Source organism: Leguminivora glycinivorella, chromosome 3 (genome assembly GCF_023078275.1).
Source record: "Leguminivora glycinivorella isolate SPB_JAAS2020 chromosome 3, LegGlyc_1.1, whole genome shotgun sequence".
NCBI lineage: Eukaryota > Metazoa > Arthropoda > Insecta > Lepidoptera > Tortricidae > Leguminivora > Leguminivora glycinivorella.
Window position 1 is genome coordinate 17,806,814 of NC_062973.1, and position 144,179 is coordinate 17,950,992.

Below are 144,179 nucleotides of genomic sequence, written 5' to 3' on the forward strand. Positions count from 1 at the left end.
TCTGTAAGCGGGAAAAGCCGTGGGCTCTTTTTAATTGTGAAAGCGGCAAAGAATTTATTTTTAGGACTAGATAATTAACCCCTAAAAAAGGGATTACGGATTTGCGTGCATTTTGTTCCATTTCCATTTACTTTTTTAAGCTTACCGTGCATTTGAATAAGCTTGGTCGTACTTCGGCGAAATGAGCTCATGCTCAAATAATGTCATCATTGTTTGTCTTATCTATTGAACTAAGGTGACTAAAGCGCCAATGTTCGAAATATTACACGCCATAAGACGAATAGATTAAAATACATAACTAAAACATTTCTTGAGTTTCGGAGTTTTGTTTTAAAGAGTCTGCGAAGTTGGTCATAAAAATGCAAACTTTCCTGGCTGAATGCATTTTGCTATCTTCTTCAACTTTAGTACCTATTTGTCTATGATTTCAATAAACATTCCCATTAAAATTAATTTCTCAGTTGTCACAATGGAACTGCACCCTAACGGAACTATACCATATCTTGTTTTTACTAAAGGAACTAGTATCTTATCAATGGTTCTACAAGCAATCTATCAAGTGAATTCGGTAGTTTAACATATCTAATCTTTTGACGAGTATTATGCATAGTTCGCGGCCTAATCGTATGAGATAAATACATAAAATTAAATACCACTTTATATGCCAGTCAACTAGTTGATTTATATTATCTATGTGAACGTCGTACTCACATAGAAATTGCTATTTAACCCTATTTTGCATGGGAAGCAGCATAAAGGTGCTTATACCGCTTTAATGTCATCATTTTAACTGTTTTGGGTCCGGTTTGGAGATGGTAGTTATAGAAAGTGTTAACTTAAAACAAACGTTAAGTTGATTTATGAACTGCATTTTAATTGTTTTAAAATGCTAGTGCGCATAAAATATTCACTTTAGAGCTTTGTTTCAATTCGCCTAAAATGTATAAAACACGTTTTCAAACATGGCGTTGGTGTATTCATTGAATTCTGCTTCTATTCAACAAATACCTGTACCTAAAGGCAGCTAAAATATGAAAAGGACGTCGAACAATACAAGCGAATGAATACCTTTATTGTTTCAAATAAGTTGTCAATTATGATCATAGACGTACAGATAAATCCTACCGCGTCAAAATTGATAAACTATCACGAATCTTATCGCAAATTCGATAGCATTGCAAAAGTTCATACACCGACTCTTCCAATGCTGGTCGGGCGATTGAAGACGCAACATGAAACTACTGAACCCGAAATGTGTGGTGGTTCCCAAGAAGACGGCGGCTTCTGAAGGTTCCGAACTGATTAATAATGCTTAGTTATAATATACCAATTAACCCTTTAGTTAATGAACACGAACTGTTTGACAAAGTTAAAACTGGGACAGTGAATATCAATTAATTTTTAATTATCTCTTGTTGGACTATCATGTATATTTTATTAATAACATAGCTGCTGAAATAATGAATACATGTGTTTTAAATTAATTTATGAAGTAACGAAGTAAAAGTCAACGTAAGGTCTTAAAATTATAATGAAACATTAGTTTTAATAGCTTCCACGATATCGTGAACGTCGCAAAAAGAATATTTAATTGTATGGAGAAAGTGAACAGCGCCCCAAAAGGATACTTACAGAAACCCAAAATTACATCCATTATTCTTGAAGTTTACGTTATCGAGCAACGTATTCCCATATTTACAATAATTCATCAATATTTTTGTTTGCTACATTAAATTGTAATTCCTTGCAGCCGAACAGATCTCTCGTCTTCGCGCGTCTCAATCCCCGATAGCCATCTCCCTTCAAAAATGCCCGACATGGACTTCACTAGACGGCCTCAAATTCAGAGGCTACTGGGACAACGAAGGCAGTGGCGTATTAGTAAATACAGGACAAACAGGTAAGATTTTCACTTTTAGCCATGGATCACCGATGGCAAAACATGTCTACAATATTAATAACCTTTGATTTGTTAATGTACTTATGTACAAACTGTCTGTGACGGATACGGGACTAGGCGTTCGAGGTTAAAAGTGTTAGACGGTTAGTCACGCATTGTCTGCACAACTTTTACTATACACTCGCTTTCTTCGGTGACCCGCGACCATGATCCAAGCGACTGCGTTAAGACGAGAGCTTAACAAAAAATAAAACGCGTAATCACGGAAAATATAGATATATGTTTTACCTTACTTATTTACTATATGTCATGGTCATGACCTCCAACACGACTGTTCGCCACTGATTTCGTTCCTACGCAGTTTCTCTCCGGGTTTCAGTTCAGTTTCTAGCCAAATGAACAAACGCTTACTATAATATCGTTATCTCTAGCTATCTCTATCACTCTTCCGTATAGGCGCGACAGAGCCAGACTGCGTTTCGATCGGAGCTTAGCGTCAACGATTGTCATTTCGGCTAGGCTGGCAGTTATTACCCTGGAGCTTGTGGGGATTTTTTACCTTCTCGTATTAATTAAATTTATAAAAGTTATTACGCCGCGTACCGGGAAAATATGCTACAAGCTACGACGCGACGTAGCAGTATACACGCCGTAGATACGTACAGAATTCTAACTATGAAATTATTAAAAGAAGTGTAGGTTAATGGTAAATCAAAGGTAATTCAAAATAATAGACTTGGGATTGTTTCAAATCGATTTTCAAACTCAATTAGGCTCATTCATTGACATGTTATTTTTCCCCTCACTAGCTCGGAAACACGTGTTTTGTCCTTTAATACCAGCGGGTAAAAACGCATTTTATCCACTAGTGGGTAAAGTAGTTTGACCTTGAATAAAGTCAAATTAACTGCTTTAAAGTTGATAAAAATAGGTAAGTAGGTGTGAATCTAGTAATAAAGATGATTTACTGGAAGCAGCGATAAATGCATTTTTTGCGTTGTAGTTTCCTCGCTATAGTGAGGGGAAAAGTTTTGTGCTACACTCGGGTGCAAATGTATTTTACTTCTCGTGTGTTAAAAAACTCGCAAGTTCAGGATTCTATTCTCGAACCACTCGCTTCGCTCGTGGTTCAACTATAGAATCCTTTCACTTGCTCGTTTTTCAACTCCACACTCGGCGTTAAAATACAACTTTGCCCCTTTGTATAACAAATAACTATTACAAAATAAAATTTTACGCTTTTTTGCAACATAACATTTTATGCGTTGAATATTTAGAACATCGCCAATATTTATTTAATACATTTCGTACGACAATCTAGTGTATTCTTACACATTTTGAAATTATCTATCGATAAAATCGATAAGAAACCGAGGAAAAGAATAAAACAAGGTTAAACTACGTCAACTCATTAGGCATTCGGCAGACGTGACCAGCCCAGTCCCATTTTAACTTGGCCGCCTTCCGAGCTACATCGGCGATTTGAGTTTTAGAGCGTAGCGTGGTGTTCCGGACTCGATCCACCAATTTGACACCTAGTATGCTACGCTCCATGGCTCGTTGGCAAACCCCGAGCTTGGACTTCTGAGCTTTAGTCAAAGACCAAGTCTGTGCACCGTAGGTCAGAATAGGGAGGGAGGGAGGGAAACTCACTACAGTGTGGGAGCCCGAAAACTCTGATCGGGGATCCGGCAGACCCCGCCGGCGATGGAGGGATGAACTGGACTCCTTCTTGGAGGAATGGTCAGACATAGCACTGGATAGAGATCAGTGGAAAAATTGGGGGAGGCCTTTGCCCAGCAGTGGGACACGACGGGCTCCAAATAATAATAATAATACTAAGGTGGACACAGACCGAGCTGGACGCCCTGGATCGGAGGGTCCGGTCACTGCTTACCACACACCGTATGTTACACCCGCGCTCGTCTGTTATGAGATTGTACATCCCACGGAAGTGCGGAGGTCGAGGCTTCCTAAACGCCAAAAATCTCCACAACCGTGAGGTGTACAATCTCAGGAATTACTTCCTTAACAACGAGTGTGGGATGCATCGTGATGTGGTGGCAGTGGACGGAAACCTCACGCCGCTCTCCTTGGCGAAAGAGAACTGGCGCAAACCTGTGGTACTAAGTGCTGCGGACCGCAAGGCGGTATGGGAGAGCAAGCAGCTACACGGGCGGTTCTACAAGGCCCTCACGGGACCCGATGTAGACCTGCTCGCATCGGTGAACTGGTTACGATTCGGGGACCTCTTCGGAGAAACTGAGGGTTTTGCCTGTGCAATTGCGGACGAAGTTATGATGACGAACAACTACCGGAAATATATCCTGAAGGACGGCACGGTCGACATTTGTCGGGCATGCCGCCGTCCCGGAGAATCACTCAGGCATATCATTTCCGGTTGTTCTCATCTTGCTAACGGTGAGTACTTGCACAGGCATAATCTCGTAGCCCGGATCATTCACCAGCAGCTTGCTCTTCAATACGGCCTTGTGGACCGCGAAGTACCGTACTACAAGTACTTACCTGCGCCAGTTCTTGAAAATGGCCGTGCCACGCTCTATTGGGATCGATCTATTATCACTGACAGGACTATTGTAGCCAATAAGCCTGACATTGTGATAATAGATCGACCGCAACGCCGGGCCGTGCTCGTTGACATCACCATCCTCCATGATGAGAATCTAAATATATAACAAAAAAAGACGTATATATGTGAAAACTTTTATTAATAATAGAAATATTAACAAAATGAACTTAAATTTTTAAAAAACTGTAGAATAAACACAAAAGAACCCTCTAAAAATCACTTTTACACATCCACTGAGTGACACTGTGGTCAAAAAACTTCAAAACTTTTTCGTAAAAACATAAAAATCTGTAGAAAAATTAACTATAAACTCCTATTAAATGAAAAGAAGATCTTAGATTTATATAATATCATACTCACAGGTAGGTAAGGCTAACAAAATCTTATAAAAAATCAAATTTACGTCTAAGAAATTGCTAGGACAATTTCTCAGTGGAACGTAACATAAAACTAAGGGTGCGATTAACATGGAGCTAATTTAACTACGTCAAACAATTAAGTAAACTGTTTTTACGTGGATGTTAATATCTCAAATAAAAACAAAATTAAATTAACTGAGCCTTTTTCAGAAAAAGTGTACATATTCAGTGTCTTCAAAATATTTACTTTTTGGACTTATTTTACGCCTCACATATGAAAATTGAGGCCCTTAATTTAGTAATTTGTTTTCTTTGTATATTGCATCACATTCATGAAAATAATTAAACATCCATATAAAAAAGTGACGATAAAATTTGTGTACTTATAACGCGGCTTTATCGTTCCACTGAGTTACTTTTTAATCCACTGAGAAACAATATTTCTCAATGGAACGTAACGGTTACGCCTTTGAGAAACAAAATTCTGGTTGTACTTTAAATTATACAAACTCTTCCCAAAAACGTTATATATTATTAAAATAGATAAACTAACTAGTAATATGAACAGGTAGTTTCTTGATAAAATATACAATATACCTTCGAAAATGTAGTCACTATGTGGAACTCAGAAACGGACCTCTAAAAGACGCTCGAACAAATTCTTCCTTCACGAGTTGTGGCTTGCGATTGACAACAAATAACCAATATGGCGTACACGGCAAGACACTATAATGTTGCCAGAATAAAAAATAACCTACCACTTTTAGTAGTAAAATAAGTAAATATTGACTAAATTTCTCCGTAACTCAGTAGGATTTTCCACAGAGCTACTTTTTGTGGTTTATGTTTGAAATGATTTTTTAGTATTCTAAAACTATTTATGATAAATAAAGCGTTATTTAAAGAAACATTTAAGTAAATAAAAACATATTGTTATGATACAAAAATAATATTTTAACGCATATGAAACATAAGTACTTCATGGTAGGACATGGGAAAAACAACACTTTTGTTGACTTCAAACAGAAGTTTTTACTAAAAAAATATGACTAATATTCATTCAAAACTAATAATTTCTGAAAGACAATTTATTTATTTATGCATAAATATCAAACGCCTGTAAAAAAGTGATATAGAATTTGTGCAATCTTTGTCAGAAGAGGTAGGACATGCCAAATTTAGTACCATACAACAAAAAAAAAATTGCCCAGATGCAGAAGGCGGTGATTTTGGACACAGCGCGGATAGTCCGACGGTTCCTCTCTCTGCAGCCCTAACCACCGGCAGCTTGGGCCCTGCCCCGCTGCTGGCGGCACCCTAGGTTAGGTTTTTTATAATATGTTTATATTTTTTTATTGTTTTGTAAGTGGTTTTGTATTTTACTTTTATATTCGTATTAAATAATAAAATATAAATAAATATTGGGGACACCTTACACAGATCAACCTAGCCCCAAACTAAGCAAAGCTTGTACTTTGGGTGCTAAGCGACGATATACATACTTATATAGATAAATATATACTTATATACATAGAAAACATCCATGACTCAGGAACAAGTATCTGTGCTCATCACACAAATAAATGCCCTTACCGGGATTCGAACCCAGGACCGCGGCTCAGCAGGCAGGGTCACTACCGACTGAGCCAGACCGGTCGTCTTATAAATAACCTAGCCTAAGATTTGAAAGAAATAAAGAGGAATAATAATAAACTACGTCAAGTTCACTGTCGCTTGGGTTTTACCTTTAAACCCTTTTAACCCTTAAATGCATGACCTTGACAAAGATTTATTCAAATTTGAATTTTGACATGCTGCATATATACATCACTATGCATTTAAGGGTTAACAAAAAAAGAACAATTTATGAAAAAAAATCATACGTGTTTTAATTTTAGGTACGTTATTCGAAAAAACATACAAGGTCAGTGTGGGGAAGACCGTCTACCCGGAAAGACCGTCTATTGACTATAACTTTTGTGTTTATATATCTACGTCTCTCACACCTCCGGAGGTATACCAGTTTTTCATCCTTAATCCATTGGTCTTCAATACCTATCTCTAGGACGAACACTAGTTAACATAAAACTTGATTCGTGTTTCGAACTCGAACATCGAGTTCAACATGGTTCCGCAAAAAATTAAAATAAAATAGAAGCAGTCGGAATATTTGTATATTGTGTATGTAACGTAGTCATTTAATAACCGTTCTTTCTGACTAGTACTATTAATCTACTGAAAACGCGCTCAATTTCTAGTTTTATGTTCTGAAATATGTAACTTAGAAATTGTGCCTACTCAGAAAGTCCGGCATAAAAGAGAAAGGCAAGACCGGCATATGATAAACAAGGAGTTGCCAACCTTTTTAGGCTTTATTGGAAATAAGTCGAGTGTAAACAATATCAATATATAAGTACGTTTTTGGCTTATGATAGTTGTGCCATTTTTGATTTTAACTTCGAAATACAGTTTTGATAATGATTCGTATGGTGTTACAAAAATCATTCGAAAGTATTAAGTAAAAAAAAATATATGTGACATAGTTGTGAAGAATAATAAGAGGTGAAGAGAAGTAAGCCTACACTGCATTATTCATCATCGTATTTAAGTTGGTAGAATTATCGTAAGTTCTACCCGTTTTTTATTATTTTTGTTTAAGTATAATTATGTAGATTGTGCAACATGCGACGACAAATATTTCCAAAGAGAGTAAGGTTTCGAGTTGGTCATTATTTTTATGATCAGCATTACCCAACAGGGACCGTATAGGTACCCTTTAAAACGGTTTTGACCGAGTATTTTACGGCTACCCGACCGTTAATTGACATTGCTGACTGTCATTTTGACATAAAAGTTGTCATACGGTCAACGGGTAATGGGTCAGGGTGTCATGGGTCAATTATCGTGACTAAATTGGATTCGAAGGTGTTCGTTGGAAAAACAGTATTATGCAATATCTGGACCTGAAAAGAAAAGGTTATGAACCCCATCTACGGGACATATCGGCCGGTCTTGCCTTATAAATAGAAAAATGCTTATATGTTCAAAATTTCAACGTTATTTTATTAATTATCTAGCACATTCTGCTCTGTTATTACGTAAAATAACAATGATCATGATTTTGGAACCTAGTCTCATATGAAATTACGCGACAACAAGCACTAGACGGTCTTTCCGAGCACATCGCGGGACAACCCGCCGAGCCTTAAAAAATGTGATTTTTATCACTTAAAAGTACCTTAATTCACCAAAATGTTGTAAAAGCTTTGTAAAATATAATATTTGCTATCCCATAGGACCATGCGCATAACGCCAGACTACATTAATTATAGAGTTTTATCCACTCAAACTTTAATTCAAATAAACTATGCCGGTCTTGCCCGCACTGACCTCACTGCTTTAAAAATACTTATCAATATTGTCCTATTGTCCCAGATTTGTAAGAACCTCTTTTTGACACATGATAGCGCCCACAAAACGTAAACTCGCGCAACCTAATTAATTTTTTATAGTATTTAAAAAAATCGAGTACGTAAAAACAATATTTCGCTTACTTTAAATATAATCTAACACGTGTTACATTTTTGCGGATCTTCGTTAGTGAGTATTTAACGATATTAATTTATCACCCGGAGTTTACTTATAATGCCATTTATCATTCATTTTTATTTTTAAACTAGTGCTGTGGCAGTCTGTCATTTCGATTCAAATGACATTTCAGTAAATTGATAGAAATCGTATATTTGTTTAAGCACCTCCTTGTACATAGGGCCTAATCGATTCAACCAATTCGAAATTAATCGTTAGATTTGGCAAACGATGTGTCTTAGCCACGTCGCAACATACTTCAAAACAAATGTGTCAAAAATGTGAGCTTACAAATCTGGGACAATAGAGATCAACGTAATACACTAAAAAGTAATACACTCTGGTAATACACTAAAAAGCCACAAAGCAATGAAAACATTCTCCTTTCATTGACTAATGAGAAAACGTGAAATATTCACACTTTTTCATATCGCTTATGAATCCAGCAGGCCTCGCATGTTAGTTTGATAAAGCCTAAGCGTCGATGCGTCCTTTGCGCACAAGGCGCGATAACCTATATGACACTAGCGTGCGTGCTAGGTCCGCGGTTACTTTTATAGTTATTTGTTATACAAGAGGGCAAAGTTGTATTTTAACGCCGAGTGTGGAATTGAAAAACGAGCAAGTGAAAGGATTCTATAGTTGAACCACGAGCGAAGCGAGTGGTTCGAGAATAGAATCCTGAACTTGCGAGTTTTTTAACACACGAGAAGTAAAATACATTTGCACCCGAGTGTAACACAAAACTTTTCTCCTCACTATAGCGAGGAAACTACAACGCAAAAAATGCGTTTATCACTGGTTCCAGTAGTTCCACAGGTGGTAAATCATCTTTTTTACTAGATTCACCTACGTTTATCAATTTTAAAGCAGTTAATTTAACTTTATTCAAGGTCAAATTACTTTACCCACTAGTGGATAAAATGCGTTTTTACCCGCTGGTATTAAAGGACAAAACACGTGTTTCCGAGCTAGTGAGGGGAAAAGGATTATAATACTGTTGTAGTTATGTAGGTATATAACTGATAGGCTAGACCTACCTAGGTACCGTGCTGTTATAAGTAAAACCTATCCTATATGGATATAAAAATTGGTCAGAAAACTTGCATAATTTGTTATACTTATCTATACTTACTAACTATTTTCAGCTTACTTCACCTTCGACACAAACTCTCGACCACGACTAAGCGGCGGGCCCCTAATGGGCGAGTACATCTTCGAACAAATGCACTTCCACTGGTCTGTTGATGACTTCACGGGCTGCGAACACGTTTTAGATGGGCACGGGTAAGATTCAATTAATCGTAATCTTAAATAAAATGTCATTAAAGAAAGGACGATGGACACTTCAAGTAGCGAAAGCTGGATTCCAACCCTTTAATCGATAGCGGCAAAAATTTTGCCATTATACTTAAAACAATAAGAATCACAGGCCACATTTTTTGCGTATCACAACAATTTATCGATAAATAAGAAGGAAGTTTAATTTTAATGTGGTTGCGACGTAGACTGCCCGTCCTACTCTCAATTACACAACTAGAAAAAGATGACCCATGTCATCACTGCGAGTACTGTCTCACCAATCATATGCTATCTCTGTCCTAAAAAAAATCTCTAAACGGCCGAATATTCAAACACAATAATTTTATAACTTTCAGATACGCAGCAGAATGCCACTTCGTACACTACAACAGTAAATACGAGTCAATGGAAGCGGCGGTAGGCCACGCTGACGGCCTGGCGGTGGTAGGCTTCCTGTTGGAGGTGGTAGACGCCCCTAACCCGAAATTTGATAAGCTTGTCGAAGGTTTAGAGGCAATTCAGAAGAGGGACCAAGCTGTTCCAGTCACTGCAGGTATATAAAACAATAGTTATTTGCAACTAAGGAACAAATCAAATTATTTTTCATCACATTTGCTGTTTAAAGGTATCATTACGTCTACGTGTACTGAAGCATAATGTACTATTTTATTCCCAAGGGAATAATGGATTTAGTTTTAAAAATTAATACAATCTGTACAATACTTCAGGCAAAGGGGATGTTTCAATCTGCCAAGGATTTTTATTGCACAACAAAAATTTGACTATTAAGCTATAAAATATATTATACGGTATGAAAAATGCATTTTATTTATGTTTTACAATTATTTCAGTGTGTTTTGCATTTATTTCGTAAAATTTAACTCAGATAAATTGTTATAATTTACAATCTGACAATATGCTCTCTACTCGCGCTTGACCGCGGGCGTACGCGAGGCACCCACCGTTGCCTAGCAACGGAGAGTACAACAGATAAAAATAAGTACAATTTTAGTTCAATTATTATGATTTAATGCTTTTTTGAACGTTGCATTTAATTTATATGCAGTATTTTCGTGTTTGTTTTCGTTCAAAAAGTGTTTGTTATCAAAAACAGTGGATTTAATATGAATAATCTGATGTAGATCAAGATACACTACTGATCGCAACGCCGCCGGTTGAAGGTTTTGCCTTATGACTGTTTCCTCTGTATTTTTCTCTCAAATGTGATGAAAAACATTGTGTGTAACTCGGGGAGTATGAATATTACTAACTCGAGTCTTTAAATCGCTCCGGCAAGCCGTCGCGATTTAACTTACTCTCCTTAGTAATATTCAACTTCCTCCCCTTGTTGCACAATGTACTATTATTGAATATTTTTTGATTTGTTCTTTTTTCAAGTAGTCACACTACTACATATATATAAATTATAAATTGAAATAGATATCATACACGAAAGAAAAAAAAACGACAAGGCCCACTGGTGGCCGAGCCGGGAATCAAACCCGGGTCTTCAGCTTACGCGGCTAACGTCTTTACCACTAGACCACCCGCCGGCCCGCCGTGGTACCCAACGAAATTTCTCTAGTGTATGTTATCTCTGATAAGGCTAGGCGCCTTTTGACCAACTCTAAGGGCGAGCAATTAGTGCTTGCACCTCCTATATGAATCCTTTGCTGGATTACGATATAGCGAGAGAGATGGTGCTGCCATGTATACAACTAAGGAACAAATCAAATTATTTTATTGAATATACAACAACATATTTTATTGAATATTGAACAATTCTGGGAACTGACAGAGCAAGCTTCAATATCACCTAACGTCATTTTTGAGTGTGTGACAAAGCGGCTTTTCCCCGTGCACACTACACTTACATTTGTTCAATACTTCAGCCAATCCCATTGAAGGTGATTTAAAATCGCAATTGTCTAATACTATTGTTGTACTTCCCCTAATTTCAGTAAGCTCCTAGTATTTTAGGAGATTAAAATAAAAGATAAAATTAAAATGTTTTCTCTTGATATTTACTTACAGTAACGTCATTACCTGGAACAAACGTAAATAACTGATACTAGGTAACTAAACTCTTAAATATCACAATAACACCCACGACGTTCATCGACTCACAAGTCCCAATGATCATTAGAAAATGGAAGAGGTTTTGATCTCGTTGAAATCTTAATTCAATTAAGGATGTATCTCGTTTAGTTCAGTAACTTAAATTGTTTCTGCAACCTTTAACAATGACTTTTAAATTAGAAAGGTAAAAGTTTCAGAAACAGTTTGCAAAAAGAAATGAAAGGTAGCTAAGCATTTAGATTATTATCGTAGTTTAATTAGATATTTTGTATTTATTTATAAATCTATTAATGAAAATAAATTAAATAAATCAATGTTTATTATACTTTATAATGAAGTAACCATGAAATTATATTAATTAAATAAATACCTACAAAAATGTAGACACGTATAAAAAAATGTTGTTAACACACATTGGCAATTTTCTAGCAATGTTGGTTCTGCTAGTCGCGTTAAAGGCTTATGTTGTTGTGATATTTATGTTGCTTGCTGAATTGATTATCTGCTTAGAAAAAGTTTGTTTGAATGTGAACTTTTTTATTTCCTCCAGCTGCACCAAAATTACTAGAAAATTTACGATGTCGTCAGTTGTTTAAACAAGTAACTGTTTATGCTTCCTCGGTATTTGTTTTTAATTAGAAAAACATACTTTGATCACACACAAACAAACCTACACGAGCGGAAAAAGGAAACATATGTAATCATCATATCATGGTGCTCAATTACTTCCTTCATCTCAAGCCATAAATTACCACTTTTATCAAGTAGCTGTCTGATTTTATACACCCTGTTTTAATTGAATTCCGTTAACTTTAAGGGAAGGTTCAGAGATAGATCAAATACAGTTAAAATCTCTAAGAAACTATAATATTATAGCGTCTTAACTCTTACGTGACCTGGCGCCTGACTGCCTTTTGATACGTCGTCGAAAACGTTAGAAAGCAGTATTTTACTTGATCTAATATCTTTAAAATCATTGTTACAGAGTCACTGTCCTGGATGGAGCGTGACGACCTACGCGAAGGTAGCTACGTGACCTACAAAGGGTCGCTAACTACGCCCCCGTACACGGAGTGCGTAACGTGGATCATTTATCAGAAACCTGTGCAAATTGGACCGGAACAGGTGTGTCTAAAATCTTACGGGTTTTAATTATTAATGGTATTAGTGTATAAAGCCTGAGTGGACGGTCGGAGCGGAGCGTTCTGCCGGGTGGGCGAACGTACACTGAGAGAAAATACAACCAGTTTTCATGTTCGTTCAACAAGTTTTTTGGTTAAAATAGCGCCTACGTGCTCTTTGGTTCAAACAACAAGCTACGTGTGCTACTCTGCGGCGGCGCCACCATAATGAAATTCAACTAATTATATGTTAAAATGATGTTCGTAAGACGTACAGTATGTACGTATAATTTTATGACTGTACCTATAGCGGGAAACGAAATAATGGGCTTTTATTGTGGCGCCGCTGCAGAGGATGCTCTGCAGCGGCGCCACTCAGTTCTCATAGATAGATATGACATCATCTACTTTTTTCTCATGGAAATTGATGTACCAATGCTGTTTATTATGTACGTATTGAAAAAATCACTATAACTTAGTAAATTTATGTACTTTCAGTAATTCCGCATTCCGCCTGAACGGTATGAGCTAGTATGTAAGGAGGTGTACTTACGGGTAAGCGAGAGGGAGATATGTTCCTTCCCGCTCGCTCCCGCGCTCGGCGCGTTTCGTTCTAGGTTTCAATAATTATTATTAAATTTATGCCCCTGTTGTACACTTTGCTTTTTACTTCGATTGAGAGGAATTAATATTTTTCTCGGCAATTTACACCACGAAATTGTCGTAAAGCGAAAGAACATAATAGGTGTATAAGATAACCGATTCCCGCCAACTTTTTTTTCAACATGTGATCAGAGTTTCAGACGCTTGGTTTTTTGCCAAGTCAAAAATTTTTTAAACGATAAGTAATCGGATCCTATTTTATTTAATTTACTTAATTTAATGACAGAAAATACGGAATTCTAATAAATTATAGCAAAAATAAAATAACCTATCAAAGTTTTGTCACCTACACAATTTTATTGCTCAATAAAATTGTGCAATATGTTTTAACTGTTTGTCTCTTGAGACCGATTACCTTAGTCTTAGGCCGGCACGGCAACAGACAGTCTTAAAATTCATAATTTGATAAAGTCATAGGCTTCCCACAGACAGTCTTAAAAATTCATAATCTTAAAAAAAACTTGTATGCAATCTGACAGTTCAAACTGACACTGACAAGACACTGACAGATCTGTCAGTGTCAATTTGCATACAAATTTTTTTTAAGATTATGAATTTTTAAGACTGTCTGTGGGAAGCCATAATCAGTACAAAAATCAGATCGAGTGCACGGAGTTCCATACAATTTCGCGACCGTCCACACTAGGGCTTCCAATACCGGGATCCCGGTATCACGGGATCCCGGGATCCCGCCTTTTTTTGGGCACATTTCAATACCTGTATTTAATTTAGTAATACCGGGATCCCGGTATTTTTAGTAACTACCAAATGAACGTAAATCACTCATCAAAAACGTTAAATTTCTGCATCACGATGGTTACTACACGCGTAAATCTTCTTCTTGCTCTCGTTTTTCGATTTGACACATTCTCTGTTTGGTGTTTTTGCAATATTTGTATGAAAATAATTGTTTTTTCGATGATTAGCTAGATAAAGAATTAAAGATACGTGTCAAAAGCATTCATTGAGGAGGGTCGGCCGCGAACATTTTTTGACACATTTGTCGCACTTGTGAATTCGCACGTAAGTGTGACAGAGGAGCAACACATCAAACGTAGTTGCAACAGGACACAAATCCTCTGTAACAAACAAATCGCCTTGATGCATCTATATCATAGATATAACTTTTCAAAAAATTGGTTAATGCATACGAACTAACGTATACCGTAGCTACTCTATTTTTACTATGCGTGTGCGTTAGTGTGTTGAACTCTATCTAGCTCAAAACTTTGCCGTACATAACATTCCCTATACTTAGTACCGAAATTGGGAAATCACTCCTTAACTATCAAAATCAAGAAAAATACTTTTCTAATCCGTAAATTAAGTGTTCCTATTCCGCGGATAATCTTTTTGATTTTGATTATCATGGATTTCCGCAAAGTAATGTGTGATTCCATAGATTATTTCTTAATGTGATTTTTGGTAATCTATGTCGGACAATTCAGCTTTTTTGGCTAATTGTTCAATGATTTGGCGGATTTATTTTATTAGTGCATTAGCGCCTCTAGCGCCACGAAATACAAAAATACCACTAAATTGTACCACAGATATTGATTACAATGTGTTTCTAAAAAAAAATCATCTCATGTTCTAATTTCAAAAGTCAATGATGAAACTATAATCGAGAAATGCTTCTTAATGCTTGTTATTTAATAAAGTGATATTATTAAACCTACAGCACAACTACACCATTAACACTGACTATAAAATGTAACACAGCATGAATGAGCCACAGCAGCTTCCTAGTATCACAGCCATACTAAAGAAGAGGCGATTGAGGTGGCTCGGGCATGTGTATCGAATGGAGCGGACTCGTTTGCCACGCTGGGAGATGTTGTAGATGCAAAAAGACCGGTCGGACGGCCAACGCTGCGCTTTAAAGATTGCGTGAAGCGTGACATGGTCACATTTGATATTCCATGCGACCCGTGGCAACGACTGGCCGAAGACCGAACCACGTGGCGCCGTGTTGTCCATGACGTTCAATCCAAGCACGACAATGCCTGGTTCTCCTCCTTGAATGATAAACGCATGAGGCGTCACGAGCAAGCCTCTAAACCCCGCTCATCTGGGGGAGCAATGGGAGCATACACCTGCCGTGTGTGCGGACGAGGATCCTCTATCGAATTGGGCTGTACAGCCACAAACGTAAGTGTCGCAAGGATGCCGTTTGAACCATCTGGTTATATATGCAAAGGCTTGTTATTATTAAAATGTAAAAGGTTCTATTCCGCACGAGCTTAAAGAGATCGATTTGGCAGAAAACATGGTTTGCTATAGCCGCGTCTTCTTGTGAAATGTCCGATATGGCGGCGATATCTAACTTACAGAATCACCTGAGTAGAGATCTGGCGCTCTTTCCCGTTTGCTTTTATACTGCGTACTTGGGACTGAGGACTCATAACAAAAATAAAGAGCACAGGGCGTAGCCCTTTGAACTATGTATACTTAAAAACAATAGAAGTTGAACGGACTTGGCCACATAAGTTTGCAAACCGTTTGGGTTGAAATCGAAACTTATGAAGTTGGAAACTGTAGTGATACTACATACATTTTATATGAAAATTAACCTCAATATCACCATCGGTTCTCGATGCCGTTTTTTTCCACAGAAAACATACACCGAAGCTTAACGCCTATATAAAATCGTGGCTTACCTTCTGAACTCCCAATTTTGCATTCATTTAGGCCATATAGAAGCCCTGAACTTTAGATATGCCGCGATATAAACACTAGGCTATGTCAAACTTCTAGGACTTGGTACACAGTAATTACAAAACAGAACTAGACTTTGCGTACACCAAAATGTTCCTTTTTTAACGTAGAATTTAGTAAATCCGATCACATCCCACATCTTTCGGTATTTCCAAAAAAGTAATTAGATATTGGTTACATGAAATAGGTTAGAGAATGTACGGTAGAAATAAGTCAGAATTTGACAAATAGAAAAAGTTGGTGCGTTTCGTTTCACGTAGTTCGGAGGGGAGACACAAATAGAAAAAGGTCAAAGATTTGTTAAGAATTGCTATTAAATCCCGTGTGGTGATAACTATTATTAAATAGTATAAATAATGTCGATACGGTTTGAAGTTTAATTTATTCAAGGTTTTTTAATAGGATTGAGTCTGATATGGAGAGCGGACCGAACAAACGGAACGCAGATTTTCGTGGGTCGGCTCGGTTGACGGTTTTGACAGATGAGTACAGGATCGAGACAGGAACGTGTGCGCTCCGTTACTAAATTTCTGATCCGGTCCCCGCCGCCGCCGCAGGCGGCTGATTGCGCCTTGACATGCTGCCAGGCGTGGTTCTTGTGTTGGTAAACTAAGAAAACGCATATCGCGTGTGAAGTGTGCGTGCGTGCAGTGTGTTGAAAGCCCGCGAGGCTCCCGAGTCCCCACCGTAGAGTACAGCTGACGGGACGTGGGCTGTATGCCGAGCGCTGCCGTAACGGTAGCGCCGGCGACCTCAAGGTGCTTTACACGTCCCCCCCCATCATTCGCCGGCGTCGTCTGACCGGCGCCTTTGGCGCGGGCGCGTCAACGATGCGCTGATAGCGCTGGCGTCTTTCTCCGCAAGCTACAGCTCCCGGACCCGGGCTATGTGAGTCGCGCGGCGCCTGTTCCGCCGCCGACCAAGCTAAGGACTTCACGGGTCACGCTCGCGACCTGAACTACAGCGAGCTCGTCGCCCACTACCGACACCGACGTCCCGCCCGTACCCTGACGGTACCGGCGCTGCAAACGACGAGACCACGAGTTCGTGAGTGCACAAACATTTCCCCCCCGTTCTCTTTGGCCAAAGATACGCGTAGTCGTCTATCGTACAACACCGCGCGTGTAGACCATAAGCGGCTAGACTTTAAGATTAACCGGCCTTGAGCCCATGTAATCGGCCTTTAGGTTTTTAGTTCCAATGAATTATATTTGCATGAATTAATATTTCGGCATTATTATTCACATCAACTCTATGAAACCCACAGCGTTAGATTAGTATAGCAAGAGGACCTTGTACTACAAAAGTCCGAAGCCTTACCAGAGTTCATTCCGGCACACTTTTCATATAACACCCATTTTATTCATACAATACATTTTACAAAATAATAACCAAATACCCTTCTATACACTACAAAATGTAATCGATTTGACACCTCACTAAGTCGGATTGGCAAGATTCCGCTGTAGTATATAACACGCATGAAAAGTAACGAGATTTTGAATAAAATTTGTTATTTTAAGCAAATTACTTGGTTTTATATTTTCCCGATTTCAATACCGGGATCCCGGAATTGAAATCGCCAATCCGATCGGCTTGACCCCTTGGCGCTGCGTAGAGATGTGGCCTCGCTCTGCATTTTCTATCGCATGTATAACGGGGAGTGCTCCGAGGAATTGTTCGGATTAATCCCTACCGCTTCTTTCCGCCATCGCCCTACGCGACAACATTTCCATCGTCATCATCTAGATGGCTGGCAGTCCTCAACTGTGCGTTTCTCCAGAAACTTCCTGCCCCGCACAGCTAAACTGTGGAATGAATTGTCGCCTGCGGTATTTCCGGACCGATACGACCTTCAAATCTTCAAGAAAAGAGCGTACACCCATCTTAAAGGCCGGCAACGCACCTCCAACACCTCTGGTGTTTCGGGTGTCCATGGGCGGCGGTGATCGCTTACCATCAGGCGACCTGTCTGCTCGTTTGCCTCCTATCCCATAAAAAAAAAAAAAAAAAATACCGGAATGAATACCGGTATTGGATAAGGTCCGGTATTTGGAAGCCCTAGTCCACACACACTCTTGTTTTTTAAGATTATGAATTTTAAGACTGTCTGTTGCCGTGCCGGCCTAAGACTAAGGTAATCGGTCTCAAGAGACAAACAGTTAAAACATATTGCACAATTTTATTGAGCAATAAAATTGTGTAGGTGACAAAACTTTGATAGGTTATTTTATTTTTGCTATAATTTATTAGAATTCCGTATTTTCTGTCATTAAATTAAGTAAATTAAATAAAATAGGATTCGATTACTTATCGTTTAAAAAATTTTTGACTTGGCAAAAAACCAAGCGTCTGAAACTCTGATCACATGTTGAAAAAAAAGTTGGCGGGAATTGGTTATCTTATGTACCTATTATGTTCTTTCGCTTTACGACAATTTCGTGGTGTAAATTGCCGAGAAAAATATAATTAATTCCTCGCAATCGAAGTAAAAAGCAAAGTGTACAACAGGGGCATAAATTTAATAATAATTATTGAAACCTAGAACGAAACGCGCCGAGCGCGGGAGCGAGCGGGAAGGAACATATCTCCCTCTCGCTTACCCGTAGGTACACCTCCTTACATACTAGCTCATACCGTTCAGGCGGAATGCGGAATTACTGAAAGTACATAAATTTACTAAGTTATAGTGATTTTTTCAATACGTACATAATAAACAGCATTGGTACATCAATTTCCATGAGAAAAAAGTAGATGATGTCATATCTATCTATGAGAACTGAGTGGCGCCGCTGCAGAGCATCCTCTGCAGCGGCGCCACAATAAGAGCCCATTATTTCGTTTCCCGCTATAGGTACAGTCATAAAATTATACGTACATACTGTACGTCTTACGAACAGCATTTTAACATATAATTAGTTGAATTTCATTATGGTGGCGCCGCCGCAGAGTAGCACACCAAGCTACTTGTCATTTGAATTAGCAATATATTTGAATCAACAAGTCGATTTTATAAAAACAACCTGACACATATTGTTTTAAACATACGTTTGGCTGATTCAAACGGATAAACCGCAACAAGTCGAACTTGTTAAATTCACAATGCAAATTTCTCTCAGTGTACGAACACCATATCGTCACTACTTTTAAAAAATCTCGTATCTCACGCTGTTCCTCAAAGTTAAAACGCAGTAAGTCTATATGCCTTCCATAGTACTTACTACAATTTTCTTTTCATTGACAGACAAAGATACAAGTTTTTTTTTAAAAGTAGTGACGATATGCAGCGTCTACTCAGGACACTTGTAAGAGCTTCAATTAAGTAAGTACTTGACATGCACGCTGCATGCCTCGCTCCGTGCCTAATATGAGCGTGCACTTTAGGTCTTAGGGTCGGTTGCACCAAACCGTCTGTCACCATTATAAACGTTCGTTAAATTTTGTTGTATGGGAAGTTCCATAGACGTCTGCTGCTTGACGATGATGTGACTGTCAATTGTAGTTGATGCAACAGGACCTTAGACAAAACCCCCACGAACAGGTTTCTGTGGCCAATCGGCTCCCGCGCGATATTTCGTAGGTATATAGTGGTCAACGGCCATGATTAATTGGCAGCAACTACTTTTTTTACAAAGGGATAAACTAAAGTGGTTGTTTAATCACTCGTCCAATATATCCAAACATGACAGTAGGAGTGGTTTAAAAAGTGGAATCTTGAATCTTGATCGTTGCAAATTTTACCACCGATTGAATTTAAAAAAAATCACTACACGAGGCAAATACTGAGTGTTAAACATCGACTAAAACAAGCTCATCAATTTATTAAAAATGATTCAAATTCATCATTTGGAGGTCAGTTCTGCCAGCCAGCTAGCTTAGGGAATCGAGTTAAAATTTATAATTTCTGTGAAATTACTTTGTGCTCTTGTGGATAAAACGCAACTACCTCATCCGTTTTTGAAGAATCAAGAGAGCGTTTACCAGTTAGCGTGATGAAAACATATTTTTCAGTACAAGTACATATTTGCAACTGAATACATATTTGCGAACTATTGGTAAATCAGAGCAATAATAAATAATACTAGGAGCTTTATAATGAACTTCGACGAATAAAAGAATTCGAGGAAATGTAAAATAAGAGTTATTTAAATATTTACGTTATTTTGTCAAGTTGGGTTAGAACGACCGAGGTCTTAGGCTTTGTTTTATTAACTCCCGACGCAAAAACGACGGGGTGTTCCGTGTTATAAGTTTGATGTGTCTGTCTGTCTGTATGTCTGTATTTCTGTCTCTCTGTCTGTCTGTGGCATCGTAGCTCCCGAACAGATGAACCGATTTAGATTTTGTTTTTTTTTTTTTGTCTGAAAGCTGTGTTAGTCGGGAGTGTTCTTAGCCATGTTTCATGAAAATCGGTCTACTATGTCGCGGTCGGGGGATTTTTTCAAAATTTTAATTTTGTGGTTAGGTTATGCTAGGTCGATTAATTTTATTTAGTGTAAAGATTTTACTGTTCTTTTACAGCTGGGCCTTCTTCGTCAGTTAGAAGGGCTCGACAGCAAGCCCATCGAGAGGAACGTGAGACCGACGCAGCGCCACCCTCCTGGTCACTCCGTCATATACGTGAAACAAGTCAAGGCCAAGCTTTAACTTTCAGAACTTCACTACGAGAAAATGTGTCTTTTTTTCACACATCTTTGAACATAGACAATAGACATGCGCAAAATGTGTCGCCGAAAAGAAGAGTATCGTCACTACTTTTAAAAAATCTCGTATCTCACGATGTTCCTCAAAGTTAAAACGCAGTAAGTCTATATGCCTTCCATACATACATGAATGAATGATATGATAATGATACGAATAAGGTACAGCAGAGCAAATCTCGACTGGGGGGCAATTGTAACTAATCCATGTTTTCCATTAATACACTATATGATGTTGTGTTCTACATGTAGCTATCCACTGAACACGCCTATCATTTATATAGCCGTTGGAAACTCTATTTCATAATGCAAAATTTGTAAAACATGAAAAAAATGGACCCGTTATATTTGCCCCGCTGTACCTTACCTCAAATAAAATTTTATGAATTGGAGGTTTAAGGGTAGCGTCTTTGTCACTCTCTGAGCGAACAACTAAATTTGAGTTTAACTGAACTACTGAAGTAAAGAACTAAATGATGTTATTAGTATTACGCATCTGGGATGCGTACTTGAGTACGCATCCCAGGTCTGGAACCCCTGTTACAATATTTATATAGACAGGATCGAGCGGATACAGAGAAAATTTATTAAGTTTTTATGTTTTAAATTAAGTACTCCTTATAACTCATCTCAGTATGTTAGTGTATGCAAAAAACACCATATGTTGCCTTTGTATCACCGTCGGGAAATCGCTGACACTACTTATTTCCTAAAAATCACTAGCGGCAGCGTTGATTGCCCTGATCTGCTTGGTAGTATTATGTTCAACACTCCCAATAGGGTTAAAAGGTACAATCCACCTATTTCGATTCCCTTTGCGTCCTCGAACTACAGACGTAACAGTTTCCTCGTTCGCGCAGCTAGAACACTTAACAGGCTATCTAGAGAGCACGATATTGACGTATTTAATGCAAATACCCAGGCTATACGGCGTAATTTAAATCTTAAATTCTTTATGTGAGCTTGCCTTTTAATTTTTATTTTTTGTTTTCTTTTCTATTTTGTATGCTTGATGATTTTTCTTCTTTTTAATCTTCCCGGTTTTTTCTTTTGTTTCGCATCTGTATTAACATTAGATTTATGTACTTGTCTTGTCTAAGCATATTTGTATACCTACTTGTAATACCTAATACCTAGTGAAGTTAATTTCTATAAGATTTCTATCGGTGAGAACCTGTAATTGGCCTCTTGTTTCTATTGTTTCTGTTAACATGTTTCATGTGCTGTTGGTTTTCCAATAAATAAATAATAAATAATAATAATAATAATTAACGGCTTATATTGATATATTATCTTAATTGCAAAAATGTATATATTACAATACAAATAATGACATTATGATTTGATGCTCCTTTGTTATTACATTAGAAGCTTAAATCGTGCTAAATGTATTGTAATGTTAAGCTGTCGTTGCATTAAAATATTGCATGTTACCCTTTCTTATTTATTTTCTGTTAATACAATATTTGTTACAGAAACGTATGTGTTTTAATCAACAACCTATTAAGAAGCATCTTTCTTGTGTACATTTCATGTGGGGAGGTGCGGCGGCGGTGCGGCGACGGTACGGCGTCGGAACTGCGTGCGTAGCCGAATGGCACAAACGCTCACGAAACGAAACGCTCGTAGATATCTATCTCTATCGCTCTTGCGTATTGGCACAACAGAGCCAGACCACCTTTCACGGCGTTTCGTTTTCGTTTAGCGTCGTAGAAATGCCATTCGGCTACGGGGCCCGAAATCGACATTCGTGTACTCACGCCCTGTCAAAATTTACATGCGCGTCGACTTGAGTGTGACATACTATAGATAGGACATAGGTACAGACGAGTTCATAAATATGTGTACATTTCTTCAACTTAACTCTTTGCAATAAGGTGAAAAAATGTACACATATTTATGAACTCGACTGTACCTACTGATAGTGATAGTCATTATATCGTTGTGATATTGTTATATCATTGCGCGAATACGGCCTTAATTTAAAACTTGGCATGACATAAAATTTTTATTGTTAAGTACTATTATGAAACTTGATGAAAAGCCGAACTTTCTCCAGAATTTACGATTTAATTCCAAATTTTGGAAATAAATGTTTGACGCAAGATGGGTTTCACTATTGTCTAATATCGGCGTAATAACTAAATACAGCTTCAATTGGTAGAAATCGATGATTCGAAATTAAGTTCTCATGTGATCAAAAGGCAAACAATGCGCACTTTCACTGACAATAGAACGACTTAACAATAGGTGATAATTTAATTAAACAAAGAAAATTATACATCAGATTTTTTTTCGCTTACTTGGTAACACAATAGAAAAGTTAAGTAGAACATCAAGGATTATAAAAAAAAAACCGGCCAAGTGCGAGTCGGACACGCCCACCGATGATTTCGTACAAACTTTCAATGGTTAAAATAATTTCATGTCACTCATATAATATTATTAACTAAAGATTGGGCTAGAAGTAAAGGTAGATGTTATAATAATAGCTATTTGTTAATGGTTTTTGAATAACAATACGTGCCAATATTGAGATCCGAAGAAGCGAAAGATTATATAATTGAACCTTGAGCGTAGCGAGTGGTTTAAAATGTGGAATCTCGAACTTTGCAAGCGTTTCAAGACACGAAGGTTAAACAAATGTTTCCACCGAGTGGAATTCAACATTTTTCACCAAACAAACGTGAGGAAAAAATGTCTGTAAAACTTTAACTAAATCAAATTTATTAATGTGTTGATAATCTGACAAGTCTCCTATTTCACTAGAGTTCGTCACATGCCCAAAATATCCCGATGCATAATAGTCCTATACTTATGACATGACAGATAACTTAGTCCAAATATTTCACATTTGTGTGATGAATTACCTACATTACATGGCAAACTATTTATCATTCGTGTCGCTTCACGCATTTTATAAACTTAGACATACATCACCTATATCATAACATATGGTAATATTAAACATAGAAACTTTGATTAATGTTGTAAAGAATTGATACGGATGTCACGTCTGCTAGTGTCAGACTGTATGATGATGACTTATTTATACTAATTGTACTTGTTTAGTTTAATATGATACAATATATCTTGTTGATTATGAAGCAGTTTATCTTGACAGGTCTGTTTACTTCGGGGATAGGCCAAATAGAATGGGAAATGTGTCAGCATAGTGTGGTGACCGAAATTTCGTGGGTGTCGTAGAAGTTGACTGTAGGATATGGGATATGGGCTCAAAATACAAAGAACTCGGAGTCTATAATATAAATGTAACTCTTGAAATTTCAACGTAAATAGAAAACGTTGTTATTCAAGAGAAACTTCGTTAAGAGATATTTACCATTGTAAAATAGTTTCGGGCAAAGTTTTCACAGAATATATTATTGTATTTGAAAGGCAGCGAGCAACCATGGAAAGTGAACCCTCGTCTTCCTTTACATATTCTGAAGTAGCAGCTTTAGAATTTAAGTAAATCAAAAGTAGCTAAACTTTCCAAGTAAGTATATTTCTCTAAATTTTTAGCCTTTCAAATTCAGTTCAAATCAAATAAAATTTTATTTTGGCCAAAGCCTGGATGCTTTATTCGAGTAAGTTACTAAAATAAATTATCATTTAAAACCAATCCAATTAAATACTCAAATACAAAACAGGGTTAATTATTACAGAGAACTTAGCACCCAAGAATATGGATATTTTTAAAACGACCAATTCATGTTTCAATATCGAACTTGGCGATTATTTATTTCAGTTTTGTCTTTCTGATGGGAGATGATTTTATTCTCTTTTACTCACAAAACCCTGAAAGGAGAGTATATAAAATGGATGTTAAATGTAATTGACTGCGATGGTAACAAGGGAATTCAATTACTGATTAAATTTGAACACCCGCAGTTGGCCAAAGGCAAGCGATGAAAACAACCTTTTTGATAATTGAATAAGCAGCTTCCGCTCGTAATTCACTGGTCCAAATGTCAATAGATGTAAATAGCCCACTTAGTAAATGAGTTAAGCTATCATTTATTTCATCAATCATGAAAGACTTCTAATAATTCTAAGCACCTGAGACCGCAAGCGTGGTACGAGTATAATAAAATGATAAAATTATATGTATAAACATGAAATAAATGTCATAGGTATACAAAGAAAAAGTGACCAAGGCCTCCAAGTGTCCCGAGCTGAAATCGAACCAGCGTCCTCCGTTTATCGTTTAATAGTTAGTGTGACTAATTGACTACTTAAAATACAAATTACAATATTTTCGAAAATAATTTAAATTACTTTTAGAATAGGTATGTTACCTAAAGCTACATTCGAACACTTCAGTCATCGAAAACAGTTTATTAGTACTTGTCAGTTTCAACAGTAGGTATCACAAAAAATCGTAGGCTGCCTCCATCATCATCATCATCATCCTCCTTGCGTTATCCCACGCATTTGCCCCGGCTCATAGGAACCTGCACTCTAATCCATTTTCGCAACTAATCGCATGATTAAAATTCGACGTAGGAACTAGTTTTTATGATTTTTATGAATGAATGAATAAAATTAGTCCAGGTTCCTCGCGATGTTTTCCTTCACCGAAAAGCGACTACTAAATATCAAACGACATTTCACACAGAAGTGTCGAAAATCCCATTGATACGAGCCGGAGTTTGAACCCGCGACCTCCGGACTTGAAGTTGCACGCTCTTACCCTTTGCCACCAGCTTCCAAATCGTAGACTTGCTCCAGTTGTTTCACTAGTATTAAAGTAGTAGTAGTAGTAATACACTTTATTGTACAAAGATAAGAACACACACAGTAAAGAAAAAAGAACACACACATCATTTGTACAAAGGCGAACTTATCCCATTAAGGGATTTCTTCCAGTTAACCTTAGAGCAGTTAAAGGAGAATTGGAGACGGTAGACGTTCCTAAGCTAAACCTATACCTTACCTACAAACTATAGCAATATAGACGTTAAATCATATAAATAAATACGTTATACATAATTATAATACAGTTTTATGACTACCCTACATACATACACAACCTACCTAACCGCAAACATCTTTTAGATTAAGATGCGTCCGAAAGCCATAACTTTTTTTTAAATTCGATTTTAGCGATGCGACCGATTGACACTGTCGAAGGGGAGGTGGCAATGAATTCCATAATTTGACAGAGTAAACTGTGAAGGACTTGTCATAGGATCCATGTTTGTGAGGCGGGATAGACAGGGTGAGATCGGCACTGGAACGAAGGCGGTGCCCGCTGCCGTCTGCTAAAAATTTAAATCTCTCAGAGAGATAAGGGGGAGAGGAAGGAGAGAAAAGTACATTAAACAGAAGGGACAGAACAGAACATGTATGTCTCTGCGACGTCGAATCGCCAGCCATTTGAGTTGTGAGCGAAAAGAAGAGATGTGGTCAAATTTGCGAAGGCCAAATATGTACCTACCTAATACAAACATTTTGCAAACGCTCAAGTTTGTCAAGTAGCTCCTCAGTGAGGTCCAGAGTTGCAATGTCCGCATAATCGAGGATGGGAATCAACAGAGAGTGGGCTAACATGACTTTCGTGTGGACAGGAAGGAAGCTCTGGAGACGGCGAAGCGAGTGCAATGATGCAAAGAGCCTCCTGCTAGTTTCCGTCACATGGGGTACCCAAGATAAGGTTTGATCCATGACAATGCCTAGATTTCTTACCGGATATGCTTATAATTATGGATTTCTGGAGTTTACTCCAGATTTCCACATTTAAAAAGGCTTCATTAAGTTTTTAAGTATATTAAACAGTTATGAACGACAGAAATCGAATTCAATCCACCTGTCTAAATCTAAACTACTAAGAATACCAGCACACGCCTTCATAGTATCGCCTACATGTTCGAACATTTTCATATAATATAAATTGCGCATCATATCAATGTTTGTTTGATCTGCGGGGACTGATTCTCTGCTTGGGACACTCGTGTATGTAGTATCTTCTAACGGTTGACCTTCTACTGAATTATAAATTTGATCGTGCTCCGAATCAAATTCATCAGCTAACTGACACAATAACAGCGTCACTGCACGGTATTTGGATTTCAATATATCTTCGCCTTCATACCACGGTTTCAAGAAATCACTATGGGATGTTCGTAGTAATTCATAGTATTTCATCCTGTCATCGAACTCCTTTTTTATCATCTGCTCTCTCCAACTTCGTATAGATAAATCCCATTCATCGCCTCCTGTCATTTCTGTAAAATAATCTTTCATCTTTGCTACCTCCGTTTGGTGATAGAAACAAACCGGATTCTTCATGATAAATATTTCAGCTTCTAGGAAATAATTCTTGTAAGGATATATTTGCGGTTGAATAGCAACGGCATTGGATATAGCGTCATTTATTAATTGCAGAGCGTCGAATTGGATGGCCTTGATGTCGATTTGTGATTTGAGTTGTGCAATTGCCGCGTTTATTTCTACGTAATGTTCTTTAGAGTCGGCTAGTAAATTAACCGTAAATTTATCTGTAATAGTATCGAAGAAATCGACGTTGCATATACTTAATTCCCAATATTCTTTGTATATACCTGGTTTTTCGGATACAAACGTCAAAGAAACATGCTTCTCTTGACCAGGTGTCAATACATCCTCATTTTTATTAAAAAAGAACATTTGCACTTCTTCTTCGGGTATAAAGGGAATAAGTTTTTTCAGTTTTTTCCAGCAATATCTAATTGTAACAGTGCCGAGATTTTGAAGATATAATTTAGCTCTGCCAGCCCTGGCTACTGGAGTTTTAAAGTAATATGTCCAAGAAGTACATTTTTCGTGCCACGGCTCGTTTTGTTTTCGCTTTAAATCAGCCAAGTTCTTCTCAGGCGCTTCTTTAAGAAAAATTGTGTTGTTTACTCTTAAGGCGTATACGTCATGGAGATTATCACAAGCAGGATTATTGTCAAGAACCTCTTTTATATTAGGTAATAATGGTTTCTTTGGTGGCGGTGGCGGTGGATTGATACCTCTAACCATCAAATCGCGGATTTGAGGCCTGAAATAAAAATATTGATACATATATAAGAATGTTAATTCGTATTTTGATCAATTCAAAAATGCTGTTTAATTATACTTATGCTTATAATTATGTTTTTAAAAAAGCCATTAAAAGTAATCCTGCAGATAGGCTTTTCAGAAGAATTTTCCACTTTTCATGATCCTGGGCGGCTATTTCAAGCAGCAAGCTCCTTCCAGCCGTTTCCATTTGATTCTCTTATTTTACCGTTCTTTCTTAGTTTAAGATAATAAATGATTAATATTTATTGTTGCATACCTGTATGGATCTATTTTCAAAATACTTTTCTGCAACTCTTTTTCTCGCCTGTCTCTGTACTTGTGGTAATCAGTATCTAAATTTTCGAACTGTACTCGATGATGCACACCAGCGAAACCCAGTTCCGTAGCTTTAATTTCAGCAGGAACGTCAATATGCTCAATTATTCGAGGACGACCCATTTCAGCTCGTGTCCTCTGTATTTCATAAACTGGCTCGCAGTAACATTTTTGTTGCAACTTTGGCTCGCAGTAACATTTTCGTTTCAACCTTTGTGACTGCTCCCACAAACTGTCTCTTACCCCAACTTTCTGTGCTATTTTAGATTCTTCAAGAGCAATTTTTCTCTCTCTCTCCGGCCGGACGTTTTCGTACAAGTTCATAACTAAATCAGCAGGCGGCCGTCGGGTTTGTTTCGCCAGTTTCGTTGTTTCTTCCTTTCTTATTGTTATCCATTTTTCCCATACCAGTAATTCATTATCTGGGTCAACCGGATATGTTTTTGGCTGCTTTTGTTGAGCGGGTATCATATTAGAAATTTCTATTGTTATTATGTTCTGCGCCAATACGGCATATATAGATGTTGTCACGATTATGTCACGATATTATTGATGTATTTTGACAGTTTTATTTTCAAAATGATTGAACATGAATTGAACGTATATATTATTTTTTAATAACCCAAAGAGTTAATAAACATATAAACACTCACTGTGAAAAATGTTACCACGTAGGTTTGACAAACATTTACAAATAATTGACACTTTTGCACAAGATAATGTAATTAGTAATTAGGTTTTTCTAAAGCTGTCAATAACGTCAAATTAAAATGTAAACAAACTTTTGAACTATTATTTATTTATTTTTAGGCGTAAATTCTAAGAGTATACTTATATTTAAAATTTCTGTTTAATTGCCGTTTAAAAAATATCAGCATGCCTTTACAGCAACAGCAAACAGGTATGTAGAAATTAATTTAAGACTATCTGCCCAACGGGAAAATTATCTTCACTCAAAACATAGTCATGCAAGATGTTCATTGTATTGCATTGTAGTAGTAATTAAGAATTAATGTACACAGAAACTAACTGGATATAGTGGCTTGGGTATTGCTCTGTAAATTCAATGTAGTTACTAAATTGTTCTTTACAGAACCAGAGGAAGAGACAAAACCTGTTCCTATTGACACTAAAAAGCATGAACCTCCCTTCGGCACTATAGACTGGCTCTATTACTGGGCCCAGTTTGAAGGCCAGATGCCGACACCTATAGATGTATCTTTAACCGGCGCTATGACCTATTTGTGTCCGGAACTAAAATGGTACAACTTTAATGTGTATGCTCACAAAATAAAGTTGACCAACACCGGTTTTACCAGTAAGGACAGACTTTTTTCAGGATTTACAATAGCGTGTTAGGTACTAAATATTTCTTGTGTTCTGGGATTTTTGTTTATACTCGTATTTATACTTGTTGTGCTTAGCCATTGAACACACCCTGAAATCTCACGCCAACATAAATGCACAAAAATATATTGTACTAGCTTTTGCCCATGGATTCGCAAGCGTTAAATTCGGAATGCTCCATACAAACTTCCACCCCTCATTTTAGGGAAATAGGGGGTTAAAAAGAGACAAAAAGTAGCCTATGTTACTCTCCCTCCCTTCAGCTATCTCTACTTTAAAAAATCACGTCAGTCCGTCGCTCCGTTTTGCCGTAAAAGACGGACAAACACACAGACACACACACTTTCCCATTTATAATATTAGTATGGATTGTGCCTGCGGTACATATAACTGTAGTACAACTGGCCCCGTAGTCGAATGGCATTTCTGCGACGCGAAACGCCACCGAAACGCCGCAGAAATGTAGTCTGGCTCTGTCGCGCCAATACGCAAGAGCGATAGAGATAGATAGCTACGAAAGAGATATTATCGTGAGCGTTTCGTGAACGTTTGTGCATTCGGCTACCATACTGACATGCCAGTCGCGAACAAAACTACTGGCAAATGGACTGTAAATGTAATGTTATGCAAGTATTTTTTACGCGGCTGACATGCTAGTTGTGCAGGGCAGGCTACATTATTATTTTTATTTTACATAAGATACATATAATATTTTTTTATTTTTACACACGTAATCAGTCATATTATATTTACTGCGTAGAAATGCAATCTTATATGGACGTAACGTTATGAAATTTCGGATACATTGAATAAAGAATTTTCCAAAAATAATCACCGCCTACACTATACTAATGGACACATCAAGCTTCTAGGCATGTGAGTGACAGCATATTTTCTGAACAGCTATATTTTTATAATTCTTGTATTTTTATGGGATATGATACTTATATTATTTAGCTAAATAAACAAAGGTTAATTTAAATTTATGTGAATATATCTACAAATAAGCAAGACATTTTATGAAATATTCTGTCGCCAAAGTGTAATCGTAGATTGAACATGGTTCGTGGTAGCTTCTTAATATTGAGCTAGATGCGTCCTCTTATCATTTAACCAATTATTAAAATACTTAGGTATGCATGTAGGAATGTTTATTTACTTCGTACATTGCAGTATTACTAGGAGCAAAATGGTTGACAGAACGTCCATACCTTGAAGGTGGATGCTTCAGGGACAAGCATGTGATATCACAGGTCCATTTCCACTGGGGAGCCAACATGATGGAAGGCAGTGACCACACAGTCGACAAGAGGCGGTACCCTGCAGAAATGCAGGTTAGAATGTTTCTTACCTCTTACCTCATTTTTAATAACTGACTTAGGGCCAGTTGCATCAACCACAGGTAACGGACACCTCAACGCTACTCAGCAGAAATCTGTTGGAAATTCCCATACAAAAAAATGTTTACGAATGCTAAAGCGGTGACAGACGGTTTGGTGCCATCGACCCTTATACGGTACGAGATTTTGCACAGGAGTTCATTATTATTAGGTACAATGCGGTATGTAATGTAACCTCAACAGTCCGTAATGTTATGATATACATTAAGATAACGAAACATTAAATATCAAAACAAAAGAATAACATTAAAAATAAACAAAACCTAACTTAACCTAGTTAGTGGGATTACATTGTATCCACAGATGTCTCCCAAGTCGCTGCCAGTGCCTAATGTGTGCCCATAAAACTGGCTGCGTTTCCTCGCTGGATGGCGATTGCAATGCGCTGAGTGAGGAACGAGCCAGCCTTACGGTCACCAGTGGTCTAAGTGTTAAGTGATATTTAATCCGTCGAAATAATTTTAAGATAACGAATATCTCTCTTCCTATCTCACTTTTGAAATGTCAAAATTAAAATCTATATCATCAAATCATCATAAGTAACAATCGTCATAATTCACTTAGAACCATGTCAGAACTATGTGTCTTTCCGTGGTAACGTTCGGTGTCAAAACCTTACTGAGATAACGATCATCAACGTGTCTGTAATGTATACCTACCTGTAGGTACCAATTGTAATGTGATATTTCTTAGGATCAGCAGGGCTAGTCCATGATTGACGCGAGATAGACTACCTGTCCTTGTCCTTGTGTCATTGATACAATTAGGAAAAGACGTGTGATCTATGTCGCAGCGAGATACTCCGTCGAGCCAATTAATGTGTATTATGTACCCAACCTACTGTATTATGTACTCTTATGTAGAATGTAAGTGTTTACTCGATTAAGTCCCGTTTAGTTCTAAAATAACGAGTGCAAATCGTGTTTATTTATTTTGTAGGTAACATATTTCCGGGCTCAATATATGACACAACAAGAGGCATTAAAGTACGAAGACGGTGTTGTGGTTGTCTGCTACGTGATAAAGGTACATCTATCGTACATATTTAATACTCTTTGCACCTGCCTTGAAATAAAACCATTGTTACCGATCAAAGAATCCTTGAGAATGGGCGAGACTTTATAGAATTATACTTATATGTAATTTACGATAATATATTATTTCAGTATGGCGTAAACCCAGACGTGCGCTTGCAGCGTGTGATTGACGGATTCCCTCGATGCCGGGCGGCCAGAACCACGACCCGCATAGGGCCTTACCCCATGTCGCTTCTAATGCCGATGTTTTATGAAGACTACTTCCTTTACTGGGGAAGATTGGAAACAGTAAGGGGAGAGATCAATACAGTCAGGTGGCTAGTACCGAGAGTGACGATGTTTGCATCTTTCGAACAGGCAAGTACCATCATAAATACAGGGTACTTAACTAGCCAACCAGCCGTAGACCTAATCAGCTCTTCCTTAAATTCTTCTGTAGTAGCGCTATAGAGCCAGACTGGGATTTAACGATTCTCACTCCGGCTAAACCGGATGGTCAGCAGAGTTTGTGGGATATCAGATAATTACAATACAATACTCTTTATTGCGCACCTCACATAGTTTACAAGTAATGCACAAGAAAACAAAAACCAATTAAACAGAGGTAACAACAGGTGGTTTTATCGCTTAAGCTTAAGAGCGATCTATTCCAGACAACTTTGGGTACTGGAGTTAATATAATCAGAATATATGGTAGGTGGCTCTAAGAAATATGAGAAGTAGAATTTAAATACAACCAAACAACATAAAACACTCATGCAAATACACATACATAAAAAAGTATAACCACAAACATAGATAAACATACACACATAAATACATACATAAAAGGGTTTATATTAATAAAGAAAGTTTTAGTATAACTATAAAGATAATCAGTATAACTATAACCGGTAAATGCATGTTGTGAAAGTAATTTAGTCCTAGTATACAGTGCTAAAGTCAGTATTTGTAGTAGCGTAAGTAACGTAAACTAGTAGTACAAGTTAATTAAGTTAGATCACTATAGGGTACAACATAGGCTCGTAAAATGTTACTTCGTAGTAAATGTCTATACTTTATACAGAAGCAAACGTCTTAAGAGGCGACGTAATCCAGACGGCAGTCTATGTAGTTAAGAGGAAATAAGACGCCCGCTTCTCCGTACAAACCTTACTTAGTCTGGTTTTAGTGTCACGCGGACCGACCGCGCGGAGCGATCCGCACTGGACTAATTATGTATGTGTTAACTTCAGGGAGCGTTTTACAGCCCGGCCACGACATTGGTCTAATCGCGGCACCAAAAACCATTAAAACCTGTGATGCCAATCGGTAAAACACCGAAATGTAATAATTACGGTCTCTTCGGGCTTTTACCGCCGTTGGTTGGCTAAATTCTAGGTTTTAATTCGGATTGGTAAATTATTGGGCCATTCATGCGGCCGCGATCGTGGTGCGTCGGTTCTTCAGATTGAGATTTCAGATGACAACTCGATGCTGTGGGCCACGATAACTTGGTAGAGTAATCTAAGGCCCGCGCCGGACTCTAACTCGATGCGTCGGTTGCGCGATTTGTCTGTCCTGCTTGATGATTGCACTCTATTCCCAGGTTAGTGTTCGATCTAGCACGCCTAATAAGATTTAGAAGATCTCGAATAAGTGATCCAAAGTCGCCAATTGGTCTTTAGACTGTTTATAACCGACGGATCTGCTTTTACCTAGGTTTTGCCGTACTACGGGCTTTTACAGTAAGAACGTGGTTTTCGCGGCGCAGCGAGCCGCTTGGGGTGCTGGATTAACGATTAACGGACTCTATGAAATTTAACGGAAGTTAACGAATCCGTTAACATTTTTTAAAGTTAACTTAAAAGTTAATCCGTTAATCGAAATGTTAACTTCGTTAATTAACGATTAACGGATTAACGAGTTAATGCCCAGCTATGGGCAGCCATATGTGCGAATGAAAAGTCCCATCGCTGTGTCTCGCTCCAATGTATGGCTGCCGCTCACCGCTGTCGCGCTTAGACCAATGTCGTGACTGGGCCGTTAGAGTGGCGCGCGGACAGGTCCGCGCGGACGACAACAAAAACTTCGTACAAATTAGTCTCGCGGATCGCTGCGCGCGGAAATCCGCGTGACACTAAAACCAGCCTTAGTACTTACTTGGAAAATATTTTTTCTACTTGTCGACTGTAATCTGTCAATTAGGACTTAACTTATAAGTGCTAACTTTTCAGTGTTGGATACTCTATGGCAGTTCCGACTCAATTATAATAAGCTCATTATAGTTGACTTTAGTTAACTGTAATAATTTCAAAAACAGAACTTCATACAATTTCTATACTAATTTGCGATACCTGGCAAATTTTCCTGCATCTGAAACACATTTTTTTTTATCTGTCGCGTTATCGGCCAATCAGAGACGGTTATTACTAACAATTGGTTGCTAGGTAATTCGATGTTGATACTTTGGAGGACCATCTGTACTGAAAAATGTCGTACGGTACTCGTGCAAAAAAGGAAATTCGTAACTCGTGTCTCACTCGTTTCGAACTTCCTTTTTTTCGCACTTGTATCGTATTACCTATACTGAAGAACGATACACGTGTGAAGGCCGAAGAGGAAATTCGTAAATCGTGTCGATATAAAATACTCCCTTCCTCTTTTCTGCACCTGTATTTTATCGTAAAGCCTGACCCAAAATATATAACTACGCCCCATGTTGCGGAATTTCATTAGAACTATTTCTTCACACTTCATACTATAGGTACCTGAACTGTCACCCCATACATCAGAATAACAGCGCCCTGCTGACAATTAGTCATATGTCGCAAATTATAAATGCAGACATCAATCGCAATGAAAAAATCAACAGTGATCGACTCTGGCCAACGTGGGACTCGAACCCACATCCTTGGATTGCCGGTCCAATGCGTTACCAATTGCGCCAGCCGACCATCCGTCCATGACTGCGAATTTAACCATTGCGACTGTGTGTGTAGTCATATGTGTCTGGACTCTGGACAGATGCCGTAGCCGAATGGCATTTCTGCGACGCGAAACGAAAACGAAACGCCGCGAAAGGTAGTCTGGGCGACAGTTCGCGCCAATACGCATGAACGATAGTGATACTCGTAGATATCTACGAGCGTTTCGTTTCGTGAGCGTTTCGTGAGCGTTTGTGCCATTCGGCTACACACCCACAGGCTTTAATGTATGTACTTTTCCTCAAACTTGCAATGAAATAATGTCGCATTTTACGCTCGTATTCGTAACAAATTCTCGCTCTAAAGTATCACATTTCAGGCGGAGCAATTTGAGAGAACTTTCTTGTTTGATGTTAATTAGGTATACCTCGTATTGTCATGTAAGAGGTTTAAGTATAAAGTGTACGAAAACTTGATTATAACATTTTTGTGACACACGGTTTCGAAAAATAAATATACCTACCTATACTCCCTGAAAAAATATATCTTTATCACCAGATAACTTTTTCTAGTGAAAAATAAAAGAAATCTGTAAAGCTGCTAATAAATATTATAATCCAAAACCGTACGTCTTAGCGAAAAATAAGACTTGCCTTCTTCGTATCCTTATTCAGCCTCGCTACCCTCAGTCGGACAGTCGTCTATAACTATTCGGCCGGTAATATTTGACTTCCCGGCCTCTGCAAGTCTGCACTCTCTGCAGTAATGTACTATTTCTGGAATAGAATAGAATATTATGCTTGCTTCGAATATGAATATGCTTGGACATGAAACTAAGCTCAGTTAAAGAGCATGAGGAGGATATGTCCCCTAAGCCGCTCGTTCGATTAACCCTTTCGTTGCGTGTTCCATTTCCGAAAAGTTTACGCTGTGGCGGCGGCACACCTCGGACACTGGCGATCAAATATATGAAGAGGCGCGTTCCTAGCACACAGTCTAAGCTCGTTTAGGTGAAGGCGTACCATGCTTGTATGAGTGAGATAATAATATGACAGGTCGACTGTTCACGTTTTTGACAGGCGGTAACTGTGAGGTAACCGAGAGCAGGTGGGCGGCACTTTCAGCAGGGAGCGGGAGTGGCCATATTGTACGATAGTACTCTTTATTATACCTACTGTGGTGGCGGCGAACAACTTGTCCATTTTAAAATTACACACCTCACGTGTCTCACGCCACACTTCAAAAAACATTGATGGCATGCCAGGCGTGTCATCCACAGAGAAACGGTTAACCAAAACTCTTAGAAACTTCCTTCCTTACATAACACTCCCTTTCCACTTTAATTACCCACTTTCGTAATTATTCGCAACAAAAGCAATATATTCCGTACTTTGTTCCATGTTTCAGATGAACGAGTTCCGTAAACTTTGGAACCCGTGGGACGAGCCCAACCTCGGCAACTTCAGACCACTGCAAGAACGGGGCAAGTTCTTCGTGCCTGATGATGACAACCCACCCGAATTTTTAGACAGGTTAGACACCGATAGGGGTAAACTAAGACCAACCAACCACCCAAAAAAGAATAGAGTCTGGCATTACTTTGCGGAAACCCATACTACATAGTTAGAGTTAAACACAATTACATTAATTACCTACTTTGCTCATCTCCGTTGCTGGACATTTTTAGCATTTCGATACCTTTGGGTTCAATTGGCGTAAAGGACAAAATGCAGGTTTTCAGGAGAAGCAAAAAACAACTTTTTTTTTAGAAAAATGTTTATATCTTTTTTGTTTTTTGACCTATATTTGTGACGTATATAGAAAAATATGTAGATTTTTAGTATCCTTCACCTAGTGTAGCAACCGTAGTGATAAACTAAACGGTTTAGAAGTTAGATGGTTGTAAAGGACACGTCAAAATGCTATGGACGTCCTTTACACCCACGATTTTTTTGAACAATTAGAGTTGATAGGGTCGTAAATGACGGTCTTAGATGATTTTTATACAAATTCGGGGCGTAAATGTAACCGGAATGGTACAAATGGCAACTGTTTTTAGCTTAGTTTACAATTGAGAAACTTGAAAAATGTATCAAAACGTAGTTAATATGGCATAGAATAGCCACAATAGTGTTACAGTGTATATTTATCTAAATATTTAGCAGAGACAAAGAACAAGACTATTTTATATCCAGTTTTGCAATAAAGAAACAACATTTGCTTAAAAACTATCTAGTATTTTGGAAAGTTATTATTTTAGTACTCGCCGCTGTCTCAACTCTCAATAAGTTACGCATTCAGTATTTAATTCTAGCAGGGAAACGCTTTCGTAGTTTAAGTAAATATAAAAACACTAATGGTAATCACGTAAACTTTAATCAGCAACTGTGAACAGTAGACTATATTAATACGACAATAATTTTAAGTATAAAGTAGAAAGAAGTTCTAAGAATAACTAAGAGTTAAGTACCAATTTATAAACGCACGTTAAGACGCGTATACAAACTGTGACCAACTAATAAATAATAGTAACTGTAGTCAAGACTACCTACTATGTTGATGCATATTTTTGATAATTTTAAAACAGAAGATTGTTATTTAGTCTTTAACCTGTTAAGTAAGAATAATCTTAATTATGAGTTCAATCCTAGAAATATTATAGTCAATGCTTTAAGTACCTGTGGGTACATAGCCAAGTCACCAAACGCTAACGCTCATTCGCTAGCGAAACGCACCTGTTATTGTCGCACTAAATGTTAGTATAGTCTACTGTTAAAGTTTACTGGCGGCGTAGCTGAATGGCAATCGTCGACGCCAGACGCCGACAAAAATGCAGTCTGGTGCAATACGCAAGAGCGATAAAGCTATAGCTATAGCTACGAAAAAAATATATAGCTACGAAATAGATATTATCGTGAGCGTTTGTGCATACGTTGTGGGTACGTACCCTGATTACCATAGTGTTTTTTTTAAATTACCTACATCTCGTCGCAGTATAATAATACTACGAAAGCGTTTCCCCGCTAGAATTAAAGGCTGAATGCGTAACCTACTGACTATTCAACAGCGGCGAATACTAAAAAAATAACTTTGAGCTTGTTGCCAAAGTATTAGTAGATCGTTTTTAAGCAAATATTGTTTCTTTATTACAAAACTGGATATAAAATAGTCTTGTTCTTTTTTGTTTCTAAGATAGCTTAGATAAATAATACACTACATTAAACTAATGTCTATTCTATGCCATATTAAGTACGTTTTGACACATTTTTCCAGTTTTTAATTGTAAACTTAGCACAACATTTTGACGACCGGTCTGGCGCAGTCGGTAGTGACCCTGCCTGCTACGCCGCGGTCCCGGGTTCGAATCCCGGTAAGGGCATTTATTTTGTGTGATGAGCACAGATATTTGTTCCTGAGTCATGGATGTTTCCTATGTATATAAGTATGTATATATTATATATATCGTTGTCTGAGTACCCACAACACAAGCCTTCTTGAGCTTACCGTGGGCCTCAGTCAATCTGTGTAAGAATATCCTATAATATTTATTTAATATTTATTTATTTATTTATTTGTACCATTTCGGTTACAATTACGCCCCGGTTTTGTATAAAAATCATCTAAGACCGTCATTTACGACCCTATCAAATCATGGGTGTAAAGGACGTTAATATCTTTTGACGTGTCCTTTACAACCATCTATCTTCTAAATCGTTTAGTTTATCACTACGGTTGTTACACTAGGTTAAAGATACTCATAATCTGCATATTTTTCTTATACACGTCACAAATATAGGCCAAAAAAACAAAAAAGTGGGTTTATCTTTCTCTTGGAAACCTGCATTATATGTCCTTTACGACAATTGAACCCAATGATATCGATTACAGTTGCGGATAAAATATTTTTAGTGCTGGTCGTAAAGGACGAAGAACAAAAAAACTTGTCCTTTACGCCCAACTTTACCACACTACTATAGAAAGTGATCCTTAAAAAGTAAGGGCTTAAAGGGCAATAAAAGGTGACTTACGACTATATTTTTATTTGTAGATTTCCTTTACGACACAAATAATAATTTATAATTAATGACTTGATATTTACGCCCCTTCAGAAAAGCTATTTTTGCAAGTCCATAGTAGAAAATCTTGGTCGTAAAGGCAACTTTTTAAGAGATATCGAAATTTTAACTACACAGATCGATAGCGCTTGAAATTCTGAACAAAACTGTATATATAACTCATTTTCGCCAAAATGTCCTTTACGCCAATTGAACCCAGAGGTATCGATTTGAGTCCTGAGGATGCCTCGTCGTAGAGAGGCGAAACGTGTCGTGTTTTGTATTTTTGGTGGTTTGTTATATATTTAATTTCACGGTTAAGCACCTAACTTTTATATATAACCTATATTTTTTTTTAGAAAAGCTATATATTTTTTTAGAATAGCTGTCTCTTCTCGGCACCTAGCTAAAATTACAATCGCTTACGCTTCGTTAGCGTATCGTAGCTCTTTCAATCGCTCTTCCGTATTGGCGTGACATACTGAGCTCATAGCGATAATAATTTAATACATAATATAAACCAAGCGTAACGAACAGATCTTCAATTGGAGACTTTCTCTCTAGTAAACACTTCCACATTGTTTTCATCACATAATCGTGTAATTTTACCTAACCTTTTCTTTCAGACACATATGGTCCATAAATCCTCATTGGAACCTTTATAATTCCACTCTGCCCATCCCAAGAGTACCCGAGAGATCGATCTCGATATTGTCACCAGAATACAGAACCAAGTGGTGGATGCTTCCGCCCCAAAACGAGTATATGATTACCGAAATGATAAATGAACAGGAGGGTGGAGAAAATAAAGAGGCGACCGCTGCGTGATAGTAAAACTTATCTAGTAATAATGTGTATGTGTATTAATAATACCTAACCTACCTGCAAATGTTGAATACCTACTTGTGAACTCGTCGACGTAGGAACACAATCCGCATTCGAGTACCTATGGAGTACCTATCTTATATTAAAGGTAGGTTTAGTTTGCTACCTACCTGGTAAAACAATCTAGCTAAACTTGACTGAAAATAGGTGAAACAAACTTAGTGTTTCCAACGAATAATACAATATAAATTAGGGCTGTAAAGTTTCTTTTTGATTGTTAGTAAAGTTTCTGTTCTTATTTTTAGCGCCATCTGCAGCATATTCAGGTAACTAGGTAACTACTTACTTACGTAAAAAGTTGTGTGCTATCCCTTTAATAGATGGCAACACAAAGTAGATTAGAATGTTGTCATGGTAAAAAATATTCCACGTGAATAGGATAAAACTAGTATTATTATGATCTGTTGTAAAATTGAATATTATAAACACTACATGACTACACAACTATTCAAAGTTCTTTTCTTGTCGTTTCTTATCGTCATTGTAACGTTAGTAGGAAATTATAGTCATTAAAGAGAACTAAAGTCATCCAATAAGAGAGTTCCAGTGGGAGTTGGAGACACTTGTTTAGTATTAAAAAAGCTTATTACGTTTGCCTCAATTAAAAGCAAAAGGAATCAATACCTGAATGCAACGCTAAAAAAAATATTATTTTGTCAGTACTTTATTTGAAGAGGTCAATCAGGTGAATCATGATCCCTGTGGCAGTACATTTTTGTCAATCGCTTTGGCCTTTTTAGGGCCGTTAGCAATATATCACGTTAAAAAAGACTTATTTTCTCCATTAAATTTGTCTAAATGGGGAAATTATGGGGAATTATGAATTTATCCTTGCAACATTTTTAAACGCCAAAACCATCAAAGTGACTTTTGGTCAAGGAGTTGAAGGAGTTCTGTCATTGTCAAACGATTCAAAACGAAGTAATTGAACATAACCTTGCGAACTTAGTTACGGCACACAAAGTTAGAAAATGCTTAGAAATATCTTGCGTACCAGCCGATGGCTGGCACGGCAAACTCGCCGGATCAATACCTTGTCTCCGTTGCTGCTGCGTCAACATGTTTTAGTGAAAACTTATACTGTTCCTGTCATATCAATTCGGTTTCCTGCCTCCACTGATAGTGCCCAAATCGCTGAAGTAGACCCAGTTGTTTACGAAGAAATCTGCACTGAAACTTTGGAGTCCTTGTGTGATTATTTTGAAGAAATCGTTGAAGACGCAACACATTTAAAAGGCGCTGATATAACATACAGTGTAAGCTATGTTTTTTTTAATGTTTACTTTTAAAAAATATTGAAATACCACAGACAACGAGATGTTATTAATGAGGTTTTAACCTAATATGAACTTCTTTGTGTTACTTAACTGGTTGTTTTATCTCAAAAACTTTGACAGTTACCATTAAATTTTATTTTTTATTAGCTTTTTCTGTATACTTAATGGCAATAGTATCAAAGTTTTTGACTCAAATAACCAGCATTGTTATATATTTTAATTCGAATTCTGCAAAGAGTGTTTATTTCAAATTGTAAATAAATATGAATTAGTTACATTTTAATATGTTTTTACCATATTTCAGGATGGTGTTTTAACTGTAGCTCTTGGAAATTCCTATGGAACGTATGTGATAAACCGACAGTCACCTAACAAACAGATTTGGTTGAGTTCTCCAGTGTCCGGACCTAAACGCTATGATCTGATACTTCAAAATGGTGGCTACTGGGTGTACAAGCATGATGGAGTAACATTACACCAACTACTGCAAAGTGAAATATCCAAAATTGTGGAAAGTGTAAATTTTAAAAAGTGTGCCCACAGTGTGTGAAGTCTATTTTGTTTTTATTTTTTAAGTATAGTTATTTATTGTTATTGCTTTGTTTTATTTTATTAAAAATGGAGGTTATTGAAGATGGAAATATTATGGACCGCATCCCTATTCTCTTGCAAAGAGACATTGAGTATTATGAGGTAAGATTCACAGTTTATAATTATGTTTATTTAGGTTTCACATTTCTGAATCATTGTCTATTATGTAGTAGTTTGTAAGTCTATCAGTATAGTAACCGAGTTTCAAAAATTTGTCAGGATGTTGTTTCTATGTGGTGTTGGATCAATAAGGTCTATTTTACCCTTCAGGTTGGAAGGTCAGATGGCGGTCGCTTTCGTAAAAACTAGTGCCCATAATTTTGCCAGATTTGGCATAAATCTTGGGATTCATTGTCAAAGCGGACCCCAGGCTCCCATGAGCCGTGGCAAATGCCGGGACAACGCAAGGAGGATGATGACTTTGAATGTTTTTTTTGTCTATATGCTTGATACAATGTGTAAATTAGATGTTTTCAAATTTAAATAGATATCCTAGTTGTATAGATGTTTTCACATAACTAATAAATCACTGTCTTTTTAGGGGATTTTATGAGCTATCGATTTTCAATTGATCTTTTAATACATTTCAGAAAAACCACACAGTCCTATCAGAATCTGTATGCAAAGGTGTGGTCGGTGGTCGACTCGACTTCCCTAGAAATGCTTCCTTTGCTTCTGTGAAGATTGTTCTTTGGCTAGAAGAAGAATTCTCCATTGCTTTCAAGTAAGAAATGTTAAATTTTAGGCTATGTCACAATACATATATTAATATAAAAAAATACCATGGATTACTATAGTAATCTGTTGCTGCAATTAATTGACTGAATATATGTTAAATGGTGAAGAAAATCATTCCGGAACTGTATTATTCCATCGTGGTATAGTCTACTGAATGATAGTTTTGGCCTAGTCGGTAGTGGCCTAGTAGGCAGGGGCCTGCTACGCCGCGGTCCCGGGTTCGAATCCCAGTAAGGGCATTTATGTGTGTGATGAGCACAGACATTTGTTCCTGAGTCATGGATGTTTTCTATGTATATACATAAGTATTTGTGTATTATATATGTTGTTGTCTGAGTCACAAGCCTTCTTGAGCTTACCGTGGGACTCAGTCAATCTGTGTAAGATATAATATTTATTTATTATTATTATAGGAAAAATAAGGAAATGAATAGGTGTATTCATTGACTGACTTATTATTATTATTAGGAGCCTGTTGTGTCCCACTGCTGGGCAAAGGCCTCCCCCCTATTTTTCCAATCTTCCCGATCTCGGGCAGTTTCGGGCCAGTTATTAAGGAAGCAATACAAGTCGTCCCGCCATCGCCGGCGGGGTCTGCCGGATCCTCGCGTTAGGCCGGGTTGCTACTGTGGCAATCTTAGCCCACAGATCACTCGGCACGCGGCAGACGTGTCCAGCCCAGTCCCGCTTTAGCTTGGCCGCTTTCTGAGCCACATCGACAATAACTGACCCACACACTGAGCCACATTGACTGACTTAATCATCAAAAAAATAATTGATAGTGATAATGATGGTTTTATGGAAAAGGAACTATTTTGTGATATTCTGTGTGGCTGCTTTCAGCTCACACTGCAGCTACTTTTACTACTAAAAAGATAATTACTTAATTAATTATTTTAAGAGAAAATGAGAGACAGTGAAGCAATTGCAGTTTAGACTGTAATGCTATACTGATCGAGTAAGTGGCATACATTATTATGAACAAAAAAAAAAGCGTGGAAGGACCTTGTGGGGGCCCTATGCACCTTTAGTGTGCCCTAGGACAAGCAACAAAAAATATTATTATGAATAGATGTACTCTTCTAATAAAAATAAATTATTTATTGTCAGTAAGTAATATCCCATTGTAAAATATGTTATTAATTCATTTGTTTTTATGTTCATGTGATGTTTGGAGATCTTGAGCGGTTCATCTTTAGTTCCAGGTGGATACAATTACTAAGATTTGAGTTTTATTTTCTATCTAACATATTTATTCATATTCAGTAGTAAATCATACCTAGGTACTTGTAAATGTAGTAGGTACGCATTTCTTTCATTTATATGACAAAGAAAAGAGATGGAATAGGAACCTCTGCCTATGTATGTATAAAAGTAGCCTCGTGAGGCCCAATGTACATTACAATGTACTCCTCACTCTTCCTCTAGATATTTGTTAAACAGGGCTCTGTGTATTATACACTCAGTTTTTCAGTGCCAAATAAAAATACTAAAATATGGTCCTCAAGAAACCGGAGGGTGTATTTTTAATGAATTAGGTATATTCTATCGCAGTATCGGTAGGTAGGCACGTTTTTTCTTGTGACTCGAAAATGGCCACACTAATTATGCCTTTTGTAACGTATTTGCTTTACTTTGTAGCCCAGTATTTTGTAATTTTGTACATACCTATCTACTTGTACATATCGCTATGTCCGCACGCATCAAATAAGAGAACTAGCTTTCATTTTTCACTTTATATTATACCTAACTACTGAAATTCTTGGTTAATACCTCGGTAGGTACTTTTATTAAAGCTAGTGAAGTGAACATTCGGGAATGTTTTCATTTCAGACAAGGGTCTGGCATGTTCGTGACTACAGGTGAAGACGAGAGTACGGAGGGAGGCGTGGCTAAGACGTCGGACCCCGACAAGTTCGTGCAGCTTGCTGTCAAATCTGCTGATTTGTTATTAGGTAATATTCATTGACTACGACTACGACGACCGGTCTGGCGCAGTCGGTAGTGACCCTGCCTGCTGCGCCGCGGTCCCGGGTTCGAATCCCGGTAAGGGCATTTATTTGTGTGATGAGCACAGATATTTGTTCCTGAGTCATGGATGTTTTCTATGTATATAACTATTTATATATTATATATATCGTTGTCTGAGTACCCACAACACAAGCCTTCTTGAGCTTACCGAGGGCCTCAGTCAATCTGTGTATTAAGAATGTCTTATAATATTTATTATTTATTGATTGATGGCAGTTATGCATGCAAACCCATTTTTTTTTATTACAATTTCACGCAAGACAATAACTATAAATACTTGAATAAAGAAAATCATATTAAAATATAACAAAGAAAATCTAAAGACGTTTATTGTTTACACCTCTTAAATTATTCTACGAGTAAGATAACACGCCCTGAATCGCACCCAACTCTTAGGCCCCTATTATTCCCTCTTCATTTCTCCGCTGTACAGAAATGGCGACCTGCTGGATTAGATACGACACAAAGCGAGGGTCGCAGCCCAATACAACCTTAATTATTTTTTGCTGATGGCATAGTGGGCAGGCTTGGATAGATTATGAGTAATTATTTGATTAAAAGAGTGGAGTTAAGTTTATACTTTGGTGCCGTGACCAGGATTTTATACCAGACTTGTTATTTTCAGAGCACCTTCACATGTTAGCCCAAGAGGCTCTAGATCACGCGGATCTTCCAGTACTGACGTCTACCCTCGGTGCTGCGGCGTTGCTGAGGAACAGTCTCTACTGCTATCTGCAGCATACTGAGGAGATGGGTAGCTCGGAGAGACATGCGACTCTGCAGGTAGGTGATAACTTAAATCTGTGTAAGGGGACCATAATGTATGTACCTAGGTATGTCTATGCTCTGCAGATTTCCTTATATTGACAGCTCAGGCTGAATGATACCTCTAAATATTGGTATGGTGGTACATATATGTAATTCTAATTATCTGCTAAAAATGTTGTGTTATTTTTGTGCGACTCCATCCAAAATTAGACGCATGAAGGTAAATTATGAAGTCGTCTTTCATCCTCGCAGTCATTATAAATAGGTATTATTAAAATAGTATTTCTAAAAAAATCTTCATTGTTGTCTGTAGTTTATGAATACATTTACATTTGAGAGATAACCAGAAAAACCAAATGATAGGCGTAGGTAATAGTACTCTTACAAGTTGCGATCTCCGCAAGTGAATTTCACATTTATTTCACAGGCATGCTACAAACGCTACGCTCACATGGCAGAAGCGGTGGCGGAACGCGTACTGGACTTGCACGCGCGCGTTGTGTCACTATACGTGTTGCAAGACGCGGGTGGTCGCTCCAATGCCACCGAGACTACAGCGAGCGTGCATGGCTGGTGGCTTTATATGAACGGTTGGTAAAGGAATAGGTACCTACTCCAATAATGGTACAAACGCTACGCACACATGGCAGAAGCGGTGGCGGAGCGCGTACTTGACTTGCACGCGCGCGTTGTGTCACTATACGTGTTGCAAGACGCGAGTGGTCGCTCCAATGCCACCGAGACTACGGCGAGCGTGCATGGCTGGCGGCTTTATATGAACGGTTGGTAATAAAGAAATAGGTAGTCCAATAATGGCACAAACACTACGTACACATGGCAGAAGCGGTGGCGGGACGCGTGCTAGACTTGCACGCGCGCGTTGTGTCGCTATATGTGTTGCAAGACGCGGGTGGTCGCACCAATGCCACCGAGACTACAGCGAGCGTGCATGGCTGGTGGCTTTATATGAACGGTTGGTAATAAAGGAATAGGTACTCCAATAATGGCACAAATACTACGTACACATGGCAGAAGCGGTGGCGGAGCGCGTACTGGACTTGCACGCGCGCGTTGTGTCGCTTTATGTGTTGCAAGACGCGGGTGGTCGCTCCAATGCCACCGAGACTACGGCGAAGCTGGTGGCTGTATATGAAAGGTAGGTAATGGTACCTACAAGCGCTATGCACATATGACAGAAGCGGTAGCGGAACGCGTATCACTATCATCATCATCATCATATCAGCCTTTTATCGCCCACTGCTGAGCATAGGCCTCTCTCCTAGTACGCCACTTTTCCCGGTCCTGCGCTAGTCTCATCCAGTTGTGACCCGCTATTTTCCGGATGTCATCGACCCAACGAGCCAACGGATGCCAGGCATTCCTTACATTTGTAAGCGGCCACCAGTCCGTTAATATTTTTGTCCACCTGCCATCACTCTGCCTAGCAACATGTCCCGCCCAACTCCACTTTAGTTTGGTAATAACGAAACCCACGTCTTGCACCTTGGTGCGACGACGGATCTCGGTATTCCTCACTCGATCTTGCATCTTGATACCAATCATGGCGCGCTCCATGGTTATCTGTGCCACTCGAACCATATGCACAGCCTTCTTAGTGAGCGTCCACTGGTGTCACTGTTTCCGGTTCATTGGAACCTAAACTCAAATTACCCTATAGCACAGTACAACATAAAGTCAAAAACACATATTCTCATATAAACATAAATTCAAAATAGCCTAACACCGAAATATCCAAGTCCCAAAACACCCTAAAAGTCTAAATTCAAAACGAACTTATCTCTATTATATACTTATTATCACGATCGCCTACTGTCATAAAAGCAGAAGGCCCAAACAAGCTATTCCCGTAATACACGATTCATGTTCTACACGATTTTCAAAATACAATAGTTTCAAAACAAGCTAGTCTCAAAATATCCTAACGATGAAAGCAATCTAGACGCGACTTTATTGTAAATATAATAAGGGTGTGTCAACTTCAGCTACTGACTGTACTAAGTGTTCTAGAATTAGGAGTGAGCTTTAAAAATTTAGGGTGTTTTGATACTAGCGTGTTTTAAAACTGTTTTATTTTAGAGAATGGTGTATTTTAGAATTAGTCTATTATGGGATTCGTTTGATCCGAATTTTAACTCTTATGACATTTAGGTGATGTGGGAGTAGTACATAATCAAGATAAGTTCGTTTTGTTTTTAGGGTGTTTTGGGACTAAGGTGTTTTGGTGTTAGTTTATATTGAATTTAGGTGTTTACGAGTATATGTATTTTTGACCTTATGTTGTACTGTGCAATAGGGTAATTTGAGTTTAGGTTCAAGTGAACCGGAAACGTGTCACTATGGAAGCGGGCGGTCGCGCAAATATCAGACTCATTACCAGAGCCCGGAAAATCCATAGCAAAACAAAAGACTGTCGCAATCAAACTAGGGTGAGAAACATTTTTTTATCGATATCGAGTAAGTTTTGTCTAAAAAAAATCATACCGATATGTTATTACGTACGTACGTTATTTTATAATTATTAGAACAGTTACAATGTTCAACTTTGTCTATTACGGAATCATTCCTCATTCTGGACACTGTTAGTTGTTACGTAAACTGGAGTAAACTTTTACCGGTGATACGCAAATTTGAAGCCGTACTGGACCGAAATCCTGATTATGACCATTTACGAGAAATATCCGAAAATCTTACCCGACCCGACCATCATACCAATTACAATGAGTTTTATAAATTTGCTCCCTTGACGTCGAGTGAAGTCGAACGTTCATTTAGTATACATAAATGGGTTTACAGTGATAAACGAAACAGTCTTCTCCCAGAGATTGTTGAAAAATTAATGATTATATACTCCTATTACTATAACAAACCCAATAAGATGTCAAGTGCTGCTGTGTGTACTGACGTGGATTTCGAGGAAGAAATTTCATCTGTACCTGTATAATTATTTATAAAAATTTTTTTTTTCATTTGGTGGGCCATTTTCTTCTCATATTTAGAACTATCGATATCGATAAAAAAATGTTTCTCACCCTAGTTTGATTGCGACAGTCTTTTGTTTTGCTATGGATTTTCCGGGCTCTGCTCATTACCTTACACCTTACCTTAATTAGCCTTTCGCTACTAGTCACCCATAGATTATTTCTGTTACAGGTAGCCGCAAGGATTTATGGGACACGGTGCCACCACGAATGGCACAAAGAATATTCGCTGGAATGCTGAACGAGACTTTGACTATTCTAACCGTTCGTTATTGCCAGGTAAGAATGAACACCATTTTTTTTTGGCTCTATAAAAAATTTATGTTCCTATTATACCACCTAAGTTTACTCGTCTATAGTTTAATACAAAGACATATGTAACTCCGTATAGACAGCTACAGTCTAAGAAAAAAACGTACCTCAAAACCATGTAGAAATAGGTACGGTGGCCTAGATGGCGTTACACCTTTGGGGGACGCTCGGCTAGATGGCGCTGATATTAATATTTGACATTTTAACACATATCAAGCTTATATGGGTCAAATTGTCAAAACTGAGGTTTAAAAGTTTTAAGCTTGTGTCAAGAGATGGCAGTCTATGCACTTTGATTACATATTTTACTTGCACAGTAACTCCTTGATCCTCTTTGGCTTAATATAATTACCAAAAAAGCCAAGAGGCCAAGAGCCAAGAGTAGGCCCATTTATAAAAAAAAAAACAAAAAAAAAAATATGTTCCAGACTAACACCACAGAAGCAAGTACTCCAACCCTCATAAACGACATCCTCAACATCCTGCTCTGCGTAGCCCAACTGCTGCCTTCCATCTGCTCCAACGGCCTCGACTTGGCTGGACTTGATGTCAAGCAACAAACCAGGGATGTACGGGACGTGCATGCCAAATGCAATGAGCTGTTCAAGTGTATGGTTTATCGTGGGGCTGAGCTGCATTTCATATATCAGGTACGTAATCTTGTGTATTTTCAAATTTGTCTCACCAACACAACAGAAGTAAGTACTCCGATCCTCATAAACTATGTCCTCAACATCTTGCTCTGCTTAGCCTATGGCCTTGACTTGGCCGGACTAGATGTTTTGACGACCTGAACTTCTTCTGACTTCTTCTGACTGTGAACCTGCCTGCTACGCCGCGGTCCCGGGTTCGAATCCCGGTAAGGGCATTTATTTGTGTGATGAGCACAGATATTTGTTCCTGAGTCATGGATGTTTTCTATGTATATAAGTATTTACCCACAACACAAGCCTTCTTGAGCTTACCGTGGGCCTCAGTCAATCTGTGTAAGAATGTCCTATAATATTTATTATTTATTTATTATGTTAAGCAACAAACCAGGGATGTAGAGGACGTGCATGCCAAATACAATGAACTGTTCAAGTGCATAGTGTATTGAGGGGCTGAACTGCATTTCATACATCTGTTGGGTGAATATGTAATTTATCCAACGGTCTAACCATCAAGAAGTTTACTCTTCGATTATCAAAACGTCATCTGCAATATGTTTCACTACCACAACTACCGGCCTAGCCGAAATGACAATCGCTGACGCTAGGTGGGGTTCGATACGCAGTCTGGCTCTGTCGCGCCACTACAAAAGAACAACAGGGAGAACTATCTACGATACGATACGAAATGGTTGGGTTGACATGCATAATCTAAGCGAGTAGGTATTATGACTACAAGACCGAACATTTTTCATCAGTCACGTGAACTGTCCTTGGTCTTGAAAATGATATGCAAGTCTTCTTTGTTCTTAATACTCCCTGAGACAACACCACCTTTACCTGGATTTTACTGAATTACTTATTAGAGTACTAAAGACTCATGCGGTAGAATAATTACGTAAGCGCATCGACGCTATGATTCAATAGTAACAAAATACATATATTTTCAGGCCTTCAAAGAGCAACCAGACACCCCTCCTCCAAAAGACTGCCCGTACCCCTGGTTCACATTCGTGAGCCCACACTTATTCGACAGCTTCGATGATTTTACCACGCAGGATCTACCGTTGAAGACTGCTATAGGCCTGGAGCTGATAGTGCTTTTGGCCCAGCCGCAACCTTCTTGGGCGTCACTGGTTAAGGTATAACCCCTAACAATTTATTTTAAGAGGCCTTATTCCTAAAGACGAGCGTTTTTTGCAAAATAGAACCTTTTTCATTCAAAATTATAAAGAAACTATAAATGATTATTAAAAAAATGATAATGTTCCTAAAAGTACATATCTTAAGCTAGAAAATCAATTGGTACTACTTTAAAATATGTCTTTTTATACTTCCGAAAAATCAGTTTTTTCGGAAGACGTTTTCAAATTTCGTAGTGGGATAGCTCGTTTAGAATCGTGATTGTGCTGTTAAAAATGTTATTTGGGGTAATAAATGATCACAATCCTATTTGTTATATCCTGTACGAGTTAGCTACTACTTTGACATTTTAAGATTTACTTGAAATGGTGGATAAATAACCTTCCGTATCCTCCCCATTTTTTCGATAAAAAGAGGTTTACATTATGTATTTTTCCTGCGATTCCTACATTTTTTGTAACTCTTAAATAATATTATCCTAAACTAGAACTTCTTATTGACCTATAAGAAAAAAATCATACATATAAGACATACCTTTCTGTCGATAGATATGTTTTTAAAACACCTAAAATTCGAATAAAAGACACTGTGCTAACGCAAGCCCGCTCAGTCTGCGCCGAGCGCTCGAAGACAACGGACCTGCGTTTGATCGTCCGGCGCACCTAGCTTTCGTAAGCAGCTCGATACTTCCGAGAAGTGCCGTAAACTGCGACTAAACAAATCTTGATCCTTTTTACACCTTATGCAATTTTAGCATTCGACATGCTTTTCATTTATGATTTTGGATTTTAAGTTATAGGTACGTGAAGTTTGTTGAGAGTTTGAATTATTATTATATTTTGGGACCAGGATGAGGTTCTGGTTCTCATGATGATGGAGTCAGGCAGGAGATGTTCAACAGAACTGCTATTCTCCTCATCATAACCCCATCATGTTTGGGCTCATTAGATTTGGGCTGACGAGCACCATCGAACTAGATGAGGTCCAGGGTCTCATGATGGAGTCAGGAGGTGGTCAACAGAACTGCTATTCTCCTCATCATAACCCCATCATGTTTGGGCTCATTAGATTTGGGCTGACGAGCACCATCGAACTAGATGAGGTCCAAGGTCTCATGACGGGGTCAGGAGGTGGCCAACAGAACTGCTATTCTCCTTATCATAACCCCATCATGTTCGGGCTCATTAGATTTGGGCTGACGAGCACCATCGAACTAGATGAGGTCCAAGGTCTCATGATGGAGTCATGAGGTGGTCAACAGAACTGCTATTCTCCTCATCATAACCCCATCATGTTTGGGCTCATTAGATTTGGGCTGACGAGCACCATCGAACTAGATGAGGTCCAGGGTCTCATGATGGAGTCAGGAGGTGGCCAACAGAACTGCTATTCTCCTCATCATAACCCCATCATGTTTGGGCTCATTATAAATATGTGGAAGGTCGTTAATAATAATAAATGTTTTATTAGGGTACCCCTACATGTAAAGAGGGGGCAGATATTTTTTTTTTATCTACTACTTTTTTTTTATCTGTATTCATATACATTCAATAATTTTTTTTAATCGGTCCAGTAACAACGGAGATATCGAGGAACAAACATAAAAAAATGAAAAAAATAAATAAACATACAGACGAATTGAGAACCTCGCCTCAAATCTCTCAGATTTGAGGCGACGGTTAAAAAGTGACACATCATGAGCAGTTCCAATGCACCAAATGTCACTGTTCTGGACGTAAGTGCATGCTGTTCTTATAAAAATATGAAAGTCACTATAACTGTGATAATTTCCGAAAATATTAATATTATCAAAAAACGATCTTAGTAAACCCTTATTCATTTTTAAATACCTATCCAAAAATATATCACACGTTGGGGTTGGAATGAAAAAAAAAATCAGCCCCCACTTTACATGTAGGGGGGGGTTACCCTAATAAAACATTTTTTTCCATTTTTTATTTTTGCATTTTGTTGACGTGATTGATGTACATATTGTTACTAAATTTCAGCTTTCTAGTGCTTACGGTTACTGAGATTATCCGCGGACGGACAGACGGACGGACGGATGGACAGACAGACATGGCGAAACTATAAGAGTTCCTAGTTGACTACGGAACCCTAAAAACAGAAATCACTATTAAACTATTCTCTAATTTCAAGTTCCTAACTAAAATTTTCCTAATAAAAAAAAAACAAATTGATCCCGCTACAAACTTTCACCCCCTTTTTCCCTCTACTAGGGGTGTAAATTTTCATAATCGATTCTTATCTCTTCGAAATTTTGTTAATGCAATCTATACAAATTTCGACTTTCTAGCTTTCGTAGTTTCGGCTCAGCGGTGTTGGTTGTTGAATCAATCAATTAGGAAACCTGAATTTATATATGTACATGTAGACTAATACTATACTTTTACTACATTCATATACCTTATTTACTACTACCATACCATGAATATGAAATTAAATAAAGAGTCCCCATATAAAATTGAAAATTATGTTATTAGCAATTTAATTCAAAACTATCAAGATTATTCGTGTCTGCGTTGAAACGCGCGTTGAGTTGCCGGTGCTCGCGTACCGAGCGCCAACGCCATCTATCGATGGCCGTTTCGTGAAATTGATGAGCGCTCTAAGGAATAAGGGGTCTTAAGGTATCCCCATGAAGACAGCCTGTACTATGGGTTCACATATGGGTTAAAATAATATGTTTAAAAAATATGAAAAAAATCACAAAAGTAGAACTTTATAAAGACTTTCTAGGAAAATTGTTTTGAACTTGATAGGTTCAGTAGTTTTTGAGAAAAATAGGGAAAACTGCGGAACCCTACACTGAGCGTGGCCCGACACGCTCTTGGCCGGTTTTTCACCTTATTGCTTATGGTTCCATATTATGGTTCAAAAGTTAGAGGGGGGGGGGGACATATTGGGTTGGCACAAAAGTAATGAGACACTTGGTTTACGTTTTATATTTTTTATTATTATTACAATACAAAAAGTGTTGTTTTTTAATATCCAGCAGCGCCATCTACAGTGTATGTTTGAATAAGGAATGCAATGTTCTAAATATAATTTTAAATATGACATGATGTTCATGACATTGTATTCTTGTTGTCTCTCAATAAATCATCTTCGGAGCATTTACACGTATTTGATTAACAATAGGTTATGGGTATATTTTATTGATCAATACGGGGGGTTTAGTCAAGTATTAGATTGCAGTTTACAGTGTATTGTGTTATTTATTTATATTGTGAAGTGATCTGTGACTAATCTCCGGAGATGTCGTCACCAAACTATGTGGCGAATGTGCCCAAGTTACGTGGCCGAGAAAATTATTGTGAGTGGGTTTTCGCAGCAGAGAATTTTCTTATCCTAGAAGGCACGCAGAAGTTTGTTACGCGTAAGCCAGAAGCTACGGGTACAGAAGTTGCAGATGACGAAAAAGCCCGTGCGAAATTGATTTTGACTATCGACCCTTCCTTGTATGTCCATGTAAAAGGTGTCAAAACTACGTTTGAATTGTGGACAAAACTCAAAAGCTTATTTGACGACTCTGGTTTCGCCAGAAGAATTACGTTGTTACGAAATTTAATTTCCATAAGGCTCGAAAATTCAAATTCGATGACAGAATACGTAACAAAAATGGTAGAAAATGGTCAGAAATTAAGTGGCACAGGTTTTGCCATTAGTGATGAGTGGATCGGCTCGCTATTATTAGCAGGTTTGCCTGAGAAATATTCCCCGATGATTATGGCAATAGAGCATTCCGGCATTTCCATCACGACAGACGCCATCAAAACAAAGCTTTTAGACATGGAAGAGAAAAATTCAAATTTGACAGGGAATGGGAACGAGACTGAGAATGCATTCGCGAGTACGTCAAGTTACCAACATAACAAGAAAAACAAAACGAAATTTGTCTGTGGTAAACAGGATGGCGGCGAAATGACAACAAAAGTCAGAAATGTCAAAGTCAATTGTTTCAGATGCAAAGAATCGGGTCATTATAGAAATCAATGCCCGAATTACGAAAAGAATTCAGTTAAAAATAAAACTGGTATACGGAAACAGTCTCATGCATTCAGTGCTGTGTTTTTAAGTGCCGATTTTAAGAAAGACGAGTACTATATTGATAGTGGCGCTAGTACCCATTTAACACCAAACGAATGTTGGGTTATGAATGCATCGTACGAGCCGGCAACTAGTGAAATTATAGTTGCAAATAAGGCATGTTTGCCTGTGTTGTGTACCGGAAACGTACAGATTGCGACTGTGACTCCAGATAGTGAATTCGACATAACAGTTGAAGATGTTCTATGTGTACCGAGTTTAACTACAAACCTTTTATCGGTCAGCCAACTGATAAAGAAAGGGAACAGAGTGGACTTCACTAAAAAGGATTGTAAGATTTACAATAGAAGTGGACAGCATGTTGCTACGGCCGCTCTGACAAATGGCGTTTACAAATTGAATATGCCAGAAGATACGACCAACGTTGCTATGGCAGTGTCTGCCGAGACTTGGCACCGACGTCTCGCACATGTTAATGGCTCCTACATGGCGAAAATGAAGGATGCAGTGCAAGGCTACAGTATTGGCGGCAAGATAGACATCAGTAATTGCAAGGTATGTTGTGAAGGCAAACAGTGCAGACTGCCATTTCCTAATAATTGCAACAGAAGTCAGGATTTATTAAATATTATTCACATGGATATAGCTGGTCCAATGGAAGTAAAATCTCTTGGAGGATCAAGATATTATTTGCTATTTGTGGATGACTATAGTCGTATGGCATTTATTTATTTTTTGAAGGAGAAAAGTCAAGCTCTTGATTGTTTTAAAGAGTTTAAAGCTAGAGTTGAAAATGAACTTGACAAAAAGATTAAGATTATAAGAAGTGATAATGGTCTTGAATTTTGCAGTAAGAAGTTCAACGAGTTCCTGAAGCTAAATGGGATACTGCATCAAAGGACAAATCCTTATACACCCGAACAAGATGGATTATGTGAACGGCAGAATCGCGTGGTCTGTGAGAAAGCTAGATGCTTATTATTTGATGCTGAGCTACCCACAGAGTTCTGGGCAGAAGCGTGTAATTGTGCAGTTTACTTAAGGAACCGGACAATAGCTTCAGGTTTGAACAACAAAACTCCTTTTGAAATGTGGACAGGGACACAGCCAGACCTGAGCCATCTAAGGATTTTCGGCAGTACTGTCATGGTCCACATTCCCAAAGAGAAAAGGTTGAAGTGGCAGAAGAAGTCTAAAGAAGCTATCCTAATGGGTTACCCAGAAGGGGTCAAAGGATATAGACTATTTGATCCAGAAAAGAGAACCTTTTTTACAGCAAGGGATGTTAAAATTATTGAAAATAAAGTGACATATTGTCAAATTGAAGTTCAACCACAGATACAGAAAGCTGAGGTAGGATGTCAAAGTTCAGTGGGGGATGAGAGTCCAGATAATTCCAGAACTTTAACTGATACATCATATGATTCGATCAATCCTAGTGAGTATGAGGATCCAGATACCACAGCGGAAAGTGTTTCAGTTCCGGATAATGTTCCTGCTCCTGAGAGAACCGGGCCAGTCCTGAGAACAGCAGAACAAAGAAAAGCTCCTGAAAGGTATGGAATTTCAAATCTTTGTTCAGATGCTAGCCCGAGGGACGATGCCAGTGGTCTGTCACTATCTGAGGCTTTACGCGGACCAGAGAAAGAGCAATGGAGACAAGCTATGGCAGAAGAGTTGAATAGCTTTGAAGAAAACCAGGCCTGGGAGCTTGTCAGTATTCCAAAAGACTCTAGTGTGGTAAAGTGCAAGTGGGTGCTTAAAAAGAAGTATGATAGTGAGGGCAATGTGCGGTTCAGAGCCAGGTTAGTAGCCAAGGGCTATACTCAGAAGTATGGAGTGGACTATGAGGAAACATTCGCGCCAGTGGTAAGGCATACAACTTTAAGACTTTTATTTGCTCTCTCTGTGCAGTTGAACTTAGATATTTGTCATTTAGATGTGACCACTGCTTTCCTGAACGGCTACCTTGAGGAGGATATTTATATGGAGAAACCAGAAGGTTTTCCTTCGCCTGTAGGTAAAGGGCAGGTACTTAAGTTGAAGCGAGCCATATATGGGCTCAAACAATCCTCAAGAGCGTGGTACAGGAGGGTAGATGATTGTTTAACCGAGCATGGTTATACAAGGTCTAAATTAGAACCTTGTTTATATGTGAAAAACGATAACGGTTTGACTGTAGTAGCTCTATATGTCGATGATTTCTTTGTTTTTTCAAACAACGCTGAAGAAACAAAATGCTTGAAACAGGTACTGTCTTCACAATTTAAATTAAAAGATCTTGGTCAAGTGAAACAGTGTTTAGGCATGAATGTTAGTGTTGATAAAGAAAACAATGTTATAACTTTAGATCAAGAAGATTATGTCGACAAGTTGTTGCATAAGTTCAATATGACAGACTGTAAGACTGTTCAGACTCCTATGGAGGAAAGGTTGAACTTAGATAAGGGTGAGTGCTGTGATACTGAATTACCTTACCAACAACTCATTGGTAGTCTCATGTACTTAGCAGTTTTGACGCGACCCGACATTTCTTTTAGTGTAGGTTATCTGAGCCAGTTTAATAAATGCCATGGTAAAGAACATTGGGCTCATGCTAAACGTGTTTTGCGTTATCTTAAGAAAACAAAACACTATTGCCTCAGGTATAGTAGTGATTCTGATTCAAAGCTTACCGGGTTTGTTGATGCAGACTGGGGCAGTAATGTTCTTGATAGGAGGTCCTATTCAGGATATTGTTTCACTTTGTCGGGAAGTGTAATCTCATGGTGTAGTAAGAAACAGACTAGCGTGTCCTTGAGCAGTTGTGAATCGGAATTCATTAGTATTTCTGAATGTATTAAAGAAGCTATGTACTTACGGTCATTATACCATGAAATTACAAATAAAATTTCATTGATTAGAATATACAATGATAATCAAGGTGCTCTGAAGTTATTGGCCAACCCAGTGTTTCACAATAGGTCGAAACACATTGACATTCGTTATCACTTTAGTAGAGATATAGTTGCTAAAGGTTTAGTAGAAACAAAATACTTATCGACAGCTGAGATGCCAGCCGATTTGCTGACTAAGGGTCTAGGGTTTGTCAAGCACTTTAGATTCCTTGAGAAGTTAGGACTTGTGCCTAAGTAGTAGTAGTAGGTATGTTTAGTTGGTTTTAAACCTGTTTCGCTTAATGCTGATGATGCTGATGGCTATGCTTAGATATAGTGGGGGTGTTGTTTTTTAATATCCAGCAGCGCCATCTACAGTGTATGTTTGAATAAGGAATGCAATGTTCTAAATATAATTTTAAATATGACATGATGTTCATGACATTGTATTCTTGTTGTCTCTCAATAAATCATCTTCGGAGCATTTACACGTATTTGATTAACAATAAAAAGCTTAGTCGATGATGTAATCACCATTAGCATCTATGACTTCTTGCCAACGATCCGGCAAAGTTTGGATGCCTTTCGCCCAGAACTCTGATGGCCTCGAAAAAGTTGTTCAACTCCACCTGTACATCATGGAAATTGAATTGAATTGTTTACCCCGCAAATGTCGTTTCAGGGCTCTAAACAAATGAAAGTCTGATGGTGCGAGGTCTGGAGAATAAGGTGGGTGGGGTATCGTCTCCCAGCCCAAGTTCTGCAGCTGTTGGCGAATGGTAGATGCGACATGAGGTCGAGCGTTATCATGTAGTAAAATTACAGTGGCTCGTCTTCGTCGTTTTTTCTTGATAGCAGAAGATAGTTCGGTGAGCTGTGTTGAATATTTGTTAGCGTTTACAGTTTCATTGTGTAATAGTTCATGAAACAGCATGCCTTGCGAGTCCCAGAAACAACAAAGCAAAACTTTTAAGCGGTTCTTTTGACTCAGCTTCGGTTGAGTTGGTGGCGTTTCTTCTCGAGGCAGCCAAAAAGCACGACGTGTATCGTTCTCATAATAAATCCATGATTCATCTCCCGTAACCAGATCAGCCAAAAACTCTTTACGTCGGGGTCGCAGCAAAAGTGATTGACAGATGGCGACACGGACTGCACGACTGGCGTCGGTAAGGATGTGCGGTACCCATCGAGCCAAAACTTTTCGATACCCAAGCCCATGCAGATGGTATTCCACAGCGTGGTGGCTGCAGTTAAGTGCTTCCGCTAATTCACGAGTAGTAGCATCAGGATTCGACTGTAGTTCGCGGCGTAAATCGTCATCATTGAATGCAGGTGGTCGCCCTGAGCGTGACTGACTTTCAAGGCTCCTGTCTCCTGATTTAAAACGGTCAAATCATCTGGACACCGTGGCATGGCTTGTACTTCCAGCGCCCAATGCAGTGTTGATATTGTCAGCCGCAGCCCGCGCACTGTGGCCTAACAAGTACCTACTCGTATAAGTAAAGTGTTCGAACTTGTCGCTCGTCCATTTTATTTCAATCTAACTAAACCAATCACGAGGGCGGCTTTATATACCCTCACATTAGAAGTACCTAGAATGTTCTACAACATACTAGAATATTATCGAAAACAATTAACTTAAGAAAGGAAATGTATAGAGTTTTGTAGAGTGTGTCATTACTTTTGTGCCAACCCAATACTTTTTTTCCTTTAGGAACGATTATTTCCGAAAATATGAATATTATGAAAAAACGGTTTTAGGAAACCCTTATTCATTTTTAAATACCTATCCAACAATATATCACACGTTGATGGGGTTGGAATGAAAAAAAAAATCAGTCCCCATTTTACATGTAGGGGGGGTACCCTAACAAACCTTTTTTTTTTTCACTTTTTATTTTTGTCGACGTAATTGCATACATATTGGTACCAAAATTCAGCTTTCTAGTGCTAACGGTCATTGAGATTATCCGCGGATGGACGGACGGACAGACAGACATGGCGAAACTATAAGGGTTCCTAGTTGACTACGGAACCCTAAAAATGGATACATCTCTCTGTAGTCGACTGCACTTACAGTTACAATTTTGAATACATTTCTAAAAGACCGCTGGTTCACATTCGTGAACCCACACTTGTTCGACAGTTTTGATGATTTCACCACGCAGGATCTACAATTGAAGTCTGCTATAGGCTTGAAGCTGATAGATTTATTATCTCACCCACAACCTTCTTGAGCGTGCGTGGTTAACAATTTCTCTTTGAATAAACCTCTGGCAGGCTAGCATGGTCGCGTGATAAACGATAAAACGTCAGGCCGTCCTTTTCGCACCATTTGTAAGCGATAGGGATGCAGCGATGCGATAAAGTTTATCCACCTAGTGTGCTACGCCTGTTGGTTCACAATTTAAAGCCTGGGGATCGATTTTTGAATTTCAAACGTACGAATTCGCCGTTCGAAAGTTTGTGGAAAATGATGTAATGCTATTTTTGTAAAGGGACGGCTATTAGTAATTTTAAAACTAGTGGTAATGACCACTCGTTTTAGATTCTGTTAATCGAATTTAAATCGCTAGTAGTGGAGATATTATTGAACGAAGTTCACGAAATCGAATGGTCGAGATTCAAAAATCGGCCCCCTGTTCTTTTTAGAGTACTCTTTCGTTCGAGTCTTTAATATAGTCCATGGGCCAGTGAAGAAGTCGGTATAATTTGGGGGTACTAAGTTTCCTTTTTACAGCAGTTAGGTAGGCCTATAAGGATGTTAAAAAACCATGATTGCTATCTCAAAATGGTAGCTAAACAAAATGGCCGCCAATCCAAGATGGCGGATATTGAGTTTTAAAAAATCGACCACAACTCCAGAAGTATTGGTCCGATTTCATTTTTATTTTTTTTAAACGAAAGCTCTTTTTGTGTACTCAAATATTTGTTATATTCATTGTTTCGATAAATTCAACCATTAGTTAGTAATTAACGAAAAATATAAAAAAAATATCTTTTTTCTAAGACTTTTTGTCAAAAATCATGTTTCTACAAAATACCTTGCATATTCTAATAAATATTTAAATGCAGAAAAATAGTGCTATTAATTACCTTTAATTTGATGTATAAAAGATACAGACTTAATTTACAAAAACACATTAGAGGCTTAATTTTAATTCTGTCTTCGTTGAAATTCACCGTTGTGCATACAGTGCTAAAAGCTTCAGGTCGAAGTTGTAGATTACTAATATGCTGTTTTTAGTATATTTCTGCAATTGTACTTACAATTAAGAAAAGAACTGAACATGTTAGTATCCGAAATCCATTAGCTTTAAGAATATAATAAAATATGTCATAGGTAAAGTACAGTTTTAGATATTTGATTATTTGTATAAAATTTCTTTAGTGATACAGCGCCAACCAACCGAGATAATACAAAATAAATAAACTAGACATAGTTGAGGTCCTATCTCATCACATTAACCTTTTGACCACCATGGGCGGATATGGCCGTCGCTGGAAATGCTTCCTAAGGACGCCAACCATGGCCATCAGTTTTGCCAATTACATTGGGGACCCATGCGGGCCTTCTTAACACCTAATTTTGCTCAAATAATCGCGATCCACGTCTGTCTGGTATCCGGGGCACGACGTATTCTTTTTCACTATTTGGCGTTTAAAAGGTTATTATAAGCCTAACCCTGATCCGTGTTCGAGAAAACTTATATTTAGTTAAAATAATCCTTGCATACAAAAGGTGAAGAACACACCCCAAAAGAAAAATAGTCTTGAGAAATTCACTATAATGCACTAATAAGGCAAATCTATGGAGTATCCGACTACTAAACAACGTGATATAGGTACCTACCGAAAGTACCGAATAAACCTTAATTTACGCACAGAAATATATTACTTATTACCGTTAATGTAGATTGTAGAGCCAATATCACCAATATCTAGCCTTCAAGACAATCACAGGTAACAGATTAATTTTCTCCTAATTTTTCGAACTTTTATAGCAGGCATTCCACCTTCAATCACGACTTACGTGCCCTGGCCCGGCCCAAGCCCATTTTAGAGTAGCAATACGATCTCTATAATTCTGACCCGTCGCCGCATCAGCATCATCTCGTTTCGCTTCCATCGTAGAAAGACATACCGAACGTGTTGTGCTCTATACCTCTATGCAACTTTTAGCCTCTTCATTTAGTACATTGTTAGTGTCCACGTCTCGCAAGCTTATGTCACGGTGGGAAGTACCCACCCAACAAACAAAATATCCTTATAAAATCAATCTATAAGGGCTTAACACTCATAGTAGTTTTAAAATAGCATTCATTATGCCAGAGTTCCTTATAGCGGCTCATTATAAGAGAATTTGGCCTAATAGTACATTTACTCTTATAATTTGGCCATGTACACGTTAATAAGTCAAATTTATATGACTGCTTTAAGGGTTTAAAAATATTTACTCTTATAGTAGCTCATTATAAGAGGATTTGGCCAATAGTACATTTACTCTTATAACTTGGCCATGTACACGTTAATAAGTCCAATTTATATGACTGCAATAAGGGTTTAAAAATATTTACTCTTATAGTAGCTCATTATAAGAGGATTTGGCCAATAGTACATTTACTCTTATAACTTGGCCATGTACACGTTAATAAGTCCAATTTATATGACTGCAATAAGGGTTTAAAAATATGTATTCTTATAGAAGCCATTTAAAATGCCTTTTCGCTGTATAATATTCAAAGCACTATAAAAGCTTTTGTTATGGCCAATTATTCTTATAAAAGTAATGCATAAGATAACTATGATGCTTTATGCCTCATAGGAGCATATTATAAAACGTCTATCCAGCAAACAAATTATAGAATTTTATAAAGTGTTTAAAAGAATTAAAGCAATACATTTTCTCTTATACAATAATTATAAAGGCATTATTCTTGAAAGTGTCGTATTAAAAGTTTTTATAAAACTTGATTCGTCATTTTGAAAATCCAGCGAATGTGAACAATCTGATCCCAACTTATCGATTAGTGGTTCCGTAGAGGATGCCATTATGGAATAATTATAAGAATATGCAGGCAAGCAGCAGTGACAGTAATACAGGTATATCGTTAAATGATGAATTGAGTTTGGATTTAGCTCTATAATTATATTTTTTGTTCTTATTTAAGGTGTCTGTAGCTCTGCGGTGAAAAATGTTAAGGTATATACAACGGGGCCGCGGGGCAGATCTCGACTGGAGGGCAAATGTAACTGGTCCATTGTTTCCATGTTTTACAATGTTTACATTATTAAATAGAGTATCCACCGGTTATACCAGACTAGCATGCACTCGGAGGTAGCCAATTATACATAACTGAGCGTATAAGAGACTATTACCAAGGCACTTAGTTTTTTTATCCATCAGTACCTACTAATATTAATTTTTAAGATTAACTTTATTAGAATAAGTTCCAAAAGTGTATTCCTTACTTTATGGACTTTGGTCTGAAATAAAAAAAAATCTTTTATAGCGGATTATCATTGTGAATGTTGGACGATCTGAATAAGTGAATACAATGTTCGGCTATTTTAAGAAGAAACCGATTTTATATGTAGTCCTTTTGGGACTAAGACAGATTAAAATTGAGGACAAATAAAGACAAACTCACTGTTTTTAAGATATTTATTTATGTGCAACGAAACCAAACCGATACAAGTAACTTTATAAGATTAATATTTTCAGTTCTATTGCTCACGATGTTGCTGTTTCAATGAGTCTACATACTTCAAAATATTAATATATTCTTCAGAGCGCCTACACGGTGGTAGAAATTGTAATTAACCTATCAGTAAATTTCCAAAATAATAAGTAGTTTCTTTTATCGAGGTCTTCATCAAATTCACAAAAGATATATTGATTTTCGTTTTCTTGTTTTGAATTATCAGCGCCATCTTTGCTTGGTGTGATTTTCTTACAACCTAAACTATTTCCTGCGTCCTCTTCCATTTTGCATGTTTTTTGATCCACCACTCCTGGCTTATTTTTGGGTGTAAGTAATGATTGTGACTGATTTTCTCCATCAGAATATGTGCCGTTTTGTAGTTCATCTGTAATAAAAAAAAATATTTATTCGAAGTCTTAGGCTAGGCTGTTTATAGTTATCGACACAAAGTCCATTGTGATGGCGGTACTGAAATCGTCTGTGGTTTTCAATAGCACTTACTTACTAAGAGGAGGAGAAGAGTTGTCATCTTCACGTCACTAAAAACGGCTGACTATGTATCTCATCCACAGATTCTGTAACAATAACCATAATAACAGGACTCTCTACCTCTGGCTTGCCTTGGCTGGCCGTCCAGAGTGGGGTCGTTAGGGCTACATGCCCCAGGGGTGGAAGTGAAAATTTGCATAAGACGCGAGTTGGTACAGTGGCTTAACGGCCACTGGGCAGAAAGCGGTGTACACCTCTCGACACCCTTGAGTTCTCACACCGGTGTTGCCCTTGAGCCATCTTGGATGTCGCTTTTTGTGGGGGCCCATCTTGTGGGGACGAGTCACCGTCTGCCGGAAATAAAATTGGATACCGTTTTATTAGGCAGGCGTCCGGTTTTTTATCCATAGCCCAGTATTTAGTCCATCACTTTCATCAAAATAGACCAGTTCATTTTAGATTCCATTAACTCTCAAATAGTCCTTACACCCTGGCGGGTGTTGCCTCTGCGTGTGTCCCATGATACGGGCAAGGGCAACATCCGCTCGGTGTACCCCTTACATTTCATTAAAGTGTCGAAAGGGCCTCTACGCGTTGGCTTCGGCCCCGCGCACGCCTCCCAAAGGTCCGGAACACCATTGTTCCGTGATGGGAAAGACATACAAAAAAAAACCATAATAATAAATATCAAATAGAGTATTTGACTCAGCATTTGCAATAAATCAATAGGAAGTAATAAAATAAGGCACCAGAAGATTAAATATTCCGAAGCACAAGTTTGTTTTAAATTGAAAATTCTAGGTATAACTTCCTGATGAAATATTGAAAATATCAGTATTACCTGACATGCTGCGGACTACACGGTTTTATTTTGTTCTATGCCGGTTAATCGAACCAAACCTTTATCAAAGCGTTCCCCAAAATACCGGTTTAAAAAGAACGGTCTTTCGAACAAAAATGCAATTTCAAAGGTTTGCGCCAAGTACATGATAACTAGACAGCGGATTTCAGGTAGCGATTTAAATATTAATATGGATATGACTAGTGCAATTTTTTAAATACATGTCATGTGGTTTATAATCTATTATTATTACCTACATCGCACACCACAAACTTCACTGAATAATTAGATTAAATTAATGTTATTTTTTCAACAAACTACATTTAAAATAAAAGTATTTTATTCTAAATAATGGACTTTCAATTTAAATATATATAAGAAGGGAATTATTTTCATTTTTATATTCTTTGAGCCATAATAGAAGTTTTTACTGTGCAATGCACAAAAGAAATATTAAAGAAATAAGTATAAATAAATATTTTTTTTATTTTTATTTATTATCATTATAATTTTTGCCCAATATTCACAAAATCATCCAAAAAGGGTTTTACTTTTATGTTCCCATACATTTTTTCGTGTGTAGAAAAAATAATAAATATTGTATGCGAGTCATATTCATAATATTAATATTTAAATCGCTACCTGAAATCTGCTCTCTAACGATAACGTTATGAATTTTTAACTGGTATCCATTACAAATATTTAACTAGATGGTAAGGTTCGGGATTTCACTAATTGTGAGAAGGAACCCTAAAGATATATAAAATGGCGAATCTTAAGTAACACCGGTGGCTATTATAAAGTTTTTACTCTTATAGAGTATTTGTAAATGATGTGCTTACTGCTTTTACTCTTATAACAGCCTTGCTCAAGACATGTCAAAATTAATTAACCGCATTTTTAGTACAAAACCGTTGAAATACAAGGGCGCATTAATAATACAACACATTTTATATCACATTTCACCATGAAATTGGATTCCCACACAGTTTTCATAATAAATAAGCAAATAATTGTAATATGTAAAAGTTAACTTACCGTTTACTAACTTGCAAAATGGATGACTTGATGATGATGTACACATAAATCACTACGAAAAGCACAATAAACTTTTAAAACAGCATCCTGTTTCGCCGTTATGAGTTTTACTCCCTTATATCTGATGATCACAAAACGTGTACAAGAGCTATTGCCCTTATTAAAGCTTTGAATATGATTCTTACAAGTATAATTGCCTTTATTAAAGCTTTAAATATGATTCTTATTAGTACATTAGTCTTTTAAAAGCACTTTTCTTGCCATTATAAGGTTAACTTTCTTATTGCATGCCATAATAAAGCACGTACAAGATAAGAAAGCTAATAATATAGCAAGTACAAGGGGGATATAAGGTTTTTGGCCATATAAGGTGTGCCCAAATGCCCTCTTGTAAAGGGTTTACAAGGTTATTATAAGAGTACTATTTTTGGCATTATAAGCCACTATAAGACTAATTTTTGTTAGTTGTTACACACTGATCAAACATGTTGGTCTCCAGTGACTGGTATCCTTGCCCTTAATACGTCCTTTAGCGTACAAAAGGCATCCAAGTCCTCCGTGTGATCTCCGCCGGCAGCGAGGCCGACCCAAGTCTCTGTATTGTGTTATGGTTCGCCACAACTCGACGTTTTGTGCCTATTTTGCGTGATGTGGGGGATTTAGCTAATCCTGCCAGCTTATCTCCTCGAGAAATCCTATTAGACCTTTAATGTTGAGTAGGAGAACTTTGGAGAGGTCTCTCGGGGATCCGAGATGTTTCTTCCTGTATGGAGCCACTCTGCTCACTCCATCACCAGGTGAGAGGCACCCTCGTCACAGGGGAATGTTCATAGCATCTGTTATGAAAATATGTTTGTTAAGTAGTCTACGATCTGTTCTGACATTGGTTACCATTCTCAGGCGGACTTTCCCTAGTTGAAGGAGCGTCTTTGTGAGTTTTCCATTGATGCTAGGCTTGGCTTGTTTGACTGCAGCATTTGATCTGGTTTTGCCAGTGTGCTGTGTGTAGTTTCATATTGAGCATACCTTGCTGAAGGACATCGGGAGAATCGGCAGTCGACCCCAGCTGCCTGGCCAGCTCGTAGGCCGCATCATCACCTCGACATCCACTGTGTCCTTTGGTCCATTGAAGGATGATTTTGTTATTATGACTTACCTCCGTTAGTCGTTTATGGCATTCCTTAACCCAACCTTTATTTGTTGTTCCGGATAACGTATCTTCTGTTACTTGTTATAAAGGCTGAAATATGGAGCTTTGGATAAGTCTGTCCTTGCCGTAACTTTCAATTTGTACATACCTCTATATGTTTAACTACTTTAACCCAACACTCACCGACGGCATACAGTTCCTCCAGCATCTGACGGGGAACATGTGCTTCTTTGAAGATGACGATGTTATCCGCATATCGAAGATAATTGAGGCATACATTTATACATCTATCATCCCTATTGAGGCTTTTATAAATGCCTACCTGTTTAAAAAGTTGGCCAGATTGCATAACCCCGGAGTTACTCTCTACTAATTAAGATTCGTCGATACGGGTGCTAACTTTTCTTCTGATTCAATAGCAGGTTGCATAGAAACATTCACATTTTGGTACACCTTTTATGAAAATTCAACTCACGTGAGTAGGTAATTAAAACGTCTGTTATTAACGTCTTCTAACGTTTTTCGTTCGGTAATGACGAACAATACATGTTAATAATATTTGGCTCTACTTTAAGCGGTGATATTTGTCTCAAAGTTTGTCCATCCGGTATTTAACGGCTTCGTTGTTTAGTAATCGGTAAAATATAGGTAAGAAATATCTATTAATTCTGTACTAAAGAACATTTCTAAAGTTTGCCCGAATTCTGGGGTGCTCTTCACTAACCCGCTCGTGCGTAGGTTTTTTTTTTCAAATCTGAGAGTCCTTGAATGCGGAACGATTTTCAATCCGGAATACGATCTAACCCTTATACGCAAGATGATGACGGAGTATTCCGTCTCCCAGGCACAATCGCAACAGAATTGCATTGCGAATTCGCGAATATATGAGCGTAATTAGGCATTACGGAGTCCCAATTTTATTTCATTTGGCGTCCGTATCGTTGGCGTCCTTGGCAAGAATTTCCGGTGACCACCGTGGCCGTCCGTGGCGGTCAAAAGGTTAATGGTTCTACAGTCTCGACACATGTTAGTTATATACCTAGTACACTTAAATACTTAATTTTCATCATTGAGGTGTGTTGCACATATGGTATCTAAACAAATTTTATCCTAGTACTATCGAATATCTACAAACTCATGGATACTATCATGTTCTATTAACATAAACTATTATTCTAATTGTATAATTGCTAAAATAAACTAAAAGCAGCATATTTGTACTCTACAACATCTTTTAGTACTGTATGCACCCCAACTGCACACATCTTTTAGTACTGTATGCACAACGGTGAATTTCAACGAAGGCAGCTTTAAATTTAGCCTCTATGTGTTTTTGTAAATTAAATATGTATCTTTTATACATCAAATTAAAGGTGATTAATGGCACTATTTTTTTGAATTTAAATATTTATTAGAATATGCAAGGTATTTTGTAGAAACATGATTTTTGACAGAAAGTTTTAGAAAAAAAGATATTTTTTTTTATATTTTTCGTTAATTACTAACTAATGGTTGAATTTAGCGAAACAATGAATATGACAAGTATTTAAGTACAGAAAAAGAGCTTTCGTTTAAAAAAAATAAAAATGAAATCGGACCAATACTTCTGGAGTTATGGTCGATTTTTTAAAACTCAATATCCGCCATCTTGGATTGGCGGCCATTTTGTTTAGCTACCATTTTGAGATGGCAATCATGGTTTTTTAACATCCTTATAGGCCTACCTAACTGCTGTAAAAAGGAAACTTAGTACCCCCAAATTATACCGTTTGGCAAAATTAGACCAGCTGGCCCATGGACTAATAAAGTTGTAAAACTCTTGAGCTTCCCTTTAACCGATCAGATCTCAAGCATTCAATATCTTTATATACAATATCTTATGTTAAATATTATGACACAATACTTACTAACATTAATTGATATGGGTATTACTGCAGTTATAGAAATCTACCCACTATTACAGGTCATAATGATGCGTAACTGCCACCTCGCCCGCTTACTCCTCATCGAGGCCATTCGCAACATGTCTGAAGAGAACTCAAAATGGCCGGCTAACGGGCTGTGGTACAACGTGGAGGGAACCAAGACTCGTTGCGACGGTTTCTTGTGCACTGCCGATGGGTATTGCAATTTTAAAGGAGATAGCAATTGTAAGAAAAATTAAACTTTACTTCATTAACATATAAAGCATTACCTTTTGCCCGTGGCTTTGCTCGCGTTAGAAAGAGACAAAAAGCTATTTCACTCTTCATCCCTTCAACTATTTTCTACTTAAAAAACACACATCAATTCGTCGCTCCGTGTTGCCGTGAAAGACGGACAAAAAAACAGACACACACTTTCCCATTTATAATATTAGTATGAATAAAATCAACACTAAAAGTAAGTAAATCACTGTTTGGCTTTCTTTGTACTACGAATAGCTCTTAAGACGCAACAGGAGGTCCCCAGGAGATAAATGGGAAGGAGCTCCCCTTTCCATTAGGTAATTTTAGTTTTATATGCTTTCCATTAATCTCCTCTGTCCATTAAGAACAACTCAGTTAAAAGATATGGCGAAGAAACCTTTAAAATCGAAGTGCCGCTCTCGACTGTTTCTTCCTCGAAAACTTTATCAATCGGAACGAAATTTGAGGATCGGAATAAAAATGAAATAATCTGTATCGGACCGCTATAGTTTTTTTGGCTAATTGTTACCAATTTCTTTTTTTGCGCCATAAAGAAAAAGGCCGTTTTTGGAAATTTTTATGGGCTTTATTGTCTTTAGGCGGGTCGGCCCAGATACCGCTGGGAAGACAGTGTGATGGCGGATCTGTGTCAGCTACAAGCCGATGATTGGCAGGAAGCTGCGCAGGATCGGGATAGGTGGAGGCCAAGATTCTCTTTGTATCGCAAAGCCATATTTAATTACTAAAATAGTTAGTTATATAAACTAACTAACTATTTTAGTTAGTTAGTTAGTTTAGAGTAGTTGATCGATCCGGACACCATACTCACTTTAGTTTAGGTATATATTTAGGTATTTTTGAATTCATGTCCTTTCTCTTATATCGTAAAATGGAACGCAAATCTATTAGCGACAGTACGTAGGGTAGTTTCTTCGAATTAATTGGACATTTATAAAAGCCAGTTGAAGGTAGATCGATTTGATGGCTGCTCATTGCCCTGTGCGCAAGCTCGTTCGTCGCGAAAATCAGAAACTCGCTAAAATTGTCGATTGAGGTGATCAAGGCCCTCCCCGCGACGTCTCCAGCACCAGCCCGCCATCGAGGAGAGTCGGTACCGACCAGCTGTTCGCCGAGCGGAGACAGGGTGAGTTGGCCTTTCGATTTGATTCGCTTTCACTGGCATAGATCGTTAGATTTTCTCAACTACAATTTCCCTACTCGAGGGCGATTGTACATTTGTTCCTTCGACCGCGGATCCTCCTAAAACTGAGAACAGCTAACCTGTCTCGGGGCCAGGAGTGACGTAGAACCACTTTCGTTTCGTTAAAACTGTCGCTAATTTCGTTTCGTTACCATAATATCGTTAGTTTCGTTTCGCTCATATACATACATAGATACATCGCAAAATTACATACTTAATCTTTGCAATCGATCACTTCGCTTTCGTACCTACCTAGCTTCCAAAGTCCGACAATAAGTAATCATTCATTTCAACTTGATTTCAACTGCTTTAGACATAATTACCTCAAAACAGGAACTTTCTGGATACTAAGTTATTTCAAATTTCGATTTTCGAACGATCAAAATTGATGATGCAATCATATTATACGACCAAATAAAGTAGGTGTTAAATTTGTTGTCATAACCCGTTAAAATAGGATACTTCGTAATTTGGTCGGATAACACTGCACCGCGTGCTATTTTTGTGATTACGTAATAATAACCAACCTACATAGTATTGAATTGGGACTTTAAGAATAGCGATAATTACATTTAGTTATTGTTATTTTGTAAAGTGGATAATACATAATAGTTAGACAAATATAATTTACATAATAGTACGAAAACATAAGATAAATTAGTAATATTGTTTACCACGTATTTAGTCTATACATATATCGTGCATTATTATTGAATAATGACCACAGATAGATGTCCATTATTATTCACATAGGCAAATCACATAGTTTTTAATCCTAATCAATTAACTACTTTCTGCTAAATAATTAATTACGTTACGTACTCATAATCGGCACAAGCCCACAAAGTATTCGCGGACTTAACTCCTATCCATTAGGGTCTATTTTCCAACGGCAGCACATATCACTGCGAACCGAACTGCTTGTTTTTCTAATTGAAATAATTTACCTAACTAGTGTTTTTGTCTTCCCTTTATTAAACTCATTTAAAAATAATACGTTAGTTTAGGCACTCATCGTTATAAATAATTACTCTCACTTATCAATTGAAAGAAATATTTTTCTGTAATAGTGTCGTAGCTGGTGGACCTTACACCATAGTAAATAAGGTTGAAAATTGTTTGTACTACAAGTTGTTTTATATGTCGAATAGGTTACATTTACATTAGATTAACGTGGTTATTACATATTTGAAGTGACAATGTCTAAGGCACTCGCACGTCGTAATTTGCAATTAAAACGTGAAATATCGATCAAACGGATCGATGAATGTTTAGCGGCCGGATTACAGGCTAAGGTCGATTCCTCGCGACTACCGTTGTTTATGTCTAGATTTAGTAAAATAGACAGCTATTGTTCTAGTTTTGAAACCCACCACATGAAACTCATTTCGGAAATAATAGATGCGAACGAGTTAGAACAGGAGGATGTCGTGCGTCAAGAATTTGACGACAAATATTTTCAAATAATTGAAATTCACACTTCGTTGTCCTCCGTGACCACTACCGAGGGCGAGACAAATAGAACCGATTTGTCCGTCAAGTTGCCTCGCCTGAATCTTGTCCACTTCGATGGCAATATTAAATCATGGGGAACATTTTACGATATGTTTAACACAATGGTACATCAAAACAAACGACTGTCAAATATTGAGCGGTTCTCAATTTTGATGACACTTCTTTCGGGTGAACCATTGCAATTGTTAAAAGGTTTTCCTTTATCGGATAGCAATTATTTAGATGCCTACGCGGCCTTGATCGATCGATACAACAACAAACGAAAATTAGCTTTTCGTCATTGGGAGGAAATTCAGAACGCTTCGTTGAAATCTAATTCTCCCAGTGAATTACGTCGACTGGTAGACACCTTCAAAGAAAACATCGCGGTTTTGAAAAACTTAAGATTTCCCGTCAACGATTGGGACTTCCCATTGTTCTATTTGTTGATCAATAAATTGGACCAGGACACCCGCCGTCGTTTTGAGTTGCAGAACGACAGCAAGGATGTACCTTCTTTCGAGTCGTTGTTGGAATATGTGAATAAGGCCGGTCAAGCTTTGGAACTCGCCTCGCTCACAGAGAGTGTCGCCGCTTGGCCGCCGCGCGCGCCCGCCGCCGCGCCCGGGCGCCCGCGCGCGCGCCCGCCGCGCCGCGCGCCGCCGCCTGGCGCGCGACACAGGAACGTACTCCTGCGGCCGCCGTCTATAAAACGTTAGTGGCCACTAGCGCCGCTCCGATTGAACCGTGTTGTGCGTTGTGCAAGTCGAATCATGATCTTGCTAAATGCATTGAATATCGGAACAAGACTCCTCACGAGCGTTTTTCTGTTGTCAAGGACAATCGGCTCTGCGTCAACTGCTTACGCTCGGGACACGTAGTCAAAACTTGCCCATCGAAATCTCGTTGTTTGAAATGTAACGTCGCCCACCACACTACTATTCATTTCGATGTCGATGGTGGTAAGCCCAAGGTCAGTGTCGGCTCCTCGGCCGCCACTAGCCCTGGCGCCGCGACTTGCTCGTCGTCTTCGCTTCTCGATACCCCGACGCAGGTGCCTGATAAACAGGTGACCATGATTGCGTCTGGTTCAGCACCTGTGGGTCAAATTTCGCTTTTTGCCACAGCATACGTGGAGGTACTCGATAATTTCGGTAGTTATCAAAAAATTCGTCTTGTCATAGACAATTGCAGTCAGCCCAATCTCATCACGCGTCGTTGCGCCCAGCGACTTGGACTTCCGATTCGACATAAATACTCCTCGATCGAGGGTGTATGTGAGGTGTCAACATTGTCGACCTCCTATACCACTCTTAATATTCGCAGCATGAAGTCTGACTTCGAAATGTGCATCGAAGCCATTGTCGCACCCAAAATCTGCAGCGATCAGCCTGCAGTAAAAATTGACATCGACCGTTTGCCATGCGTCAACGCATTCGATCTCGCCGACTCTAACTTTGACAAACCTGGGGGTATCGACATCTTAGTGGGAGTAGATGTTTTTTGTAAAATCTTCATGGGTAACCGCCACGAATGTGATAACGGACCCACAATCTTTGAGACCAAACTTGGTTGGGTAGTCATGGGAAGCGCTCCTTCCGCCACTCCCCATTCGCAAACTTCGTTGTTTTGCTCAATCGAATCGCTCGATTCCCAAATTCGAAAATTTTGGGAGATAGAAAGTCTTCCGAAGGCTTCGCCTTTAACTGACGATGAAGTCATGTGCGAGAAAATATTCGCCTCGACTCATACACGTGACCCGAACGGACGATATATCGTGAACTTACCGTTCCGAAACGTCGATCCGCATTTTGGTGACTCGCGCGCTCTTGCCGAGCGCCGCCTAAACTCTCTCGAAAAGAGACTCTCTCGTGAACCGGAACTTCGGACAGAATACAATAACTTTATGCGTGATTATCTCGATGCTGGACATATGGACCCGGTCGCACCTCGATCGGATGGCCGAGCTTACCACTTGGCACATTTCTGCGTGCTTAAGCCCAGCAGCTCCACTACCAAATTGAGGGTAGTTTTCGACGCTACTGCTCAGCCTGCTGGAGGTCCCTCGATGAATGATCAGGTGCTGGTTGGATCGAAACTGCAATCTGATCTCGTTTCGATATTACTTCGTTTTCGTTTGCATGCGGTTGTCTTCACAGCCGACATACGTCAAATGTATCGACAAATCTTAGTCTCTCTTAGTGATCGAGACTTTCAACGCATTTTGTTCAGGTTCTCACTCGATGAACCTATACAAGAATTTCGCTTAAATACCGTGACATACGGTATGTCTTCATCTAGCTTTCTCGCAATTCGTGCATTGATCCAATTAGCCATCGACGAAGGCAAAGAATATCCTCGTGCAGCTGAAGTCCTTAAACGGGACATTTACGTCGACGACGTAGTGACAGGCGCTGAATCTGTCGAATCAGCGCTCGACCTTCAGTCTCAGGTCATAAAGATCTTAGAGAGGGGATGTTTTGAACTCCGTAAGTGGTCGAGTAACTGTCCCCGTCTGCTCGAGAGTCTCGACCCAGCCCATTGTCATAATAAGACGCTCTCTTTCGATTCGGAACCGACATCTCCTGTTAAGGTGCTCGGTATGGAGTGGAACCCGTCCACAGACGCGTTCACCTTCACTGTCAATCCGCTTCATGAAAAGTGCACCAAAAGAAACATTCTTTCAGAATTGGCGCGCATATTTGACCCTCTTGGGTTTCTTACACCCTTGACACTCTCGTTTAAACGCATAATACAAGATCTTTGGACTCTTGGTCTGGATTGGGACGTGGTAGCACCCCCCAACATCAACCAAAGCTGGCTTCGTTATCGTACAGATCTCGAGTTATTGTCGTCTCTCGAGATACCTCGATTCATCCTATCGACGAAGCCCTGCAGTGTTCAACTGCATGGCTTCTGTGACGCTTCTGAAGCAGGATACTCAGCGGTCATTTACTTTCGCATCGAGCACGGTGATGGTAGCATCACCACCCATTTGATAATGTCACGCTGCAAAGTCTCGCCCTTGAAACGCACCTCTATTCCTCGACTGGAACTTTGCGCTGCAGTTTTGCTGACAGACCTCGTTGTACACGTAAAGGAGATCTACGACAGAGACATCAAATTTGAAGACGTATTCTGTTGGTCAGATTCTACCGTAACACTCTCTTGGTTACGCTCGCCATCGCATCGTTGGAAGACTTACGTCAGTAATCGCGTAAGCCACATACAGGACAAAATACCGGCTGGTCATTGGCGCCATGTCACGTCAGAAACCAATCCTGCCGATTGTGCCTCTCGCGGAGTAACCGTCCGAGAACTTGTAAACCACCCTTTATGGTGGACAGGCCCCGCTTGGTTAGCACTTGACAGTAGCTGTTGGCCAAAGCCACCATCAACCATCGAATCGCAATCGGATCTATCGGAAGAACGAAGTGTTCTCAAGCAGACCACACTGTTCATTGCTGTCAATCAGCTTGACGATTTCTTATCCAGACATTCAAGTCTGAATAAAACTAAGCGCGTCGTCGCTTACATTCTTCGTTTCGTAAATAACTGTCGCTCCCCTGACAGTAGACGTTTCGGCCCGCTTGTTCAATCGGAACTCGACGGTGCTCTTACACATCTAGTAAAACTAACTCAAGAAAAGTCATTTTCTGACGAGTTTAATGCCTTAAAAACAGGTAAAAAATTGCCCAAGCAATTCAAAAAACTAAGCGTCTTTATCGATAGGTCAGGCTTGTTGAGGGTGGGCGGTAGACTGGTTCACTCCGAACTTGATTATGATTGCAAGCACCCCTTACTTCTCCCCAGCCAGGACCGTATGACGCACCTCGTTGTCGACCAAGTACACAATGATAATCAACATCCGGGGTTACGCACACTCCATTTCCTGATCGCACAAAATTTTTGGATCCTCGCATCTAAACGTGTAATTAGTTCTCGCCTATCGAAATGTATAAAATGCTTTCGCGCTAATCCAAAACCTTTGGTGCCTCGCATGGCAGATCTCCCTAAGACTCGAATTTCGCAAGTAAAGCCTTTCTCGTGTATAGGGGTCGACTTCGCGGGTCCCTTTCCCACGTACATTAAACGTTATCGTGGAGCCAGGCCCTTTAAAACACACGTATGTTTATTCATATGTTTCGCGACTAAGGCCTCTCATATCGAACTTGTTATAGGACTAACCACAGAAGCCTTTCTCGCTGCCTTGCGTCGATTTATCGCTCGTCGTGGCCGTTGCCAGCGCATACATTGTGACCGGGGTACGAATTTCGTAGGAGCTTATAACGCATTGCTGCCACTCATGCAAGAGGCGGTTTCTCGTGAGAATATCGAATTCTCTTTCAATCCACCAGCCGCATCCCATTTCGGCGGCCTGTGGGAATCTAATATTAAATCATTTAAAACACATCTCGCTCGCGTTGTAGGAAACCAAATCTTAACTTACGAAGAATTTCTGACGGTGGCAGCTCAAATCGAGTCCACGCTCAACTCACGGCCACTCTGTGAGATGAGCTCTGATCCTAATGACATGTCCGTGCTAACGCCGGGACATTTTCTCACCTTAGAGCCCTTGACTTCGCTCGTAGACACTTCAACCATCGAAACGAATATGTCCATCTCAAATCGCTGGCAGCTAGTACAGAAACTTCACCGCGATTTTTGGAAGCGATGGCATTTAGAGTACTTGCATACGTTGAGTCCACGCGCGAAATGGCATTCAGATATTGATGAGCCCAAGCTCGGTGCATTAGTATTAATTAAAGATGAACAACTGAAACCGCTTCATTGGTCACTTGGTCGTATAGTATCGTTGCATCCGGGCAAGGACGGAACCTCTCGCGTAGCCACACTTCGGTCACAGTCAGGTCTAATACAACGACCTCTGGTAAAGGTGTGCCCTTTACCCATAGACTAGCTTATTCTTAAAATACTTCGTATTTGGTGGGCGGAATGATCGATCCGGACACCATACTCACTTTAGTTTAGGTATATATTTAGGTATTTTTGAATTCATGTCCTTTCTCTTATATCGTAAAATGGAACGCAAATCTATTAGCGACAGTACGTAGGGTAGTTTCTTCGAATTAATTGGACATTTATAAAAGCCAGTTGAAGGTAGATCGATTTGATGGCTGCTCATTGCCCTGTGCGCAAGCTCGTTCGTCGCGAAAATCAGAAACTCGCTAAAATTGTCGATTGAGGTGATCAAGGCCCTCCCCGCGACGTCTCCAGCACCAGCCCGCCATCGAGGAGAGTCGGTACCGACCAGCTGTTCGCCGAGCGGAGACAGGGTGAGTTGGCCTTTCGATTTGATTCGCTTTCACTGGCATAGATCGTTAGATTTTCTCAACTACAATTTCCCTACTCGAGGGCGATTGTACAGTAGTTATTGTCTTTAAAAATCAAAACGATTCGACACTGATAAAAATAATAATAATCTGGAATGATTGTGCTGAAAAAAAAATTGCTCTAGCTTCAAAAACCAGGGAGGACATAGAGCAAAATTGACCCCTCCTGTTGCGTCTTAAAACTTTTATGGAGACGACAATGGACAAAAACTTAAGACAGTAAGAAATTATATGGAAGGAAATTTCCTTTAACTGCCTCATTGTCTATGACAAATTTAACTATTTGGCTACATAAAGGCAGTGAACTTGTAACTAGTTGTAACTTCTTGTATATCTAATACTGTCTAAGACAACCATATTCAACTATTCACCGGGGTTATCATAGCAAGCTGAAAGTTACAAGTTACAGCAGAAGTCTCTTTTCAATTTGTCATATTATATACATTGACTACCGCTTGTAAATTGTAACTTTCAGCTTTGAGAAACAAAATTGTTCGAGAAATGGGCCCCTGGAATTTGACATTGCGATTTTAACATGTCAAATATAACATTTTCAGCGGGCGAGCAATACGCGCGAGCGGCAGGCGCGCTCACATACGTGCTAGCCACGATCGGAAGTAAGGCTGAACTCAAGTCGACACTGTGTTACGCGCTCGAGGTTTCCAACAGAGACTGGGCCTCATGCTTAGATAAAAGACAGGTACAGTAGTCACTACGATTCAACGAACGATGTAGAACGGTCGAACGACCTTAGTTAGGTAGGTTTTCACATAGGGTACGATCCGTAGTAAGGCTGAACTCGTCGACACTGTGTTACGCGCTCGAGGTTTCCAGCAGAGACTGGGCCTCATGCTTAGATAAAAGACAGGTCAACTTTGTATTACAGCGAAAATTTTAATGTTTCAGTAAGAGACGTGTATGGAAGTCTCAATTCTGCCTCTTCTCTTTTTGTTTCTTAGGTTTTTTAGGGTTCCGTAGTCAACTAGGAACCCTTATAGTTTCGCCATGTCTGTCCGTTCGTCCGCCCGTCCGCGGATAATCTCAGTAACCGTTAGCACTAGAAAGCTGAAATTTGGTACAAATATGTATATCAATCACGCCGACAAAGTGCAAAAATAAATAATGGAAAAAATGTTTTATTGGGGTACCCCCCCTACATGTAAAGTGGGGACTGATATTTTTTTTTATTCCAACCCCAACGTGTGATATATTTTTGGATAGGTATTTAATAATGAATAAGGGTTTATAAAAATCGTTTTTGATAATATTAATATTTTCGGAAATAATCGCTCCTAAAGGAAAAAAAAGTGTGTCCCCGCCTCTAACTTTTGAACCATATGTTTAAAAAATATGTAAAAAATCACAAAAGTAGAACTTTATAAACACTTTCTAGGAAAATTGTTTTGAACTTGATAGGTTCAATAGTTTTTGAGAAAAATACAGAAAACTACGGAACCCTACACTGAGCCTGGCCCGACACGCTCTTGGCCGGTTTTTATTTATCAATAATATATGTTTCTGAAATACAGGTGTGGTGTGACCGGCGACCGCCCTGGCTAGCAGCATTGCTGGGACTTGTCGGTACTGTGCTACAGTTCATACCGCCTGTGCTTGTGAAAGCTGTCCAAAGCGGTGCCTCTATGTACCAGGTATGTCAGCTTAGTCTGTGAAGAAGACAGCTATCTTTGAGCTGTGTGATCCATTTTTTTCGACACATCTAGAGTCTAGTTTAACGCGATGTGGCTAAAACGTGGGTATTATTTGCCAAATCTAGCGATTATTATTAACGAATTCATCGAATAGATTGTATGACGTATGACTTATGCACAGGACACCTAACTAAATATCAGGTAAAAGTATATTATGATTTTAGTGAGTCGTGCGCGTTTACTTTCTACAGGCGCAGTCATGTGCCAAAAAGAGGATCTTACAAAACATAGACAATATTTACCATTTACTTACATAGATCGGAATCGCCCGCTTAGTTGCATTAGAAGCTAAATTACCTTTACTAACAGGCCAGAACTATTTTATCTTTGTGGGAAACATCACCTAATCCTAACATTTCCAGACGATGTCGCTCTGCATAACCTGCATCTCCCGCTCTTGGCCGTGCATCCCGCGCTCATTCGTCTTGGCGTGCGGCTGCGTGCAGAGCTGCATAGGCTCGAGCGCGGGCCCGGTCGGCGCTTCAGTACTGCTGCAGGCGCTGCTCACCAAGCTCTACGACGACGTGCTGCAGTGGGCGCGCAGGCAGCAAGCCCGCGAGCAAGCCGGTGAGAGAACCTTCTAGAGCGACTAGTGCTGCCTCCCTCCCTCACTAGCTATCTCGCTCGTGCAGGTGTGTAGGCGCCTCCGTGCTGCTGCAGGCGCTGCTCACCAAGCTCTACGACGACGTGCTGCAGTGGGCGCGCAGGCAGCAAGCCCGCGAGCGAGCCCGTGAGAGAACCTTCTAGAGCGACTAGTGCTGTCTCCGTCCCTCTCTAGCTATCTCGCTCGTGCAGGGCTGCAGGCGCTGCTCACCAAGCTCTAAGACGACGTACAAGCCGGAGAGAACCTTCTAGAGCGACTAGTGCTATCTCGATCCCTCTAACTGTCTAGCTATCTCGCTCGGTGAAGTATCGATGCTCAAGTGAAGCCAGGGAAAAATCTGGTGAGATAACCTGTAGAGAATATATCGAGAGCACGAGTAACTGTATGGTACCTAGAGCGGCCACTAGTGCTATCTCTGTCGCTCTTCACTACTACCTACCTAAGGCCCACTTGCACCAACCACTTAACTCAGGGTCAGTGGACTGTCATCTGTCAAATTCCATATAAAATAGGTTGGTGCGTGTGGCCCTAAAGCGATAACTTTACTCGTGTTTAAATAGTACATTACGATACTAGTGCGATAAAAGGAAGTTCGAAACGAGTGGCGATAAATCGACACGAGTTACGAATTTCCTTTTCGCACGCGTATCGTACGACGTTTTTCAGAACAGATGAGCTTCCGAAGTTTCGACCTGGCATATAATGAATCACTTCTCGCGCTAGTGCGTAAAAAAAAAACACCACCTATACTGAAAATGTAATTTAAAAAGGAAGGGTTCTAAGATTTCACGTATTAAAGATGACTGTTGCTGTTTCTCGCAGCTGCGTCCGAAGCAAACGGTGATCTTCAGCACTCCAGTGAGACGAAAGCTCGCACCAAGACCGTGAGGATCGCCGGCCTCGGACAAACAAGTGAGTAATAAATGCCATATTTCCACGTCATAACACATCAATTCGTCTTTCCGTTTTGCCGTGAAAGACGGACAAACAAACAGACAGTATATAAAAATACCTTTACCTACCTAATACCTAAAAATACCTTTAATACCTTTGAAATAGCTGTAATGTACTAGCCTTAACGAACCTATAAATGTATGATGTTAATTGTTTATTATTTTTTGTAGAATGATAGTTTAGCACTAGGTAATTATATTCCTCGGATACCCGTTGACCACGACTATGTTTTCATATTTGTTTGCATTAAAAATGCTCAAAATAGAACAGTAAACTAAACTACTTTGCCCGTCGTATCGTAATGAGTGATAGGAATAAATTAATGAAATGGAATAAATGTTTATTCAAACATTTAAAAAAAAACTTAACACTAACTCACAACTGCTGCCAAACCAGAATATGGTTTTCATCACATTTGCTGTTTAAAGGTCTCATTGCGTATACGTGTACTGAAGAATAATGTACTATACTTCAGGCAAAGGATGTTTCAATCAGCCAAGGATTCTTTTGCACAACTAATTTGACTATTAAGTTTAAAAAAAATATTATACGGTATGAATAATGCATTTTATTTATGTTTAACAATTATTTCAGTGTATCTTACATTTATTTTGTAAATTTCACAAAGATAAATCCCTATAATTTGCAATCTGGCTGGAAATTATGATGGTCATCTCGATTTGCGCTTGAACGCGTTGCCATAGCCAACGGGCTGTACAACACCGCCATTCATTGAAGGTTTTGCGTTATGGTTTTTTTTCTCTGTGTTTTCCTCTCAAATGTGATGAAAAATATTGTGTGTAACTCAGGAGGTAAGGATTTTAAACTCGTGTCTATAACTACTCGTGTCTCGTGTCCTGCGGCTGTCGCGAGTTATTAACAGGGATGTAACGGATGTGGTTTTAACGGAACCGGAAGCGGAAGCGGAAGTTTTGAACTTAGTTTAACGGAAGCAGAAGCGGAACCGGAACCAGAAGCGGAAGTTATAGATGTTAAAAACGAAATGAAAAAATACCACATAGGTATAACATAAACCAAAACTAATTAAATTACCTAGAACTTTTAGGTGTTTACTGTTCAGCCTGTAATCAGCAGTTTGTAATCAGCCTTTAGGCCCACTTAGGTTTTAAAAACGAAAAGAAAAGTTACCTGATATTTTATCTTAAGTATATCATTCATTACAATCCAAAAATTTAAATCACCTTGAACTTTAAGATTGTTTGTTGTTTAGGTAATCACTAAAAATCACATAAGAATCCTTTTAAACCTTTATTATGCCGTAAAAGGTTTTAGAAACGAAAAGAAAACTTACTCGTAGGTAGTATAATACAATCCAAAACTAACCAGTAAAAATTATATGTGTAATTGTTAGCACACAATTAAATTTTTAAATTAAATGGAGTGATTGTAAAAGAAGTAACCTGTATTTAATAAACAAATCTAAGGGGAGCTTCTAAGGGGATCGTAGATAAGCCCTGCACCACTGAATAGTTGTTCACTCGCTACTAACTAGGTGGACAGGACAAATATTGGCGCGCAATGGAATGAAGCGATTAATGTTTAGTATCGCAGCACGTGGCAAGCGGAGAGATGAGCGAATGATAGGTATAGACCTGTTGGTCTTTGATGTACGCCGCATGAGTCCCACCGTCGCGCTAGGTTCCGACATCCGTTACAACTTCCGTTTGAAAAATAACAGAACCGGAACAGAAGCGGATGTGTAAAACAAAACGGAAGTTCCGCAGTAACGGAAGCAGAAGCAGAACTCCGTTACATCCCTGGTTATTAACACTGGTTGACAAAATCCCCCTAACCTCCATTCTTGCACAATATACTATTGTTGACAGACGAGGCTTCAAATACATATCTGTTATATCTGTATCGTATACTCCGTAAGTTGATCCACTTACTCTCCTATCCCCAGACCCTCCGCAGAGTTTCGATAGCAGTCACAGCCAGCCGTCTTCAATCGCCATTGCCATCGCCGAAGCTTTATGCTCCATAGACGAAGACCACAAGCATACTCGTGAGATAGAACAACTGGTCGCACTGTCTAAGAAGAATTTTACGATATCCGATCAGTTTGGACTGGAGGACTTTCCTGAGTTTGCGGAGTTCTATGAAGAGGTTAGTTGGTATTAAATAGCCATCGCCAAAGCATTGTGCTCCATAGACGTAGACCATAAACAGGCACGCGAGATAGAATAACATGCAGGTGTAGTGCGAAAAGGGTTTCCTTCGTATTTGTCATGCTAGTTCAGTCAATGTCAGTAAAATCGCTGTCAATAGAAATGTCAACAATGTAAACAAACCATTATAATTATAAAATATCAATATTCTAGCACAATTTTATTATTTTAAAGGTTGAGGATGATAATGTGATATGAATTGATTAATATAACACATAGATTAAGCCAGTATATTATGATGAGTTAGAACGGAAATTAAAGACATTTTGACTACAAGGTTTGTTTACATTGTTCACAAATTCTATTGACGGCGACTTTACATCTTGTGCTGAGACTGACTGAAAGGCAATTCTTTTCGCACTATGTCTGTAACTGGTGGCGCTGTCTAAAAAGCCATTTACGATATCCGACCAGTTCGGTTTGGAGGACCTTCCTGAGTTTGCGGAGTTCTATGAAGAGGTTGGTTCTGTTTTAAAATTTGATATTAAAGTGGCCAACGTCGAGGATTGTGCTTCACAGATAAAGGTAACTAATACACATGCAACATAGAACAACTAGTCGCACTGTCTTAGAAGACCCTTACGATTTCCGCCCATAATTATTTTTAAAATCTGGACTTAATCGCGTTTGACTAAGTCCCGATTTTAAAAATAAATATCTGGGCAACCGAGCTTCGCTCGGTTCTGTTTCGTATCCTTGACATGTGTCGCCATCTAGTTCAAAAATGAATAGTACCTACATCGAGCGAAAGAATTCTCAGCCTTAACAACACAACTACTCCACACGAGATGGCGCGCATTTCGCCACAAAAACTCAAATAGTGTATTTTCTATTCGTTTTAGCCTTGACCTGTGTCGCCATCTAGTGTTTGCAATAAATAGTACTTACATCGACCGAAAAAATTCTGTCTTAACAGTACAACTACTGCACACGAGATGGCGCGCGAAGAAAAACGCATGAAAACTCGAAAATTCGCGTTTTCCGGGACCTAAGGATAAGTTAGACCGATTTTTCACCCCCAAAAACCCCCACATAACAAATTTCTGCGAAATCGTTAGAGCGGTTTCCGAGATCGTCAGTGTAAATAAATATATATATAAATAAATAAATAAATATACAAGAATTGCTCGTTTAAAAGTATAAGATATGTGTAATAATCGTGAAAGCAAAAAAAAATTAAATTATCTATATTTATAGGGCAACGTGAATGGATCCAACGCCGAGCGAGCCAGCGACGCAGCCGCTCTGACCAGCCAGATCCTCATGACGCCGCCTGGCCGAGACAGTCTCAGGGTGAGACTTGATTTTCACTTGATACTAGGGAGTGCAAGAAGTCGATGGTCGATGCTTATGCATTTCTCGGTCGAACGTTTTCAACTGTCCAAGTCGCGACACGACTAAGCGCGCTTGGCGTCAAGGCTTGTACCGCATCTCCTTACACAATATTAATGAATGAGACTTTATTCGAAACACATTTACAACAACATCAAAGTAGGCTTAAATCTAGGAAAATAAATGAAGTTACAGTGCTGAGGGTGGTTTCGGAAAAGGATAACACTCAGCATTTGTCGCGGCACATTAATAGTTTTACGACGCTGATTTTCAGTGTACCCATTGACACTTAAAACAAACACAAAACAACACAAAACGTAAAAAGCAGAGCAAAACAGAAACAAAACACATTATAATGAACAACTGATAGTTGTATGAAAACTGATATATATACATATTTATATAAATATGATTTGCTAAGGTTTGGAATTTCCTAGGACATTTATTTTTTAAGCTTTTTACCGACACACCTATCATGCGAACCTTGTCGGAACACAAAAGTTTCTAGCTGTAGAAGTCCATCAGTTGATGTCCATAGGTCAAAGAGTTAGGATATCAGGACCAAGAAAGTTGCAAGTGAAAAATCGATGATAGAGAGAAATTTAATGTCTCAAGTATTTATCAAATTTTATTTTCTCTAATTATATATTTTAACCAATAACTCTGAATAGATCAGACGGTTCAAAAGGTAAAGTATTTAAGGTCAAAGATGATGTTGTGAGGCGTGCATGTGAGGCTCAACCGCCATTTTAATTTTATGTAATTTATTTTGTTGTTATTTAGAATTTAATTTAATGTTAGTTGGTTTGGTTTAAATTAGTTTAATGTAATTTTAACTGTATTTATAAATTTTAATGTATTTATTATTATTGACGTCTGAAATAAATGATTTCAATTCAATTTTATTTTCTCTCAAACATGATTCAGGTAATCTACGACCACCTCCAGCTGCATTCCGAGAAGATATACACGGAACTGGGGCTGCAGGTGGCCAGCGACTCCGTCCCGTTGCACAAGGCTCCGTTGCTGTACATCATGTTTCATATCGGGCGACGGCCCTTCGACCAAGTAACTATATTTTCTAATACATACCTACTTTACTGAATATTATAACAGCAAATAAATGCTTACTATGTACAGTTTTGAGACTCAAAATAGATGAAACTGTACGAAGTGTAAGGCGTCATAAATAAGTGCGACGCGTGACATACAAACAACTTCATATACATTTTGTTAAATTAAAATGTAATAGAATACTCTCTATTATATATACTATGAGCACACCTCAGTAGTGACATACAAAAATAAAATTCTATGTAATAAAGTTTTCTTTATTTAATACAGTATCTTCGGAAAGAATGGCCGATGCCGTGGAGCAAGCTTGTATCCGCGGCCAAAGCGTGGTCCGGTGTAGAGGGCGCCCGTGTCCACGTCAACAGAAGACATGACATACGCAGCGTCAAGGGACAAAGTAAGAACAAGCAGCTGGCAGAGTTATATGACCTGTTTAGAGCCCCGGCCACAGGTTTACTCTAAAAAATATTCTAAACGTTCTAGCAATAACATTATTATGTGACATGGTTCAGTGTAGCAGGCGCCTGTGTGCACGTTAACAGAAAGCGTCGAAAGACAGAGCAAGAACAAACAGTTGGCAGAGTTATATGGCTTCTTTGGAGTCCCGGCCACAGGTTTGCTTTAAAACTACTACTACCTAATGTAATGTTGTAGCAATCAGATTATGACGTGATATGGTCCGGTGTAGAGGACGCCTGTGTCCACGTCAACCGAAGACACGACATACGCAGCGTGTCCTTTACAGAGCAAGAACAAGCAGCTGGCAGAGTTAAATGACTTGTTTAGAACCTCGGCCATAGGTTTGCTTTAAAACGACTACTACTCTAATGTGGTAGCAATATTTTGAGAATTTTGTGATATGATCCGGTGTAGGGGGCGCCAGCGTGCAACTTAACACAAGACTCGACATACACAGCGTCAAAAGACAGCAAGAACAAGCAGCTGGCAGAGTTATATGACCTGTTTAGAGCCCCGGTCACAGGTTTATTGTAAAAAATACTCCAATGTTGCAACAATGTTTAAGACCTGTGAGACATGGTCCATCATGATGGATAACTGCAGTTATGGCGCCGAATAAAATTTAGTAAAAGACACGATATTTGCAGCGGTAATGTTTGCTGTAAAAAGCTACTCTAATTTTATCGCAATAAGTTAAAAATGTAAACTGTTTAAATAATATTGATACTAAAATGTAGGATGCTGACCTTAAAATAGGTACTTATTTGTCAAATCTCAAAATACTTATATTCAAAATAAAAAGTTGCTCAAGTAAAATTAATCTTTCATTTGACTCCAAATAAGATAGGCTTTGACTAGAGTTGTCTTAGCGAAACCCTTATTTTCGCAAGTACCATGATCTCATTTTAATACCAATTTATTTCATTACATAATAGATTTTATAAAGCTAAATACACATAAAGCACACTATTTGACAGTATTTATATCTAAAACAATGACAACGAAAACTTTCAAAAGAACTAAACTAAGATGACGTCTGTGTAACTTCTACGACATTTATTTTCCATTGGCCAAAGTTATAAGAATATAGAAATATTTTCAACTTCAGCTACAGGGACTTCAGAAAAATGAGAACTTTGTCCAACTATGTTCCGGTGTAGGGTAACCATTCGTACGGAACTAAGTTACGGACAGAATGTCATCAATTGGTAGGCATTGCAACTAGTAACAATTTATATTATAAGCTTCCGATACAATAAATAACCTACTTCGGAAGTAATGTACGTTTTTAATTTCATTTTACAATAAGTTCAACGTTATCAGCCTACGTTGAAGTGCCTTTTTTCTATAATAAATATAAATTCAGTTCCTACGGTTAGTTGATACTTTGAGTCATGTATTTGCATTAATTCATTTCTGTTCTCTATAGTTGGATTATCTACTAAGTTCCATAACATTACTTTTTGTATACGGGCATTTTCAGAATTTGGGACCCCTCAATTTCATTTCATTTCAATAATTAGCGTAAGTTGTTAACAAAATACTCACTGTCAGTTTTGTGACGATAATTAAGCCTGAAATTTCAATAATAAAATTGTTTTTGTGTTAATTGCATAAACTTTAAGCGATAATTTACATTCAGAATTAGAACAAAGTAAATTTTTAAACAGATGTTATGATTAATTGTTGTTACAAAATTGGCAGCGAGTTCATTTTTGTTAACAACTTACGCTAATTCCGGGACCCAAATTTTGAAAATGCCCATACTCGTTAATGTGCATAAGTAAATTAAGTACAAATAAGGTACAGCAGGGCAAATCTCGACTGGGGGGAAAATGTAACTGGTCCATTTTTTCCATGTTTTACAATATTTGCATTAATAAATAGAGTGCCCACCGGTTATATATGGTAGGCGTGTTCAGTGGATACATGTATAACTCAACATCATAGTGCAATAATGGAAAAAATGCATGTTATAATTGCCCCCCAGTCGAGATTGGCCCCGTTGTACCTTACACACATACATAATTATGGTGGATGACTGAATCAATACAGATATCAAAAGAAAACTCGTCCATTTTTCCTGAACTGACCTATTTAGGAAAATCCTGCAAAAACTTTTTCCAATGGCCACCATACGCTGGTGTCAAGTTATGTAACGGAATTTGCGAACTTCGACAGTCACATTACTGGAGTTAAACTTCCCAGTTTTCTTGTAATAGCTGGATTGTTCCTTCTGAAAGCTGATGATCTTATAAACACTGGTTAACTTTACCGAGTTTTCTAACTTGTGCGATTGAAGAGTCGTTGACTTTATTGCTGCGCAACATTTATTTTATTTATTATTTGTATGTCTTTCGTTTATCTCGGGACCATGGGGTCCCGGACATTTGGAAGGCATGCGTGGGGCCGAAGCCAACAGTGCAGAGGCCCTTTAAGACCATTTAATCTAAAAGGTTATGTGACACCAACCGACGCTTATCCCTGTATGTACTATAGTAATGCACCCAAGGACAAGCCCCGGTTAGTGTAGAACTATTGCAATGAAAAGAGACAAAATAAACTGGGCTATTCTATTGGGTTGAGATGCTAATGTACTAGTGACCGGTCTATGGAAAGGTCTATGGCACCTGCCTTGATAATATGTTATATAAAAACATGAAAAAACCGGCCAAGAGCGTGTCGGGCCACGCTCAGTGTAGGGTTCCGTAGTTTTCCGTATTTTTCTCAAAAACTACTGAACCTATCAAGTTCAAAACAATTTTCCTAGAAAGATTTTATAAAGATCTACTATTGTGATTTTTTTCATATTTTTTGAACATAGGGTTCAAAAGTTAGAGGGGGGGGGACGCACTTTTTTTTCCTTTAGAAGCGATTATTTCCGAAAATATTAATATTATCAAAAAACGATCTTAGTAAACCCTTCTTCATTTTTTAATACCTATCCAACAATATATCACACGTTGGGGTTGGAATGAAAAAAAAATATCCGCCCCCCACTTTACATGTACGGGGGGTACCCTAATAAAACATTTTTTCCATTTTTTATTATTGCACTTTGTTGGCGTGATTGATATACATATTGGTACCAAATTTCAGCTTTCTAGTGCTTACGGTTACTGAGATTATCCGCGGACGGACGGACGGACGGACGGACAGACAGACATGGCGAAACTATAAGGGTTCCTAGTTGACTACGGAACCCTAAAAATCCCTTCTCGCCAGGAGAAGGGAAAGCAACGGCGAGTCCCACACAGCGTGCGCAACTGCATTCCCACTCCGTTAAAAAAAAGGTATTCAACACTTTTTTATTTGCCACTGGCCCGATATCGGCGTCTCTGTCTCTAGGCGGTTTTCACTTACCTATGTGCGCATTTCCCGATGTTCTCATCGGCTACGCTCGTAGCGCGTAGCACGGGCTGGCAGTGAATGTGCCAAATAATTATGTTTTAATGTGGTTTTATTATAAATTCCTATACCGTTCGTCGACATCATTAATTTTACACGTTCAGTGTTCCGCTGTAAATTGTAAGGATTATCTACTACCACATAACATAACACGATGCTCGCACCAAGTTTATCGAATGGAAAACTACTAAGCCCCCTACCATGAGTTTTCGACATTATAGGATATAATACGTTATAAGATAGTGTAAACGTCACCGAAAATGATGTTAGTTGACAGAAGATAGTAAGTAGCGCCAGCTCCCCCAGCAGTTACTTAATAGAACCAAAAATAACATAATAATTTCGATTCTAGCGTATTGTGCGTAACGGAATTGCGTTTGACCCGGAAGTGACTTTTCTGACCTCCGGCCGGAAAGCACCAACTTTCAGGCCGCTGTGCCAAACGAAGTTACCGCTTCCCGATTCGAACAGAAAAATAGTAGGTATACACACCTACACATAGGCCAGTAAATTAGAAAACTGTGGCTCAAACGTTATTGTTTGGTGACAAACGGCTCTGTCTCGGCCGACAATTACCTGAGTGATCTAGACATTTCTAACTTTACTGACGTAGGTTTGTAAAGCCAGCCAGCCGACTTTTTATTATTTATTTATAATATTTATTTGGCTACGTACTCTGACCAGAAATAATATATATGACTTCGCGCCATGTTGCGGAATTTCATCAGAACTATTTTTAACCGCCTTTCAAATCTCAAGAGAAGGGGTTCTCAATTCGTCAGTATTATTTTTTTTTTTTTAATGTTTGTTCCTCGATATCTCCGTCGTTACTGGACCGATTTTGAAATTTTTTTTTTTGATTGAATGTATATATATACAGATTGGTCCCATTTTTCTCAGAACCCAGTTCTGATAATGGGATCCTGGAGAAATCGAGGGAACTCCTCAAATCTGAAAGGCATACATATAGTGATTTTTGTGTTTTTAAAAGAACAGCATGCATTTACGTACGGAACAGTGACATTTGGTGCAGTGGAACTCCTGATGATGGTCAGAATGGAACTCCTCAAATCTGAACGGCACACTTATAGTGACTTTGGTATTTTTATAAGAACAGCATGCACTTACGTCCAGAACAGTGACATTTGGTGCAGTGGAACTGCTGATGAAGAGTGAGCCGCCCCTGGTTAGAGTTCCGTTCTGATAATCATTCTCATCTGTAAGTACTTCAGAATCATCCCAATTTCAAAATTGGTTCAGAAATGACGGAGATATCGAATAACAAACATTAAAAAATATACCTACAGACGAATTGATAACATAATCCAACATTTGAAAGTATTTATCACCAGAACCCCAAAGGAAGGCGGTTTTTTTTTTCTTAAGAATTATCTTCATACTATATATATTTATTACCTACTGAACTGTGATCGCATAATACATCAGAACTTAATCTACAACTGCTATTAACCCTTTAATGCATAGTGATTAAGTAGTGATGTATACGTACGTATATGACTGTATCATGTATTTTTGAGTCTTGACAGCATGTCAAAATTCAAATTTGATTAAATCTATGTCAAGGTCATGCATTTAAGGATAGGTATTTGCCCACTAGATCCGTCACGGAATTTTACGCGATACGGTCTACCTTGCCTGCTTAAAGACCTCTAAACATTTGTGACGTTTTATGCTATTAGGTGTCGGTTGCACCAAACCGTCTGACACCGTTAAAGCGCTCGTTAAATTTTATTGTATGGGAAGTTCCATAGACCTCTGCTGCGTGACGATGATGTGTCTGTCAAATGTGGTTGATGCAACTGGCCCTAACTCTCGTCAAAAACTAACGGTAGGGGCTGTTTTGGGTGAGTGTAGGCGGTAAGGCCGGGCATCGAAGCCGGGATTATTTATTCACGCCGCGGCCGGACGTGATGCGATTGTTGGCCCTGGGACGCTTCAAATCAAATTTTGATTTATCACTTGATTTCGTGTTTGGTTAGTTTCGGGCTTTTGATTTTGCTGTAACGCACCATCAGCAGTTTAAGTAGGTAACATAATTCTTTATGTTGCCTTTATTTTATATTATTTTATTTTATGATAGGAATGAAAGTAAGTAAGTAACTATTCTTTATATTGATTTAAACTAACACGATTTTCACTCATATTATTAAATTAAAACGGGACTTAATCGCGTAAACCCCACCCCGTCTACCCGTGACCACGGACGTAATGTCATGTCCGAAACGTCGGGTTAAATATAAACGTAAGTTTTACGCGATTAAGTCCCGTTTTAATTTAATAATATAAATATTCTTTATTTCACCACAAAGATAACAGATTTACATTAAACGTAGGTACAGGTACTAGGTAGCAACAGGCAGTCTTATCGCTGTAAGCGATCTCTACCGGGCAACGTTAGGGTAGCAGGAAATAAAGAATAGCAATTTTGAAAATGGTAGTTCCAGAAATAATTAAAGGAATAGGAAAATTACACATACACTAAGCAGTACAGGGTGGCTAGCCGAATGGCACAATCGCTCACGAAACGCTCACGAAACGAAGCGCTAGTAGATATCTATCTCTATCGCGCTTGCGTATTGGCGCGACAGAGCCAGCGGCGTATCGCTTTCGTTTGGCGTCGGAGAAATGCCATTCGGCTACGGGGCCCGGGTGGCTAGCCGAATGGCACAATCGCTCACGAAACGAAGCGCTAGTAGATATCTATCTCTATCGCGCTTGCGTATTGGCGCGACAGAGCCAGCGGCGTATCGCTTTCGTTTGGCGTCGGAGAAATGCCATTCGGCTACGGGGCCCGGGTGGCTAGCCGAATGGCACAATCGCTCACGAAACGCTCACGAAACGAAGCGCTAGTAGATATCTATCTCTATCGCGCTTGCGTATTGGCGCGACAGAGCCAGCGGCGTATCGCTTTCGTTTGGCGTCGGAGAAATGCCATTCGGCTACGGGGCCCGGGTGGCTAGCCGAATGGCACAATCGCTCACGAAACGCTCACGAAACGAAGCGCTAGTAGATATCTATCTCTATCGCGCTTGCGTATTGGCGCGACAGAGCCAGCGGCGTATCGCTTTCGTTTGGCGTCGGAGAAATGCCATTCGGCTACGGGGCCCGGGTGGCTAGCCGAATGGCACAATCGCTCACGAAACGAAGCGCTAGTAGATATCTATCTCTATCGCGCTTGCGTATTGGCGCGACAGAGCCAGCGGCGTATCGCTTTCGTTTGGCGTCGGAGAAATGCCATTCGGCTACGGGGCCCGGGTGGCTAGCCGAATGGCACAATCGCTCACGAAACGCTCACGAAACGAAGCGCTAGTAGATATCTATCTCTATCGCGCTTGCGTATTGGCGCGACAGAGCCAGCGGCGTATCGCTTTCGTTTGGCGTCGGAGAAATGCCATTCGGCTACGGGGCCCGGGTGGCTAGCCGAATGGCACAATCGCTCACGAAACGCTCACGAAACGAAGCGCTAGTAGATATCTATCTCTATCGCGCTTGCGTATTGGCGCGACAGAGCCAGCGGCGTATCGCTTTCGTTTGGCGTCGGAGAAATGCCATTCGGCTACGGGGCCTGGGTGGCTAGCCGAATGGCACAATCGCTCACGAAACGCTCACGAAACGAAGCGCTAGTAGATATCTATCTCTATCGCGCTTGCGTATTGGCGCGACAGAGCCAGCGGCGTATCGCTTTCGTTTGGCGTCGGAGAAATGCCATTCGGCTACGGGGCCTGGGTGGCTAGCCGAATGGCACAATCGCTCACGAAACGCTCACGAAACGAAGCGCTAGTAGATATCTATCTCTATCGCGCTTGCGTATTGGCGCGACAGAGCCAGCGGCGTATCGCTTTCGTTTGGCGTCGGAGAAATGCCATTCGGCTACGGGGCCTGGAATGATAGCTGGCGTAGAGCAAAATTTATATCTAATTCATCGTTTGATTTGAACTTATTAACCATACCTACGTTAAAATCCATCTAGGGAACTAATCATTTTATAATTATAATTTTAATTGTTTTTCAGTAGTTAGGTTCACGTAAGTATACACTATACACCGTGTTTTATTGTTTTCCGTTAAATTCGATTCGTTTCCGTACATAATGAGTTAATTAGTGTGAGAGGACCTTAGTAATAGTAATAAAGTTAGTGCCTAGTGTCTGATGGCATACGGCAACGCACGTGTTCAGTATTTTTTTTTAATAATTCGATAACCATGTACAGACTACTACGTGTCCGACAATATGAAAAATAAATTATACTCGTAGCTATTTTTAACGTTCGTTAACGTACGAATTAGGCCGTCCGTCTATTGTATTTTAAAGTTATTTAAAGCTTAAAAGAGTCAGTCCATGCAGCTACGGCGCGCACTTTCATTCTAAAAATGGTCACATTCTATAATACCTACTTCTAACATTTTTTTCTAAGTACCTTAGGAAATACCTATTTACTATTTATGAACAGAGATTAAGACAGTATTCCAACGTACAACACTGCCAATAACCACTTAAGACCTGTAATCTCTGCACAAACTATTAACCAAGTTGTGGAGTGGGCATAAATTTACCCGTAGCCGATAGTCGGAACTAATGTGGCTGGAAGTATCTGCAGTGAGCGCAGTTGGCTTACTGTGTTTGCTAAGTAATTAAGACCAGCTTATGCTCCTTGTTCTGTGATGTATGTTTAATGTCATAGGATTTTCGGTGCCTAATGGACTTTCTTGTACGTAGGTACCTGCTCAGATGCGACTAAACTACGGCGAATTGAGACTCGGTGATACTCTGTTTTAGACGACAATTGAAGGGCTTAAAACGACTTATACCGAGTACCTAGTATATTAACATCCTACAGATAGAACTACGATAACTTCGATATTGATATTATTAAGTAAAGTACGTAGCCAAACAAAACTGTGCAGAGATTCAAGATCTATTGATTGACTATTATATTTTTTCCAATCTTAATTTTAAATCATCGGCAATAAAGCACCAAGACGCCGCATATGTCTTCCGCTCTTCTATATTTTGGTAGCGGAATTAAGGTGGATGTACCACTGCTCGACAGGTTAAGGGAAAATATTTATGTGTTTCGTGATATTACGATAATTTACCCATCTATACAAAACATATCCATCTTTTTTGGGAGATGTGACCTTTAACTTTATTAAATGCAATTAGTTTCATACAGTCATAATATAAAAAAATCTCAAAATTAAATAAAACGTAAGTCAATACGCTTGTCCGAATAACTGACAGGTGCTTTTGCTGGCAGTCCTAATAGATGACATCTAAGTATGATTCAGGAAAAACAGTAAAAAACAAGTGTTTTGGGTTAAAATTTACTACAAAATTAAATAATTTAATAAAAAAAAACGTATTCTGTTGATAACATTTACTTTTTACGTGTTACATTTATGTAATAAAATAGAATAAGTCGGCTCCACATTTTGAGCAAAATAAATTATGTAATGAACTAAAATAGGGATTCCCCCAAAATAAAAATTGTATTCCACAGGTTCTGCAATACTTTGCCGGCTCCACTTCTTCGTCGTTTAAATCCACCTCTGTATCTGGAAGCATCACGAAGAACAGATCCAGGAAAATGTTTTGTGAAAAATGACATGTCAAGCACTACCCAAAGAAATTATACAGATTTCACTACATTTAACGAGAAAACATATCAATAAAACCGTAAAAGATATACAAAAAACTGTCTATGTGCATGTAATTTGTTTTTTTTCAGTAATGTGACTTACAGAAAAATATGCTGATAATATGAAACTGTAAACGATTCGTTTTGGCTACTTTAATCGTGATATCCTGAAAAAACGGCTCGACAAACATTGGGACTTGGAAAATAACGTAACAGTCCCAATAAATGCCAGCCGTGTCGAGTTTTAGACTTGCGACGGTTTTCAGTCCTAATAAATGACACGCTTGTTTATCACAGTAACAATGAACGAAATCGACATTTAATTACTTAAATATCTTCCCGCACATTCTAGCACCAACACAATTATAGAATATGTTCACAACTTACCGTGAAAGTATTTTAAATAAGTCAGCAAATACGAGCAAAGCTTAACCAAATCGCTAACAAAATTGAGAGATTGATTGCTCATGACAATGTCATCACATATATTATTCATTAATTGAAAAAAGTTTCTATATTTTATAATATGGCGTATGAAATGTGAAGGCTACAAACATTTCTCATCTAATAAATCTAATTGCGATGAATGTAACGGTAGTCTTATCTTATTAATCGCTATTTAAACCATGGGTGACGAGTACTAGTACCGCGTCGAGCACTAGTACATCCACCTTACCTATTGTATTAATTCCAGATGCAGCTTGCTATTGTAGATAGGATAGGACAACAATACCATAAATGTTAGACAAACAAACAAGGAACTATCCGCCGTGGCAGCAAAAACCGATAGCAAGTGCAACCAGCGCACATTCTAACGCGAAGCAATAATATAAGTTGGCAACTTCATCCAACAGCTCTCGAAGTCCATTACGCCCTGTGACAAGGAGCACAGAACAAAACAAAGGTTGCAAAAGTCATTGCAATCTGCAAGCCGCCGGCGGGTGTTCATATTGCACCCCCAACAACAATAGGGGAAGCAAGTTTCACAATTTGTGGCCGAGACTAGTAAAGGCGATGGCTCACTGTACTAGACTGCTTCTGCGAATTAGGCGTCAACTGTGTCGAACCTTTGATACTTAAATTAGAAATAGAGTCCGTTGCAACTGAGAACTTGCTAAAAATAAGGAACGGATTGAAAATGAGCAAGCTATTGTAAAACTCTACGGTTGGTCACCGATTGCATTTGTTTTCAAGTTATTAAAAAATAAAATTGTCATAGATTTTAACGCAGGTACCTACTTATTTAAATTATCTACGTTACATTGTTACCCATTAAATATTGATTGGTTGTTATTTTGTTATCGGGCTTAGTAATATGCTAATAAAAACCTATCAGAAGCGATAGCGCAAATCAACATCTGCCCTTACAAAATCCATAGTTAGAAGTTCCGAACTATCGGGACAAGATTTATGGCGGTCCAACTCGGACAATGGCTTAGTTATTTGGTGTCGCTCTTGATTTGAGGACGAAGCGAGATATAGATATTTTAACTTTTAAACTATTGTCGACTTCCCAAACTTCTGAAATATTAGGAGCGACGTCTCAAAACTTTGTGAAAGTGTCGACAGCTGCTTGTAGAAATAGTTTATGAACAAGCAAACATGTTTATTCCATCTGTCGCAACACGCAATATTAAATTCTGTAAAAAATCGTCAGTGTCACTGCGGGCTCGCATAAAGAATGCAATACAATTTTCGCAGAAAATAAACCAATTTCATCTGTTACGTGTATAGGTACAATGTAGAACGCGTTTGGAAAGAGCAACTATTGTGTCAAGAGCCTCGCGCGGAATTATCGGGACACTCACGCTCCGCTGCCTCGGGAGCCAATATATTGATGTTTTAAACTCGCGTCTTAGATAGGCAATAAATACATTCCGCCTTGCAGCGAAGCTTGTATTTGAATGTTATTAATGTCACTTGACTACATTCCCATTACTCCTATTTGCATTGTATACGTTAACATAGTAATATGTGTTTACAGTTAGAGCTCTTAGATGTTTCCTCTTTTCTATTATATTTAGATATATTTTTGGTGTCAAATTTTGGTACTTTTAAAGCTAGTCTAAAGAGAAGAGTCGTGGAATGTATTGGATCCCATACATACATTTCAAGACTCTTCTCTTTCCGAACAGACTCTACCTATAAAGTTAGTTTGCGTGGGTAAAGTTTTTAAATTTTACATTCTTGGGAATTTTACATTGTGGTCCTTATAGACGATTTCTTGAGAGGACTTTTATGTTTATTGCGTCGGGTAAACGTGGGGATTGCGTAACGAGGTGAATTGTCTTACACCACATACCTACAATGGGAGGCATACTAAAATGCTGTTGGGGTACTTATATTTTATTTTATTTGTATTTAAATAGTAACATAGCTTATAAGTCTGAACAGAAACCGGGAGATAGCAATACTTACGTATAATAAATTTTGCTTGATATTAACGTTTAAAATAAAATAAGGAATAGAAGCCCAGTCAATACCGAATAGGCCACATCAGAGTCTCTACTATAAATTTTCGACTCGATAGTGTAAACATCATGGAAAATGTATGTAAACAGTAATAAAATGTAATAAATAACAGTTGGGTTCATGACCCCCATGAGCTGCTATCCAGTAACGTGTTCTAAAACCTCAGTAACTCACGCTAGAGCCGCAGAAATAATTTGCACATCAAAATGTATGTGTGTTGAGTCCGAGTGTGTTACATAATCTTTGCACGTGGTGCAGCTACAGCCATTCGCAGGCAAGTGGCACTCGTTTGTTTCGCCAAGCATTGTGGCGCTCACAACACAATGACATTGTTCACTATTCGTTCAGTGTTCACACCAACAACACTTGCTGCGCGGGATACATGGAAAACGAAATGTTTTTCGCATACCTAGTTGAAATTTTTTCACGTCCCAGAATCCCTTGTAGCTGCCGGGCGTTACAAAAGTAGGTATATTGTTCCAAAGGCATGTTAGTAAAGATTGCTGGTTAAGTTTCGAATAAAGAAAACGAGGTAAACAATTTCTATCGTAAATCCTGTAGGGTATAACAGTAAGTCCTAATTCCTAGGTCCTTAGTTTTTTTTTTCAATAGTGAATGTGCTTCTTTCAAAGAAATACCAAAAAAATTAACCTGACCTACCTATTTTCAGATTCAGTAGGTATACAACATTGCAGTTTTTTTAACCTAGCAATAATCATTAAAACTAAGATAACTAAGATTATAATAGAAGTCACCTTGATTCAACTTAAAATAGCTGGCTCTAATAGAATACCCAAAAATGATTACTTACAACCTAATTTCAACAAAACAATTAAAGTCTGATGAACAATTCGGTGTCACAGCTTGCGCCATAACCTTTATTTCCCCAAATAACGCAACCGCAAATGGACAAATTGTCAAATGCATAACACCGTACTTTTTGTCGGTTTTAAAAATTAACAAGTCTATTTTGTTTCGTTGTTAATGGGTTCATTCGGATTCGGGAAAGGTAGCAGTTATATGTTTAGCTGTTAGGCGTGGCACAGATCTAGGACAAAAAGGATAGGACAAGGGTCGGTGATGGTCCTATACTACTAAATACTAATACTATTAATACAGGCCGCTTCACACCTGTCTGTGTATCAAACGAACATGGTAATTATGCCACTAAAAATGTTCTTGAAAAGTGATATGTAATTATTTTACTGTTTTGTTCCCAATGACGCATAATGATCGGCATCTTAGCCACCTGACTTTTTTTTCTTTAAAAGATGAACGTTCTGTATTTAGCTTGACTAGGTATCTACCTAATTGACAACCATGACGTAAGGGGCGGTTAAATTATTCAAAATTGAAATTACAAATTCATACCTACCTACTAACTTTTTCCTGTGCAAAATTTTACGAGTTATGTAGAAACCATGCCCTTTTTCGTTTTAATGACATATCCTGGCATTGCTCTGTCTATAGTTGAACGAATAGTTCCGCAACTATCCTTTTTCGCGTCACGGGCAATTCGCGGCCGTTTATGGCTGCCTTTATTGGACATTCACGTCGTTTTATGCGATTTGTTTATTTGTATGTCCTCACTCGACATAGATTTGAAGTTAACTGCTGGAACAATTCAGTGAAATATGTTTCGCAGTTTCAAAGCGTGTTTTATTCCCGTCACAGGGACTGTTACATCCGCGTTGATGAAGAATCTATTTCTCTTCGTGTTTCAATGTAACAGAAGCTTTACAATTTTTACAAACGAATACTCCTCACTGTTGTGACGACAAGGTTACCCTGTCTTCTGTCACTTAGACGCGTTTCAATATTGATTAGGTAATTTCATTTCAAAAATAATTTGTGTAAAAACATTGTAACTTAAAACGGTGAACCAATAGCCATTTCTAAATTATTCTACCCTTTGGAGGAGGTAAAAGTCCTGTACCAGTTTAATATAAGAAGAAATACAGACAATACTAGAGTCAATACATGCAATCACTACTGGCAAGTGTCCAAGCCAAATCGAGGAAAACTATGAACTAGATTCATTGGCCGTGATAGAAATCTGCTGTCTTTGACTGAAATTGCTATTGTTTGGTTTTCATTTACCATGCGTTAAAATAAAAACATGTTAACTTAGTAGTAGGTATTCAAAACAGATAGGTTACGAGTACTTTCAGTTGCTAGACACCGAATGAACGTGGGTTCATCGTCGTCTAGACCCTGTTAACAAGCAATCAATAAGACGGCGGTGAAAATGAGTAGGAGTACAGCCGGCGTATCATGCTGCCAATTTTATCACTTATCCACGTGGATAAAGCATCCGTCACGCTTTAGCAAGTATGTCAGTGTGAGAGTGACAGATGTCTTATCCACGTGGATAAGTGATAAAATTGGCAGCATGATACGCCGGCAGGGGTATCAAGGGGTTGTATGTGCGTAGCATTTCAGAATGCAAAATTAAAAAATATTTTTCCGCGAGAGTGCCCTACAAACACAATAAATAATAAAGTAACTTTAACAGTTTTTTAAGAGGTTTTCATTATGACATTACTTCATCGACGTACCATCGCGCCAATAAAGTGCTGGCCCTGCAGAATATTCTAGCAACGAGCTCTGCGCAGAATTTTGCGTAAATAATATTCTGGATTGATCGTCATTTATTTCTTAAAATTGACAAATATTCCTATTTATTTCCGAAAGTTGAATTGGACTCCATCAACGATAAATAACATCGAGTCACATTAGCTAATCGTGGAACACAATATGATATTACGAATAATAGTGAATTACTTAAGTAACCTAATACATCATAGCCCAGTAATTTATCCGCCATGTCTCTTTCGGAGTTTCTTTGATTGATTACGGTATGTTTTGGAATGAATTGATGGATCCAGCCTATTTTGTCAGCTAATGCATGCTCATTCGTTTAAGTAATAGAAGAAAGCCGCTAAGCCGTTTCACTCTATTGGTCAACTTAATGGTACGACTAAGTAATAAAGTCCATTAATGAAATGAGTAAAATACGATACGATATACGATAGATATATAATACGATAAATATAAGTAGATTTTGATCACAGGGAAAATCATGCTGATATTTAAGTAGGTAACCTTATATTCAAGTATCATTTCTATTTTCTACGCAATTGGTAAAAGCTCAGTCTTGTGCTCACCAGTTTTCGCCCCTGTATCATGATGGTTCTGAGCAGAAACGTCTCTGTGATGCTAGAGTATTAAAAAAATCTAATATACACACTGAAAAGATTTTTATGTGTAGGTATATATTTTACAACATTGTCCAGTAGTTGAAACAATTTCCATTACTTCGTAGGATTATCATTCATAAATATATTATTATGATCCTTATGGAAACCTGAGTTTATTTAAGGCGCCTAGCTAATAAGGTAATAAGTAATAGGTACAGTGAGCTGCAAAATTGCATGGAGAAATTATGAATGAATTCATTGATAAATTCGCCATGCACTTTAGCAGCTGATAGTAGGCCTACATGTAGTGTTCAAAATTAGACTTTGCCATTTCAGAGAGAAAATTGGCGTAAGAGTACATTATTTTCACAAAGCTTGAATAATTACGCAGGTACTTTCGACATAAAAGCATAAATATATCCAGCCCGTTTCTTTGAGAACAAAATGCTCGTTATTACATCATTCAGAAATTGATAGCTGTTCTCGTGTTTCATAATACCTAATTTATTGTTTCGTGGATTATACTTGTACATCAATTAATCAGACCTTTAATTTGAAAAATGAAAATTAAAAAAAAAGTTTTACCTAGAAAAAAGTGTCACTTTGCTCCCTCCTATCAGGGAGGAAAAGTGGCACAAAACGCCTCTTTCCGAATAGGTGATGTGAAAATAAATTTATTCGAGATTCGAATAAGGTTCCGCTGTCTCCGACTCCGAAACGAAAACATCCTTAATTAAATGAGCCCAGACAGGTGGAGACCGTTACAGAAGAAAATCTAATATAGCGGATAGGAATTCCTTTGTTTATACAAAAAACACTTAAGTGTACGATCAAACGGTTCACAAAGTTACATAATAGACGTTTTCGGCGAGTCCTGGGACTATGTAGCTTTCGTATATTACAAGATTTACAAGTATTTGCTTATCAAAGCTTACGCACAAAAAATACTAATGAGTAAGGATAATTAGGCAATATTAAATACCTATCAAATCTTTTTTCTTCATTTTTTGTGATCTTTTCCGAAACTAATTTGTGTAGGTACTACAAACTGATTTGAGTGTTCATAATAGGATTCTCAGACTATTTTGAATATTTGTCTATAATAGTGTAAACTTACTTATCTCAAGCTTCTTATTAACTTGTTATGTCTGCGTATACCTGTTTGTAGGAATGTTTGTACTGGTGAAATCTTGCAAGTCTTTCACCTAATACCCGTATATTTTGATAAAGCTACAATTTTGCATATGTAGGTACACAAAGACTACAAAGAGATGTATCCACTTATTCACCTATTATTTTTTTTATTATGAATGGGCTTAGTCTTGACCACAGACTAGCCAAAGGCAAAGACGTGGCCTACGATGGAGTGAGATGAAACTAAAGCTATTACATTGCAATAAGGTGAAAAAGTGGATATCTCTTTGTAGTCGACCGTACCTATGTGAAATTTACCTTGCCAGGGGATAGTTTTGTGAGAATACCTATACCCACGGTACATCATTGCAAGTCCAACATTAATGCTAGCGGTGGCCGTTGGTAATAATAAACCATAAAGTTTAACATGGCCACAAAATGAGGGAAGCACCAGTCTTACACGTAGCGAATATCTACATATCTACGTTTATTTTAGAAAATAAATACAAGCAAGCCCGAACGCTTGTCTTGTGTTGCCTTATTAAAACTCCCAAAGAGGACCTTCAAGGCTCCATCAAGCACCAGTTGAAGCGTTGTCGAGAGTAATTTATTTTTATTTTGCCTTTGTTAAGCGAGTGGTAGCTTTCTAATTCATCCCCTATTGTCAAACAAATTGAGGGAACGCCGTCAAACGTGATTCGATTTTCGTACAAGATTTTAGGCCTCTTATTGTATGTAGATGGCAATTTGTAGACACTTGAAGCAAAAATTCCAGGACAATGTGAATGAAATAAATGTTATTTTATTTATGCTTGAAACATAAAATTTTTCTTGCCAATTGGAGTTATTTGTGTAAGGTACAGCGGGGCAAATCTCGACTGGGGGACAATTGTAACTAATCCATTATTTCCATTTACATTACTATGATGTTGAGTTCTACATGTATCCACTGAATACGCCTACCATATATGTACCCGGTGGACACTCTATTTAACAATGCAAACTTTGTAAAAAATGGACCATTTGCCCCCCAGTTAAGATTTGTCCCGCTGTACCTTACTAGTGAAAAAGTGCTTTTATATATTTATTTCTCTTGAATTCTTCAAAATAGTTGTTTTACACACGGCTGCAAAGTTATTTTGCCTCTCGTGTGTTGCAACACTCGCTACGCTCATAGTTGTATGTTTTAACTACATGCTTCGCTCAAGATTCCTATTACGCAACCAAAATTTATTTGCAAACTCGTGTTTCTATTCCAGATTCTCGGTCAAAATACAACTTTGCACTCTTGTCATAATAGTTATTTGATTGATATTATCAAAACTATGTAGTTGTTTTACGTCTTTAAAATCGCCGTCAATAGAAATTGTCAACAATGTAAACAAACTATTACCTACTTATATAAAATATCAATATTTTAGCACAATTTTATTATTTTAAAGGTTGAGGATCATAATGTGAGATGAAATGATGACACATGAATTTAGTCAGTATTAACTCTTCAGATACAGGAAATTAAAGACATTTTGACTACAAGATTTGTTTACATTGTTCACAAATTCTATTGACGGCGACTTTAAATGCCGATTTACAAAGCATAACAACTAGTTACAGAAAATCTCAGGTACTTATAAATAAAAAAAAACAATGTTAAATTTTTTAACTTATTTTTTGTTTGCCTTCTGCTTCAAAAATCCCAAGATGCGACACACTGCAAACTAATTTAAAACAGCATTTTCCCGCATTGTGGCCCTCTACGACGGAATAACACAATTTCTCCCGGCATGAAAAATAACGCCACGACATAGAGAAAAGTGGAAAATTCCACAAAGAAGTTGCCGAACTAACACACTTAGTAGTTTTAAACCTGGGACCCTAAACCAGAAGTGGGACCGAGAAAGTGACCACCGGAGGGAGCACGGAACTAAAACGATTGAGTGCTTGTATTAGAACTCCATTACTACATAGGAATGTACTGTTGTACTGAGTGTTTTAGAATGAAAAGTAAAGTAAGTAGTATTTTTTTCTGTTGATGTATACAACGCAACATTAATATTATAATTATTTAGGTACAACTGAAAAAAAAGTATATTTCTCTCTTGGGCGCTCCAATTACCTCTTTTAAAATGAGTTTCAAAGAATATGTACGAGTAGGTACTATAGTCTGTAACAGCACCAGTGCATGTGTCGTTTAGTAATTGTATCTAGTGCATGAGTCGTGTAGTAATTGTACCTACGTAATTGTAATGATTTACATTTTGTTGATGTTTAAAATGAAAGATCAAATAAGACTTTTCCTTATTTATAGACGTGGAGTTTTCATAATCAGTTGGATGAAACTTTAGAGCCCCACCGCGCTCTTGACAAGCTTTGTACTTTCCAGAAACCCTATTACGCGTAGGCACGTAGAAAATTCTCGTTTAAAACGTTTTATCTAAGCGATGAATTAGCTAACATGGTAGGTATTTCATATCGTTGATATTTACCCTAATATTTGTATGAGTAACTAATAGCATAGTTAGACAGTAACGGACAGCTGATGCTATGCACTTTCTGTCATTTTTCTCGAGGCTAAAGCATTCAAAATGACGTGTATTATCCATAATCTAATCACAATTCACAAGGGATAAGTCCGCCTACATTGTATATTACTGACTCTGTAACTGTGTCGCTTTTGTTTCCTTTATGTACAATAAAGCTTATACATACATACATACATACAATTATGTACCTGAATCAAGCGCGGATCCAGCTTCGTGCCCAGGGGGGGGTCACGTGGTAAAGGCCCAGGCCCCAAGGGGGGGGGTCACGTGGTCTATTTGTATGGCCAACCTCCAGGGGGGGGTCATGACCTCCATGACCCCCCCCCCTGGATCCGCGCATGACCTGAATATAATAATGATGCATTATGAAAATATCGACCCAAACCAAAAATATGTTAGCTACCTAGAGCAATTGTATGAGATAAGTACAATATTAAAGTACGAATCCATTTACAATGACACTATTTTAATTGAGACCCAAGGTATGTACCTTGGGTCTCAATTTAAATGAAAGAAATGCGGACGTTCATGTCGCTCCCGGATAGGTCTATGTCTATACAGTCACGGGATTAAATCATCTGTTAAGACGTATGAGGCCTTATGATGATAATGATGATGTACCTTACTTCGTTCTAATCAAAGTAGTGCAAAGTGCGTATATTTAGTTAAAGCCCGGATTTTTCTCATGCAACAACTTCTTAAATAAGTTTTAAAATATCGATACACATTAACCGAACCATTGTATTTCGCTCCAATCTCATGCCATTGATATAAATGATGTCCATGTAAAACTTCACCCCTCATCGCGGACTTGTCACGCCTTGCGCATCCCAAAAACCCCATTAGGCCACTGCACGTCCGGAATTCTCGTAAGTTTCGCCGCACGGCAACGGCTAGTTCGAGCGATAAATTAGCCAATTTGCGGCGCCGCGCCGGCCCGCGTGTTTCGGACCGATGTATAACACAACTTAAAAGGACTTAACTACTTTAAAATCCCATGTAACATAAGCCCTTCCTTATTACCAAAACTCCAATGTCCCGACTTTAATTAATTACCCACATGCGGCCCGCGCCGCGTATTACTTAATCAACCATCAACACACTGATCGTGATTGGATAGTTTCTGTTTGTTCATTTCGTTTAGAGCTCGGTTTGCAAGTTTGCGCAGAAAAAACATTGCTGCTGCTGGCAACTTGTGTTGAGTTACACTCTGGCTGGTTTCTGTTTGAGTGGCAAGCAGATTTGTTGTTGCATACATAGCGCCGATGCTGTTATACGTGTTTAATTTGTTATACAAGAAGCGTGTTTTCAAATTGACAGAAATAACATCATAATTCATAATAATACATAAGGTACAGCGGGGCAAATCTCGGCTGAGGGGCAATTGTAACTAAACCATTTTTTCCATTATTACACTACGATGTTGAGTTCTACATGTATCCACTGAACACGCCTACCATACATATAATATATAACCAATGGATACTCTATTTAATAATGGAAACATTGTAAAACATGGAAAAAAATGGACCAGTTACATTTACCCCCCAGTCGAGATTTGCCCCGCTGTACATTAATCAAATAAAATGTTGTTTCTTCTGTATCGATGTAACACGATTCCCACTGCCATCATTATGTTCTGATGTAAGAAAAATATTTACTTAATTACATGAAAGATTTTGGTTATGTGCCGCTGTACATATTATATGATTTAGGTCGCAATGAAGTCAGAAGAATCTACCGCTACAAGCTTCAGACATATGACGTATAAGCACCACTACAATGAGAGTTCATTCATTCATATACTTCTTTACTCTCTATAAAAATACTATTGCTAATAAAGTAGCCACAAAACCTTAGCGGTTTAAATTTTCCTTGCGAGTTTACAAAAATAAACACCATGGAAAAAAATCCTAGGCAAAAAGAATACAAACTAGCTGGCAATATTCTCCAGACTTTTTATTAAAACGTTAATAGTTAAAACCGAAGATCAAGGCATGATGAGAGGAATGGAAACCTTCTATGGAAGTAGCGGAGTAATAAACGCCCGAACATCTGCCCGGTAATGAGGAGGGCGGGTTTGCCGGCGCTTTAAGCCAGTTTTCTTAATAATCTGTTATTTTAACTTCTCACACCAGACGATACAGTAGGTAAGCAACTCATTATAGGCATGTAAGTTAAAAAAACTCGAACTCATGATACCGTGTAGTCACGGGTTAAGAATTTCACCACCCTTTGCCTCCCATAGCGTAGGTGTCATAGAAGTCGATTGTGGGATGCATGTTATATACGCTAAGCTAGAAGTCTTTTAGCACCTTAATTGTTAATAAAAACCTAATAATAAACTTTTTAATGCTAAATGCGAACTAGGGTGTGCCCCTAATTTTTGTAAGTTTTCTTGTAGGTACTAAAAAAAACATGTAATTTTTTTTTCCGAATTTTCGTTACATTTTAGGGGTCGTTACAACCCATTGATAATTTTGATTCCTTATACAAAATGCTTTTGACAGGGAAGAAAAGACTTTGTACACATATTTAAAGTCACACACAGGTCGAACGCGATTAATTAACATTATTTTTTTTTTTTTTTTCCCAACGTTTCGGCCAGGTTGCACTGGCCGTGGTCGCGGAAGACTGACGTCCCAGCAAAGTTTACATCTCCGGTGACACTTTGCTGGGACGTCAGTCTTCCGCGACCACGGCCAGTGCAACCTGGCCGAAACGTTGGGAAAAAAAAGGTAAAAATAATGTTAATTAATCGCGTTCGACCTGTGTGTGACTTTAAATAAGAAAAGACTTCATTCCGAATGCACGAATGGGTAGTGTGAAATAAAAATTGTCTACTGTACTTGTGTCTCTATGTCCGTAGCGACGGCACGCGTTATTTCGCGAACGGTGCCTTTTCATTTTAAGATATAAGCCGACGCCCTGCAGTGACGCTTTAATAAAGACATCAAATTTTCTCATGTCTGCCACAGCGCGTCGAATCGTTTAGATAACGTATAATAAGCTGTAATAAGATATTTAATTGACTGATATATATTTCAAGTTGAAAGCTACGGATGATGATTATAATTTATACAAGGATGTAAAATATATTAAATTGAAATACAATAGAATGTGTGTATTTGTTGTGGATGTATGTAGATTGTAGGTATGTGTGTGTGAAATTATATTAATGTAATGTTATTAGTACTTATAGTAGTTCTTCGACGTCATAATAATTTAAGTTCCTATGGTTACATCCTGAGGCAACTTTTTGCACTGTAAGCTAGCCCCACCGCAAGCTAGTAAACTATGAGCTATCGGCTATAAAAACGAACAAAAGATAATCATAAATAAAAGAGACACGGCGGTGTTTATAGTTACTCGCCCAGCGGTGAGCTATCAATATTTTTTTTTTTTTTTTATTATTTATTTAATAAAACATCTTACATAGGAACTTAAATGTAAATACAATGTCCCCCAAAACTGTTTACACAGTTTGACTGTGGGATCTGGGTGAGTCTAAAGGTACATAATTATAATTAGTTGTCATGGTAATGAATACAGATCTACATAAGTATATTGCCAAAGATGGTTAGGTAGTTCACAAATAAATGAGGCATCTAAATTTTGTCTAGGTAGTGTTTGAACAAAGCCCTCTTAAATCTATTTTTGTTTTTCTCTGTTCTAATAGCCACAGGTAAAGAGTTGAGTAAATAAGGTAAGCGTTTTTTAATGAGCCTATCCCCATAGTAATTGCTTACTCTGGGGACAGCATATTTACCTGCAGCTACAGATCTGGTGTTATATTGTTGGCTCATTTCAGATAAGTTACTCTCTTGATTGCCATGCTGATTAACTAATAATAGATACTTGTGTTTAAGAGTGGCTGGAAGAATTTTACATAATTTAAATAACTTATAATAATCATTTTTATATTTATTCTTAATTTTACTGCTCACTAATAATTTGAGAAATCTAATTTGCAATTTTTCAACTTTTTCCAAATTTGTTTTAAAAGTCAGGCCATAGCAGTCCAGAGAGTAACTTATGATTGATTCCACTAAAGATATATAGATACATTTTAGGGTGCTTGCTGGTATTCTATAGCTAAGGTGATAAAATCTACCGAGTAGGACTCTTAATTTACTACATAAATGCTCTATATGAGAAGACCATGAAAAGGTTTCATCTATTTTCATACCGAGGTAAGTGATGCATTTAACTCTCTCAATCGGCTTACATCGGCACGAAACTAGATTATTATGCAAACAAGAGAAGTCATGCGTAACTATTGTAGGGTCTGACGAACAGGAAGGGGTTAAGTAAGGTGAGTGTAAAATGAGCAATTTGGTTTTTTCTGAATTTAATACTATGCCATTATCGTGCGACCACTTGAGTACGGCGTCGACGTCCTGCTGCACCGCGCGGCAGACGCCGGCGAGGTCGTCGGCGGCGCCGGCGCGCAGCACGCACAGGTCGTCGGCGAACATGTGCGGCGAGCAGTGCCGCAGCACTCCGCACAGGCTGTTCACGTGCAGCAAGTAGCACACGGGACCGCAGCCCGAGCCCTGCGACACCCCACACCGCACTGCCTGCTCGTCGCCGACCGTCGATCCCACCTTCACGCGGTAGGAGCGCGCGGTGAGATAGTCACTGAACCACTGGCTCAGTGGCTCGCCCACCCCGCACTCCCTCATGGCATCGATAAGTGTATTAGTTTCCAAGGTGTCAAATGCCTTCCGAAAATCGAAAAATACAGCCACGACTACTTTTTTATCTGCTAAATAACCATTTATTTCATTTGTAAAATTTGACAGTAGCGTATTTGTACTTTTGCCCTTTTGGAAACCATGTTGACACCTGTTTAATATACTGTTTTTCTGTAAATATGATCCCAATTGATTAACAATACACTTCTCGATTACCTTGTCTACGCTAGAAAGTATCGCTATAGGCCGATAGTTGGAATAGGATTTATAATCACCTTTTTTATGTATAGGTCGAATTATTGCTTGTTTAAGACCACCAGGGAAGCAAGATTGGGTTACTGACATATTAACTAACTTAGCTAATATAGGACTTACTCTATCTGATACAGTTTTTAAATCGCGCAAGCGTATGTGGTCGGAGCCGGGAGACTTCTTACAGCTCATCCTGTTAATTACTCGCGACATGTCTTTACTACTCACCGGCTGCCACCGCATACACACGTCCGACTCTTTTGCGTATTCTTTCCTATCCAACCATTTATCATTACACTTATGTTTAATGAGATCAATTTCCTTAGAAAAAGTTTCTGCAAACCCATTACATATATTTATAGTACTACCTTGTGTTTTCATGTTATTCAAAATCACTGAATCTAAGGATTTTCTGTCGTTTCCTAACATAGAATTGACTTTGTCCCATATTTTCTTAATATTATTATTACAGTCTAATATACTCTTCTTATCGTAATCACTTTTTGCCTTAGATATTGTTTTAAAACATTTATTTCTATATTTTGTATATGTAATACGCTTTATCATGTTATTTGGTTCGTAGCTCCATATTTTAAACAGTCTATCTCTCTCTTCTATCATAGATTTTAACTTAGAATTAATCCATCCCTTATTATTTCTATTATTGCTGACTTTAACAATTTTATAACAATCATTATATATATCACTAAAAAGTTTACAGAACTCTTCATACATTTTGTTAGGACATTGAATAGATAATAGTTCCTCGAAGTCAGTAGCGAGCAATTTTTCTCTAACTAATCGGTTGTCTAGGACGCGGCGCGTGTCGCTAGACGCGCTCGCGGACGCGACCGCGGCCGCGGCCGCCCCTCCAGTGGCGCCGAGCCGCGAACTTTGCCCAACAAATGGCGCTGTACACCGCACTCGCGAGTCTCGCGACTGAGCACGTTTCCATACTACCGCTACCGAAATCAAATAGTGATCGGAAATTTTATGTTTGATTACAGCTGAATTAATGCTATCACTGAGCCCGCTAATATATATATGATCCAAACAAGACTCTACAACCGCTCCATTTAATATTTCTCGCCTGGTAACGCTATTTATACAGTTAATAAATCCAAATTCCGATAAAACACTTTCATATGCAATTACATGGTTATTGTTTATATCCAGAGTATTAATATTAATATCACCACACAAAATTACTTTTGAGTTTGGAGGTAAAGAGTGTAATAAAGAACTTAATTCGTGAATAAATTGTGTTTTTTTATCTTGATTGTGCAGTTTCGGTGGCCTGTAGATTGATATAACGTAGATAAGTTCGTCGTTGTATTCTATGGTTATGGAAACGCCTATATATCGCCGTGTCTCTTTTATTTGCACGGGAGTGCTTATCTTTTGTTCGTTTTTATAGCCGATATCTCATAGCTTAGTAGCTCGCGGTGGGACCAGTGCCTAAAGGTGAACATCCGGGACATATAAAAAGCAAATCTAGAACTATAGGCCTACGACTGTCGCTACGGTTAATTAAAGAAATGAATAAACCTTCACCAAAACACTAATAAATGAGTCAACGCGATAATATTTTGATTCACGTCCAATTAATGTAATACTTAGTTATTTAAAAAAACGGTATAAATGTAATTAAACATTGCGTTCTTAACATTTTTCCGATTAATCTCGTTGCTGTACCTACTTTCATAGTGCATAGTTTTATTTCTTCAATATTTTTTGTTTTCTGTCACCATTTAAAAGCGGCACATATTTTTTAATTGATTGCACGGCAGACTCACAATAATACCTCAATATTCGTTCTCTTTCGTTTATAGTTTAAAAAAACCGGCCAAGTGCGAGTCGGGCTCGCGCACAAAGGGTTCCGTAGCAGCAAACCAAAATTACAGTTAAATCAACCTATCTCAAAAACTATAAGAGATACTTTGATCAAACCAAAAATCGTTGAAAGAGTTAATTAGCATGCATCACCTCTATTTTTTTTAGAATTTTATACCCCGTAGTTATAAAAATAGAGGGGGGGGGGGGACATACTTTTTACGACTTTGAGAGCTGATATCTCAAAAACCGTTCACTTTAAGAAAAATGTTTTTTAGAAAACTTTATATCATTTTAAAAGACCTTTCCATTGATACCCCACACGGGTATGTACATCGAAAAAAAAATTTTCATCCCTCAGTTACATGTATGGGGGGCCCCACCCCCAATTCTTTTTTTTACTATTTAGTGTCATAATTTTGTAGCGGTTCATACAACACATATTCCCATCAAATTTCATCACTGTAGTACTTATAGTTTCCGAGTAAATCGGCTGTGACAGACGGACAGACGGACAGACGGACAGACGGACAGACGGACATGACGAAACTATAAGGGTTCCGTTTTTGCCATTTTGGCTACGGAACCCTAAAAAGTGCATTGTTGTTCATCAAACCGAAACCCTGGTCTGCATGGCAGCACTGCAATCGGAGCCACAGAACAGAAATAAACAAAAAGTGAAGGTGCACAAGAAGCATTTTACTGGCAGTTTTTCTCTTGAAATTTAAAAGCTAGCTTTTATGTTGAAAGTTTATTGTTGTTGGTCCATGAAAGGGCCTGTGTATTTAAGGTTCCGTAATCAACTATGAACCCTTACAGTTTCGCAATGTCCACCTGGCTGTCTGTCCGTCTGAGGCTTTGATCCGTCATTGAGTGCTATATAAATCAGTTAGGCCAGAAAAGTAGTAACGTAAAAATTAGACAACATATTTTACTGTGTTTTTCTTACATTCTGGGATAGAAAAAAACCTTCATACATAAGTGCATAAAACTTATCGTTTCAATATAAAAATGTACGTTCTACACTCACACTACAGTTCGAATTGTCCTCCAGTTGTATAACTTGTATACGCTAGAGTCTGGAAAGAGAAGAAACATAATTATAATATATTTCTTTCCGCACAAATTATTCATTGATACGACTACTCGAAGGCCTTTGATAAAATTTCCCACTTGTTGTTATTAAAAAAGCTCGAAGCGGTCGATATACATGGTGATCTTCTGAGATGGCTCGAGTCGTATTTACATAACAGAAGCCAAGCTGTAGCGGTGAAGGGTTACATGTCTAGTTTCGTTCCCATTTCTTCAGGTGTCCCTCAAGGTTCCCACCTTGGGCCCCAGCTGTTTAATATATTTATAAATGATGTCACTAATTGTATACTAAGCTCTCAAATACTACTTTACGCAGATGACACCAAAATCTTTAAAATAATTAAGAACGAACGAGATTGCTTAGAACTTCAACAGGATGTGAATCGCCTGGGAGAATATTGTGTTAACAATAAGCTGGTTTTAAATGTTGATAAATGTTCCTTTATTTCTTATTCTCGAAAACGTAAACTTAGTATTTATAACTATAATTTACTAAACACTAAACTTAGAAAGGTAACTGAAATCAGGGACCTGGGAATCCAACTAGATCAGGAATTACTATTCTCATCTCATAGGTATTCAGAAAATTACCGCGAAAGCTTATAAAATGTTGGGATTCATATTTAGACAAGGAAGTGATTTTAAAAACTGTAATACTCTTAAAATTTTATATAAAACACTTGTACGTTCTCAATTAGAATATGTATCTACGACGTGGAACCCACAATATCATTGTTATATTAACTCAATTGAACGCATTCAAAAGAAATTCATAAATCGTCTGAAAACTAAATTTAAGAATGTTACATTCAACGATATTGTACCCTTGCAGAAACGTAGAGAACACAGTGACCAGACCTTACTTTATAAAATTATCAATAATATGTATCTACGAAGTGGAACCCACAATGTCATTGTTATATTAACTCAATTGAACGCATTCAAAAGAAATTCATAAATCGTCTGAAAACTAAATTTAAGAATGTTACATTCAACGATATTGTACCCTTGCAGAAACGTAAAGAACACAGTGACCAGATCTTACTTTATAAAATTATCAATAATATTGTTGATTCTCCATATCTATTAAGTAACATATCTCTTAAATGCTCCGGTCTGCGTACTCGCTCCAAAAATACCTTTGCTGTAAAGCCATGTAGGAATAATTACTCAAGAAATCGTTTTACTATAAGAGCCTGCTCCACCCATAATACTATGTATAGCCATACCGATATCTTTCATTAAAAGTATACTAGTTATGTAAACACGATTAGAAGTACTTTATAATTAAGTTTTTGCATGCATTTGTATCAAAAAAAAAAAAAAATTTGTAACGTTTTGTACTAAAGTAACTTATGTTACACTAGCTTAAATTTATAACTTTGTGCATACTTTTACACATAAGTGTTACCTATTAGTTGCTATTAGTGATAACTTCATTGGCTTATGATCCACCTAAATGTACGATTTACAGATGTATTATATAATGCTGTTTGTTTTCCTTAATAAAGAAAAAATAAATAAAATAAAATAAAACGCTTTATTAAAAATTGCATGTTGAAATTCCTGACGACGCCGCTGATTTCTAGATTTATTTTGGATGTTTTTCTAAATAAACTGCATTTATTAAGAATTTATAAAAGGAAGACCGTACTCATAACTCATAAATGTATTAATTAAAAAGAAGTGGTAGTCTTACTACTGCATTTGCGAGATATCTACCTACCTTATTTCTAGGAATATACACAATATACACATACCTATTATAGGAGGATTACTATAGGAGGAAAAGGTTTTTAATTCTTGAGCTAGCGACGTAGTGTTTTCCTCAATCGTCCAGTGACCATTGACTTTTATAATTATTACTTCGTAAAGACAGTGAAACAAAACACTGCCAGCACAGCAGTGTCAGTAACAATGCTGTGTGCGGGCCTGATTCTGTCAATTCGTCAATTAGAGCGTGATGGCAACTCATCCACCAATCGTGTTGTAGCGTTTCACTAAGAGCCAGTTGCAGACGGTTCGGTTACGGACGGCTTAAATAGTGCAACTGACCCGGTCAGCCGAAATTGTATGAACTCCTTACTTTTAAAATCTTTGCCCATGAGCCACACAAACGGTTATTTAAGAATGTGCACGGTCTTCATTGGGTGCAATAACGAAAGCTTGGGTCTTCGCCAAATAAGTAACCGGCTGATAAGCCAAGGTTAACGTAGCTTTGTTTCTAGTGCTCCGTATTAAGTGGGGGGAGTGTGCCAATTTCTGGGGGCCAAATTACATGTTCAGTCACCTGCAATTATGTTTTACTCTTCAAACGCCGCAAATTATGTTACTCTCTTATGGGTCTACAATTAATGCAGACACTTTTGCGGCCTCAGATGGGTAATTATTGTACATGAAATACAGTGGAACGCTATAATAGGTACTTATATAGAAAAAAAATATTAAGCTCCACTAAAAAGTGTTCTCATTGATAATAAATAATAAATAAATCCGTTTATTGCAGACAACATATGGTCCAATTAAAATAACAGTACAATTCAAATAAATAAATCACAGTTCAAAATAAAAAAATACATAATTTACCAGTAGTTTCGGTAGTAGTAGTTTGTTTGTTTTAGAAGTATTGATATCTGTAGAGGATTAACTTGTACATGTGCATGGGTTCAAAATTTCCGTAGACTTTTCTATAGAGCTGGCACTACGGGTGGCTTATGTAAATACAATCCCCGATACTTTTCTTCCAAAATCATGTCACAAAATGTTAATACTTTATAAAAATAATGTAAAAATGCTAAAAAACTTAAGCTTGTTAAGATTAGTCTAAGCAGGCGCAAAAGTCGCTTAGCGTCGCGTGGCCGATATGCCACACAGCATTGCCTTAAATCACCGTGTGAAATATTTCCTTTCATGTGAGGTGGTAAAATACGCCTAAGAAACGTTTAAAATGGTTTCAAATTATTATGTTGATTGTGTACCTACTTGTTTTATTTTCAAAATAATTTTTGTGAGAAAATATAGGTACAACAACCGTGCAGTCAAATTAATAAATAGCTCTAAAACGGAGTCAAATATTTTGAGCTCTAAAACGGAGTAAAATAATTTAGTGTCAGGCAAGGTTTAGCTGTCAGTCGCCGGCGCACGCTCGCTTGCGCAGCGACTACTCGACGACATTTATTAATAATTTAATAAATATTGATATCGTTCAATATCTTTAATATGTAATGAGTAGTGTTTAATCACCAATTGGGTAACTTTTTAACGTCTTAACTATTTTATCTTTTCTTATCTTGTGACCTTCACGTTTTTGCGTTTAGTTACGTCCATCTTTTTACTGTTTTAAATAGGTACATTGCTACTTGCTCAAATCATATTAAAATTATTGCACTCGATCTAAATATGTATAAAAGTTATAAAACACACGCGATACAGCCGCTAGTTACGTACTTGTTTGTAAAGTGTAACTAAGTGTGGCTTAAGACGCTACGGGAGCGAAAACCCTAAAATGGAATGGAGTCCCCCTATCAATTTGGGAATTTCAGTCAAATATACTAGTGTTATTAACTAGATTTATCGAAAAAAAATGTCCATTAAGAACAACTCAGTTAAAAGATATTGCGAAAAAATCTTTAAAATCGAGGTTCCATTTTCGACTGTTTCCTCCTTCAAAAGTTAAAAGGAACGAAATTTGAGAATTTCAATAACAATGAAATAATCTGTGTCGCACTGTTTAGATTTTTTTGGCTAATTGTTACCGATCTTGAGTATCACACCTTTTTTGAGCCATATTGAAAAAGGCCGTTTTTAGAAATTTTTAATTGGCTCTAGCGTCTTTTAAAATAAAAATAGCAAAAAAATCAAAACGGTCCGACACAGATAAAAATAATAATAATCTGTGTGGAAAAAATCATTGCTCTATCTTCAAAACCAGGGAGGAAATAAAATTAAATCTGAAAGGCATACATATGGTGACTTTGGTATTTTTATAAAAACAGCTTACGTTTACGTTCAGAACAGTGACATTTGGTGCAATGGAACTTCTGACGATGATCAGAACGGAACTCTTCGAATCTGAACGGCACACTTATATAGAGGTAATAGTGACTTTCGTATTTTTATAGGAACAGCATGCATTTAAGTTCAGAACAGTCACATTTATTTGTTAGGAGATTACATATTGAGTTTTCAAAATTTGTCAAGCTTGATTTTTTATAATCGGATATCGGATTCATGAGAAACTGAGGAAACTCTTCAAACCTTAACGGTCTACGTATATTCATTTGTGTTTCCATCAAATAATCAAAGATTTACGTTAAAAGCAGTTTTAAAGATGTCGATGCAGTAGTTCGTTGGTCGCATGATAATGGCATTGTGCTTAATGCTGATAAAACTAAGCTATTATTCATTCGATCTCCCTACCTAGAAGTACCTAACCTGTCAACTCCTATTATAACCCATAATTTTTCTTGTATGCATAATAATATATTAGACTGCCAATGTAATCCCATCTCTCGTGTTAAGTGTGTAACATATTTAGGCCTTAAAGTAGATGAACACTTCTCCTGGACGCAACATGTTGACTTTATTTGTAGCAAGCTTAAAATATTATTAGGAAAATTTTATTATCTAAGATTCAAAGTACCTCTGCATATTCTAAAATATTTATATGTATCCTTAGTTGAATCGATAATTGGTTATGCTCTAGACTGTTACGGATTAACAACTAAAACTAATCTAAACAAGATAGAAGGTATGCAAATAAGATTCCTAAAATTGTTAGTTAGTAATAAAACTAAAGATAATAATAAAAAAGACTACAGAAATTTGTTCAAAATATGTAATATTCTTCCGGTGATTCATAAGCATAAATATTTAATTTTGTATAACAACCATGGCAGTCGAGAGCATACCCAGTTACACTCTAACGATGTTTGTGGAACCAGGTCGGTGTCTGCGGGCAAGTTTGTTGTGCCCAGGGTCACTAACTACTACGGCGATAGATGTCTTCACAAACGCCTTCCCTACATACTCAACAGCCTGCCCACTGACACCAGACAGGAAGCCAACAAAGTTAAATTTGGTAAAAAGCTGCGTAGTTACCTCATAAATTGTGTATAGAAATAGTTTATCATAAGTATTTAATGATATAGATTGTTTTATAAGAGAGTAGAGACTGCACGATCCCACAGTCAAACCGTGGAAACTGTTTTGTGGGACACTGTACTTGTATAAGCTGTATACACTTAAGTTAATAAATAAATAAATAAAAAAAAAAAAAACAATCAATACCTACACATTTCTACATAATCCAACATTCGGAAGTACCTTTCACCAGAACCACAAAAGCGGCGGTTTTTTTTTTCTTATTTTTTTTTTATGGGATCGAAGGCAACGAGCAGCCAGGTCGCCTGATGGTAAGCGATCACTGCCCCCCATGGACACCCGAAGCACAGAGGTGTTGGAGGTGCGTAGAATTTTTTCGTTATTATTGATACCTACCTATTCTGACAGTCGACTGAGGTAAGAAAGCAACCTGTATCATTTTTGTCTCCCAAACTCTTTGACCATTTAAACAATTTGATGCATTTGAATGTCATTATGCAGACTTCGACAGTGCAAGAATGACTGGCACTTTGGACACTGGAGACCGTTAGTTACAATAATTAATTAATGCCTTCGGAACGAGACGGTACATTCGCACATCACTACACCGCAGTCGGCGAGATCGGGCTGCCAATGAGAGGCCTCAGTGGAAACAGTAGGATTGCTACTCGATTTCAGTTCGTGACCTGTATATATTTTAGACATATGTAGTACTTTCGCCATGTATGTCCGTCCGTCCGTCCGTCCGCGGATAATCTCAGAGACCGTTAGTACTAGAAAGCTTAGAACCCTACACAGAGAGTGGTCGGTTTTAGTCAAAAGTAATACTTAAGTATTTGATTGTACATTACTTACTACTTAGGAGAAGGTTGCGGGTTCGAATTCCGGCTCGTACCAATGACTTTTTCGGAACGTATGAGCGAAATCACATTTGATATTTACCAGTCGCTTTTCGAGAAGGAAAACATTGTGAGGAAACCGGACTAATTCCAATAAGGCTTAGTTACCCTTCGGGTTGGAGGTCAGATGGCAGTTGCTTTCGTAAACTAGTGTCCACGCCAGATCTTGGAATCAGTTGTTAAAGCGGACCCCAGGCTCTCATGAGCCGCGGGTAATACCGGGATAACGCAAGGAGGATGATGATCAGACATCGGATTTTTCGGAGTATCGGAGTTCTCATACTAAAAGTCATTAAAATGACGTAAGTCACTAAGAACGTCGCAAATCCGTCCGATCTCTGAATTGATGATTTAATGTTAAAATTTAATTACATTTATTAAATTTTTCTTTACAAACCTTGGGTCGAATACTTTTCTCGTATTTCCAAAGACTACTAAAAAAAACACCATGATTTTATACGATAACTACGAATAATATGAGCGAAATCCGCAGAATCACCATACCTCTATTAATTACATGACTTTTAACAAAAGCGAACGACCCATTACTTGGCTACCTTGCGTCACCTCTGAGTTGAGTTTATCAAGGTCAGAGGTGTCGTGATTCTGGTATAAAGATTAATGAACACGTTTTTTGTTGAAAAAAAAAGCGAAAAAGTGAACTGAAACGATTCTACCCCCAATCATCCCACGATAAGTCTGAAAAGATTTTGATAGCCCCGCCTCTGCTGCAAGGGTTAAGTCAACGTCATAATTTCATCAAAGTTTGACGCTTAAAATAACATCTGCACTGGCGAGGCCGTGAAAATCGTTGCAAACTTATCGTGGATTATCTCTATAGGTAGGCTATCCTATTCTAAAATCCTGATCTTGATTTGAAGAGCGCATCTAAGGGCCTTATCATATCGATTTGCGGGCGAGTTGAAAGCGAAGTGAGTTCGTCGCGAGCCCGTAACACATTCGCCGCGAGTGCGCAACGAATGCCTACGCTGCGCCTGTTTATATTTCATTAAGAAAAGAAGCACTACATTTCGTTAAAGGTATACCTATACATACACATTATTTAAACCCGAACTGTTCCACAAGACACCGGCCGTCCACAGTGGACCGAAGCTTTAAGCTGAAATAATTCATTTGACAAAACTGACGATTCCTGTTGATTCTACGTAGGGTTTGCAATATCCGCCAATTTTTCGGATCCGGATATTTCGGATCTCAAAATTTGACGGAACCGGATATTTAGGATAAAACGGATCCTTTTTGAAAAGTTTACTTTTTATAGGGATTTCGTCAAATCAAAGCTGCTGTTACTGAAATAAAATAATTTAAACTCACATAACGACATAAATATAGTTTATTATTGTGTCACAATCTTTTTAGACAAACTATTAACACATAATAATTAATGTCACTCCCATTTTACATTTTTGTTTAACATCAGCTAATACTGGGTAATTTAGTGTTCACTAACACCTTCGTATTTACTGGGACGTCAATCTTCTGTAACTACAGAAGTAGGAAAAAAGTTAACATAATATAATTTAATTGCGTTGGTCTCCCGGGGGAGTGTCAATATGTACCTACAAAAAAAGTATTTCACTTGTAAAATATGTCATACATAATTAGTTATTATGTACCAATTTCATGAAATTACACTTCAATGCCTTCTTAATGTACCTTTAGTACTCGTAGCTCATTAAATCCGTATGCGATCCCTATTAGAACAATATTCCGTTATTATTATGTATAAAACTAATGGAAATCGGCTGAGTAGTTCCAAAATACTGTGGAATGAATTGTCGCCTGCGGTATTTTCGGAGCTTAAAGGCTGGCAACGCACCTCCAACCTCCAATCCTTCTGGCGTTTTGAGAGTCCATGGGCGGGAGTGATCGCTTTCCATCAGGCGACCTGTCTGCTAGTTAGACTCCCATCTCATATATAAAACAATATACATAGTGGCTTTGGCTTCAGCCTCTAACATTTTTATAAAGGTTATTAATTTCTCTCTAAGCTTAAAAGCATAAATTGCAGTCGTTTCTGAATTTATGGTTAATGCTGTCGAGATGCATCCAGTTAGTAACGATGATGGTAGTTTTAAAAACTATGGTTTACTGTTCATTTCGTTTAGTTAAGAAGCATTAAGTAATACATATTCGTTTTATGGATTCATCGCATAGCGTAATGTACCTTTTTTTTTTTTTTTTTTTTTTTTTTTTTTTTTTTTTTTTTTTTAACGAGGGGAAATGCATTACGCATACCATCCCAGGCGCAGGGACCGGCCTGGGATGGTTATGTGGGACTTCCATATAGGCTAATGAGACCCATGGTGTACCCACTAAAACCCCTCGATTGCCGCCTCAGGGCTTACAGGACGAGGTCGCAGGCACGTTTCGGCACTCCTCCGCAACCTCGTCAGCCACTAACAACATCTGTGGAGGGTGTTTTGCCCTCCCAATCACCATATCGCGCGCCTCAGATGCAGCGTGCTTGCCGCCCCAGGGACCTTTATGTAGGCGGCAGACGTCCCCGAGTCTGTCGCCCACAGGACCCTTTAAGGGGGTAGTCGGCGGTCATACGCCAGTCGCCGCCGCCCCACACGCTTTCGGCGTATTGGTTGGGAAGCTGGATCATCTTCCCTGCCACGCTCTGCCATCTCCTTCTGGGCCATGACTCCTTCGCAGAAGTCCAGCACAGCTTTCCATGACCTATCGCTGTCCACCATATTTCGGATGACGAAGGGTAGAGACAGGTCACGACCAACCACAGCGCTTAAAGTGCTGCGTTCTTCCTCCCATGCTGGGCACACTGTCAAAGTGTGCTGTGCAGTGTCCTCCGGGCAGTCGCAGTGATGGCACACTGCAGTTACTTCCCTTCCGGCTCTGTCCTTGAGATACTTCCCGAAACATCCATGTCCCGAGAGGATCTGTGTGAGCCGGAAAGTCAGCACACCATGTGTCCGGTCAAGCCATTGCTTGAGGACTGGACGAACCGCTTCAATGGTGAGATGACCTGCACTGGGCTGCGCTAGTCTCTGTTCCCAAATTTCCACCATTTCGTCACGAATTCCGTCTCGCCATCCTAGGATTTCTCGTGGTGCTGGCGAGTCTCCATTGAGATGCGCCTCCTCACGCCAGCGGTAAACGACTGCGAGGGCTTTTGCATCTAAATCCCATGGTAGAGACCCAGCCAGCACACATGCCGCTTCAAATGAGATGGTACGGTATCCTCTTATAGCTCTCGTAGTGATAGCTCTCTGCGGTGCACGAAGTAGAGCTACCTGTTCCCTCTTTAAGATATACGCCCAAACTGGAGCTCCGTACAAGGCCATAGATCTGACGACCCCGATGTACAGCCGTCGACTCGACGCTCTGGGCCCTCCCGTGTTTGGGAGTATACGCCCAAGAGCGCCAGCTGCTCCCAGCAGCTTCGGCATTAGGCACTTGAAGTGCGCGCGAAAGTTCCATCGGCTATCAAGCGTGAGACCTAGGTACTTCATAGTGGACTGGACGTTGATCTGTGTTCCACCCACTATAATATGTGCCGCCGGAGGTGGCGCCTTGCGAGGCCCATGAAAGCATAAAGCTTCCGATTTATGTAGGGCCACTTTTAACCCCAGTCGCCGGATGCGACCGACAACGTCAGCAACTCCGGCAGTTGCAAGTATGGCGGCCTCCCTAAAGGTTTTCCCACGGGCAGTCACTAGTGTGTCATCGGCGTAACAGATGAGGTTTACGTCTTGTAAGTTTTCTCCTCGCAAGACCCAATCATACCCAATATTCCACAGGAGTGGCCCTAGAATCGACCCCTGTGGAACACCGCAAGACATTGGGTGTCTCGCCCACTCTTCCCGACCCGGGTAAGTGACGGACCTGTCCGAAAGGTACGCGTCAACTGTCCGCTTTAAATAATCTGGCACCTGGTGGTACCGCAGCGCCTCCTTAACGCAGCCCCATGGTAGGGAGTTAAAGGCGTTTGATATGTCCAGGGATACCGCTAGGATGACTTCACCCCGGGACACAGCCTCATCAGCCAGGACCTTCACCCGCTGAATAGCGCCGACTGTTGACCGGCCGTGGCGGAATCCAAACTGGCAGTCTGCAACGTCAGGGCCAACTCGGATGAGATGCTTGATGAGACGGCTAGCTATTATACGCTCAAACAGCTTTGCGATCTCGTCAAGCAAAACAATTGGGCGGTAGGCAGATGGAGAGTCCGCTGGCCGCCCTTCCTTCTTCAGTAGTACCAGCTTGCCTGTTTTCCACTGTCGTGGAAATCTACCTTGTTGAAGGCAGGCTGAAAACATACGCAGCAGTCGTGACTCCAGAGCTTTGCTGGCTAAGACTAAGGTGCGGCCTGGTATACCGTCAGGCCCAGGTGCTTTGTTTTTGGCCCTGAGTCTAAGCACAGCTGCTCCTAGTTCGTCACTAGACACCTCAGGTGTCTCCTCCTCATCGTTTTCGACTGCTGCGGGGGGTGCCATGACCGGTGGTGTGAAATTGTCACAGGCCGGGAAAAGCTCTTCCACTACATTTCGTAGAAGATCCGGCTTCAAACTTCGCGTTAAGGGAGGACCCCATGCGCGAAGTTTGTTTCTGACCATTTTATATGGTCGCCCCCAGGGATCGTTATTTAACGTCTCAAGCATTTCCCGATATGAGCTCTCTTTTGCCTGCCTTATAGCGGTATGCAGTTTTTTTGCGTGCTCTCTGTATGCTGCATACAATTCTGTCTCCCGAGTAATGTCTCGGAGTCTGCGCCTTCGTTGGTGACTGTAAAGGCGCCTCGCTGCAACACATGACTCTCTTAATTGAGCAAGCTCCGGAGACCACCAGTAAACTTGACGTCTAGGAGGGAGAGGCTTAGTTCGAGGCATTGCAGCATCGCAAATGCTGGTAATGGCTTCACCCAGCCATTTAGCCTCAGCCTCTACATCAATAGGGTCCCCCGGACCGGGTTCCATGCCTGCACCTCGGCGGCAAGAAGAAGTGCATCCCTGTCAAGACGTTTTAATGCCCATCTTGGTCCATCGCCCGGCAAAGATTTGCTAATTGGACCGTTTGCAGTATCTGGAAGTGCAGAAACACTGAATCGTATATAGCGATGGTCCGACAATGTTTCTACACTCTCGAGTACTTTCCATTCCTGAATACGGCGTGCAATGGCGGCATTTGCAAACGCCACGTCTACAATAGAGCCGCCCTGTTGCCGCACGCATGTATCGGCTGACCCCCGATTTAGGACGGCCAGACCTGTCGTAACTGCCCACTCCTCTAATTCTTGACCACGCCTGTCCGTTGATGGCGAGCCCCACGCCACGGATTTAGCGTTAAAGTCACCGGCAACAAGCACGGGGCGCGGGTTACACCGACCAATGATCAATCCTAGTTCTACTAAGAAGTCTTCAAACTCAGCCACACTTCTGTTTGGTGAAAAGTACACACTGATTACTGTAATGCCACCAATTAGCACAGCTACGTAACCTTTGCCTTTCTCTACCTTTTCGAATGGCGGTGAGCCAACAGCTGTTTGAGTGACTACCGCCACCGATCCATCGTAATCCCCTGCCCAGTTGTCCCTTTGGGGGATGTGGTAGGGTTCCGAGAGGATAGCCACATGTGCTACCCACTGCGCCATGCTCTGAAACAGAAGATCCTGAGCATTGAGGCAGTGGTTGAGATTCACTTGTACGAATTTTAGCGCCATTATTGTGTTGTTTCCATAGGCACTGCCTGCACATCCTCAGCCGCCTTATTTGTAGCGGGTTGGTGGACAGAGTGCGAGGGGGCTAGGGAGCCTCCACGATTTCTGTTCCCTTTCTTACTAATTTTAGAGGCAGTGCATACTTTGCTCCCAACTGTATGTTCTGCCGGTTTATTGGCTGCCGCGCAGACAGCGCAATGTGGTGTGGCAGAGCACGTGGCCGCCTTGTGACCAGACTGGCCGCAGCGGTAACACAAGTCACTGCGATCCTTTTCAGCTTTACACTGCGCGCGCACATGACCCACTTCAAGGCAGCGGAAGCAGCGCATAGGCTTTTGGTCCAACAATTGAATCCTTGCTGACACCCATCCAACAAGTAGCCGTCCACTATCAGTCAGCTTTTTTGCCACCGTAATTGGGCAGCGGACCCAAATAGAACCCAGGCCTGAAAAGTCCTGGCGTATTTCGCCACACTTTATTTGGTCTAAGTGACACCCGCCCATTTTGCTCACAGCTTCTTTCACATCCTCAGGCGTGACAGAGTCGTCCAACCCGGAGATGCGCACTTCAGCGGTTTTAGTCGGCCTGGAGACATTAACAATATCATTGTTCAGTTTTTCCCTCAGTTTGTTGGCGAGAGCATCTGCTTTTTCGCCACTGGTTGCACCCGGGACCTCAATAATGGTAGCCCCTGTAACTGCCCGCTTGAACCGAACTCCCTCAATTTGCAGCTCGTTTAGGTCGATTTTAGACCTGGCCTCCTTAAGTATGTCTCCGTAGGTGATTTTTTCACCCTCAGCTTCTGGCTTCAGCGTGAGGACAATTGCCGCTGAGCGTGGAGGCTTCAGTTTGCGGGCTTTCTTCTTGGGAGTAACTCGTTGCAGCAGAGGACTAGCTTCCTTCTTCTTTTTGCCCTTTTTAACCACCTTTGTCCAGGCCTCTTCTACGACGTTGGCCGGAACAGGTGGTAAAGGACGAGGCTCGCACGGTGCTTCCGTTGGTTGAGCCACCTTTCTCTTTTTCTTGACCTTTTTCTTTGTCATTCCCTTTCCCTTATTCTCGGGAACTCCTGCTGACTGCTGTGAGCCCTTAGGTGCCTTCTGTTTGTTCACCCCACTTGGTCCAGCAGCGGATTGTACCACTGGGGATGTGTGTTCTATTGATGCCTGCCTATTGTCCACATTAGGGACTGGTTGGGCCATCTTTTTAGTTTTGTCTGCGGCCAACGGTGGCCGCACAGTCTTTGCTGGAAGAAGCCTGTCCTCTAAGGTTTCCAACCGGGCGTTCACCATTGTGCCCACCTTTATCATCATGGTGCGCTCAGTCTCCTCCTGAGACACAACGGATGGTGCTACAGGCGACTGCTGTGATGCCGGTAATTGCGGGAATGGAGCTACTCTAGCGAGACGCAGCTCCTTCCGTAACTCCTCTTGCTCCTTTTGGAGATCCAGTATTTGTGCTTGCAGACGGGAGACAGTGCACTGCAGCACCTTAGTCTCTTCCGTGGTGGTGCGTTCTAGCATCACTTGGGCAAAGTCAGTAATCGCCATGGCAGCTTCCTTTAACTTCTTTTGGTAGGTACCCTTCAAGTTCTTGGACGTAGCGACCACTTTGTTGACTACAGCCACGCTATCTAGAACTTGGTTGTTAAGAGCCGACATTGACACCTTATCGGGCTCTCTACCAAGCGGTACTGTACGATCCGTAGTTGGCCGCATGCGGATGATCATGTTCTCAACCTCTGCCTCACCCTCTGTTTTGTCCGCTTCTTGTCGACGGTATTTCTCCGTCGCCGCTTTGTAATTTTCTCGGGTCTTGCCCAAGCCCGCGTATTTGCCAGTGGCATGACTACGGCCCCTCTTTGGTGTGGACTTTGACTTCTCCTTCTCGGAAGTCCCGTCTGAATCTGACCCGGAACCTCTTAGATTGCGTTTCCGCCAAAACCGACGGTCACTGTCACTCAGTGACTGGCAGCTCATTGCCGAGTCTGACTCTGCCCGATCGTCTCCATGCCATTCATCCAAAAATGACCGGGACCGCACAGTTATGCTCCCGGCGTCAGATCCTTCGACCCTTGCCTCTTGTTCACCCAATATGGTTTCAGTAGTTTTTTCTGTCGCAGTTTGAGACAGCATATTGCTACACTTCGGAGCTGGAGAATCACAGCGAGTTAAAAACACGCGAATATCCGGTAGCGATCTCCGGCTCCTCAGTCGACCCCGTATTCCTGCACTCGTTGAGGGTTCCGAATGTTATCCTCCGAGGCAGATACAGTAGTTGGCAACCCTGCTGCCGCCTTCTTAGGTTCATCAACGGTCGATTCAAGAACGGAACCACCCTTTCCGTCTCGTGACGGCGAGCCGTTACCTCTGAGTCCTGGATTTCCAGGTTCAATTGTGTTGGAGTGCGACATCGGGCCACAGTCCTTCACCTCCCTTTCAACAAAATCCTGTTTCGAATGTGTATCAGTGTCCATTTTCAACAAGCCAAGGTTATGTTCACGGAGACCGGCACTCTGCCGGCCTACGAGGCGATTGTTGCCCACCCCAGCATACGGAGGGCAGCCGCCACTCGTTAGAGTGAGCGGGCGGGCTTCCTCCTCTTGGAGACCCGCCTGGGGATTTTTTCGCAATCGGCCTTCATTTTGACTTTCTTCGATCTCTTTTTTCGGGGTGAGCTCCCCGCACGCTAGGCACTGGATTCCCTCCAGCCATTCATCCCCTCGGCACGATCCGCTCACCTTGGGATTGGGGATTTTTTATAGTGGTTTACTCCACGCGGCACTGCTCTCAGTGAGCAGCGCCCCGGGCCGCTCAGTGCGGGTTCCGGGTTGCCCGACGGGGGCCGAAACCCCATCCAGCAGCCACATAAACGTGACTGCCAGATTCGCCGCGCCGCAAGCCTTGAAGGCCAGCCATCCCACGCCACCAAAGCAGCCGCTGACCCTGAATTGGGCCCCGACAACAAACGGTGCTAAGCACCCCACCAAGACTACTGCATCCCTAGCACCTCAGATTACCTGAGGCATCTCAGGAGCAGCAAACGTCATCCGACACGGCACTGAAGCCTACGCAGAAGAGACTCACTGCGACAACCATTCTGTGACTGGTAGTTCGCAGAGGGAGAATAGCGAACGCGCAACTGAGCGGCTACTCTCCCCCTCCCAGGGTGCACCACGAGGAGGTCTACCAGCCCTGCACCCCATAGCGTAATGTACCTAACCTAACTTAGCTTTATATTCTGCAGTATTTGAATGAAATAAATGTGAATAAACATTTTAAGCGACCAAATATACGAATTAATTCATAAGTTTTATTCGAAAATTCTGTCTGGTGTGGATCGATGGCCATATTTAACGGATACGTATTATCCGTATTATCCGGATCCTATGAGTCCTCGGATCCGGATCTCAAATTCAACGGATATCCGGATAATTCGGATATCCGGATATCCGGATCTCAAACCCTAATTCTACGGTAGGAATTTCGTTAGTTCATAAGTTTTATTCGAAAATTCTGTCTGGTGTGGATCGATGGCCATATTTAACGGATCCGTATTATCCGTATTATCCGGATCCAATGAGTCCTCGGATCCGGATCTCAAATTCAACGGATATCCGGATAATTCGGATATCCGGATATCCGGATCTCAAACCCTAATTCTACGGTAGGAATTTCGTTGTTCACATATTAAGTTTCCTGGGTTTGGAGCTACCACCTGTTTTGTTTGATTTGTTTAATAAATTGCTGCTTTATCTTATTTTATATTTAACAAAATAACATTTCTGTAAAAAATAACTGCTTTTACTGGAGATATTTATGGTTTAATGCTAGTATTGCGAAGGAAAGCGAGACGCTTGTAATATTAAATTCACCTCAGATTTATATGGAAAAGGACAAAAGCGCATTGTTACATCTGTACGACACATTTATTACCGACAATGTTTACGAGTATACTTTCAAAGTACGACAACATACTAATTGCATACTCTCTCATAATTTATTTCAAAGACAACTCTCGGACATTTTCCGATAGGGTTCCGTACCTCAAAGAGATAATCTGGACCCTTATAAGCTCGCTCGTGTTTATATCTATCCGTCCATTTGTGACATATGTTGTTTTCTGTGACCGAAAGATGGACATGTATGTTAATTTACACTAACTGTAAAAAAGGGGCTGTTTTTAGGAGCTAAACTATATAGTTAAAAATAAATCGTTTGCAAACTATACGTCGTGATATATCATATGAAAGGGATTAATATTCGCATTTCAAATATTATTATTAATGTAAATATATTTGGATCAATGTGATAACAGGTACATGATAGGTACCCAAGAGGCATCTGCATAGCAATATTTATTAATGTAATTTACCTATCTTTACATCCTTTGAACAGAAAGATTATCCACAGCCATAAACAATTGTCAGCACGAATTCAATTACCTCCATTCGAAACACATTCGATTGAAACAAAAGTTCCCCCATACGCTGGAGATCACAAATCAACGTTTTATCGTGAGAGTCCGGTGCAGGAAACTATGTATCATAAGTGGGGCATCGATCGAGTGCCGGCTGGGATTTATGACCGAGAGTCTTGGCGACGGAGACATAGTTTTACGGATGTGGCGCAAGAGGAACTCATAAAAAATTAGGTACATCAATTTGAGAAGCAGCATTTGGGTGGCAAAGCGTCATATTCAAAAGACGTGACCTATGTCATGTTCCTGTGAAAGTTCCTTGAGTCGAGTCACTGGGTCGAATCTTTCGCTGGTAGCGGAGTTGTCTAGATGAGTCGCGGTCTGGATAACTCCACTGCTCACCGTGTGACTGCACGTTCAAAAAAAAACAGACAGACGGATAGAGTCGCTCCATAAGGGTTTCTTTTTTACCTTTTTGGTACGGAACCCTAAAAATTGGTTATACTAGCTGACAGCCGGATACGGCAAAGAAGCTAAGTACCTGGCTGGATATTAACTTAGTGATGGTCTAAAATTAGATAGTAGAGGATGTAGCGCTTGGCAGACAATACGACATTATTACTTAGATACCAACGTACCTACTTAATTATTTATTTAGGTTACGCCAGCAGCTATTAATATAAATATAAATAAGAGATGAAAAGCCAATTACAGGATCACAAGCGACGGACGGACGGATGGTGCAAATATCGTATTTTCATTCATTTATAGAGCAAAAGGTAACTTTGTAACCTTTTATGTAAATAAAACCCACGCTTGTATTCCCAAACGGGGTAGGTTAGGTTAGTGCCACTCTTGGAAACCAAATTGTGATATTGCAGTAACAAGTTGCCAGCCCTTCGCCTGCACAACAACGGATCCCACAGTCATCTTACAGTCGACTCGTCGCCACACGAGATACTCATTTAAATAAATTAATATCTGGGCGACCGAGCATCGCTCGGTTTTATTTTATTGAATCACGTCTTTAGAAAAAAAAAACTCTTATAAATACAAAAAAATAAAAACTTTATTTCTGGCCGTGATTCGAAACCCTGACACCTGCGATGAGTTTGCGAACATAAGATAAGAATGCAAAAAAAAAACACTTCTCTAAGATCAGTGAATTGAAGTTCAGTGTTTGGTTTAGGTACCTTTGAGTGTGTTCAGTAGTACCTATAGCTCGAAGTTCAACAACAATTGTATGCAATATCCAATCATTTTAGCCAGTTCCAGAAGTATTTAGTTCATGTTACATCGCTTTAGTATTGACGTTGCTCATATGAGACAGAATAAGACATGACCAACAAAAAACCCATCAAATACCAATCGGATTCACGGAACAGTTTTTATGGAATATGCCATAAATAATATTTCTTTATGGGTGCAATTTATTTGAGTGTCCACACCGTCCTTTTCATAAGTTTGGGGTAGTTTACGAACGGTTAGTAGAAAGAGATCCACTTGTAAGCCAAGTCGAACCCTAGTAGGGTAGGGGTATTATACTTATTAGGATTTTTACTTTTGACAACCGATCCTCCTACTAATGTAATATAATAACGCGGTTAATAATAATCTAACATTTATAAGGTTTAGGTCGACGATTGAATCGCTGGTCAATGTGTCCCTCAATAATATCCAGTGGGCTCAAGCCGCTTTACCAATCCGTCATGGGGGCATCGGGGTGCGACGTGTCAGGGATGTATGCCTGCCGGCCTTCTTAGCATCGGCCCATGGTGTTGTTGACTTGGTGGCTAAGATTTTATCTTTAAATGGCGACCGAGTAACTATACCTTATGTGGATGACGCTATAAGGCAGTGGTTGGCAATGAACCCGAGTGAGTCCGTCCCGGTTAACCCCAAACTCCAACGCGCGTGGGATGAAGTTGGGTGTAAAGCCACCTTAACCGGCCTGATCGAGAATGCCTCGGCTGTGGACCGGGCAAGGCTTCTGGCTGTGTCGCGGCCAGAATCAGGTGCCTGGCTGCAAGCCTTACCCTCCCCCAACTCGGCACTTTCCTTGACGGCGATTCACTGCGGGTGTCCGTCGCTCTCCGCCTGGGCTGCGATGTGTGTCAACCTCACATATGCATCTGCGGTTCCATGGTGGGTGCTGACGGACATCACGCGTTGAGTTGCCATCGGTGCGTCGGGAGGCATCCACGCCACCATGCTCTCAATGACCTGATCCAGAGGACACTTAGATCAGCGGGCGTTCCGTCCGTGCTTGAGCCCCCAGGCCTAAGTCGCACGGACGGCAAACGACCCGATGGATTAACATTAGTGCCCTGGGAGAGAGGTCGTTACTTGATATGGGACGCCACGTGCGTAAGTACCTACGCGGCCTCCCATATCAGTCGCACGGTACGCGCGGGTGGAGCGGCAGCAGAGGCTCAAGCGGCGCTAAAGCGCCAGAAGTATGCTCCTTTGGGCGGGTACATATTCGTACCGTTTGCAGTGGAGACGGCGGGCTGCTGGGGTGCCGACGCAAAAGAGTTTGTGCGCGACATAGGCCGTAGATTACGGCAAAAAGGAGAGGGCCCCCGCTCTGAATCGTTTTTGGTGCAAAAGTTATCCATAATCATCCAAAGGGGTAACGCCATAAGTATTATGGGTACTTTTGCGCCAGAAACGATAAGGAGCGGGGTTTAATAGTTAGTTTATTTGTAAATATTTATTTTAAGTTACCTTTTATTAAAACATTTTTTTTTAATACTTAAGTATATAGAGCTCTTTCATTTCATATGTAACACAATATAGTTCATAAAACTTTATAAGGTTTTGTATAAACACTAAATAAATCGCATTACAAATCCGTCCTAAAAAAAACACGTTTCGTTTTTTTGAGTTACCAAAACGACAATAAAAATGTAAATGGCCTAGAAAAAGGTCAGATTTTTATTCAGTGAGGGTGCGAACCGAAAGGTGGGAAAAAATAATACCCAAAGCAAACCTATGTGAATTTTATGACTGTGTACTTAAGGCCTTACCTGCCATGAATGGCAACGAGCGTGAATTGTAGAGGTTTAGTAGAATCGTAAATGTTAGTGGCGTCAGCGAATTGTGTAGAGAGCGATGATGCTCAGGTGCGCTGGAATTGGGTTGACTACATGTCCTTTGTGTAAAATAAAATATAAACCAGATAAAATTTTACCTTCTAGCTTCATATTGTTTCTGTTGATGAATATGAAATGTGAAATAATCCTGATGAATAATGTTACTTTATTTTGTTAATGTCCTTAATTATATGTAGGTCGAAACGCTCGCAGACGTTTCTGCATAATAAAAAAAACGTCGCACCTCTACAGAAGAACGATAAGGAGAGCTTACGAACCGCAAGCTATTGTGACGTTAGCTACCCCAGGTCCCAAGTTTGACGTTGTTGATTCTATTATCGCTGCAACCACAAAACAAGTAGCTCCGGTAATTAACTCCAATAATCTAAGACCGCTCGATGACGATATCTAAGCTAATTGGTTCACCGCGCACAATATGGATTTCGGAAATCAAAGTTTGCAACAACCTAATACACACTCTATGTCGTTCCGTTAAATCTGAAGACAGTTTAACGTAAACTGTTCCAGATATCAAAGCTTTCACGTCTATTCCATTACGTATACGTTGTTGAAATAACGTAATTCTGTAGTCCTGTCCTACAACCAACAAATCCATTATGGAAAATACATAATTGATCATCCATATGCCTTCTAATGATTCAATGGCCGGTGATAAAGCTGGGATTACTTCGTTGTTGTATTGTCATTGGCGATTTAATTTTTTGCGTAACATATCATATAAGAATATTTAAAAAATACTATACCTAAGTCTACCATTCAGCTGAGGATGTTAATAGACCTAATGTACCTTTGTAACACACAAAAGAATAAAAGTATGGATAATATTCTAAAAACTGTTTACTTTAATGGCATTCACTGGTGTTTAAGACGATACGATACGGGTCAATTCTCCATACAAACGCTCTCGACTATTTCCTCCCTGGTTTTTGAAGATAAAGCAATGATTTTTTCAACACAGATTGTGTGTCGGACTGTGTCGGACCGTTTTAATTTTTTTGCTATTTTTATTTTAAAAGACGCTAGAGCCAATCAAAAATTTCTAAAAACGGCCTTTTTCAATATGGCTCAAAAAAGGTGTGATACTCAAGATCGGCAACAATTAGCCAAAAAATTTAAACGGTCCGTTATTCAGATTCTCAAATTTCGTTCCGTTTAAATAAGTTTTGAAGGAGGAAACAGTCGAAAGCAGAACCTCGATTTTAAAGATATTTTTCGCAATATCTTTTAACTGAGTTGTTCTTAATGGACATTTTTTTTTCGATAAATCTAGTTAATAACACTAGTAAATTTAACTTAAATTCCCAAATTGAAAGGGGGTCTCCTTTCCATTTTAGCATTTTCGCTCCCATAGCGTCTTAATGGTCAGCATTTGAGATAATTTAAAATGTAGTTATTACAACTTTTTTTGCGTTTTTTGTCTGCCCAACTGAGGCACAAAGGCCAGAGGTGTATTTTTTTTAATAGTCCTCTAATTAAATTTTCGTTTAGTTTAGTGTACTTATCTATTTTAATGTTTGTAAATAGTTAGTTTCATAGTAGGTACCTAGGTAGGTAGGTACCTAATCATCTGATAAGATTGTACCGAATCTTAATAAATACTCGTATCTATATATTTTATTCAAACGGAGAAATTTAAAATCGTTCTTAATTTGACGTGGGAGGAACAGCAACCTTTTTGTTTCCAACTTATTATCCATGTAGGCTTCGGAGTTCGGCTGATGTAGCATTTTCACAATTCACATAACTCTTAAATGGAATTTTCCACGTCAAACTTATTTATCGGAAAAGCGCAAGTTTTTTGGTCAGCCGGTAAATATGCAAAGAATTGAGCATGAAGTCTGTCTGATTGTTTTCTATACGGCGGACTTATGGGAATTCAGTCCAGTTGCAGTTGAATTGCCGTCCGTCTGTGTTTATTTAGTCATCTGTAAAAAACGGGGTGAATTGTATAATTAAGTATATGTTGTAATTTTAAGCAACTTTTTCTGGAGGCTCAAGCCAAAATCGCCGAAAAAAATGACGGCTTCATATATGTGTATTGGCAAACTGACCTTGATTTTTCTATGGGAGAGTAATTTTTACTATTAATTGTAATAAAATTGCAGGAGAGTTCATATAAACCCTGCATTTGAGTATGAATTACTCATTGAAATAAAATAAATGAAATAAAACACCGTTTTTCTTATTTTTGCCAAAAAACAGATCATAATCATAACAAAAAGCTTCTACGAAAAACATATAAAGTATCTCTTGGACCCCAGTTTAAGGTATTGCAAACAATTTTCTAGATTTTCGTTTACATTATAAGTATGTATGTATACGAGTACCTATAATTTTTGAAACATAAGAAAATAAGCCCTGTAATAAAGTTATTGCAAAACTTTCCATAGGCACTTCCGTAAAACTATCCTATAGAAATTCTGTGACTGAGTGATTTGGTAGAGCAGACGAGTGCCCTGTTAAAAGTTCTCGACTTGAACTCAAGAGGTAACAATAGAAAACTTAACAATTATCTTCCCTAGACTCCACTGATGTTCCTATTGAAAGGTTAATTGTAGCTTCTGGAAGTTAATTACGAGGACTTTGCGCACAGACACCACATTCATAAACAACTTTTCACTACCAGGGGCCCGTTTCTCGAAAGGTACAAGCCTTGTATTACAAGTGCGCGAAGTGTCAAATCGTATGGGTTGTCATGGAAACACACTTCGAGAAAGGTACAAGCCTTATATTACAATTAGTGTGTTTCCATGACAACCCATACGATTTGACACTTCGCGCACTTGTAATACAAGGCTTGTACCTTTCGAGAAACGGGCCCCAGAAGACTTCAATATGAATAAAGCCGTCTCGTTCAAACAAATGCGGCTGTCCTCAAGATTAAGAGAGTGCACAAAACGAATACGTTTACAATATAATTTAGAACAAGAAATGTGCATTCGAGAATAAAGTTTCGGACTAAACAAAAGACTCAGCTTGTGTTCAAGACCACTGAAACTTCTCAGATAATACTAGCCTTTTCCCGCGGCTTCGCTCGCGTTAGAAAGAGGCAAAAAATAGCATATGTCACTCTCCATCCCTTCAACTATCTCCGCTTAAAAAATCACGTCAATTCGTCACTCCGTTTTGCCGTGAAAGACGGACAAACAAACAGACACACACAGTTTCCCATTTATAACATTAGTGGTACATGGATACATGGTTGAATGGATCTCATGAAATAAATTAGTTCCTGATTAGCCTGATTTTGTTTTCCTAGAATTTAGGTTCATTGGATACATGTTTCATTCGGTGAAATGGCAAATTGGCGAATCGGGAATTATTATACTTCACCGTTTTTTTTTATTTCCGTTAAATTCAACACACCATGCACCATAAATAAGCTACTTAGCTTACCAGTTTGTAGTATCAAAGTAGTATAAGGTAGGTAGTAGTGTAAGGTACATTATTCTGTATCAAAAAACAGACCTTTTTTTTCATACAGGATAATTGAATGAATAGGTATAAGTGTGATCTGACATGAGATTCAATAGGCTTGGCCAAGGATGATTTATAAATAGGATTGACAATCTTCATACTAAGAATCGTACTTCAATTTTTAGCGCCACCTATTAAATATTATCATAAAATCATAACTACACTGATGGTGCCTACAATTTTTTTTTTCAACATGTGTATTAACGTGATATAATGATATTAAAATAAAGAAATGTGTCATTTGTTCTTATAAAAAATAAAAACACGCTAATATGATTTTTGCCACTTCCAGGGTGTGAAACAGTGGCATCTATTTTATCCCTAAAAGGCCCATACATTTTAGGGGTAGACCTTTTTGTATGGGCTTTGTCAGTCCCGGTATATATCGACCTTGGCTTTTGCAAATTGACTGATTGATTGATTTTGGGAATTCCTAACTCGTGAGAACCTTAAGAATAGAATAAAACTTAATGTCAAGTATCTGGCGGCATATGTCAAATAGTTATCTTTTTTTTTTTTAATAATAGGAGTTAAATACCAGTATATCAGAAAAAAATATTATAATTGATAGGTGAGAAATTCAAAGGTGTGTGTATACTCGTACTATTATGTAACGTCCCCAATCCCCCATGGGCTAATGTGGGTAACAGTACCCTGAGCTTTCTAAGGCCTGTGCCTAGCAGTGGGGCGTATACATACTGAAAAATTATTATTAGTTTTGCATAAACCCCCGTCATGAGGTTGTGCCCCATAGGTAGAAGAAACTTTGACAAATTCGATTTGTTATGAACCCGTTAATTTGAAACACCGCGCGTGACGGGGGTCGAGACAGTTCCCCGATATGTAATTAGGGTTATGAAGATTCATCCGCCAAGGGATTATGGATTATACTTATGACTTACTATGTAACTATGTATTTTGACGCAAATTATCACCACACCAACTGGAAAAAGCTATCTTAATAGTTCAAAAACTTATGAGGAGGTTGCATTGCATTTTATCCACAAGAGTACAAAGTAATTTCATCGTGGCTGGTAGAATTGACCATTAAGTGATGATTTTGAATTATAATAAATGTTTAATAAATTGACGATGTCCTATCAAGTAATTTTTTTATGAACTTGCTTTGCACTCTTGTGGATAAAATGCAAACTTCTCATCCGTTTTTAAAGAATGAAGTGAGCCTTTACCAGTTGGTGTGATGAAAAAATATTTTCCTTTATAGGTACATCTACCCCCACCATTTTCGTCTCATGTAATCAAGAGGTCATACTGAATGCATCGATACTATAGTTGTACCCATAATCGAGACAACATGCACGGAAATTGATTTCTAGAAGATTTGTACATTTTGTACCAACACAATAGTTATTTGTTATACAAGGGGGCAAAGTTGTATTTTAACGCCGAGTGTGGAATTGAAAAACGAGCAAGTGAAAGGATTCTATAGTTGAACCACGAGCGAAGCGAGTGGTTCGAAAATAGAATCCTGAACTTGCGAGTTTTTTAACACACGAGAAGTAAAATACATTTGCACCCGAGTGTAACACAAAACTTTTCCCCTCACTACAGCGAGGAAACTACAACGCAAAAATGCGTTTTTCACTGCTTCCAGTAGTTCCACAGGTGGTAAATAATCTTTATTACCAGATTCACCTACTTGTATCAATTTTAAAGCAGTTAATTTGATTATATTCAAGGTCAAATTACTTTACCCACTAGTGGATAAAATGCGTTTTTACCCGCTGGTATTAAAGGACAAAACAAGTGTTTCCGAGCTAGTGAGGGGAAAACAAACATAATTTATGGTATTGCCACCGTATAAAGTAAACCGAATAGAGAAGGGTTTTATTCCAGTACAGCTTAATTACCTACAAATACATATAATATATTGCAAATAATGCTCGTATTATATTTCTGTGTAAATATTTGCCTTCAGAACGGCAGTTAGAAATTATTTACGTGAATTGGAGGCTTTTTGGCTTAATTCCTAATTACGCCATACGTCATTTGCAGAGTCAAAATATCCAACGCGGCCCAGTGCTGCAAAGCTCATAATGAACAAATATACATATTATGACACATTTAGTGAGTAAAGTTATATAGAACTTTTATTACTAAACAGAAATATAAGAGAAACATTTGTGAACTCTTTATGATATAATCTCTCATAAACAAAAGGTGTCAGTTGACTATCGATTCGCTGGACGGCAATTATGACGTCATAATAATAGTAATCGTATAGCTGTGATATCATAAGTTGTTCGTACATTTTTAGTACCATTTTATTTGCATTCAACCCCTTGATTGCCAGGAGTGGCAAGTAAACTTTCAAGTTTAATGTGTAAAATTAGGAAATACGAGCGTGAGTTCATGTATGTATTTATATGTGTATTTCAGTAGTCATCACGACACGTTGTTGTATTATCTTTAGGAAATTTCCTCTACATATCGAGAAACCTCAGCCATCACTTTACGATCCACCTGTCGGTTAGAAATAGAGATAAACGTTGTTAGAATCCGAACGTTTCCCGTAGGTAATATCCAAGACATAAATAACTCCGTATAGACAGATAAAGTCTAAGAAAAAATACCTCAGTACCATACAGAAAAAGGTACGGTGGCCTAGATGGCATTACAGCTTTGGGGTACGCTAAGCTAGATGGCGCTAATATTAATATTTGACATTTTAACACATATATATTTTGCCTAAAGGTTGACTGGTAGAGAATGCCTTATGGCATTAAGTTCGCCTATTGTACATTGTGTTTCTGTGTTCAATTAAGATTAAATAAATAAATACCGAGCTAAGAATATGGACCAAATTGTCAAAAGTGAGGTTCAAAAGTTTTAAGCCTGTGTCAAGAGATGGCAGTCTATGCACTGTGATTACACATTTTACTTCGACAGTAACCTCTATAATACTCGATCTTCTCTGGTAATATCATGACCAAAAAAAGTTTTATTGAAAGAAATAGTCATGCTATTTGACTGTTACCAGATGGAACATTAAGTACTTAAGCATGAGATCAACACACTGTAGTTACTGTTACTGTGAAGAACTTAAACAAAAAAGTTGTTTTGAAAATGTTCTTGTTTCAGAAGAATTAAAATAGGTAGTATTCATGTTTCTTCTTATTCATCTCCGGCTTCGAGGAAGCACTTCAAAAGTCGGCAATATTTGTTTCAGGCTAGTAAATAATACCCAAAGTAAGTGTTTATGGTCTCATCAAAAATAAATACAAACGCTATTGACAGAATTTAAATCAGTGTTTTGGAAAAATCCTGTTAAGAAATTTATACACGTAGAAAAAATCAACATTCAACTTCTTTAACTAGCTGGACTCATCTATTTTTGAAAAGATTATTAAGTAGGTATATTGTAACGGACCACACAGTCCTCGGTTCAAATCAAAGGAGATATTTATTAAAACACCCTTACTTAGGTGTAATTATAGTAAACAAATTTAATAACTTATATTAGAAGTAAACGTCTAATAGTATGAAAAAATAATAATTATTCCCGGAATTCAAACGTACATAATTTACAAAGATCAACATTTCTAAAACTGTTGCAAAAAGCGTTATTATCGAGGAAAGCAGTAAATCGGGATAAAAATATTAAAGTTAGCGTAATTTACAAAATCAAACATTCTTTAAACTATTGCCGTAAGCGTTGTTATCGAGGAAAGCGGTCAGCCTTGGCGAAAATATTAAAGATGGCGTCCCTAACTATTGATTTATTGAGAGGAATAGAAGAAAGGGAAACTTTGGACGAAAGATGCGTAACGCATGCGCGGATAGGATATAAAAGGCCGAGCAAAATGGGAGAGGGGATCAGTATTAGTTGTACGACGTTGGTAAGAGGAAGTCTGTTGGTGTGATCCTGATTGAAGCATTTAAATAGAAATAATTAGAGTGAGAAGGAGTTTGAGTTTATATTGGTAAAGTATAGTGAAGGAGTGCAAGTAAGTGATAAAATTTAATTATTTAATTGTGTGTTAAAATTGATTATGGTACTTATTCATTTCATATAAACGGGATATTCATGAATGTTATATTTATGTGGTGATTATTTAAAGTTGTTCAAATTTCAATTTATTTATTGCATACAATTAACACTAACGGTTAATTTGGAATATTATTAATTAAAATTAGGATCTGAGTATTTCTAATATGACTACTACATGTAACAAAATAGATACATAAAATATTACACATATTTACTTTATGTACATACACATTCTATTAGCTAGAATCTCTTTGGGTGATTAGAAGGATTTCCCCACTATTATCTCATCCCTAAGTAAGATAATTTTGCTATTTCAATGAAAGTAGGATTAATAACTTTATTTATTGTTCATAACATGTAAACTTTATTAGAGTTAAAGGATAACTTGTGGGTATTAATACTAATACTAAATACTAGGGAGGCATAGGACATCTATGGATGTTAGGATCCTGTCGCTATCAAGGAGAATCATTGATTCAAAAATAGGATTGTTCACAAAAGTTGAATTATTGACACTGGCCTCGGGATTGGCAGACTTTGGAATCATCATTCCATTTTCATAATATGGTTAACGATAACGTTGTCTGGGAAATCAAACAATTCTAGCATTGACTAGTGTAACACGATGTCAAGCAATAGACAACTATACTTGGAACGTGGGATATTGCACGCATATAGAATTTATACTTTGGGATCTTGGACAACTTTCGATGGCTAAGGCCGAACCAAACTATATATATGGGATGGCGTGTGAGTCTAGGGATTTGTCATTCAAAAGGCTAGTTCAATGAAGTATTTGTCTTAGTATCAAAAGAAGGTCAATGAATAGGCCCAATAATGGATATCAAAATAGATAATATTCTGTTTCCTAGATAGACCAGGAATAGGTAGAGCAGCTTTCATCCTGACGGAAGAGAATTTGGTTGCAGAAACATCCCAAAACATATAAAATTATACCGGGATTAAAGGGTCATTGACTAATTATTTGATATCTACTACTATGGTAGTACATTTTTAAGTAGTGCAAAGACACTTTACATCAGTTTACTTTTGTTCTAAGGAACCCATTTTGTTCAATGTTTGGTAAAACATAAATTGAACCGGCAACCTGATTTGTCCATATGCTCGAGCGAGGTCTTTATAATAGGCTATATTATATTATACACCTATTATTCCTACGTATAAGGGACTCGTGGGTCGGAAGCAATTAACCCCATTTTAAATAATGTCTTGTATATATTTTTAATATATTTCCTGAATTTATATACCTTACACAATTTTACCTACCTCACACACTCTTATCTCAACACACTAAATTATTTCACAAATGTCGTTCACTCTGGTTATTATACCTCAAGGGAATATGTTACTGCCTTAGTTTTATCAAATTAAATTTAACCCTAATAGCAAGTTCCTAAAGGTAAAAAGAATCTGGATTACTACTCACAACTACGGGGTCCTACCACTTACTAGACGATCACAGTATTTGTTTTAATGGCCAATTTTTAATAGTGTATTGTTTTAATTAGGGCTAACAATTTGGACTTAAGTTAGGTAATAAAGGGTGAATTAATTAAGGGGTAGCGGGGTATTATCAAATGAATGATATCATTTCAATGAATGATATGATTTCATTTCATTACCAGATATTGCAAATTTATACTAACGAAAACACGGAAGTTTGTTTTATACACACATTTTCTAGGAAAATGATCAATTAAGGTTCATTTATTACTGTTATTAATCCTAAAAAACTATTCGCTAAATTCGGATATACATACATAGGCTTTTAACGCGACTATGCGGTACCGAAATTGCAAGAAAATTTACAAAGTCTGGTTCATTCAACACGTAGTTTTAAAACAAGAACGGAAATCCATTTGTATTGGAAGGCGAAATTCAAATGCTAAAATCCCAGCTGCACCGATATTCTTTGACGCTTGTCACAGGTGGGACATGGCTATTTTACAAAAAATCACCCGTATCTGGATGAAGTTACGATAGAATAAATAAACAAAGAAAACTCTGCCAGGTACAGCGTGCTTTCAGTGGCGGGTGTCAAACGAATCAGGATGTAAGTTAGTAGCGGAATCACGAAATAGTTAGATCTTAAGCTGGTCAAATGTTATACAGTTTTTTTGCGTTAAACAATTCAACTTACTGTGTTGTCGACACTGCTTTTAATCGTAAAGTCTAGATGCTCAACTTTCGTCAATTTTGACACAGTCATATCTGATCTGATCCATTTTGATTCTAGAACTTTAGTAGCTATATGAGCTCGGATATATAGCCGCCGGCAACGAATTCCACTTCTTGGCAGTGCGCATAAGAAAAGAAGAAGCGAAGCGCACCCCAATTGAAGGTTGCCAGCTTGCCACCTTCAAATCTAGGGTGAACAGGCATCTTCTGGGCGAGCTCACTCCATTGTAGGCCACGTCTTTGCCTTTGGATAGTCTGTGGCTAAGAGTATATAAGACCATTTTTCTACTCGTCCACTGTAATCTGTCAATTAGGACACCACAGACTAAACTATAAGTGCTAACTTTTCAGTGTTGATACTCTATGGCAGTTCCGACTCAACTATAATATCTCATTATAGTTGACTTTCAGTTAACTGTAATAATTTCAAAAATAGAACTTGATACAATTTCTATATCTTGATAAAATCTTGATAAAAATCCATTTTATATAAATAATTATAGTTTTAGTCTTAGTTAAGTAAGTATATTGCTGTATACCCTAACAGGGTTCATGTGATCTTTTGCTGTAAATAGCCTATTTAAGACCTTGTGTAACACATGATTACAAATGCAATAAATGAATTATGAATTATACTAATTTGCGATACCTGGCAAATTTTTCTGCATCTGAAACACATTTTTTTTTATCTGTCGCGTTATCGGCCAATTAGAGACGGTTATTACAAACAATTGGTTGCTAGGTAATTCGATGTTGATACAACGGTGAACGACGCTATTAACATTAATTTTAACTTGAATGATGATATTTCCATCCATTGATGAAGATGATGACTCGTAAAAATAGTATTGTATACAATAGTGATATAATTAAGCTTTTCACTCTCGTACCGTACTATTAGTCCACTCAGCAAGCTTCGTGGCCTAAACATGGTACTCGACTGAAAAGCTTTGTATTATATCACGATTGTATAAAATACTATTATAAATAATAGTTTAAAAAAACCGGCCAAGTGCGAGTCGGACTCGCCCACCGAGGGTTCCGTACCTACAAAACTATTAGGTACTTTTACATTACTCACATAAGTCTAAAGACTGGGCTAGGCTAGAAGTATAGGTTCTCTAATGAGCATAATTGTGTTTAGCGCCACCTCTCGACGAATTCGCGAACTAATTAGCACAGCTTGCGTGAGGTCTTTTATAATGTTAACCAAATTCAACATTTTTTATTTTATTTTAAAGTAGGTGTTTTATGTAAAATTTCGTAACTATAAATTTTAACACCTTTATTCATAAACGTACACTAAAGTTATCCAGCCGATAAAGTTCGTTTGTCCCTTTCTATCACACCAATACGTCGGAAAGGGACAACCGAACTTTATCGGCTTGATAACTTAGTGTACGTTTATGAATAACGGGGTGAGTATTACCGTATCTACTGTAAAAATGTAATGTATACGGATTAATGAATTTAATATAGATAGGTAATTATTGATATGTGGCAATACGAAGGAAATTGTTTACACCTTCGCAATAAGTATCTAATGATATTTTTTTAATTTACCATGTTACTTCACGTACCTACTTGGGTACTTATTTTAAAAACTCTAAAAATGTCTATTGAGTTTCTGTCGCAGACCACCATGTGGCTTCTGCATATTCTGCGCTGTGATAGAGTTGCCATAGTAGGTATGTATACATACATACATACAATCACGCCTGTATCCCATAAAGGGGTAGGCAGAACACATGAAACTGTCGCAGACCACCATGTGGCTTCTGCATATTCTGCGCTGTGATAGAGTTGCCATAGTAGGTATGTATATATTGTATAATAGGCAATAAGAGGCAAAAAACATATTGTGCTAAAATATTTAAAATACCTACAGTCATTTCCGAAACGTGTGAATTCATGTCAATACTTTCTTTTATCAGTATTACACGGAGTAGGTAAACGTTTCGTGGCAGCGGCAGCGCACACTGCAGAGAGCGCACGTGGACACCGGCGCGGCGCCACAGAATATATAATAGCACAAGTAAAGAAGGACCACTGATTTGATGTTTCCGAAATGCCGCCTTTTTAAATACCTACAACATTCTTACAAAGAAACGAGCCGCACGTGCGCGGCGTCCGGTGATAGGGTTACCAATGGATCCAAACGAATTAATACTCACATTAAATGTTATATTATTATATTCAAGTCTTGAGTACTTTCTAGGTATATACGCTGTATTTATATATTTTTGTTCAAGGTTCCAACATCACAAGCCTTATTGAACTTTTCCGTGGGACTTAATCAGTAGTAGATCTGTATAAGAATATCTTTTGGTATTTATTTTATTCAATATGTCTATTTAATTAAGTATTATTAGCCATTCCACCCGCGGACATCGCTTAAAAAACCTCGCGACGTAAAGTAACAATAGAAAGTGCGAACGTGCATTCCGTGAGAATGTGCGCCACCCCTGAGTAGGCCGCGAACTCGCGGCCACTGCTCGCGGCCGCCAGGATATACTTGTAGCGCGGCGATAGGATAGCGGAGTGAGCCGCCCCTGGCGGCGCCAGCGGACGCGTCTGTGTGCGTGAGCTAGGTATGCATACAACTACAACTGCTGTAGGCACCGCCCCCCCCTCAGCGCGTCCTTTGCAGCGCGGCGATAATCACCTAGCCCTAAGGCCCTGGTTTCTCTGGCCCGTCACACGCGCCCGGCGGCGTTTGGATGTGAGCCGCATGTGCCGCTGTGCCACACGCTGTCGGTCGCGGGTGCGTGGGTTTTCTGACCCTTGGTCACCCGTCGTCGGCGATGGAACTCAGAAGCTCTGGTAGACTGATTTTTGAACTGTTGTGTTGTGCTCTGATCAAAATGAATGCAAAAATACTTACATTGTAATTCTTAGAGGAAGAAGATTATCCATATAAATATTGATATTACCCAAAAAAAGAGACAGTCAAACGATATTTTTGTATGACACCGGCAAAAAGAAAGTGAAATTTTTAACTTGGTACTCAAACACTTGCATTGTAGTAAAGTAAAATTTACATCATATATTCGATTAAGTATATCGAAAACAGTTCACAGAAGTACAATTCATCCATTGAATTACTATGTACTAACATACTAGAAATTACACCCCAAACAAAGTCTGTGCTCCGGCCGGTAGCGCGCGGCGCATGCGTGGGGAGGTACCGTGTCATAGAGTAAGACTTGACCAATAACCACCTAGACGCGACACTCTTAGTGTAGACCTTTTTTTATACTTTTTGTAAAATACTAACCCCCTTATTCATAAACGCACACTAAAGTTATCAAGCCGATAAAGTTCGTTTGTCCCTTTTCGGCGTATTGGTGTGATAGAAAGGTAAGAAAGGGACAAACGAACTTTATCGGCTTGATAACTTTAGTGAACGTTTATGAATAAGGGGGTAAGTAGTTTAATTTTAGCACTATCATACATTGTGCTATGTTTAAGTTCTACTAAGTGAAACAAAAATACATTATTGATTTTTTTCATATACCTACTTTAATTGCCCTTGAAGAAAATCATAGGTTATTATTGTATGAAAATATCGATTACAACTCGTGTTAGAACTGTGTAGTATTCATAAGTATAACGTGAAATAAATTTAACATTTCTCTTTTATATATTACAAACAGAATATAATCACAATTACTATACTTCATTACCTACATGTCAAGTCTGTGCGATTATGATGCGATTAATCTATGATT

At 38.8% G+C, this 144,179-nt stretch overlaps 5 protein-coding genes and 1 non-coding gene across 6 annotated transcripts; 4 read left to right on the plus strand and 2 right to left on the minus strand.

Annotated features, from left to right (window-relative positions):
- Nucleotides 1-1,183: 1,183 nt before the first annotated feature.
- LOC125224771 (carbonic anhydrase 1) lies at nucleotides 1,184-21,145 on the plus strand. Its single transcript, XM_048128223.1, has 6 exons — nucleotides 1,184-1,290; nucleotides 1,751-1,900; nucleotides 9,586-9,724; nucleotides 10,096-10,292; nucleotides 12,804-12,943; nucleotides 20,842-21,145. Exons 1-6 carry the CDS (start codon nucleotides 1,233-1,235, stop codon nucleotides 20,965-20,967), a joined length of 810 nt encoding a protein of 269 aa, XP_047984180.1. The 5' UTR covers nucleotides 1,184-1,232; the 3' UTR covers nucleotides 20,968-21,145.
- A 5,631-nt stretch (nucleotides 21,146-26,776) lies between these two features.
- LOC125224989 lies at nucleotides 26,777-28,754 on the minus strand. The gene is made up of 2 exons (XM_048128506.1): nucleotides 28,327-28,754; nucleotides 26,777-28,047 (listed from the first exon to the last, which is right to left on the minus strand). The coding sequence occupies exons 1-2, from the start codon at nucleotides 28,707-28,709 to the stop codon at nucleotides 26,802-26,804; spliced, it is 1,629 nt and encodes a 542-aa protein (XP_047984463.1). The 5' UTR covers nucleotides 28,710-28,754; the 3' UTR covers nucleotides 26,777-26,801.
- A 396-nt stretch (nucleotides 28,755-29,150) lies between these two features.
- On the plus strand, nucleotides 29,151-40,456 carry LOC125224904 (carbonic anhydrase 1-like). The gene is made up of 7 exons (XM_048128410.1): nucleotides 29,151-29,286; nucleotides 29,479-29,703; nucleotides 30,906-31,066; nucleotides 32,072-32,158; nucleotides 32,299-32,526; nucleotides 36,483-36,607; nucleotides 39,757-40,456. Exons 1-7 carry the CDS (start codon nucleotides 29,262-29,264, stop codon nucleotides 39,956-39,958), a joined length of 1,053 nt encoding a protein of 350 aa, XP_047984367.1. The 5' UTR covers nucleotides 29,151-29,261; the 3' UTR covers nucleotides 39,959-40,456.
- Nucleotides 35,034-35,105, minus strand: Trnaa-ggc. Its single transcript has one exon. It is a non-coding gene; the product is annotated as a tRNA-Ala (tRNA).
- Nucleotides 40,457-40,908: 452 nt separating the features above from the next.
- Nucleotides 40,909-41,985, plus strand: LOC125242615 (frataxin homolog, mitochondrial). The gene is made up of 2 exons (XM_048151419.1): nucleotides 40,909-41,271; nucleotides 41,597-41,985. Exons 1-2 carry the CDS (start codon nucleotides 40,987-40,989, stop codon nucleotides 41,840-41,842), a joined length of 531 nt encoding a protein of 176 aa, XP_048007376.1. The 5' UTR covers nucleotides 40,909-40,986; the 3' UTR covers nucleotides 41,843-41,985.
- On the plus strand, nucleotides 41,858-85,819 carry LOC125242614. Its single transcript, XM_048151417.1, has 18 exons — nucleotides 41,858-41,985; nucleotides 42,474-42,607; nucleotides 44,455-44,576; nucleotides 45,278-45,435; nucleotides 45,848-46,010; nucleotides 48,592-48,698; nucleotides 49,160-49,381; nucleotides 50,332-50,523; nucleotides 68,658-68,844; nucleotides 77,469-77,611; nucleotides 78,441-78,560; nucleotides 78,983-79,187; nucleotides 80,047-80,136; nucleotides 82,103-82,305; nucleotides 83,565-83,660; nucleotides 84,627-84,767; nucleotides 85,044-85,170; nucleotides 85,647-85,819. The coding sequence occupies exons 1-18, from the start codon at nucleotides 41,911-41,913 to the stop codon at nucleotides 85,730-85,732; spliced, it is 2,571 nt and encodes an 856-aa protein (XP_048007374.1). The 5' UTR covers nucleotides 41,858-41,910; the 3' UTR covers nucleotides 85,733-85,819.
- The last annotated feature ends 58,360 nt before the right edge of the window (nucleotides 85,820-144,179 follow it).

Coding starts and splice junctions, on each gene's coding strand:
- LOC125224771 (XM_048128223.1), top strand. CDS start 1,233: ATGAAACTACTGAACCCGAAATGTGTGGTGGTTCCCAAGAAGACGGCG. Junction 1,291..1,750: donor GAAGACGGCGGCTTCTGAAG/GTTCCGAACTGA, acceptor AATTCCTTGCAG/CCGAACAGATCTCTCGTCTT. Junction 9,725..10,095: donor CACGTTTTAGATGGGCACGG/GTAAGATTCAAT, acceptor TATAACTTTCAG/ATACGCAGCAGAATGCCACT.
- LOC125224989 (XM_048128506.1), bottom strand. CDS start 28,709: ATGAACTTGTACGAAAACGTCCGGCCGGAGAGAGAGAGAAAAATTGCT. Junction 28,048..28,326: donor TTGAAAATAGATCCATACAG/GTATGCAACAAT, acceptor TTTTTATTTCAG/GCCTCAAATCCGCGATTTGA.
- LOC125224904 (XM_048128410.1), top strand. CDS start 29,262: ATGCCTTTACAGCAACAGCAAACAG. Junction 31,067..32,071: donor GGTACCCTGCAGAAATGCAG/GTTAGAATGTTT, acceptor TTTATTTTGTAG/GTAACATATTTCCGGGCTCA. Junction 32,527..36,482: donor TGTTTGCATCTTTCGAACAG/GCAAGTACCATC, acceptor TCCATGTTTCAG/ATGAACGAGTTCCGTAAACT.
- LOC125242615 (XM_048151419.1), top strand. CDS start 40,987: ATGCTTAGAAATATCTTGCGTACCAGCCGATGGCTGGCACGGCAAACT. Junction 41,272..41,596: donor GCGCTGATATAACATACAGT/GTAAGCTATGTT, acceptor ACCATATTTCAG/GATGGTGTTTTAACTGTAGC.
- LOC125242614 (XM_048151417.1), top strand. CDS start 41,911: ATGGAGGTTATTGAAGATGGAAATATTATGGACCGCATCCCTATTCTC. Junction 44,577..45,277: donor ATCTGCTGATTTGTTATTAG/GTAATATTCATT, acceptor TGTTATTTTCAG/AGCACCTTCACATGTTAGCC. Junction 46,011..48,591: donor CTGGTGGCTTTATATGAACG/GTTGGTAAAGGA, acceptor TTTCTGTTACAG/GTAGCCGCAAGGATTTATGG.